The 144,179-nt window shown below is 42.9% G+C and overlaps 1 pseudogene; it reads left to right on the forward strand.

Annotated features, from left to right (window-relative positions):
* The first annotated feature begins 137,947 nt into the window (after positions 1 to 137,947).
* On the forward strand, positions 137,948 to 138,065 carry LOC124597025 (annotated as a pseudogene).
* Positions 138,066 to 144,179: the final 6,114 nt, after the last annotated feature.

Consider the following 144,179-nt stretch of genomic DNA (forward strand, 5'->3'; position numbering starts at 1 on the left):
CATCAAGGGGGACAGTTAAAAACGTGTGCCCCAACCCGGACTCGAACCCGGGATCTCCTGCAGACATGGCAGACGCTCTATCCATCTGAGCCACCGAAGGCACAGAGCATAGTGTGACTGCAGGGATTTATCCCTTGTACTCTCCCCGTGAGACCCACGCTCCCAACTTAATGTCCACACACTACATTCGTAGTACCCCTGCCCATTACACTCATTACGCCCGCATCTCGTGGTCGTGCGGTAGCGTTCTCGCTTCCCACGCCCGGGTTCCCGGGTTCGATTCCCGGCGGGGTCAGGGATTTTCTCTGCCTCGTGATGGCTGGGTGTTGTGTGCTGTCCTTAGGTTAGTTAGGTTTAAGTAGTTCTAAGTTCTAGGGGACTTATGACCACAGCAGTTGAGTCCCATAGTGCTCAGAGCCATTTGAACCATTTGAACGCTCATTACTCGCGGCAGACAATCTTACCTAGTCCCGTGAGAGTTCGGGCAATGTGTGTGCATCCAGCACAGAAGAAGAAGATGAATGGCCTGTTAGCCTTAACTATATCAAGATGACATCTGTTCTTTCGGACATGTCCTGTGACCTCGGTGCCTCAGATGGATAGACCGTTTGCCATGTAAGCAGGAGATCCCAGGTTCGAGTCCCTGTCGGGGCACAATATTTTCAACTGTCCCCGTTGATGTATCTCAACGCCTGTCGACAGCTTAGGGTCTTGATTTAATTATCATTTCACTCTAAGAGAGCTGCGTGGTCACCGATGGTTTCTGTTCTTTCGGACATGAAGAGTGGTCTTGCCGTCACGGCGAGCGGCAGTCTCCCTCAAAATAAGATTTACCGCCGCGGTCGGCGGCTGCGAGCGCCTGCAGGCGCATTTTTTACCTTGAGCCAGCAACGACGGGAGGCAAATCTCTCGTATAGGTGAGCGTGCAGTGCATGCAATGGAAATGATGTAAATAGAGAAACTTACTGAACAGGCGAAGAAGTACAACTTCTTGTACGATACCGGCGATGCATATTATAAGAACATTTTGAAGAAGGTTGAATCATCGAGGGATATAGCTGCTAAACTGGTTCAAAATGTAAATATTTTTGCAAAAAGATTGATTTTTACACGTGCAATATGTTATATAAGATGAAGTACAGTAAATTATTAACGAGTGATTTCCATGTTTGCTTTTAATACTAACAACCGAAGATATTATTCCATACACGTGTTTTATAATACAATTTAAAGCAATACCTCCAATCTTATGAAAAATTCCACGCTTAACATCTGCAGTCCGTAAAGAGTGTATCTACTCGTTAAAACTGAAGAAAGTCAAAGGAACCTATGGAATCCCTATCAAGTTCTATATTGGGACTGAGTTAGCCCCTGTGTTAACTATAATTTATCGTAGAGCCCTCCAACAAAAAACTGTGCCATCCAATACCTTTCACAGAAATTTGATGTAGCATCTTAGAACACATTCTAAACTCAAACGTAATGAAGTATGTAGAAGAGAATGAGCTCATCGATGTATCAGAGACATCGATCGAAATCCAACACGGACTCTTCTCACATGACAAACTAACAACCGTGAATAAAGGCAGTCAGGTAGAAGTAGTACCTCTCGAATTCCAAAAAGATTTGTCTCGGTACCACACATATGCTTATTATCAAAAGTACGATTGTATGGGGTGTCAACTGATATTTGTGACTGGACTGAGGAGTTTTTGTTAGCGAGGATGCAGCAAGCTACCTTGGATGGAGGGCCGTTAACATACGTTGATGTAACTTGTGTTGTACCCCAGGATGTGTGTTGAGACTATTGCTGTTCATGTTGCGCGTTTCTGACCTTAGAGAAAATATTAATAGTAACCTCAGATTTCTACAAAAATGGTTCAAATGGCTCTGAGCACTATGGGACTTTACATCTGAGGGCATCAGTCCCCTAGACTTAAAACTACTTAAACCTAACTAACCTAAGGACATCACACACACCCATACCCGAGGCAGGATTCGCACCTGCGACCGTAGCGTTCGCGCGGTTCCAGACTGAAGCACCTAGAACCGCTAGGCCACACCGGCCGGCCATATTTCTACAGATCTTGCGATTATCTGTTGTGAAATACTGTATGAAAGAAGCTGCCTAATTTTTCATTAAGATATTACTAACATTTCAATGTGGTGCACACATTGGTAACTTGCTTTAAGTGTTCAGAAATGTAAAATTGTGCACTTAACAAAACGAAAAAAAGTAGTATTATATGACTGTAATATCTACGAGTCACAGTTGGTATCAGTCAACTCATAAAATACGTGCGGTTCTAGGCGTTTCAGTCTGGAATCGGGCGACCGCTACGGTCGCCGGTCCGAATCCTGCCTCGGGCATGGATGTGTGTGATGTCCTTAGGTTAGTTAGGTTTAAGTAGTTCTAAGTCTAGGGACTGATGACCTGAGATGAAAGTCCCAAATACGTGATTGTGCGCTTTGTAGGGTTAAGAAATGGAACGATTGCATGTGCCCAGTGATTGGTAGAGCAGGGCGGGTATCGGACTTAGGCTTATTGGCAGAATACTTGAGAATTGCGGTCAGTCTATAAAGGCAGTTCCTTACAAATAACTCATCTGACCCACCCTAAAATGTTGCTCAAGTGTATGGGACCCATACCAAACACGACTAAGAAGGAATATTGAACGTATACAGAGAAGGGTAGCGCGAGTGGTCACAGGTTTGTTTGACCTGTGGGAGAGTGTCAATGAAATATTGAAACAGTTGAACTGGCAGATACTTGACGATAGACGTAAACTATGCCAAGAAAACCTGCTTACAAAGTTTGAACAACTGACTTTAAATGGCGACTCTAGGGACATCCTACAACCCTCTGTGTAGAGCTCCTACAGGAATCGTTAGGACAACGCTAGAATAATTACTGCACGCACGGAGGCATTTAAACAATCATTCTTCCTGCTCCCCACACGTGAATGGAAGGAGAAAAGCCCTTACAACTGGTACAATAGGACATAATCATTGCTAAGCACTTCACAGCGGTTTGCAGAATATAGATGTAGATGTAGAATTATATATGGATAAACAAAAAAAGAAATTTTCTTTAAAGGTATTCAGTTATTGAAATGTTATACTGTAGGAGTCAGCGAAACTATCCTTTACAGAAAACGCAGCTGTAGTTAACGCGTTATGAGATACTAGAGAGAATGGCTCTGTGGCTGCTATAGGCGCATCTTGATTAATGTAGAGTAGAATGTCTTCTTCTCCACTATTTACTACCAGCAGTATGTACAATAATAATTTGCGATCACTAATGTGAAGAAGGTGCGTGTATTTTCACGGAATGTTCACGACTGAACTGCAGGTTACGGTACTCGGCCCTATCGCACTCAGGCAGCGCGTTCGGTGCCAGCGCGCACAAGTACAGTAGAACCCCTCTAATCCGACCTTGGATGGTCCGTCACTCCGGTTAGTCCGACCACGCTCAGGCTCGCGAGCCTCTGCCGACTTGTCACTGACTGGACACCTGTCGGGCCACTGTTGCGGTGTCTTTCGCTGTGCATATTGTTATACTGTACGTTATTGTGGAGTTTTATCCTTTGTTGGGATTAAAATACGTCGTTGTTTGCTTTATTCCGTGTTCTCTACAGTACTTATTACTGTATGTTCATTGTGTGTACAATTGTCTGTTTTTCAACATGTCTGGATTTAAACGTAAACATCTAACTCTTTCACTAAATGAAAAATTAGCAATGCTTCGAAGACTGGACGAAGGAGAATCGCTCCAAAAAATTGCAAAGGAACTGAATGTAGGTGTTACGACAATTAAGGATAGGAGGAAGAATCGGAAAGACATTGAATCCTATACAGTTACGATTGACGGCGAAAAAACACTGAAGAATCGCAAAACATTAAAAAAGCCTAAACTTGAACTGCTTGATATCGCATTGTGGATGTGGTTTTGTCAAGAAAGAAGGAAAGGAACTCCAATATCCGGGCCAATTCTCAAAGAAAAAGCGATTGTTTTGCACAAAAAACTAGAAGCCAAATGTAAATTTGCTGCTAGTGAAGGCCGGATTGATCGTTGGAAAAGTCGTCATGGTGTCCGATTTGTTCCTATTTCCGGTGAAAAACTATCTGCCGATGCCGCAGCTGCTAAGGAGCTTTCTCTTAAGTTTCAAGAAATTGTAGAAGAAAATGAACTGTTACCCTGCCAAGTGCATAACATCGACGAGACAGGGCTGAACTTTAAAATGTTGCCAGCAAAAACGCTCGCAGCATCAAATGAATCCGTGGTAGGAACGAAACTTGTAAAAGATAGAATAACAGTCATTCCTTGTAGCAACGCAGATGGCACCCACAAGCTCCTCTTATTCGTCATTGGCAAATCTAAGAAGCCAAGGGGATTCAAAAATATAAACTTATCTTCCTTGCCGGTTTATTCCCGCAATCAAAAATTTGCTTGGATGGACTGCAACCTTTTTGAAAGTTGGTTTTTCGACGAGTCAGTGCCAGCGGTCGAAAAAGACTTGAAGCAAAAAAATCTGCCTGTTCGTGCTCTACTGCTGTTGGATAACACACCATCACATCCATCTGAGGAAAATTTGGTGAATGGGGACATAAAAGCTCTCTTTCTGCCTCCTAATGTGATCTCACTCATCCAACCAATGGATCAGGGCGTTATCGAATGGTTAAAAAGGCGATATCTCAGAAAGTATATTAGCTGATTCTTGGAAAAATGTGAAGGAGGTCGTAACTTATTTGAGGCAATGAAATCCCTGAACATCAAAGATGCTATCTAAACAGTCGCTGCAGCATGGGATGAACTGAAACCTGACACACTGCGGAAATCGTGGGGTAAGCTTTTACTAGAAGTTATGACTGAAAATGAGCATACTGAAAATGAGCAAAACAATGACGCACTGGAAATCGTTAAGGATCTACAAACTCTGGAGCCGAACATCTCTGCCAATGAAGTTGAAGAGTGGATCAACGAACGTGACAAAGACTGTGACAGTTTGGAAGAGCTCAATGACGACCAGATTGTTGCCGCTGTTAGCCAGGTGTGACTGAGGACTCAGACGACGAAGACGAACCCCCCCCCACGCGGATTTCACACAACGATGCAAAAAACGCTTTTGCAATCGCCCTTCAATACATCGAGAAGAATCCAGCTTCATCTCCAATGGACTTTTTGTGGATAAAAAAATGGAGGGACACTGCAGCTAAAGCTAGAATAACATCTGCTAAACAAAAATCTCTCACTGACTATTTTCCAAGTAATTTGTTTTCGTTTTTACTGTAAAAACAATGCATATAGTATAATCATTTCTTAGTTTATACATACAGTAGTTTATTTGTTTGTAAAAAATTTCTTTTTATATGCAGTGCTATAAACATTTTTTAGTTTACAGTATATATCGTTTATACGTTATTAAGTACAGTACAGTACTGTAATCTGTTTGTCGTTTTTCCTTTTAAAACCAATACATATCATAGTGTGTGTAGACATTTTTAGTTAATATATTGTTTAACACTGTGTAAAGAACATCTTTTTATATTACTGTAGACGTCTTTTAGTTCTTAAATCGTTTAATTTTTTGTACTAAATGTCTTGCAATAAATATTAGGTTTTTCGGAATATCCGACCCTTTTAATGTTCCGACCATGGTCCCGGTCCCGAAGGTGACGGATTAGAGCGGTTCTACTGTTAAGGAGTTTGATTTCTATTTTCTCCATACTGCACTGAGATATGGCTTTCGTTCCAGTATTAGAAACAATCTGGAGGTATTAACTACATTTAGTTCTCAGCAACCTATCACCGAATACGAACGAAACGTAAAGTAGCCAGCGACCACGTTTTTCAGTGTAAATCCTTCAAAATTCATGTTACACAGTATTTGGAATATAGGTGACATAATAACCACGACGAATATCGACGAATTAGACACTTCAGCATCGAGCTATTATGTGACACTATAAGATACGAAAAAACAGCTTTTTGTGTCAATTAGTTTCCTTAGAACCGAAAGAGAAGTATCTTATAGTGAAGAAAACGCACAAAACCGAAAGAAGTGGTTTTTAACTTTTGAAAAAGAAAGGGAGAATCTCTACCGAAAAACTAACTCGAGGGGTTTATGTGGCTTTGCTTCATTTACAAACAGCATTTTTTTACAGCAAAAAGTCCGGAAAACTCATTTTTCTCACGTACGATTATATCAGGCGCTCCATGGGAACCGCTTCCTGTGTGCCGTCCCTCGCCACTGAACGTCGCTGCGAACCGCCGCAGCCTGGACCGCGTCACCAGACCGCCCTCTGTGTAGCCAGGCCTTAGGCAACAAACGCGCTCGCGTCTGCTGCCATAGCCCATTAACGCCACACTTTGCTAACGGATACGTCCCACATTGATTTCTGCAATTATTTCGCGCAGTATTGCTTGTCTGCTAGCTCTGACAATTCTACGCAAACGCCGCTGCTCTCGGTCGTTAAGTGAAGGCCGTCGCCCACAGAGTTGTCCGTCGTGAGAGGCAGTGCCTGAAATCTGGTACTCTCGGCAAGTCTTGACACTGTGGGTCTCGGAATATTGAGCTCCCTAACGGTTTCCGAAATGGACTGTCCCATGCGTCTGGATCCAACTACCACTTCGCACTCAAAGTCTGTTAATTCCGGTCGCGAGGCCATTATCCTGTCGGAAACTTTTTCACTTGTATCATCTGATTACAAATGACATCTCCACCAATGCGCTGCCATTTTATGCCTTGTGCATGCGATACTACCGCCATCTGTAAAATGTCTGTATCGCTATTCCGTGACTTTTGTCATCTCACTGTACACTGAATTCTAAAATTTTCAGGAACATGGAGCAAGGGAAAGAATTTTGAACTTTTGAAAGAATTGGAAATTAATTTACACTTCCTGAAACTCTCATTTTAGCAGTGCACATTTATTGGCAAATTTACAGGTGTCTTTTTAAAACGATAGGGAGAATGACTAAATGCAATTTACAACATATCTATTTGTTGCAAACTGACCAAATAAATAAATTGATCTCTGAATCGGAAGTGAAGGAAAATTTTTTTCAATAGCTTGTTATATTGTCCATCTTCGGATTTTTTAAAATTTGAATATAAATCTTTCACGAAAATAGTGTGTATTTATTAAAGCTATTTGCAAATAAAGAGGCCTGAAAAGGTGTATTCAAATACCTTTAAAGTACTTTTGAAACTCTTGTGGTAAAAGAAGATAAGTAACTTTAGCATGTTATTGTAGCTGAGGCAGAAATTGGCAAGAAGTGTTATCAGATATGAAGATGACCTCATAGGTTTTGAAATATATCACGCATTAATGGAAATACGTTTTGTGACTGGAGGAAGATTTTATTCAGCACCGAATTGTGAGATATACTTAGTCATCATTTCCCTCATTTGTAAGAGGATAACTCATCAAGATTTATATGTAAATTAATTACATCTAATTTGTTTAGATGACGTCCAGGGTGGTCTCTGTAAAAGCAAATGGATACTGGAAAGAGCGGAATTTCGAAACTTGTCCTTGAAACTCATGGTTTCGCTAATTCGGCATTTCGTGATGGTTTACAGAATCTTCACTCTCAAATCTTAGTAAGCGCTCTTTCTTCAATAGTACAGTATACTTTTAGAGAGCTGAACACCTTAAAAACCCCTTACGTGACAGTACTCGATTTCCAGCGAGACGCAGCTAGGAGTCCCGTGCACCAGGAGCGGTCTAGGGTTCGGTTTTTTGGGGGTGGCCACATTTTGTTAGTGCTCCCTCCCTTAGCGCTCCAAATATAAGTACCTGTCACCCTCCCTTTTAACGCTGCACAGACGGTTACAGTTTTAAAAATGAAAACAGTGCATTACTATTATTGAATTAAAACATTTTTGTAACTTGTCTACGTCAGTACTTGGTACATTGCTGCATCATAACTTCCAAGAAAGTGCACATCATCTGAAAACTATTTCCCTAAACATTTGAGATGCATCTGTGTCATGCAACTACAATAATAATAATAATAATAATAATAATAATAATAAACTTCCACGACTTTGACAATTTCATAACTTATATGGTATAAAATCACTGTTTCACTTAGCTCAAAGATTGCAAAAAAATGTTCAAATGTGTGTGAAATCCCATGGGACTTAACTGCTAAGGTTATCAGTCTCTAAGCTTACACACTTTGTAACCTAAATTATCCTAAGGACAAACACACACACACCCATGCCCGAGGGAGGACTCGAACCTCCGCCGGGACCAGCCGCACAGTCCATGACTGCAGCGCCTTCAGACCGCTCGGCTAATCCCGCGCGGCTCAAAGATTGCAGATTACTTCCACGCTAGCATACAAATGGGGAGAAAGCTACATTTCTCTATAGTTTCCAGCAATATTCAGTAAAGTCAGTTTTGTTATTTTTTATTTGAGGAACACATGTGCTCCTCCTTCTTCACTTCCCACGACTTCCTGTGGTTTGTTGGGCCAGCTTGTGGTTTCACAGACCACGTCAGATTCGCTGTTTGGAGCGGGTACGGTCAACTTGTAAATACATGTGTCTTTTCCTGGCTGGAATGTATTTTACAGGAACAAAGTTGAGAAGTATCCTGTAACGAAGTTTGTAATTCTTCGGAAGTTCTTGCCATTTCCAAGGCTCTTTCTGCTAGGCTGTTTCTATGCGATCTTCTCACGTTCTTAAACAGTCTGTCGTAATTTCTGTCATCTGTTATTCTAGAGATCCATTGTTAGGACGAAAGTGAAGAAGGTTATTGAGGTGCCTGAAAAACTTTCGAAACCCTTTGCCATCTCAGGACACTTGTTTCGTCAACAAACATGAAGCAGTTAGATGTAGTCCAGTTATTTATTGGACAATATACATATGAAGATTGGATCTGTTCTTTCGAACATGTCCCGCACTATATTCATAGTGCCCTTGCCAATTATACTCATTACTCGCGGCTTTTTGCCGATTCCCCTAAGAGTTCGGGCACTGTTTGTGCATCCGCACAGAAGAAGATGGTCAAATGGCCGGTGAGTCTTAACTATATACATGTCCGAAAGAACGGATCCCATCTTCATACGTATATAGTTAAGACTCACCGGCCATTTGGCCATCTCCTTCTCTGTGGTTGAACAGACAGTGCCCGAACTCTTACGGGAATCGGCAGAAAGCCGCGAGTAATAAGTATAATGGGCAGGGGCACTATGAGTGTAGTGCGGGACAATAAGTTGGGAATGTGGGTCTCACGGGAGGCGCGCCAGTGATAGGTCCCTGTAGTCGCACTATCCTCTGTGTTTTCGGTGGCTCAGATGGATAGAGCGTCTGCCATGTAAGCAGAATATCACGGGTTCGAGTGCTGGTCGGGGCACACGTTTTCAACTATCCCCGTAGACTTATATCAACGTCTGTATGCAGCTAGGGGTATTCATTTCATTGTAATTATTGGACAATACTCTCACTACGACAAACAGGTTCGGTACGATTTGACGATAGGGTAATACTAAAAGTACACTCGGTTCTTGAGCTTTCGCCATCTGAAGTTTATTATTAGCACTATTGTTACTCTTGTTAACTACTTTATTGCTGCTGAAATCTGATGCTTCCTACCAGAAAGTTGAATAGATGGTTTCGCTTCTCGTCAGTGCAGCCTGGCGTTTATATCATTGGCCCAAAATGCTCGGCTGCATCGGATGCCTATTGTCTTCTAGTAACAACTTGGTGACACGAATACAGATGTGGCCTACTGCATACATGGATCCGCTCAACAAATTGTTCGTTCTTCCTTAGACAAACTGTTCAGAGCTGCACGACAGCTGCAAAATGTATATGCCTCCAAGTCATCGACAGAACAGCCATTGCAAAAAGTGAAACACCTCCTCAGGAAGAAGAATGAAGATGGAAATCATGCCCATCTTTGCACTGAGCAACATGCTACAATTATTATGCAGCTGTTTGACAAATGTAGAAACAAAGTTGAGCCAGCTGTTGCCATATTTGTGCAACATACCGACAAGAAAATATTTACGGTCATTATAGCCGAGAAATTCGTTTCTGTATTTCTATTTGTTAATTAATATCACGTCTTTTCATTTGCTTCTCGTAGCTGATGATCAGTTGACTTTCTACAAGTTATGCTATGCTTAATATGCGTTATTCATCACTATGATGCCACCACGCACTCATTTCTTCCCTCAACCATTCCCCTTATCCATCCGTCCCAAAGAGAGACACGTTCCTGACAGCTCAAAATGAATAAAATTCCTTGTTCAATAAGTAATAGGAGTGAGTGTCGTCTCACCAGTACCTTTTGGTCACCTCACGGAGTCGTTAGGGTTGTCCTCTTTGTTGCAACCTGGGAGGTCAATGGGGCATGGGAACGAAGTGAGGACAGTGGAAAATACATTGGGCAGGAATACGCTTTTGGGGTAGTTGCCGTCTGGACAAGACCTCTCTGATAAAGGTTTATCAAGTCCTTTTTCCGGCTGGATGCCTGTGATAACAAGCAGGTGCACTGTAGTACTATGTTTATTATTGATGAGTCTGACATAAAAAGCAAACAGACAGGGTGCAATTCTATCATGGTGAACAATATACCCGTCTTGGCGAGCAGCAAACAAGACAGGAAACTGGGAGGCCTGAGCTTAGCGTAGAGAACAAAGAGACTGATCAACAACAGGAACTTTGGCCCCTTTACTTCCAGAAAAGAAGGATGTGAAATCTAACAAAGTGTACAGTTTATTGGTGGGAGACTTTAGGCTACCTAGTTACAACACTACACTCTTATTTTGGATGCTGGGGTTCAAACCCACGTCGAATTGTGTTTCCGTGTTTCCCCTAATTCGGTGGTACGTACAAGACCATGGAATATTCATTTCTGGTCAATTGCGAAATAGTGCTCCGTCCCCAAAGATCTCGATGTCCGCGAGACGTCTACATTTCCTTAATTTTCATTCTTTATTTTTGATAGTTACTCATTAGTTAGTTACGTATTAGTTAGTCACATGTTAGTTACTTACATGTTAGTTACATGTGTGTGTGTGTGTGTGTGTGTGTGTGTGTGTGTGTTGGGGCTTATGGGCGCTCAACATCGAGGTCATCAGCGCCCTGACACACATTAAAAGGAACGAATGTGGACAGACCTAAGAAAACTAAAGCACACACTCATAGAAAGCAGGAAAAGAAGGAAAATGCTACATTAGAAAGTAAAACCTAAGGAAAGGGGAAACATAGCAACAAGAATGTCACAGGAAATTGTTATTGGCTGGCCACTTACATAAAATATGGGCGAGCTTGTCACACAGTGAGCAAATTAAAATCCTCTCCCTAAAATCTTTGTAAAAACATTTGACAGAGCACAGAACTTTAAAACTTTAACCACATTCGTCCGAGTGTTGCCTAAAAGAGATGGCAGGTCCGCTGGCAAGTCAGCCGCGACCCGCTGGTCAGAAAATAAAACGCAGTCCAATAAAACGTGGCGCACAGTGACCTGGACGCCGCAAGCACCACACATTGGAGGGTCCTCTCGCCGGAGAAGGAAGCCATGCGTCATAGGGCTGTGGCCTATTCGAAGCCGAGTGAGGAGAACCTCGTCCCGTCGATGGGGCTGAAAGGAAGTACATCACACACGCGTTGTGGGCTTGACTATACGGAGCTTATTGTCAGTCACTTCCAGCCACTCATCCTCCCACCGACGCATGACCCGTGAGCTCAACAGCGAGGTGAGTGCGTGCAAGGGGATAGCACACTGAGATACTTGTGGGGCGAGACACGCCTCCTTGGCTGCGAGATCTGCCCTTTCTTTCCCAGCAATGCCGACATGCCCCGGAACCCAGCAGAAAGCTACAACCTTCCCCAGTCGCTGTAGTCGGAGGAGGGCATCCTGGATGGTCTGGACAATTTTGTCTGCCGCATACAAACGTTGCAATGAGTGAAGGGCACTGAGTGAATCGGAACAGACAAGAAATTTAGGAGAGGAAGAATGTCTCATGTGCTCCAGTGCCCGCAAGATCGCAAACAATTCTGCATCAAAGACAGTAAAAGTCTGAGGCAGTCGGACCTTGAGGACACGATATGGAAAAACAACTGAGCAACCAACAGAATCTCCTTGTTTCGACCCATCCGTAAAAACAGCTACATAGTCGTGGTGCTCAGATGAAATGGCAGAAAATGCTGCATTAAAAACGGTGGCAGGAGCGCAATCTCTCTTGTACTGCAATAAATCTAAAATCACTCCGGGCTTCTTCAGTAACCAGGGTGGCAGGCGGTTAAAACCTTGGATTTGGGGTTGTACAGACTCCACACCGAGGGACTCTAGTACACGTTGCACACGGATCCCAAACGGCAATGTAGCCCGGGGACGGCGGGAAAAAAGGCGGTCCAGAGGTGGATGGGCAACAAGATGGTGAGCAGGCGATCTGGGAGCTGCAAGAAACTTACAAGCCTGGCGCACCAGCAGGAGCTGCCGCCGGATGGTAAGTGGCGGTTCGCCAGACTCAGCACAGGGGCTGGGTACGGGACTGGTCTGATAAGCACCCGTGGCCAGTCGGATCTCAGCATGGTGAACAGCGTCAAGGATCCGCAAATAAGATGGCCTCCAGCCGTGAACGCACAAAAGCTCCATAAAACTGTAGGAGACGCTCCCTGTCCGCGCCCCAAGACCTGTGGCTGAGGCACTTGAGGATGTTCAGTGCCTTCAGCGTTCTGGCTTTCAAGTCACGTAGGTGTGGCAGCCATGACAACCTGGAGTCAAAAATTAGGCCCAGAAACCGCACTGTGTCTCTAAAATGTAGGACAGTATCCCCCATATGCAAGGCAGGCAAGGTAAAAAGATGACGAGAACGATTAAAATGAACACAAACACACTTTTCGGCAGAAAACCGAAAACCCGTCTTTGCAGCCCACTCCTCTAACCGCCGCACTGTTAGCTGCAACTGAAGGCTCACGGTTGCAACACTGGAGGAGGAACAGAAAACAGCAAAGTCGTCCACAAATAAGGAGCACTGTACTGGACTCCTCACTGTAGACGTTATACTGTTGATGGCTATGGCAAAGAGGGTAACGCTTAGAACACTGCCCTGGGGGACACCGTTCTCTTGCTCAAAGCGATCAGACAGTGTGTTACCAATGCGGGTCCGAAAAAACCGCTGAGACAGGAAAGACCGAATGAAAATGGGGAGGCGGTCACGAAAGCCCCATTGATGCATTTGTGCAAGAATACAGTGTCTCCAAGTAGTATCATATGCCTTACTGATATCAAAGAAGATACCGATACAGTGATGCTGACGGAGAAAAGTCTGCTGAATAGCCGCCTCTAGGAGGGTCAGGTTGTTGACCGTGGACCGAAATTTTCGGAATCCACACTGAAAGCGGCTAAGGAGCTGTCTGGTCTCTAACAGCCAGACCAGACGCCGGTTAACCATCCGTTCCAGGGTCTTTCCGACACAGCTTGTCAAGGCGATACTACGATAACTACCGGGACATGTGCGGTCCTTTCCTGGTTTGAGGAGAGGGATGAGAATTGCCTCCCTCCACGAGGTGGGGAACACTCTTGTCTGCCATATGAGATTAAAACATTCGAGGAGGATTTCCTTTGACGCCGCTGGCAGATGTCGAAGCATGGAGTACCGGATGCGGTCGTAACCTGGTGCAGTGTCAGAAGTCTCAGTAAGTGCCGATTCAAGTTCCCACATGGAGAAAGGGGAATTGTAGGCTTCAGAACTGTTCGACCGAAAGTCCAAGGTCGCTCTGTCGACAGTCGCACGGTAGCGACGAAACGCTGGATCCTGATTTGCAGTGGCAGTACTTTGTCCAAAATGCTCTGCCAGCGTCTGAGCAATGGCTCTGGGTGTCGTTTGGAGGCATCCCTGGTTCAGGACAGCAGCTATTGGTAAACGGCTATGTTTACCGGAAATCCTCCGGATGGCTTCCCATACTCTTGTGGAACAAGTGGAACGGTTGGTGGAGTCCAGTAACTCCTGCCATGACCTTTTCTTGCTCTCTTTAATGACACGGCGTGCCCTGGCTCTCGCGATTCGAAAGGCGGTAAGATTGACCGCTGTTGGGCGGCATTTAAACCGGCGAAGAGCCGCACGCCTGTCCCGGATGGCTGAACGGCACTCTACCGTCCACCAAGGCACAAGGCGCCGCTTAGGAGGGCCAGAAGTCTGTGGTATGGACAGGTCAGCAGCATGATGGACCACAAGCGTGATGTGATCCACCCATTACTGTACGTTATTGTGGCGGTCAAAGACAGCCAACCGAGTGAACAGTGGCCAGTTATCCCTGCCAATCATCCACGATGGTGGCCGCGGCTCCAGCAATACACCATCCAGGAGATGAATGCGGATAGGGAAGTGATCGCTGGAATGAAGGTCGTCAATGACCTCCCAGTGAACAGAGTCGGTGAGGGTTGGAGAGCAGAAAGATAGGTCAATGGCTGAGAATGACCCTGTAGCAGTAGAGAAATGAGTCGGAGTACCTGTGTTGAGGATGCACAACACTTGAGATGTTAGGAGGCTCTCCAAAATTCGATCTCGAGCGCAAAGAGAAGTGGAGCCCCACAGGACATGATGGGCATTGAAGTCTCCCAGGAGAAGAAATGGGCGGGGGAGTTGGTCGATAAGATCTGTGAGAGCGTCTAAGGTCATTGCATCCAGAGGGGGTAAATAAAGGGAGCAAACGGTAAGACTACGTTACATATTTAACGGTAGTTACATATTACATAGATAATTTTAACGAGTCTGATATCGAAATGTTGTGCAACGATTCAGTTAACAAAATGTGTATGCATACTTGGAGTTAATATTAATGAACATATCATTTTTTAGTCCTACTCATGCAACTAACTTAAAACTAAGTGGCTGTTAATGGTATATAGGATAATATTTTCAAATAGAAATTCGTCCGCCAGAAGAAATGGTTTTAGGTTGGTTTTAAAACTTGCTTTGCTGTCTATTAGAAATTTCATCATATTTCACATATAAATATTTCGCGTATGATCAAAATATTTTTGTTGTTGTATACTGAACTCCTTTCGAAGCCACTTACAGCTTTAACAATGGGTAACAAAGGTCACTTTTTGCTCTAGTGTTTCGGTGTCGATATCACTGTTCTCAAATTGTGATGGATTATGTATGACAAACTTATTTATCCAATGTATGTATTGTGATGGTGCAGTTAAAATGTCTTAACCCCTTCAGGTGGTATCTGCATGACGACTGCAGGCGAACGCCACCTGTCATTGTTACTGTTCGCTTTTATGTAATTAATATTTTCTTTCTAAGTGATATGTCACTCACAGATAATTATTCCACAACACTTTAATGAGTGCAAATATGCAAGACATGTTAGGAAGTTGATTGGTTTGTTTCCAAAACTAGCAATTATTTTTATTTTTTTGTTTTGATTCATCAGTCTTCTGACTAGTTTGATGCTGCCAGCCACGAATTTCTCTCCTGTGCCAATTTTTTCATCTCAGAGTAGCACTTGCAACCTACAATTGGACATTTGTGGTAAGTTCCTATGTGACCTAACTGCTCAGGTCATCGATCCCTAGGCTTACACACTACTTACCCTAGCTCTAACTAACTTAGGCTAAGGACCACACACACATCCATGCCCGAGGAAGGGCTCGAACCTCCGATGGGGGTAGCGGCGCGAATCGTGGCGAGGCGCCTTACATCGCGTAGCTACCCGCGCGTCTGTAACTTACGACCTCAACTTCTTCTATAGTTCTTACCTTCTATAGCTCCCTCTTGTACCATGGAAGTTATTTCCTGATGTGAGACCTCAACTTTTCCCGGCGAATTGAATGTTCAAATAACTTACGGGTTTGCTGCCGGGTGACGTTGTCGACCACCGCCGATATTTCGACAGGAGCACACCCTGCCATTCTCAAAGCACAACTGCAAAGAGGAAGCAATGTGCAAGAGAATTTAATACCTCGGTTCACAAAGGAGAAACAAGGAAGATACCACACACAGAGCAAGTAACTGCAGAGTCAACACACAACCAAAGATAACCAACATCAGGAATATCGATAATGACTACTAATCAACAGGTGAGGTAGCACTAATTCTGTCCCTCTGTTTTTTGATGAGAGACAGAGCCGGATTCCTAGCAGCATTTGAACAAAAACCACCATCTCTGTTTATAAGGTTGCTTGATAGTTTGATTTCAACAGCTTCCTTAATAACACTATCCCAATAGCTGGACGTGCAAGCCAGAATCTCCGTGTTGTTGTATTCCATAGGATGACCAGTGTCAAGGCAATGTTCTGCAATAGCGGATTTGCTTGGGTGTTGCAAGTGTGTGTGATGCTTATGTTCAATACACCGGTCTTCCACAGCCCTGATTCGTCATTCCAACATATGACCTGCCACAACTGCAAGGAATACGATAGACACCAGCCTTACGTAAACCAAGGTCACCTTTTACGGACGCCAACAAGGCCTTAATCTTAGAAGGTGGTCGAAAAACGGATTTCACATCATATTTCCGTAAAATACAGCCAATCCTGTTGGAAATTCTTCCTGCGTAAGGCAAAAAGGCGTAGACTTAGGTGCCACTTCGTTGCTATCGTCACTCACCCATTGCACAGAAGGCTGATAGCGCAACGCACGTTTGAACTGCCTCTCACTATAACCATTCTGACCGAGGGTGACTTCGAGATGTGATAGCTCAGCTGCCAAACTTTCAGAGTCTGAGATAACGTGGGCCCTGTGAACCAAGGTATGGAGTACTCCTTCACGCTGAGCGGGATGGTGACAACTATTAGCTCGCAGATGCGAGTCAGTGTGAGTAGGCTTCCTATAAACAATGTCCCAACGTATCATCAGTCTTCCTTCTGACCAACACATCAAGGAATGGAAGGCATCCATTCTTTTCCACCTCGATAGTAAACTGAATATTCGGGTGGATTGAATTCAGGTGTTCCAAAAACCGGTTTAAATTCTCACTACCATGAGGCCAAACAACAAAAGTATCGTCTACATATCTGTAAAAAACACGCAGGTTTCAAGGTCGCTGACTGCAATGCACGTTCCTCAAAGTCCTCCATAAATAAATTGGCCACAATAAGTGACAATGGGCTTCCTATTGCAACTCCATCAGTCTGTTCGTAGTACTGACCATTGAATAAAAAGTAAGTGGAAGTCAGCACATGTCGAAACAAATTTGTTAACTCGACACCACACTTAACCTCAATTAGCTGCAACGAATCAGAGAGGAACGCGAGTGAAAAGAGAAACCACATCAAAACTGACTAAAATATCAGAGTCATTCAAACGCAATTCCTGCAATCGACGTAAGAAATCTGCAGAGTTCTTAATGTGGTGTTCACACCTACCCACTAGCGGGCTGAACAAACTAGCAAGATGTTTAGCTACACAATATGTCTGGAGCACCAATATTGGAGACAATAGGCCTCAGCGGGAGAGCCTCTTTACGGTCCTTAGGGAAGTGGATTTTTTTAAAATGCTGCTTGGAATCCGGCTCCGTCTCTCATAAGAAAACAGAGGGACAGAATTAGTGCTACCTCACCTGTTGATTAGTAGTCACTATCGATTTTCCTGATGTTGGTTATCTTTGGTTGTGTGTTGACTCTGCGGTTACTTGTTCTGTGTGTGGTATCTTCCTTGTTTCTCCTCTGTGAACCGAGGTATTACATTCCCTTGGACACTGCTTACTCCTTGCAGTTGTGCCTTGAGAATGGCAGGGTGTGCTCCTGTCGAAATATCGGCTGTGGTCGACGTCACCCGCCAGCAAACCCGTAAGTTATTTGAATATTTCCTGATGTGTTAGCAGATGACCTATCATCCTGTCCCTTCTTCTTGTCATTGTTTCCCACAAACTCCTTTCCTCGCCGAAGCTGCGGAGAACCCTTCATTTCTTATCTTATCAGTCCACCTAATTTTTAACATTCTTCTGGAGCACCACATCTCTAATGCTTCGATTCTCTTTTGTTTCTGTGTTCCCACAGTCTTTGTTTCATTACCATTCAGTACTGTGCTCCAAATATACATTCTCAGAAACTTCTTCCTCTAATTAGCGGCCAACATGTTGGTTGACTCTTGTCGCGTACAATGTGTACCATTTGAATATTTCCTGATGTGTTAGCAGATGACCTATCATCCTGTCCCTTCTTCTTGTCATTGTTTCCCACAAACTCCTTTCCTCGCCGAAGCTGCGGAGAACCCTTCATTTCTTATCTTATCAGTCCACCTAATTTTTAACATTCTTCTGGAGCACCACATCTCTAATGCTTCGATTCTCTTTTGTTTCTGTGTTCCCACAGTCTTTGTTTCATTACCATTCAGTACTGTGCTCCAAATATACATTCTCAGAAACTTCTTCCTCTAATTAGCGGCCAACATGTTGGTTGACTCTTGTCGCGTACAATGTGTACCATTTGCAGTTTTACAGTTCGTTGTTTGCTGCTCATCGCACATACAATATATTTTTAGCGAAGTAACTGTTTTATTGACTCTGTAGCAAAGGACACTACCGCCCGATTCTTATTTTGACGTTGGCTTAAGAGTGATTTGAACCTCTTTCACTTCTGAAGGTATAGCTTAAACTGTTGAAACCGGAAAAGCGAGCCAAATACAGAATTTATTGTGCAGCTGACGATTGAATTTTATCTCTGTTGAAATATTCTGTTGCTGCTGAATTATTGCTATGAACAAAATCACAGAGACAAATTTCACCAGTCGGACCAAAGCATTGTCTTGTGGAATCGACAAAACACGGAAATCACGTAAAAATGACATACATTTAGTTTGTTTTACATTTATGTCGGGACATACATAATTAAATACAAAAATCAATAGGATACAAGTTACATTCCATCAACGTTAAAAATACACTGCGTTAATTTGATGTGGCGAATATCTCCGTCACAGTTAAGCCGTAGAATGAAGTTTCATTCTGGACACCATGAGTAATTTGTTCATTTCATATTCAACAGATAGGATGTAAAGGGTCATGTTAGAGAGATCATTCTTCTTCCATGATGACTCTTACTCTGAGTGAGGACAAATTACTGCTGGCGACCCACAGGGTTCAGTTCTCAGATCATTCCTCTTCTTGTTTTACATAAATGACCTCGCATTTTACATCTATAAAACAAAAATAATGTTCTTCGCTAAAGATGCAAGCACTATAATCAGGCCTAATAGAGCTGCAACAACAGAAGGAGCGATAAGCGAAATATTGAAACGTTCATTCAGTTCTCTACAAGACAATGTACAGGGAGCCCAGAAGTCTGATACGTTTTAAAATTCAATACTTCGCGGAATAATGTAGGTAGAGAGGTAAAAAGTGACACGCATGCTTGAAATAGCACGATGTTTTTTTGACAGCAAAAAAGTGCACAAAAATACCAACAGATGGCGCTTCATATGTTACAAAAGCAACAATTAGCATAATATTTCATTTTTAGCAAAGACGATGCTCTTTATAACAAACGTTCAGCATGTCAGCCGCCATTCATCAACAATACCTGTAGCCGTGGGACAATGCTGTGAACAGCAGTGTACAGCATATCAGAAGGTGAGGTGATAAACTACCGTCGGATGTCGTCTTTTACCATCCGTAATGAGATCGGACGATCGCGGTACTCTTCGACTTTGGGTAACCCACACGGATTGACATCTGGAGATCTGGGAGGCCAAGCATGATGGAAATGGTGACTCAGCACGCGATCCTTACCAAACGATGTGCGCAACGGTTCTTTCACACTTGTTGCAAAGTGGGCTGGAGCACCATCTGCATAGAAGTCGTACTTTCCAGCAGGTGTTTAACAACCAGGCTATGGATGCTGCAAAACTGTAACATATCGGCGTACCGCTAACAGTTTGAAAAGCAGCACCACGCATCTTCTCGAAGAAAATGGGTCGGATCACGACTGATGTGGTAAATCCACGCCACACTGTGACTTTCTGGTCATGTGATTGGAATTCTCAGACAGTTCTAATATTTTCGGTAGCTCAAATTCTGCAATTGTGGATGTTGACAAATCCTGGGACTATGAAATGGGCTTCGTCGATCCATAGCACGTTAGATAATCAATCGTCGTCTTCCCCCATTTTTTTAAGTGCCCACACTGCATGTTCGTCCCCGTGTCACGAAATCGGTGGCTAACAGTTTACGATATACTTATATGGATATGGTGTCTGTTCCTTCGGATATGTCCGAAGGAACAGATACCATTGATGACATGCAGCTGTCTAGAACGAAATTAGAATTATATTAATACCTTCAGCTGCTGACGGGCGTTGATATATACCATCGGGGACAGGTGAAAATGTGTGCCCCGACCGGGACTCGAATCCAGGATCTCCTGCTTACATGGCAGACGCTCTATCCCTCTGAGCCACCGAGGGCACAGAGGATAGCGCTGCTGCAGGGATTATCTCGCGCACGCCTCCCGCGAGACCCACATTCATGAGCGGTGTCGCCAGAACTATGTGCTTATATGGATATGGTGTCCGAAAGAACAGACACCATATCCATATAAATGTATAGTTCTGGCGACACCGGGCATGACCTTCTTCTTCTGTGCGGATGCACACATATGCCCCGAACTCTTACGGGACTTGGTAAGAATGTCTTCCACGAGTAATGAGTGTGTTGGGGTGGGACACTACGAATGTAGTGTATGGACATACAAGGTGAGAATGTGGGTCTCGAGGGACGCGTGCGCTAGATAGTCCCTGCCGTCGCGGTATCCTCTGTGCCTTCGGTGGCTGAGATGGATAGAACGTCTGCCATGTAAGCAGGAGATCCCGGGTTCGAGTCCCGGTCGGGGCACACATTTTCACCTGTCCCCGTTGGTATATATCAACGCCCGTCACCAGCTGAAGGTATTAATATAATTCTAATTCGTAACAGGTTACGATGTCGCTGTACGTCTTGGTGTTCTCGAAACAGTAGTGCGTGGACTGGTGGTGCGACGTGTGACTTCACCAGCGCTGGCGTCACCATGCGGAGATGAATCTTCTAAGATCTCCATTTCCTCCTGAACTGTCACAGCAGTCGCCCACGAAACAACCTGTGGCTTCGAATTCCGTGATCTTCTTCTTCACGCGACACTTGTCACATGATCTTTACCTGTTCGAATACCTCTCTTATGGCGATAGCACCGTACAGCTGCAAAGCGTATTCTCCATACAGATAGTAAAGCTTCACTAACAGTGCCATCTCTGATAAAGTCAAGATGCCGCCACTGCTGGAGCATATGACATTTCCAAACGTTAACGGACTTTACAGTCACCTTGTGTTTAGTTATCAATAATTACAGGGTGGACCATTGATCGTTCCCAGGCCAAATATCTCACGGAATAAGTGTCAAACGAAAACACTACTAAGAACGAAACTTGTCTAGCTTGAAGGGGCAAACCAGATGGCGCTATGGTTGGCCAGCTAGATGGCGCTGTCATAGGTCAAACGGATATCAACTCCTTTTTTTAAATTTAGGAACCCCCATTTTTTATTACATATCAGTGTAGTGCGCAAAGAAATATGAATGTTTTAATTGGACCACTTTTTTCCCTTTGTGATAGTAGGCACTGTAATAGTCACAAACATATGGCTCACAATTTTAGACGAACAGTTGGTAACAGGTAGGTTTTTTATATTGAAATACAGAATGTAGGTACGTTTGAACATTTTATTTCGGTTGTTGCAATGTGATACATGTACCTTTGTGAACTTATCATTTCTGAGAACGCATGCTGTTACAGCGTGATTTCCTGTAAATACCACAGTAATGCAATAAATGCTCAAAATGATGTCTGTCAACCTCAGTGCATTTGGCAATACGTGTAACGACATTCCTCTCAACAGCGAGTAGTTCGCCTTCCGTAATGTTCGCACATGCATTGACAATGCTCTGACGCATGTTGTCAGGCGTTGTCGTTGGATCACGATAGCCAATATCCTTCAACTTTCTTCATAGAAAGAAATCCGGGGACGTCAGATCCGGTGAACGTGCGGGCCATCGTATGGTGCTTCTACGACCAATCCACCTGTCATGAAATATGATATTCAATACCGCTTCAACCGCACGCGAGCTATGTGCCGAACATCCATCATGTTGGAACTACATCACCATTCTGTCATGCAGTGTAACATCTTGTAGTAACATCAGTAGAACATTACGTAGGAAATCAGCATACATTGCACCATTTAGATTGCCATCGATAAAATGGGGGTCAATTATCCTTCCTCCCATAATGCCGCACCATACATTAACCCGCCAAGGTCGCCGATGTTCCACTTGTCGCAGCCATCGTGGATTTTCCGTTGCCCAATAGTGCATATTATACCGGTTTACGTTACCGCTTGGTGAATGACGCTTCGTCGCTAAATAGAACGCGTGCAAAAAATCTGTCATCGTCCCGTAAGTACTCTTGTGCCCAGTGGCAGAACTGTACACGACGTTCAAAGTCATCGCCATGCAATTCCTGGTTCATAGACATATGGTACAGGTGCAGTCGATGTTCATGTAGCATTCTCAACACCGACGTGTTTGAGATTCTCGATTCTCGCGCAATCTGCCTGCCACTGATGTGCGGATTAGCCGCGACTGCAGCTAAAACACCTACTTGGGCATCATCACTTGTTGCAGGTCGTGGTTGACGTTTCACATGTGGCTGAACACTTCCTGTTTCCTTAAACAACGTAACTATCCGGCTGACGGTCCGGATGCTTGGATGATGTCGTCCAGGATACCGAGCAGTATACACAGGACACGCCCGTTGGGCATTTTGATCACAATAGCCATACATCAACACAATATCGACCCTTTCCGCAATTGGTAAACCGTCCATTTCAACGCGGGTAATGTATCACGAAGCAAATACCGTCCGCAGTGACGGAATGTTACGTGAGTCGACGTACTTATACGTTTGTGACTATTTCAGCACCATCTATCACAAAGCGAAAAAAAAAAAATGGTTCAAATGGCTCTGAGCACTATTGGCCTTAAGATCTGAGCTCATCAGTCCCCTAGACTTAGAACTACGTAAACCTAACTAATCTAAAAACATCACACACATCCATGTCCGAGGCAGGATTCGAACCTGCGACCGTAGCGGTAGCGCGGTTCCAGACTGAAACACTGGCCGGCAAAGCGAAAAAAGCGGTACAACTAAAACATTCATATTTCTCTACGTACTACACGAATAAGTAATAAAAAATGGGGGTTCCTATTTTAAAAAACGCAGTTGTTATCCGTTTGACCTATGGCAGCACCATCTAGCGGGCCAACCATAGCACCATCTGATTTCCCCCTTCAAGCTAGACGAGCTTCATTCTTTGTAGTTTCTTCGTTTGATGCTTATTTCGTGAGATATTTGGCCCGGTCACGATCAATGGACCACCCTGTATATACGGCGAAGAAAAGGAAATATTTTAAACACGTTGTCGAAAACTCATGAGTCTGGGTGTCGATCAAAAGTGCGATGAAATTCGTGGACGGACATTCCATCTACATTCGTTCTAGGCATTACGGCCAGTATGTTAATCGTATGCCAGAAGTACTGGCGGGATGGAGCGCAGCGCGAGTAGTTTCGGCGGAATTGGGCCGACCTTTGCGAGTGCGCCATTACGTTAATCAGATAGTCGATGTAGGTGAGGAGGAATGGGGCGCGAGGAGGCGGCCGCGGCCGCGGCGGTGGCCATTTGTCAGCCGGCTCGCACTTTCACTGGCGCCGCACCGCGCGGAATGCACGTCTGCGGGCGCGAGCGCGCGGGTGCGACTGCGAGTGCGTGTCCGTGTGTGGCGGGCAGCAGGCAGGGTGCGTGGGCTGCCGTGGCGCAACGCCGCGCGCCGGGGAGGGAGGGGACTGACCGCCGCCTCAAGTACTCTGGTCTCCGAGCTCCGTCACCACCCACGGCCCACGCCGAGACAATACTACTCAATATACGAGGTAGTATCTCAGAGTTATTGAAATTTTAATTCTGCATACAAACACACTCTCAGGGAAAAACTGCGCACCACAAAGAAATTATCAGAACGGGACAGAAATTGGTAGATGTAATGAACATGCACAGACAGACAAATGATTACAGTTTCAGGAAAAGTGGATGGTCATTCAAGAGAAAGAGCTTCAAAAATTGAGCAAATGAGAAACGCGTTGATCCACATCTGGTTCTTACGAAAGCAGTTATTCGGCTTGGCAATGATTGATATGGTTTTTGGCTGACCTCTTGGAGGATGTCGTGCCAAATTCTGTCCAATTGGCTCGCTAGACAGTCAAAATACCGAGCTGGTTGTAGGGGGCCTGACAAACGTTGTCAAATTGGGGAAAGATCAGGTGACCTTGCTGCCCACCGTAGGGTTTGGCAAGTACGAAGAGAAGCATAGAAATTCCCGCCATGTTTGGAAGGGCATTATATTTCTGATATCTAAACCCAGGATGGCTTGCATGAAGAACAAGAAACAGAGGCGAAGCATATCGTCGACGTACCGCTGTGTTGTAAAAGTGCCAAGGATGACAAGCAAAGTGGTGCGTCTATGAGAAGAAATGGGACCTGGTGGTCGGGCCACACAGCAGACGGCGATCAGGTTGGTATCCCACCGCTGACTGGGGCGCCCTCAGCCACGTCTTTACTGGTCATCGGCGCCTGGAGTCTCATTGACTGGAGTAGAATGGAAACTTCCTGGAAGGTTAAAACTGTGTGCCGGACCGACACTCGAACTCGGGACCACTGCCTTTCGCGGGCAGCACGACTCACGCCCCGTCCTCACAGCGTTACTTCTGCCAGTACCTCGTCTCCTACCTTCCAAACTTTACAGAAGCTCTCCTGCGAACCTTGCAGAACTAGCACTCCTGAAAGAAAGGACATTGCGCAGACATGGCTTAGCCACAGCCTTGGGGATGGTTCCAGAATGAAATTTTCACTCTGCAGCGGAGTGTGGGCTGATATGAAACTCCCTCGCAGATTAAAACTGTGTGCCGGACCGAGACTCGAACTCGGTCCCGCACACTCCGCTGCAGAGTAAAATCTCATTCTGGAGTAGAATTGTCTTCAGTCATGACTACCGCTTCGACCTGATGACGTGGGAAGACGTGTCCGGAGACGCTCTGGACTGGAGTGGGATACCAACCATCAACGAGGCGTGATGCCCTGGGATGCCATTTCTTTTCATAGAAAGACCCCAAAGGTTGCCGTCCCAGGCAGCCTTACAGCAGAGCGCTACATTGACGATAATCAACGGTCCGTTCTGCTGCCCTTCGTCACAAGGCATTCTAGACTTACATTTCAGCAAGATAATACTGGCCTGCATACGGCGACAGTTACTACTGCTTGTCTTTGTGCATACCAAATCCTACCTTGGGTACCAAGTCGCCCGATCTCCCCCAATTGATATCATTTGGAGCATTACTGACGGGGCCGGCCGGTGTGGCCGAGCGGTTCTACGCTCTTCAGTCTGGAACCGCGCGACCGCTACGGTCGAAGGTTTGAATCCTGTCTCGGACATGGATGTGTGTGATGCCTTAGGTTAGTTAGGTTTAAGTAGTTCCAAGTTGTAGGGGACTGATGACTTCAGATGTTAAGTCCCATAGTGCTCAGAGCCATTTGAACCATTATTGATGGGTCCCTCCAATAAGCTCCGAATTTTGACGATCTACCGCGAGAATTGAACAGAATTTGACACGATATCCCTCAGAAGGACACTCAAGTTCTATGAATTAACTCCAAGCCGAATAACTGCTTGTATACTGACCAGAGCTGGACCAAAGCGTTGTTGTCCTGCTCAAATTCTCACGCTCTTTCCCCTGAATAAATCATTCTTTTTTCTTAAATATAATCATGGGAGTTATCTGTAAATGCAGATCACATCTATCGATTTCCGGCCTATTCGGACAATTCCTTTGTGGCGCGTCGTTTTTCTTAACCTTAGATTGCAGTTACGAGTAGAGTGAAATACCGCTAGGTATCTCCCCACACGTACGTCTTCAATCAATGTTCCAAGTGGCAGCGAGATTTGTTTGGCCAGTTGTTGGTGAACAGATTTTCTTTATCATGTTTCCATGAGTTTGCCATGATTAACCTGAAAGAGCAACATGTCTGAATAAGTTTTTATGTAGTGAATACTGTTACAGATACGAATCAAATGTTAAAGCACACTTTTGATGATAACGCTTTAGGTCAGACACAGTTTCGTTTCAAAAACGGGCGAACTATGGTGATGAAGAGGACCCTCCCGGTCGGCGTCAATTGCAACACACAAGAAAATGTTCAGAAAGTGAGGGTTCTTTTTCTGCAATATCGTAGACAGACAATCCAAGGGCTATGCAATAGCTTCGTGACCAGTTACGACACATTTAAACGTACTACGATAGAAGAAATGAAAGTGAAAAAGGTAGCAGCAAAATTTGTGCCATATACGTTAGGTGAACAAAAGTATTCTACACCACTACGTGATGTGGAATTGACTACTAGATGTCACTAGAGGTGGGCCCGCACAATGAAAGAAGGCGGGAGTTCTGTGTCGCCAGCGGTTGAGCAGGAATAGCAGAATGGGTAGGTCACGAGACCTCACCGACTTCGAACGTGGGCTAGTCGGTGGATGCAACCTGTGTAACAGATCCATCAGGCACTTCCTAAGCCTTCTAAAGCTGCCCAAGGCTGTTGGTGATATTATTGTGAAGTGGAAACGTGAAGGAAGAACCACAGTTAAACCAAACTCAGGCAGACCATATGTACTGACGGACAGGGACCGTAAAAAGTCTCATGAAATCGGCGAAAGGATGCACTCGTGAGTTCCAAAGCGTTACCAGCAGCCCAGCTAGGGCGATGGCTGTGTGTCGGGAGGTAAAAAGGATGGGACATTGATGGTCGGGCAACTCCTCGTAAGCCACACATTTATGCAGTCACTTCTAAGCGATGCTGGATGTGGCGTAAACAGCGACGCACCTGTAGAGTGGCTGACTGGGAACGAGTGATCTGGAGTGATGAATCACGCTGTATCCTGTGGCAGCCGTATTGAAGGATTTGGATTTGCCGAATCCCTGGAGAACATTTGCTGGCGTCGTGTGTGGTGCAACAGTGAAGTACTGAGGAGGTGGTGTTACTATATGGATACGTTTCTCGTGGTTACGGTGTGACCTTGTAACCTCCCCTGAAATGTCCCCTTTGAACAATTATACAAGACTGTGCTTAAACTGACATACAATATTTTTAGCGCAACGCAATCTGACTTTCAAAAATCCCTGCAAAAGAAAGGCCCTGAGTAACATTAAACTATACCTTTCAGAAATCACTTACCTCACAAGAATCTTCATTACTCGAACTACTGCAGTACAGCGAGCGCCACTACTGCCAGCTAAATAAAAGATTCAAACTACGGAAGGCACTAACTACTGATAGGGATAGTTAGCAAATGAAAGATATTAATAGAGAACAAACAATGTATTTACCTTAGTATCATCAAAAGTCATAATATATATAGCAGTTCATGACAAATTACAAAACTCCGCCATCTCTCTCCCCACATCCACCACTGCTGGCGGCTCACCTCCAACTGCGCAACGCTACGCGCTGTTCACAGCCAGCTGCCTAACACTACAATGGCGAGTATTACAACAATGCAAAGCAGCCACAGACTGCACACAGCACAGCCAGTGATTTTCATACAGAGGTGGCGTTACCAATAAAAAAACCTAAACAACCTACTTACACCCCCTTACTAATCGGCCTATCTTGCTTGCGATATAAAATATGACCGTGGATCGCGTGTATACCTAATGGAATTTTTCTAATTGGATAACGCTATCTTTCCCGAAGAAGTAATACCGATAAGTAGAGGGAAAGTGTATAACCGACCTTTCTGATAGAAAAGTCTACTAAAAATAAAAAAGTAATTAAACCGAACAGGGCCACAATTTGGACCTATGAAAGTTATTTTGTGCATTGACTCATGAACAACACTGGGCAGAAAAGTGGTATCACTGATCATGAATCCAAAAGGTACACTAATGAACGAAAAGGAAATAATTACGGTCGCCAGCCCATTAGGGCGATTTACATCCAAAATCCTGTACAAGATGACGGGAAAGAGAAACATTTGTTATTAAACACTGGCGTGGAAACTGAAGGTTGTAACTTTTTTTGACACTAATTTTAAGTGAGTATGTAATGGTAAAGAAAACTGAGAAGTCAGTTTTACGTTAAGTTTGTCATTAAATTTTGAAACAGACAATCGAGTAATGATTTGAAAATATCCACTTAAACTGTATGTTAGAATTGAACTTCGTTACGTGAACAATGACTTTCAGAGACCTCAACATAACGTCATCAAAGAAATTTAGAGAAAAGCAAGCATGTTTTACTTTGCTGTTACTCAATTTTCAAATTGGATTTCATATTATTGTGTGAACAACTGACTTGAACAGGATTAAAAATGCGCACTGGAATACGTACCAAACCAAACAGCCATGTGCTAGAAGCTATACGTAAAACAAACAAAACTTTCGCACTCTTAATTTGTGCATTTTCTTTAGATTTGGATTTTTTCCAGTGACAGATTCTCAAACTTCAGTTAGCATATAAGGAAAAAAGGGAACAAGGACCCTACTTGGTAACAATGTCTGGGGGCAATGAGGGCACAATCGCCCTGAATTTAACTGATTATTATTCAAATAAAGTTCATTAATCAAATCACATTCAGTTGTGCTGCTGGGTTAGCCGTTAATACTTTCTACCAGTGAACAGTCTTACTTCAGTGCCGTGCGTGCGACGGAACTCGGAGCCGACGACGAATCTGCGTTGCTGGAACTGCTGCTGTTGTTGAAGACGGTAGCATCTTGTGGGGTTACGGCTAATTACAGGAACGGGCAATCGTAATTAACACAGCCTCTTCCCCCGGTCCACTGCCCTTCCTCCTGCTACTAGTCATCTGGCCGGCACGCGTACATGATGCCGCCGAAATGGTACTTTCTACTGCGAGAGCGTTAACACCACACTTCAGCACACCACAAGCACAGGAACCCGTCTCCCGCTCTCTCCGCACGCTCTGCGCAACAACCCCCTACCCAAAGATTTTACAACGCACAAGCACTGCTATTATCGTTGCTAGTTGATGCAAATAACAACTCCTTTGGCTTTTTCCCAGATATAAGTTTCACAGTAAAACACAGATAAAGACAATGAAACGTCAACAGACTTCTACCTAAACGTACACATGCAGTGAAGCAATGTCCTTACTTATTAAAAGAAAGCATTTAAATTACAAATATTTACATACAATTAAAAAAAAGTTATATATCGGTAGTAGGTGCCACGCATTCTACATTTTCTGTGTCACAACCTCTTTATTTCGCTTAAGAAAACGCTAAATGCAGAAGGACATGAACACACTTATTCCGTTGTGTGCTGCATACACTAGAGGAACAGTTCAGAGGCGATGACTGTTTGCTTTAACGAGACAATCCGTCCTCTCATAAAGCAGCATCCGTGAGGCAAAGGTTTGTGAACAATACCCTTCCTGAAATGGACTAGCTTGCCCTGTGTCCCGACCTGAATCCAATGGAACACCTTTGGGATGAGTTAGCACGTCGACATCGCCCCATGCCCCAACGTCCAACGTCACTATATTTCCTGGTTTCAGCTTCTCAGGAAGAAAGGGCTGCATTTCTCCACAGACACTGAGGCACCTCACTGAAAGTTTTCTCAGCAGATTCCAAACCGTCATAAAGGCGAAGAGTGGACACACCGATGTTAATGTCCAAAAATAGGTATCCGGATTCTTTTGATCAGATAGTTAAATTGACTGTTCATAAAGGGTTCTTCCCTCTTGGTCAGAGTTCTGTCACGATGTTCTAAGGCTTTTGTGGGAGGAACTGAGGGGAAAACGTTAACAGAGATGGCATACAAACGACTGGGTACACTACCAGGAGAAGCACTATCGCATATGGATTGCATTATTCAGAAAGTTTTGTTGAAAACGACAGCTGTTCCTATCCACCGCACTCGTCAGACGTAGCTCCGTGTAACTTCTTCCTTTTCCCCAAGATGAAAATTAACTTGATGGGGCGAGGATTTGAACAACGGGGGACATTGGCTCTGAGCACTATGGGACTCAACTGCTGTGGTCATAAGTCCCCTAGAACTTAGAACTACTTAAACGTAACTAACCTAAGGACATCACACACATGCATGCCCGAGGCAGGATTCGAACCTGCGACCGTAGCGGTCGCGCGGGTCCAAACTGTAGCGCCTTTAACCGCTCGGCCACTCCGGCCGGCAACGGGGGACATTCAAGCGGAATCAGAGAGGGTTGGAAACGCCCTTTGTTAGGGCGTGCAAAGGAGAGCAAACGGTTATAAGGTCTAGGTAAGACATAATTATTGTAATTAATATATTTCGGTGCTTCTGGCTACCACCTCGTAACATCGCAAGACAGTCTTCACCTGAAAACAGTGACCACTATAGATAGTCAATTTAAAGTTCATGTACCGTACGGCTCTGAATATTGTGAACTATGTCAGTTACTTGCGTAAGAACTTTCAGTACGCTGCTTCTGATTCTTGTCATTCACTTATTATTATTCTTCCCGTCAGTTTTCCTTATCTCTAATTATACTGTTGCTGAACTTACCTTTGTGAAAATTACTACCATAAGGAAGCATTCTCCATGATATCGAAATTCAGAGGATGTGTAATTAATTGTGCCAGTCATAAATGGTTAAGATGGAAGAGTGATAGCATACACGCAGCTACTTCTCTTGTGTGACCCACATACAGTCACTGAACGGTCATCGAACATGAAAATGCAAAATTAGCTCCTGGTACGCCTCATAGACGTCAAAGGGAACAATATCAGCCTGTGACTGAGTTCCAGCATAGTAGAATATTCGGTCTCCGGCTATATCATGACGTGACATTTTAACATGTTCAAGATACGCCGCTACAACATCAATGCGTACATGAAATCTCTAATATCCCGCCACTAAAGGAATGTGCAGGAGGTAGTGGAGAGTAGTGACAATAATATTTGTGTGGCAGATATTTCTGCTTTCGGGTACGGCAAATTCAGAAGACTCCAAACACATTTCATGTGATGCCACCCAGCACGGCGGGTGGATCGGCATTTCGTATCTCGCTTCCGTATGCCTATTCTCGGATAAAACTTTTACCTTGCTGTCTGGATCCGGACACTGACTCGGAGATCTGTGTGATTGTGTGTTGCTGTTTACGGCGATTCTAGCTTTATTCATCGTTACTTGGATTCTTAATGTTCTTGCTCTACCGCGCTGTTGGCCATCGACTTAGGATGCTACGAGGTTTGTGACAATGACCTGTCTCGAGTTTTGATACAAAAGTGACAACGGGTAAATCAAAACATTAGGTGCTATTAGCGCAGCATTGAACCAACGTTTATAGAATTATAGCAGCAACAGCTGATGCTGCACTAGCAACCACGAGAGGAACAGAAGCAAACTTGAACACATTTCGAACAGTAGAGAAACAACAGAATGACTTTCTGAAGTTCATAACGAAGCGGGACACCGCTCCGTCAACAGCATCAGCACCATCGGTACCTATACTTGCGTTGTCAGCACTTAGATTTACAGCGTTTGATAATTCGATGGAAACAGGATACATATGGGATGAGCCAATACATCATGACCATCTGCATTATAGCGTGTTTGATCCCTCTTTGGAACACAGTACAGCAGGGGTTATGCGTGGTATGGATTCGAAAACTCCTTCGTAGGTTGACGGTGGTATCTAACAACAGAGATCTACGCACAGGTCACGCAAATCTCGTGTATTACGGACCGATGATTTATGAGTGCAGAGCTGGATCACAATAGCGTCTTGAGTGTGTTCCATTGGGCTCAGAAAAGGCGAATTTGGTGGCCAGTACATCAACGTAGATTCACTGTCGTGCTCCTCAAACCACTGTAGCACGATTGGCACCTTGTGACACGGACACATACTCTTCTGGAGGTTGGTGTGCGGTGTGGGATCCGCATGTGATAGGATTGACGGGACATCGAAAAAGTTCAAGAAAGGGCAGCTCGTTTTGTACTATCACGAAATAGGGGAGAAAGGACCACGTACGTCAACAATGCGCAGCAATCAAGTTTAGCTGCTGTAGACCACATTCAAACCCTTTTTAATTAAGACACAGTAGTTAATGTAAGGTGACCGTACCCATGTCTTTGATATCTGAGACATGTAATAATAAACGTCCATATGTAAAAACAAACGAAATACGCGAGAAGGTTACTTCAGAGTGGTTCTTGGAGCTTTGCTTTTTATCTACGTAGGAAATTAATTTTCGGAGCAAGTTTGCGTCAAATTCTACATGCTATTATGCAAGGCATCCACAGCTTTTAGATGACATGAAAGCTCGTTCCGAACATATATTTGATCATACGATCGAAAATATGTGTGTTATAAATCGCGATTGTGAAAATATACCTCAGATGAACGGTGACATTAAAATGATTTAATACGAGGGTAAGTGCTGGCTATAAACTAGATATCGGGTGTAACTGTGCTACAAAGTACTGTTATTTAAAATGCTGAAAAAACTGAAAAGATGACTTATCATTTACACAGCCATTATGTTTGTTACAATGAATTATCTTGTACTTATTTTGGTTTGAGTATATATGCTTCATATGGTTTGTTAGTAATTTACCGTGATTATGTAAATTACCTTATAAATCCCTTTTGCAATTCGTAGAGTTGGTCCGTCTACCTACATTCGTCGCACGTACGCCGTTAACTATCAGAACTGTCATCATTCTGCGAAAATAAGGCCGACACAGCTGTACGTGGGAGATCGTTACCAGTATTATAAAAGACTAAATCTTATTTTTAGGTGTTACTGAATCTTAGCAGTGAAAGACGGAGAGCACCGTGTTGCGTATGTTCGACACTTTTCTGGTTCGGCATATTCGTGTGATTCATATTTCAAGCAGATATTTATTGACTAGACTAATATTCGCACAGTTAGCCGCAGAAAGCAACCGGCGGTCGTTAATACCAATCTATTACTGGACTTGCCGGACGGATGCATGGCGAGTAATTTTTCTTGTTACAGATGACGAGCACTTAAACACAGCGTGCATCTAGACAGGTCGTTAATAATGAAATTTTGGTCACTGTTGTTGGCGTATGTAGAAAAGGGTGGATGTCAGGTTCTGCGTACTGCATTTAGCGGGTGGAAATGGTACACGCCAAACGTTGTGGCGCTGCGTTATATAGCTGAATCCAACATTGAAAATTTCGGCTGAGAGATTCTTGGAGCAAGTGTACTGCAGAATGAACGCCATAATAAACGATTTTTTTGTGCTGTTCACCGAATGAGACATTGCATGACACTAATCTTCAGAGCAAAATTATAATAAAAAACACATGTAAGCAGCTGTCTCATTTCTAAAGGCGAAAACCTTTTTTCAGCGTAGTCTATGAACTGCAACACTGCTAAAGAACGGACACCAAAATACTGTTTTCTTGCACTCAGATAAGAGAATGAATCATTGTATGACACTGATCTTCAGAGCAGACACAGACTTAAGAACAAATTTTTAAAGGGAAAAAGATTTTTGCTGGTAAGACAGCAGATATGAAGAACTAACGAAGTAATTGCAGATGTGTTGGGGGGGGGGGGGGGGGGGTGAGGTAGATGAGTGATGAATAAAAAAGCATAACCAACTGTTAATGACAATGTTTTCTCAATGGTGGGAATGAACTACGATATCTGTCTTAATATCTGAGGATGGCCTGTGATGATCGAAAACTGTAATTTAGTACTGAAACAATTATTCTTTGTGGTAGGCAAAAAGTTATTTTCAAGACAAGGAATCACTAGCGTTTCCAGAACTACAGAAAAATGACTTTCTTCCCAAGAACAGAATTCTACCAGCTGCTTCACCTGCTGTTAAAGTTCTTACTACTACAGATTCCTACAACCTGGCATTTGTATGCGTTGACTGGGTCCATTTGTGACTCAATGATATTTTAGTCATAGGATATTACATTTTAGTGTTTCTTGAAGCAAAAAAATTTACACTTCTGAACATTTAAAGCAAGTTACAGAGGTCTGCAGTACTCTGAATTCTTATGACGCTCCAACTGAATATTTATGCAACTTATTTCAGACAGTCCTTCATTACAGGAAACTCCATAACTCTGCAAAAAGTTTGAGGTTACAAGTACTACTATCTGCTGTTTGATTAATACCCTACACTTATTTATTTATTTGCCCTTGGGCAGCTTACGGCTATTTAACCAGCTAAAAAGTAAATACTTAACATACATGAAAAGTCCTCTTAGCTGTATCTTTATGCTTCGTTTTACGCTGTTGATTAACATGCATGTTTTTACAATATGTTTTGATGATTTAAAATTAATATATTATGTGAACAACAAGGGTCCCAACACATTTCCAAGGGACAAGAGTGGCGTTAATTTCACATCCGTCAATGTCCCTCTACCTAAAATAACATGCTGAGTCCTAAGGGCCAAAAAATCCGCAGTTGAGATACAAATTTTGTTTGATTCTGCTTTAGTTATCAAGGGTTAGAGCGGTACTGAATCAAATACTTTTCGGAAGTAAAGACTGCTTCCCCAATGAATACTGTAGCGTTGCTCTTGGGGGACAAAAATAAAAAGAATTGTTACTTTTTTTTTTTTAATGTCGAAAAAGTGAATATTTTGGTGGGCCACTTGGCAACAGAATCAGGGATTTAATACGCTATTATAATAACATACGTTGACCATTAAATACCTGAATAAGAGCAGCATATTGATATATATATTTGAGATCGCTCGGAAGAAACATTATCATTTCTGTGCATTTTTATAGTCGCGATGTAGTCATACCCGGATCAACACTAAGGGACCAGAAGATTTATAGACTTTAAAAGAAATGCAACACTACACAATTAAAAAGAGTTGGTTCAGAAATAATAGGAAAACGATAATGTTCCTTCTGCCTCATGCTGCGTTCGGCCCATCAGCGTGATCGTAATTTCTGATGAAGTAACACAAAAATAATTATCATTCAGTTAAATCAGGAGATGGAATCATCAAGGTTAATTTACGAAAATAAGCACACTTATCTTTAACACACTTTTTTTTTTAATGCTACGTACCTTTTCATATTAAGTTACAATAGATGACCATTGTGGTTAAATACTTTATACATAACAGTCAAAATGTCCTCTTGATTCTGTCTGTTCGATATCAGTTACAAGAAACTACATCTTTTGTGATTGGAAAAAAATAACAATTAGCATATTCACTCAATATTTTCACATCAAATATAAAATACAGTTGTGGAACGCAGCAAGTCTGCGTCCGCCTCTCATGGAACACAAACAGTAAAAGGTGAGGCGCCAAAAGCCTCATTTGTCTTGAAACAACAGAATTCTTTTTTATACCATTAATCGATACATGTACATAGAGATTTACTGGCACCGCGCAAGAAGGGCAAAGATAAAGAATAATAGATTCTGTCGCTGCTATGCGATGATTCATTTCTTTTACTTTACAATTTTTCGATAACTTTAGGCCATCAGGCGTTTACTATTGAGCGTATATTAATGTTTGTGAGGCGAAAATTACTAATATTACACTGCCTCCCATGAGGAGGGAAGGAATACCGAAGGTATTACTTTCATCCTCATGCCCATTGGAATATTTGTGATTTTCGGGTGTAACACACAGGTTATTAAAAGTTTCATTTCATATTAATTCCATAGTAAAAGAATTAACGTTTCAATTTGTAATTACTGACGGTGGATCATTGTGAATTTGTTCTGTTTTCTATCAGTGTTTGTATGGATTCAGTCTATCTTGATGATTCTTAAAATTAAGGCTATAAGTACACATATTTACAAAATTTATAAGGAAATAGAGTCACACTTCAGTTTTCATCGTTGCAAAAGTAATTTGACTATCACAACTGGTACACAACTTTCTGTTTTGACTGTATTCATTATATTGTCATCGTCTTGTCGATTGATTGCCTTGTCCGTCGTCGCACTTAATTATACATTTATTTTCGTCGCACATACACTATTTATGATAGACTTTGATTGTAGAGCGGCCACTGGTGATGGCTTCGACAAGGAAGTCCATATCTTTCACTTTCAGGGCTCGAGTGTGGCTCTCCGAATTATTTCCCATATGAAACAGATAAAATGTCTTATATTAGAATAGCTTACAAAACTAATTTTATATACATGTGGGATGGGATATAGGAAGGATCGGATCCTTTGACGTATTTTCGTGTGCTTATTTTCATTCGTATCGTGACCTCTCGTCAAAGTTTACATTTCAACAGTGTTCAGAGGTGACCTTGTGACTTGTCTCTGTGTACAATCAGTCATTATAATAATTACGTTAACTTCTCTATTTTAGAGTCTCTCGGAAGGTTTATGATACATACAAAATGTTTTCAGTACTGGGTGTGAATGTTTTTGCTACAGAATGTAGCGCACAGCAACTGTGTTGTCGGTTGAACGTTTACATTATTTCGTCACGTGTGGCTGTCCGCCTCCACTGTTGCGAGCAATCTTGAAATTCAGTCTGTGCGCGCGCACGTGACCGGAGCTTTCTTGCAGAGCGTTGATTTCGCGCTTGAGGTGCCGTGCGTCGCTTTTGTTCGGCGGATCGTGGCTTTGTGCTTTTTAGATTGCTGGGGGGAGCTTCTGCCACCGAAACTGCCTCACATCACTTCCTGTCCACTATCCAGTTACGGATTCACAGGTAAGTGGTAGCTACCGCTGCAACTGCATGTGTGGAATGACACTGATTATTACACACTGCACACATCAACGAAATTGTTCACACATATGGTGCAGTAGAATACTGCCACTGACAATCGTCGAACTTTAAAACTTCACTTGCACTGTGGTGAGCGTCTGCGTGAACGGTGTATTAACAGAAATTCTCGCGTCATAACATCACACGGTGTTTACAAGTTGATTTACATACTAGTATTTACAAGAGTTCATTTAAATCGATAAATAATCTAATTGACCACTTTGAATCAAAACAATTGTTTCTTAATTAGTCTTTTTTTTATTTAAGTACTTTTTCTTTGACCAACTCCATTCCAATCTCCTTTACAAATTAATTTCATTCATAGTAATCTTTATCACGCTTGCTTATTCATTTTGTAGGACCAATACATTTTTTTTTTAGTGCTCGTCTTATTTAGTGACTTGTGAGGGGAGCTTCATTTATGTCAAAAGTTTTTCTCGTATGTGCTTGTTTTTAAAGAAAGTTCGAGCACAGATTTGAAAATAGCAATTCCGCCTCTGAGTTTCGTGTAGAAATACAAACAGTCGAAAAAAGAAAGGTGGGAAAAGCGGGTCTACTCGCTGATCGTCGACAGAATTTAAATTACTCCTCAACCAGGTCGAAAATTTAATTTACCTTGCGCATTACAAAAGCAATATGTGCGTCGCGAACCTACTCATTTTTATATGTAGTGCCTCACTTCCTAAGCACACGTGCATCTTTACAAGTTGATCCTGAGGAGTGGATAGGATCAAGGATCTTAAAGGATTTGCACTTAGGAAAGGGATTCAATAATCACATAATCACAGAGAAAACAATAAATATTGCAGTGCACACTTAAAATAAAATCTATCACTTCAAGCATGTATATCTAATATGTATCTTGCTGCAGCTTGCTTACTACTCTTTGCTCATTTCTTAGACTAAGTCAAGTTTATGCATTACGCATTTGGGTGTTAATTATCATTTGTATATCTAAGCCTCTCACTAGAGTGTTGTTTTTTTTCTGCTGTCGCTACCTGTGAAGCTTGGGCGAGATCCCTATTATATGTGCTGCTAGCTTGTGAATTTGCAGTATCGCTAATGCTCAATAGTACCGTGAAGTTGGCATAATAAACCATGTTACTCATATGTTCTTTTACTCAGCTTGTTTATAGTCTGGACTCATCTTACTTTGCGTTATATAATAAACTTCCTTTTTATTCCATCACGCTTTTACTTAAGGTTAACGTCAGGCCTTTTTAGAACAATTGCACTGCGTTATCAATCTGTTCATGCTTAATCCTAGGTATCTGTTCACTTCAAAGAGATGTTATTTTATCGCTGGCACAGCACTGTGCTGGAATTTACAAGTTAAATCTACCGACTGTTTTACGCTAACAGGTGGTGCCTTATTTACGTCACCTTTGAAAATAGGGAATAACCTCATGGAATCGAATCTTTTCTTACAACTTTCCTATTTTGTCTGGACGTTTAAGTATTTCCTTTTAAAACAGGTCATTAATTTGTCCTCGATTAAATTTCACTTAGTAATACTAAGCACATATAATCATCATTTTCATATTACTATTTAGTGAGAGAAGTGCATTATTCGCTCCTTCCTGCTCATTCTCAAATTACTATTTAGCGAGAGAAGTGCATTATTCGCTCCTTCCTCTTTCCTCATTTTAGTACCTCGGGGCTAATTAATACCTCTCGAGTACATCATTTTCCTTACATACTAACTTATAACTAAAATTGAAAATCGCCTCTAGGACATGTCCTCCTGTTTACATAAAGATTATTCATGTAAATACTTGTCTACAACTTATTCTGTATTTTATTTTCCAGACGCGTTGTTTTAATACATAAGGTTTCCCTTTAGCACCGGTTAACGTCCGTAGTCAGTTCAGTTCAGTTCTTGTTACTCATTGGTTAATCCTGATCTCCAATACCTTAGAATTTTCTTACAGCTTAAATTAACTTAATTCCTGGCGTTATAAAATTTTATTAAATCATGATGGTGGAACAATTCTTTGATTTTATTCGTGGCAGGGTCAGATAACAAATAGCTACCAATGTGTGGTTTCCTCATTATCACAAAAGGACCTTCATAAATGTGTTGCCACCTACGATTCTTCTTTAACAACAGGGATGGTTTAAAGTGAGTACTGACTAATACCTTTTCTCCTTCTTTGAAATCTATAACTCTGTTTACCTTCTTATCAAATGCCTTTTTTCGGAGGTTAGCATACGTTGTCAACGATATGAGAGCTTGCCTGATTTTTGCGTCTAAGACTAGCCTTACGCTACCATCTGATTTTAGCACAGACAATAAAGGACTCGAATAAGGTGAATGAGATACTTCTATCACATTCCAGCGTAACATTTTCTTGATCTCACACTTGACAGCTTCGCGTCTCGCATATGGAATGGAATAGCTTGTTCTACAGTAGGTTGAATGGGGCAGGACATCCATTCGATATTCAAAGCCTTTTATTAGTCCAGGTTTCTTAGAAAATACTTGAACGTAATCTGTTAACAAATTGTAAAGCTCATTCTTCTGTTGTTTGGATAATTCAATGGACTCACTAGCTTTACCGCATAATTCATTCTGATCGGGAATTAGGTCTTTATACTCATCGTCATTAACACTTTCAAGATCTGTCATGTCTTCTGTCTGACTGTACTGTTGTCTTTTAGTCCATGGCCGTACTGCTGTTTGAAGCACCCCAAAGTTTGTCTTCACCTTACTTCTTAACAAATTTACAGTTACTTGTTGCTGGCTCGCTACTAGAGTACAGATTCCACACTCGATGTCAATTTTAGCTTTCGTCTGCCTCAAGAATTCCATACTCAGGATACATGGCACTGATAGGTTTTTAACAATAAGAAAAATGCACGTTACTGAAATAGACTCTATCTGGATTTGAAGCTGAGTCTGAAGATTTACACGTTGTGTTAGTGGACCAATTGCTCCCGATACGGTGCAACCTTGAATTGGAAGTGATAAAACTTTGCATACAGAGGATATTTGCTTAAATAAACATAAAGATAAGACATTTATATTAGCTCCTGTATCTACAATAGCTGTTACAGGTATGTTGGCAATTGATACCCTTATGGAAGCTTGAACTTGTTCGTCCCATACGTCATCATTGTCTCTCGTCTCAGTGTCTGCTACTAGATCATCCCGTAAGTTTGTCTCTTTGTCATACCTAATTGCTTTAATTTCGTGTGGACTAAGGGACAGGGTGCCCCCATTCAAACCTGCAGCATCCTCTAGGAGGCTCAAAGGTGCTGCTTTTAATTTTCCGCTCGACGCTTACTTTCCTGCTGATTTATATTTCTTAATGTTTCTTCCGTCTGGAACTGGTGTTGGTTTTGTGGTACGAACTCGGTTGGAAACGGATCTTGTTGTCCTGGCGTATTCGCTTGCGCATAATAAATTTGCGTATTATGCGGGCGTTTAGGCTTCAGAGTTCCCGAAGGTCCGTTCGCTTGTTGCGTGAAGTGTATATTTTGTGGCTGAAAGGTATTTTGCTGTGGCTTGTGTTGATTGTAACCGTTACTGAAAGGTGTACATTGGTCTCCACCTTGATTATGCCATTTATTTCTTTTCCACTGACGATTTGAATCGTAAGACTGATCGTTTTGATAATTACCGTTGATCGGTTGCGTGTTTCCGTATTGATGGGGCTGTGTGCTATAATGTGTATTTTCGTACTGAGGTGGTGACGAATTATATGTTGGATTGTATCTCTGGCCGTTATTGTACTTATTTTTGTATTTGCTGTTGGAGTACGTAGTGTGTTTATTTTTGAAACCGTTGTGGGGTTGGTACTGGCTGTCGCTGTGACGCGCTTTCGCTCGGCCACCATTGTTGCCTGCGTATTCTGTATTGTGCTGGCCGCCTGCACTGAAGTGGGCGTTGCCAACATCAACTCTAGCGTCCTCGTAAATCAGATCTAACGAGTCTAACACAGATAGGAAAATGTCCGTATCGTCCTCAGACACGTTTACTAACTTTTCTCTGATCGCAATCGGTAGCTTAGTTTTTAGAATCATAATAACGTCTTTGGCGGTGATCGGCGAATCCCAGAACTTGATTTTCGCTAAATACTTTTCAAAATATCTTCTCAAACTACCGCGCTTACTGTTAAACACTTCGGCGTTGTAAACCTCTTTTCTCAGGCGCTGCTGCACACCAGAACTCCAGAATTTAGCTAAAAACATCTGTTCAAACTCTTTGTAACTTTTACAAGAGTCGACCATTTCGGTTCCCCATAAGGCAGCATCGCCTACGATAAATCCACTAACAAATTGAATTCGCTGGCGGTCACTCCAGCTACTCGGGAAAATTCCTGAAAAATTTCGGAGGAGCACTATAGGATGAATTTCTCTTTTCTGTGGGTGAAAGGTCGGAAAAATACGATGTTTGATCACGCTTTCCTCCTGCATCAAACTGACAAAAGTGGATGGGCTGGTAGTCTGGTTAACTTGTGCTTCTATAGAACTATGAGTTTGAGCGTTATCAAATGGTGAACGGTTATGTACCTGCTGTTGTTCATTACTTCGTGGTGAATTATTCCAGTTTCCTGACACGGGAGGTGGGGAATTTTCAACTTGACATTTTAGTGTACGAACTTCATCAACTATCTGTTGACGCCATTCAGGTAAATCTTGAGCTAATGTTCGTCTTATCTGGCCTAATTCTGACATCACCGTGTCTCCTGTTTTTCCAGGGGCTGCCAATATTTCAAAGGTCATGTTTTTGACAGTTTCCCTGAGTTCGTTCTTGACCTTGTTTTCTATGAATCCGTCTTTGTTTTTAATCCACTCTTGGTAGTGATCAGACAATGCTTCAGCATGTGCCTTAACAGTATTCTTTATTTGGTCCTCTACATTAAGAGTCTCAATCTGTTTCGAAAGATCATCAACAACATTCTCGATCGTGTCTACTGCGGTTTTAGCTCCTTTGACCTCATCAGAGATTGCAGTATAATCTTCTTTTAAGGTCGCAGCTTGTTTTTGATATTCTATCACTTTTGAATTTATCTCCCCCTTGGCTGCTTCGATTTTTTCATCTAACCGTTTTGAAATATCCTCTATTTTTGACTCTACTTGTGTGTCAATTTCTAGCCTCATGATCGTGATCTGACTGCTGATTTGGCTTTGGACATTACCCAACAGGGTATTTAAATCAGCTGTTATGTCTGCCTTTAGTTCGGCCTTTACCGAATTTAACCGTGTATTTAGGTCATTTATCTCCGTTTGCAGATCTGTTTTTACTGAATTTATGTCTGTTTTTACCGAATTTATTTCTGTTTTTACTGAATTTATGTCTTCTTTTACTGAGTTGCACAGATTTGTAAGGACCTGATTTTTATTATGCCGTCTTTCGGCCTTCTCTTTTTCTTCGCGGGCCTTTTCATCTAATTTTTCCTGCTTTTCACGTTCCTGTCTTTGCGCCTCTCTCTGTCTTTGACTTTCGAACTTGCGTTCCATTATTGCTTCGATCATTGCAGCCAAGTCATTTTTTTCAAAAGCGGGAATAGCTTGCACACTAGGACCAGCTTCTAAAACTTCGGTCGAGGCTGCTTCTGCCTCCGCTCGTGTACCTATCGCGCGTGATCGTAATGGATAGTGAGGTCCATTCGCATCACCGCTGTCGTCTGGTTTTGTTTGTGTCCGCTGTTTACCGTCAGCCATGTTCATGAATTATTTGTCAAACGTCAAAATGCTACAGATATTGTTTGTCACTGCCGTCAGTCGTTTGTCTGTGACGTAGTGCTATGGCTTACTGGGACCTAAGACAAAATTTTAACTCTGGGTAACAACTGACGTTCATTTACGCCAAGAAGACAAGATGGTTCCTACTAATTACAAACAAATGAAATATCACACGTTTTACCAGTTTTGAGCGTAGTTATCCGCCATATCGTAATTTTTTTTATGCACTGACAACAATGGTACACTTTCACTGAATTTAACTACATAGGAATGGACTATGGACAAATTGAAATAAAGCTGTTTCAAGGCAAGGAAAGACAGGTTTACGTTCTGATCAACTCGAAAGATGCTACGTCACTACGAAAGCTTGGCTACTGCGTATAAAAATTTGACTTACTATGGCTGTCTTGATAATGATACAGCTGGATACTCGCGTTTTTTTGGTAATTTCATCAATGGTTCTTCTGAATTAATTAAAAGGTTTTCCCACTTCTCTTTCTCGGTTGAATTGTATCCACATGAAAAAATGAAACAGTTATTAGAACAAGCAAAGAAAATTTTTTAAACACATACATGAAATGATTTTTTGATCAAGTCCCTGTTCGGGCGCCAAGTGTAGCGTTGCTCTTGGGGGACAAAAATAAAAAGAATTGTTACTTTTTTTTTTTTAATGTCGAAAAAGTGAATATTTTGGTGGGCCACTTGGCAACAGAATCAGGGATTTAATACGCTATTATAATAACATACGTTGACCATTAAATACCTGAATAAGAGCAGCATATTGATATATATATTTGAGATCGCTCGGAAGAAACATTATCATTTCTGTGCATTTTTATAGTCGCGATGTAGTCATACCCGGATCAACACTAAGGGACCAGAAGATTTATAGACTTTAAAAGAAATGCAACACTACACAATTAAAAAGAGTTGGTTCAGAAATAATAGGAAAACGATAATGTTCCTTCTGCCTCATGCTGCGTTCGGCCCATCAGCGTGATCGTAATTTCTGATGAAGTAACACAAAAATAATTATCATTCAGTTAAATCAGGAGATGGAATCATCAAGGTTAATTTACGAAAATAAGCACACTTATCTTTAACACACTTTTTTTTTTAATGCTACGTACCTTTTCATATTAAGTTACAATAGATGACCATTGTGGTTAAATACTTTATACATAACAGTCAAAATGTCCTCTTGATTCTGTCTGTTCGATATCAGTTACAAGAAACTACATCTTTTGTGATTGGAAAAAAATAACAATTAGCATATTCACTCAATATTTTCACATCAAATATAAAATACAGTTGTGGAACGCAGCAAGTCTGCGTCCGCCTCTCATGGAACACAAACAGTAAAAGGTGAGGCGCCAAAAGCCTCATTTGTCTTGAAACAACAGAATTCTTTTTTATACCATTAATCGATACATGTACATAGAGATTTACTGGCACCGCGCAAGAAGGGCAAAGATAAAGAATAATAGATTCTGTCGCTGCTATGCGATGATTCATTTCTTTTACTTTACAATTTTTCGATAACTTTAGGCCATCAGGCGTTTACTATTGAGCGTATATTAATGTTTGTGAGGCGAAAATTACTAATATTACAATACCTTCATCCATTGCTTTCACGATGTTACATGAGAAAATTACGAGTTGAGTTTCACACGATTTATATATTTGAATCCATGCTGGTTGGCATGTAGTATGTCACTGTGTTCGAGCCGGCAGAGGTGGCCGAGCGGTTCTAGGCGCTACAGTCTGGAACCACGCGACCGCTACCGTCGCAGGTTCGAATCCTGCCTCGGGCATGGATGTGTGTGATGTCCTTAGGTTAGTTAGGTTTAAGTAGTTCTAAGTTCTAGGGGACTGATGACCTCAGCAGTTAAGTCCCATAGTGCTCAGAGCCATTTGAACCATTTGAACTGTGTTCGAAATACCTCTTTACATTTGAGTTCAAGATATGTTTTAAGATTTTACAACGATTAGACGTCAGGAATATTGGACGGTAGATTTGTGGATTGCTTCTACCCTTCTAGCAAACGGACGGCTGTGAGCCATGCTTTCTTCCGATTACCGGGTACAATCTGTTGTTCGAGAGATACACGATAGGTTGTGGTGAAAAGGAGGGCTAACTCAGACGTAAATCCGGTGTAGTATCTGATAGGCATGCCATCAGGCCCTGGAGTTTTGTTATAAGGAGATTTTTCAATAAGGTTATACTCAAGTAGTTATTGAAGGCTTCACGTATATCCCTGTTGACAACAAAACTCGAGGCCTTTAGCATCCCCTTAGCTGTAGCTTTATGCATGTTTTACACTTATTCTGCCACATCCCCAGTTTGTTTAGGATTTTCTTTAGAGAGACTGTGTACCACGAAGGATCCATTCCATTACGAACTATTCTACATACATCAAAAAATTTTTGCATCACCTCGGTTCCGAGAGTTCCGGAACCTGTGCAGATAAATGGAATAGAGATCAACATAAACATCATTTCCGCCCTTTTTTTGCTCATGAAAACCACACATTGCATGTTTCACCACCATACAGCGAAATCTCCCAGTAGTACGTCCTCTTGCATTGATTCGTCATGGCAAACTATCCACAAGTTCATCAAGGCACTGTTGGTCCAGATTGTCCCACTCTTCCGCCTCCCATAGTGGCCGTGCGGTTTGAGGCGCCATGTCACGGATGGCGCGGCCCCTCCCGCCGGATGTTCAAGTCCTCCCTCGGGTATGGGCGTGTGTGTGTGTGTGTTGTTCTTAGAATAAGTTAGTTTAAGTAGTTTGTAAGTCTTGGGACCGATGACCTTAGCAGTTTGGTCCCTTAGGAACTCACATGCACACACACACATTTGTCCCACTCTTAACGGCGATTAGGCGAAGATCCGTCAAAGTGGTTGGTGGGTCACGTCGTTCATAAACAGCCCTTTTCAATCTATCCCACGCAAGTTCGATAGGGATTATGTCTGGAGAATATGCTGGCCACGCCAGTCGAGCGATGTGGTTATCCTGAAGGAAGTCATTCACAAGATGTGCACGATGGAGGCGCGAATTGTCGTCCATGAAGACGAATGCCTCGCAAATATGCAGCCGATATGGTTGCGCTATCGCTTGGAGAATGGCATACACGTATCGTACAGCCGTTGTTGCGTCTTCCATGACCACCAGCGGCGTACGTCGGCCCCACGTAATGCCACCCTAAAACAGCAGGGAACCTCCACCTTGCTGCACTCGCTGGATAGCGTGTCTTAAGGCGTTCAACCCGACCGGGTTGCCTCCAAACACGTCTCCGGCGATTGTCTGGTTGAAGGCATATGCGACACTCGTCGGTGATGAGAACGTGATGCCAATCCTGAGCGGTCCATTCGGCATGTTGTTGGGCCCGTCTGTACCGCGCTGCATGGTGTCGTGGCTGCAAAGATGGACCTCGCCTTGACATCGGGAGTTCAGTTGCGCATCATGCAGCCTGTTGCGCACAGTTTGAGTCGTAACACGACGTCCTGTGCTGCACGAAAAGCATTATTCAACATGGTGGCGTTGCTGTCAGGATTCATCCGAGCCTTGATCCGTAGGTGGCGGTCATCGACTTCAGTAGTAGCTCTTGGGTGGTCTGAGCGAAGCATGTCATCGGCAGTTCCTGTCTCTCTGTATCTCCTCCATGTCCGAACAACATCGCGTTGGTTCACTCAGAGCCGCCTGGACACTTCCCTTATTGAGAGCCCTTCCTGGCACAAAGTAACAATGTGGACGCGATCGAACCGCGGTATTGGCCGTCTAGGCATTGTTGAAATACAGACAACACGAGCCGAGTACCTCCTTCCTGGTGGGATGACTGGAACTGATCGGCTGTCGGACCCCCTCTGTCTAATAGGTGCTGCTCGCGCAGTATCCACAGTCAACGTCTGTCTTCAGGAGTTCTGGGAACCGGGGTGATGCAGTACTTTTCTTGATGTGTGTATTAAACGCATACCTATCCACCACGTGCTGTGCTATTGTTCTAAACTTGAGCTATAGTTCGTCTACGTGCTTTAGCCCAGAGGGTTTCAGGGCCTTCTTTGAGATATGACACTATTGACATTTTATGTTTACTGAACATGCGAATATTTCTACTTGCTTCAGTCGCCAATTTAATTATTCAGTAATCTTTGTTGCTACAACCGCATCATGTTAACTGATACCAGTGTTAAACTGAACATTCTTACAGAGATCAAGACTTTTTGTTGCTATTAGACCTATTATACTTCTACCTCGAGCTGTCAGTGGAATAGCAGTTTTCAGAGAAGGCATTTAGGACCGTTTTGCCGTGTTTCTTGTCACGTCCACCACTTGCACAAGTGGTTATTGGACGATTAAGGTCTCTTCCATTGATGACAATTTCAACGCGGAACTTGTGTATTAGTGAGCCGAAGGTTTTCTCGACATCTGGGCACGGGCATTAATCTGGTGCATGATTACAAATTTATGTTCGCTCTTGGTACTGAGTCTTACAGAAACAATCTCGTATGCAGATTCTACGAGTATGTTGGTGGATTTGTTTCTCGTTTACTACGACGAATATACTACCTTCATTTCTTATTAAACAAAGACAAAATGGTGCTAAGTGGTGCCAAATTGACAACACGTGAAGCCTTTGTGACTACCGTAGAAGAAGCTGAGGTATCTTTTTCTTCAAAAAACTACAGTACAAATTCAAGGTCAGTTTTCGCTCTGTCAAACAGTAAAGCGAAAGCTGTCAACCCTCCCCCTCTCACTTTTCATTTCTTGAACAGTGACGCCATCTTTTTATCTCCTGTTTTCATTAACTATGTTCATCACGTTTCTCTTTCTCTGCTTCTGTTGCTTGCCTCGTACGAAATGCTGCTAAAAGTCATAGTTTGAATCTGACTTTCTGTAATTTGTATTTATTGTTTTACTTCTCATGAATGAGTATAAACTGTTTTATTTCTCTATGCAATATATCAATTTCTAAATGTTGTATTCTATATCAGTTTAGCTCAGCACCCACTACTTCGCTCACGTTGGCTGTATCGTCTGCGCAGATGTTTTTAATCGAATTTTTATGTTGTTTACAAATTACAGCATCTTCTAAACTCTGCACGCTCGGTAGAAGCATGGTCTTTTCCAAACTTACTTCTGCCTAAAACGTGATTTTGGCGGGTAGAGTCAGGGGCCTTTGTTCATTCTACCTTCTCAGTTCTTGTGGTGATATTTCTATAAAAACTTTCAACCCCTAACACGGATTTCTTTAGAAGTCAAATACAAGTTTTCATGGACTTAGCTTTAAAAATGTTTTAATATAACAAAATATTTTCATAAAAATTTTCATCCCCTATTTCATCCCCTTAGGGGTAGATATTCCAGAAACGGTCAAACATGTTTTTTTTTTCCCAACCGAGATGCCAAATACGAATTTTCCTAGAATTCGCTAAGAAAATGCTTTCTTAATGAAATATTTTCATACAAATTTCCATCCCCCATTTCAGCCCTTACGGGCTGAATTTCAAAAACAGTAAAACATGTATCTTTTTTTATACCTTGCTGAGAAGTCAAACACCATTTCTCATAGGTATAATCTTTAAAAAGCTTTATAAATAATTTAATAATTATTTATTTTTTAAGAAAATGGCTTTCACCTTCTATTTTATCCCCTCAGTGGTTGAATTTCCAAAAATACTCAAGCAAGTATTTTTTTAAATTTCTGACTGAGAAACCAAATAACAATTTCCGTGCTTCTAGCTTCAAAATTGCCTTAATAGTTACGTATTTTCAAAAATCCTGTCATCCCTTACTTCACCACTTTAGGGGCGGAATTGTGAACGATCCCTTACTGAAAGATGCCTACAATAGATGGCCAACCACCCTCTCCAAATTTCAAGTTTCTCACCTCGGAAATTTAGGCTGGACAATGATGAGTCAATGAATTTGTGGGGCGCTATTTCACCCCGTTAGGGGTTGAATGTCCAAAGCTGAAATATATATTTTTTAATTTTTAAGCTACAAGTCAAATAACAGTTTTCATATACGTAGCTTCAAAAATGCTTGATTAGGAATCTGATAATGATTAACTTTCCAAAAAAGTTTTCATTTTTTATTTTATCTCCTTAAGGGTTCAATTTCCAAAAATGTTGAAACATGTATTTCTTTATTTCTGATCGAGAAACCAAATACTAGTTTTCGTAGTTCTAGCTTCAAATTTTCATTAATAACGACATATTTTCAAAAAACCTTTCACCCTTTATTGACCCTCTTTAAGGGTGGAATTTCGCAAAAACCCTTCTTAAACGATGCCTACAGTATAACATCATGACCCTCTCCAAGTTTGTATTCTTAGTGATTTGGTTTGGGCGATGATGAGTTAGTCAGTGAGGACAATGCCATTTATACAGGATGCTCTATTTCCCCTTACAAACTTCTAGGATTTGGAGATGAGACTGACTAGATAATATTTTAATTGGAATCCATGTCAGGAAACGTAACGTTTGGAAACGAGACCTCTATTACAAGTAATTTATTAGGCGTGACCTAGTACAGCACCTGTTTTACAGTTCCATTCGTTAATAAACAAAGAAGCAAAAAGGAAACTAATCAGTTTTCACAAACAATGTTGTTTACAGTTAACCGGTTTTGTCCTTTTCAAAGGAAAGTCAGCATTCTGATCCACTACAAGTAAAGTTCGATGTGGCAACCACCAAGTTCGGTGGACGCATTGTACCTACGAGTGATATTGTGGCACACACGCCGTATCAGACGTGGTGTCCCTGCAATCTGTCCCGTAGCAACCACTGCTAGTGGCACCAGATCGTCTTCTGTCTCTACGGGGGGCTCATAAACCAAACTCTTTATTCAAGCCCACAGGAAAAACTCCAATGGAGTCAAATCCGGTGATCGTGGAGGCCTTGCGATTGGACCATCTCGAATTGTTGGTCCAGATGTTCCCGAGCATGACGGTGTATTCTACAAACGATTTCTCAGCCACGTTGCTCTAACACTCATAGGCACGTGAACGAGGCTCGAACCAGATCAGAGAGGTAGGATAGACGTCAAATGACATCAATCGATCCGACGTAAGCAGTCTCCACAATGACTATCATGTTGCGTGCCTACCCAGCAAACATGTTTTCAGAGGGCTGTAGCACGCAAACTGTACGTTTCCGGACATAGATCCAACTTCAGAATATTATCTATTCAGTCCTCTCTAAAAGTCCTAGAGGTTTTTAAGGGGAATTTTAGAGCACCATGTAAATAGAGATTAGATTTGTAATATGCTTATGATAATGGAAATAATGTGCAGTATGTAGAATGATTAGTTAATAACTACACAGATAAATAAATTCATAAATGAATGAAATATTATCGGCTCTTTCTCTTTGTTATACGCGCAATTTTTCATTTATCTGCGTTTAAAGGGAGCTACCACTCATAAAACAAAATATAGATTTCGCCCAATGGTTTCTGCAGTTTCTTATAACTGTCCATTGACAAGACTTTCCTGTACACAGTAGTTTCTTCCTGTACACAGTAGCTTCGTCAGTGAATTACTGTATTTTTTACTGCAGCTGACACTGTCTGATAAAGCGTTTAAGCATACTGAAAACAATAAATGTTCTATTACACTTCCTTGGAAGACAACCGATGTTACTTCCAATTCTGTGGAAGGTTCACCGTCCAGTATAAGGTACTCTGCTCTATTAGTGAAATATTCCTTGAGCCACTCACATTTTTGCCATCGTATCTTGGTTGGCATTCGGCGACGTAACAACGTGCCGAATGCGTTTCGGAAATCTAAGAAGACGGTACCTCTCTCTTCATACGCCGATGTTGTTTGCAAAATATTGTGCACGAATAAGACAAGCTGTGTTTCGAAAGGGTGGCTTATTTTTAATTCGCACTGATTCTTCCACAAAATCTGGTTTTGCTCCAGGAACTTCCTAATGTGAACTAAAATAGAATGAAGGAAGGACGTTTAGATATTAAATTGCATTCTTCTGTCGCTTTTTCGTAGAACACTTCATATTGAAGGTTGTGATTTTCAACTGTAACCAACGATTAGAGTTTAATGTTTCATTGACGTCAAAGTTGAGCTGGAGACAGATGGGGTAATACAGTCGGACACTATTTTCAAAGGACCCACAGAAAATCCAAATCGAGATTGCCGAAAAATCATTTGAGTCAATCAGTGGAAGATATAAAGGTTATAAAAACGAAGTGATAAATCTCATAATACGTTTCTGGGCCATGTTTGGCATTCCTTAAGCCTGAATTATCCTGCACATCGACGTTCACAAGCTTCGAATGGCGGCTAATTAGATTTTAACACGCTAAGATAGTTTTTCAAACACAGTACACAATAATACGTTATATTTCAGTCCGTCGAATATGGAGAACAGAGAAACAATATTATTCAATCCTCCAATCTACACTAGTGGCCATTAAAATTGCTACACCAAGAAGAAACGCAGATGATAAACCAGTATTAATTGGACAAATATACTAGAACTGACATGTGATTACATTTTCACGCAGTTTGGGTGCACAGATCCCGAGAAATCAGTACCCAGAACAACCACCTCTGGCCGTAATAACGGCTTTGATACACCTGGGCGTTGAGTCAAACAGAGCTTGGATGGCGTGCACAGGTACAGCTGCCCATGCAGCTTCTACACGATACCACAGCTCATCAAGAGTAGTGGCTGGCGTATTGTGACGAGCCAGTTGCTCGGCCACCATTGACCAGACGTTTTCAATTGGTGAGAGATCTGGAGAATGTGCTGGTCAGGGCAACAGTCGAACATTTTCTGTATCCAGAAAGGCCCGTACAGGACCTGCAACATGCGGTCGTGCATTATCCTGCTGAAATGTAGGGTTTCGCAGGGATCGAATGAAGGGTAGAGCCACGGGTCGTAATACATCTGAAATGTAACGTCCACTGTTCAAAGTGCCGTCAATGCGAACAAGAGGTGACCGAGACGTGTAACCAATGGCACCCCATACCATCACGCCGGGTGATACGCCAGTATGACGATGACAAATACACGCTTCCAACGTGCGTTCACCGTGATGTCACCAAACACCGATACGACCATCATGATGCTGTAAACAGAACCTGGATTCATCCGAAAAAATGACGTTTTGCCATTCGTGCACTCGGGTTCGTCGTTGAGTACACCATCACAGGCGCTCCTGTCTGTGATGCAGCGTCAAGGGTAACCGCAGCCATGGTCTCCGAGCTGATAGTCCATGCTGCTGCAAACGTCGTCGAACTGTTCGTGCAGATGGTTGTTGTCTTGCAAACGTCCCCATCTGTTGACTCGGGGATCGAGACGTGGCTGCACGAACCGTTACAGCCATGCGGATAAGATGCCTCTCATCTCGACTGCTAGTGATACGAGGCCGTTGGGATCCAGCACGGTGTTCCGTATTACCCTCCTGAACCCACCGATTTCATATTCTGCTAACAGTCATTGGATCTTGACCAACGCGAGCAGCAATTTCTCGATACGATGGACCACAGTCGCGATAGGCTACAATCCGACCTTTATCAAAGTCGGAAACGTGATGGTACGCATTTCTCCTCCTTACACGAGACATAATAACAACGTTTCACAGGCAACGCCGGTCAACTGTTGTTTGTGTATGAGAAATGGGTTGGAAACTTTCCTCATGTCAGCACGTTGTATGTGTCCCCACCGGTGCCAACCTAGTGTGAATGCTCTGAAAAGCTAATCATTTGCATATCACAGCATCTTCTTCGTGTCGTCTAAATTTTGCGTCTGTAGCACGTCATCTTCGTGGTGTAGCAATTTTAATGGCAAGTGGTGTAGAATATTTCCATTGTGATGTTATAGGCGTCATTCACTTGAAAGATGCAATCTCCTGTTGGAAACAATTATGACTCCGTGGAACCAAGACTGTCACCTAAAATAATTTCAAAGAGCCTGCAGCATAATTTTCCTTACGTTGTGACAAGAAGCCAGAACCTCATGCACAATGTTTCACTTGGAGGAGTAATCTGGTGGATACGTTTCCCCTGGTTTTCTACATACAAGAGCACTTAATGCGATAAGGGGAAAATTATGAAAGAACTCTGGGAAAACACGCTCGCGATAATTATGGGAGATAATAGACATTCATACATGCTAATTATCAGATAAGTAGCATTTGTTATGAGCGAGAGCTCATACTGCGATTGCTTGAGGTTCAATGCCCGTTAGTGTAGGCGAAAGCAGTGGAATAAATGGTGGCGGGTTCAGACCAGAGCGGCACACATACGTGTTAGCGTGAGCTGCGGCCGGCCACGAACAGGTCCGGTTGGCGGCACATTAACCTCCCTCATCCATTAGTTACTTATCTCAGTAATAACGTTCTTGGCTGGAGCCAGGGAGATATGGGGTAGTGGCCAAACGATTGTGGTAGTTCTGCTCTGACCCCAATCGACATCTCGTGGATCAGAATACTGGGACTAATAAAAAGGAAGAGACAGGGTGGAGTTTTCTTTATACATCGTATGGGGAGAAGAAGCGTATATATCTGAATTTCAGGAATAAGTCGAGAACGTAGAAGAGAAAGGAAAACTTGCATAAAATTCGGAGACTGTTGTAACATAAAGCATCGCAATTAATATGAATTAATGCTAGTGATCTATCCAATACACTTCGTAAACATATGTAGTTTCTACCGCTTGAGAGTTCAGAATTTTGTTCCTTGTGCTGTTGCAGGTCTCTGTTTGCATTCAGGATCACTAAAGAGGAAGTTCTGTAGTTTCACACGGACGGTAATGTAAAGTAGATTCATGGGGTTAATACAAATAAACTCCGCCGTCCACAAAAACTCTGAGCTGTAGTAAATAAGCTAGTTTGTCTAAAGGAGGCAAGTATCCGTGATCAAATAGTTTACAGGCCCATGGTTTGACTCCTATCAACTGCTTGTTGCCCCCCGTCCGTAATCCCTCCCACAGAACTTGATATAGAGCAAAATCTTTGACAGTTACAATCCATAAAATAATATTTCATTCGTCTTAAATCCATAGCAATATGAAATACTCATGGCATCATAGCTATAATTTAGAAGTAGACGAACATCCATGCCTCTTTTCTCCTAAGTGTAGTACCCAACAGCTACTTTGTCAAGATATTTTCTCCCCTTCTTCGACAAAGATTATCGGTCGGGATACAAAAATTTGGATATTTGATCTATTTTTGTCTCCATTGGCTGGGCTATTACGCCACTAGCCTAGTCGGCTCTTTCGCTAGCACTGTTAACTTAAACATTGCCGTGTGAGTAAAGAAAAGAAAAAAACAGGCTCATTACCTTATAAAAAATGGTGATGAAAATTTTGCTTCACTCGAACTTTAAAGTTCAGAAAAATTTGTAAGCAAATTTCCTTCTGGTGCATATTTTCGGTAGAAAACAGACGTCAAACAACGGCAATTTAGCGAAGCTGTAATAAAAGGTTCTACAAATATGGAGCCTTTCCGTGCAGTATGATAATACGTTGCGTTACAATGCTGGATGTTTGATGCTGGAAGTAGGCGTATTTGTTTTTGTTTGCTAATTACAGTCTGCATGGCATCGTTTACGTCTTCTTATTTGCATAGAAAGAACAGCAGGTCTTCTACAAAACATGTGCACTTATTACGTCGTATTAGCACATAAATTAATAATATACAGTCAATTTTATTGTTCCTCTTTCGAAGAAGTATTTTGCCTTTACATTTACACTTTTTGCTCTTACTACACACTACATTCCTCCATGTTTTCCGGCCCATTGTCAACACTGCATCCACGTTCTTCAATTATACCCCATTCTCCCTTTATTCTTGAAGGTTGTCACTCATCCCAGTGACTGATATACTGTATTATCTTGTGAACAAACGATATCGGGACTTTTGGGCTATTTAAAAGCATTACATTACATTTTTTCTTGTTGTGAATTATCTGTCAGTTCTTACGTTAAATACCTATCATCTGAAAGTATTTCGGCATTTCGTAGTACTTTTCTAGCGGCGGACATACTTAAATAGAATTGCACCCATTAGAAACCGAAGAGTCACCAGTATTGTCTATCAGCTCATTCATTTTACTCAGATCCATGTTGTGTCTTTCCTATAGAGCTTATGATTCTGAAGGCACTGCACGATGGCTTGCAGAGTGTAAGCGTAGATAACTAAGCCGATGCAGGAAATAACTCATTTCCGGCTGTTTCTACAGTGTTTAAAATGTTTAGTCCGTCCATTAAAACTAATCACTCAAACTCTTACTAGTGGTCTGATAGACTTGGATTATTTACGATTTAACTTCCGGCAAAAGACAGGCAAATAAATACTCTACACATACGATACGCGACTCATACTCCATAAACGTACTGTAGTTGGAACCAATGTTTCCTATGCTATTCCGTTCGTGCGTGGGGAGGTGCACGAACGACTGCATGTGTTCCTCTGTAGGCAAGGTATACGACAGAATTTGTGTATTGTCCCACAGTCCATCTCTCTACCATGTTTCGGGAAGAAAGGTTAGAATTTTCGCCAACAATGTATAGGTCTTAGTGAGCGTGGAGGGTGGTTGGTATGGAGGGGGGGGGGGGGCGAGGAAGGTAGGTGGGGGGGCGGGGGAGCTAGTACGTCTCTAAGATTTTTCTCTACATGATGTCTATTGATTATACAGGGTGTGAACGATAACTGTTTAAAACGTACCACCATGGTGTACAGGAAGCTGTGACAATGATACGGAACACTTGTGGTCTATCAGGTCGGGATACAATGTCGAACTGCCTTACAAATAGCACCTAAGCTACAGGGCATGCGCATCGCGCGAGATTTTGAATATCTCTCGCTGCCTTCGAGCGAACTTTCAGTCCTAAAGAAAAAATGAATAGGACCTTAAATAATGCAGCTTAATTTGAAAGTGGGATCTAGTTTCGCTAGAAGCCGTGGTTTTCGAGTTATTGAAGAAAAACGTACAAAAGTGACCTCCAAACGTACTCCTATCCCTTACCGGTCAGGATTTTTAGTATGCGAGTCATGGAACTACTCCTACCACTGTACAAAAATTTGGATATTTGACCTGTTTTTGTCTCCATTGGCTGGACTATTATATTTGACCTGTTTTTGTCTCCATTGGCTGGGCTATTACGTCACTGGCTTTGTCAGCTCTTTCGCTAGCACCGTTAACTTAAACTTTCCTGTGTGAGCAATGAAAGAAAAGACTTCTGTAGATGAAACTTCCTGGCAGATTAAAACTGTGCGCCCGACCGGGACTCGAACTCGGGACCTTTGCCTCTCGCGGGAAAGTGCTCTACCATCTCAGCTACTGAAGCACGACTCACACCCGGTCCCCACAGCTGTACTTTGCCCGCGAAAGGCAAAGGTCCCGAGTTCGAGTCTCGGTCGGGCACACAGTTTTAATCTGCCAGGAAGTTTCATATCAGCGCACACTCCGCTGCAGAGTGAAAATCTCATTCTGGAGACTTCTGTAGATGTTAGGCACAAACTAATTACGTGTACAATTTGATCTGTAGACAATCCTTACAAAGACAATAGCTTTATAGTAAAAAGGCCAGATGAACAAATTTAATACTCTTAAAATTCACCATATTGTGAGGTAAATTTTACACAAACGTTAAATTTTAAAACTTTTAAGTGTTCGACTAAGTTGGTGCCGTAATAGCCCAGTCAATGACACCGAAGAAATGGTCGACTATGGGAAATAATTTGTGTAGCTGCAATTTTTTTTACAGTGGTAGGATGGAGAGCTATGAACAACATACTAAAGTACTGTCCGGGGGGTTATATGGGGGTAGGGGCGTGTTTGAAGGTCATTTTTGTGCGATTTTCTCGACTAACTCAAAAGCCTTGTCCTCTAGCGGAGACGTGCTCCGATTCAAACTACATTACATTTCCCATAAAAAGGTCCTATTCATTTTTTTCTCTAGGGATAATAATCTACTCAAAAACCAGCGAGAAAATGCTGAAAATCTCGCGTGACGCGCATGCGCTGTACGTTGTTTTCGTGGACAAATTTAAGGTAGTTTCCCAACCTGATGGGCAATATGTGTCCTATATCAAACTGATCGTCTCGAATTCCTGTACATCACTGTGGTATGTCGTAAACAGTTATCGCTTAAATTCTGTATATTAGCGTAAAATACCTCCACTCCTCTGTCTCCAGTGACTTCGACATTTCGACATTGACGGGACGTTAAACCCTAATCCTTCACCCTTCCTTTTTCCTTCGTTCACTCCTCCGGAAGCAGCTAACCGATTTTAGGGTTCTACCAGGACATTTGGTGCAAGGTATGGTAAACAAGAAAACATTTCCCCTGCGCTTGCCTGCCAAAAACTAACAATGAAAATGCAGCACGAACATTCAACGCAGTTCCGTCCGGGTCGAGCGAAAATATGTCATTGACACCAATAACAGAGTGTGACTGGAAAACCAGATGTAGTTGGTCTGTAAAATGTTTTACAAGTTATAAGCTAATTATTTAATGGCGTTGTTTGCAGATGGCAACTTGAAAAAAAAAAATTGTCCGTCTGCCGCACCCATTGGTTCCAACAACAGCTACAATCGACCTCGTATACCGATTTTCTAGATTTAGCCAAAATGGGTCCTCACGAACAACGTCATATTTCCGCCACCGATTTCAATTTGAGTTTCCTACGAGTCTCTTTCACACTTAAGCACGAGCTCTGCCGATCTTTCCTAGCAGTGCATCTCTAAATTTCTTAGATTTCTGCTCTCTGGCATAATTAGTGACATCAAACATTGAAACAATATTCTAGAATAGGGGATGCATTAACTTCGTGTATGGACTTTCTTGAAGAAATGCATAGCGCTTAACCAACAGCTTCCAAACAAATGCACGTCTTATTCCCCCCCCCCCCCCCCCCACCGCTCCCAACTAATGAGCGCATGTTTAATTGCACACAACTTTGCATTTCTGTGACTTGGTATTTTTGCGATGTAACAGGCTCAGGAGGTTCACCAAAGATTATGTTACACAGTTCTATCGGGTTATTGCTCTTATATATTAACGTTATCTTTTCAAAAGCTGTTTATGTTCGATTGAAGTCCCGTGAGCAAAATAAAGTATTGGGTGCATTACAAAAAGTACACACGTACAATAAAAATACATAGTAAATACAGAGTTAAATAATTAAAACATACGTTTCGGATTAATTACAACATTTATCAAAGATTTGTGTCTTCTAGTCTCTAACAGCGCTTACGAGGAAATCTTGATAATACAGTATATGCTAAACCCAAAACAAAAAAACCCAAAAATTACACGGTAAGCCCGCATCTCGTGGTCGTGCGGAAGCGTTCTCGCTTCCCACACCCAGGTTCCCGGGTTCGATTCCCGGCGGGGTCAGGGATTTTCTCTGCCTCGTGATGGCTGGGTGTTGTGTGATGTCCTTAGGTTAGTTAGGTTTAAGTAGTTCTAAGTTCTAGGGGACTGATGACCATAGCTGTTAAGTCCCATAGTGCTCAGAGCCAGCCATTACACGGTACGTGGTATCTAGGACCATTGGTCAGTACGACGGTGTTGGAGTGGGAATCGTCGGTGAGCAAACGACGTTCTTCTCGTGTAAACTTACGGGAACCAATATCAGAGATATATAATTGCGAAGCGATTCTGTTGCCTCCATCGTGTCCATGCATATTATTCAAATGGATGTTTGTATGTGGTGTGAGTGTGTGTATGTGTGTGGTGGGAGGGGGTTATATGTATGTTCCATATCTACTCTTACACCACTTACTGTCAGGCTAGAATCGCTGTTAGGATAGGAACCACCTGCCTATCACTGTCCAGGAGCGATGACGTCATAAGCAATGACGCGTGAAAACTAGCGCTTTCTGTTTGATGTTTAAAATTATTACATCTTCTCTAATAATTCTATTCGCATCACATTTTGGAGACAGTATTGAAACATGCCGCTGAAAGTGCCTACAAAAGTATGTTATTGCATGACACATAGATCAGGAGATATGACGTCATAGACACTGAAATGCGTGAAAAACTGCCGCACCATACGTGACGTTTAAATTTATAACTTCATCGCTACCAAGTTTACTCGCAACACATTTTGCTGACAGTACCCACATATGGCACTGAATGTACCAGCACAAATATATAATTTTACGACACATAGTTCAAGAGAGATGATATCATAAACACTAAGATAGGTGAAAAATGGCGCATCACGCATTAAGTTTTAATTTTTTAGCACTCCATCTTCAGGCCACGAGTGGCCTACCGGGACCATCCGACCGCCATGTCATCCTCGGTGGAGGATGCGGATAGGAGGGGCGTGGGGTCAGCACACCGCTCTCCCGGTCGTAAGATGATATTCTTGACCGAAGCCGCTACTATTCGGTCGAGTAGCTCCTCAATTGGCATCACGAGGCTGAGTACACCCCGGAAAATGGCAACAACGCATGGCGGCTTGGATGGTCACCCATCCAAGTGCCGACCACTTCCGACAGCGCTTAACTTTGGTGATATCACGGGAACCGGTGTATCCCCTGCGGCAAGGCCGTTGCCCATGAAGTTTTAATACATTTATTTTTTACTACCAAGACACACCTTCAATTAGGAAATCGCTGACGCCTGGTAATGCTTTTGAGAGCTTTCGACTGTGAAGCACAAACGGCTGTAGGCGAAAGCGTTAACCGTCTGTAGATCTATGAAGGGGCTTTGCCATAGAGACGTTTTCAAAATCACGTTGTGGACATGCGAAGCAGCTGCTACCCGTGTACAGAAACTGTCCAAGATCATATTTCTTAATTTCGATACTGTACTTATGTATTTGTACATTATGCATATTTCTTTGTACAACTGTTTCGTAATTTCAAAGACGTTATCACGAATGCATGGAGATGAAGTGTTTTCGATACTTCGCTACGAACACAGTTAATTTTTTGTTTTCATTTCTACTAGAAAATTGGCCAAATGAATACCCGTGCAACGTGGGTTTGTTATGTGGTGTGTAATGTAAGAAAGATTTTCTCTCGTGTGGGAGAATACAAGTCACTCACTCGTTCTCCTTCAGCTCTATTCTGAGAATGAATGTAGGCTGTAGATATTAAATTGACTTTTAGTTTATATGAACTGTCTTTTCTTTATCATTGACCCTTAGTGGGACAGCTGCCGCGAAATGTTTTTTTGAACGCTGTAAGCGTTGACTATTCTTCAGCCCTTGAATTCAGAGAAAACGGATGCCACAATGATAAGCTAGTGGCAGCTGTGGGTAGCTGCGACAGTGCTGTAACCGCAGCCTGTGAATACAGTCTGCCAGTCACTCCTAGACAAGGCTGAATCTGTGCATAGTTTCTCATGACGGTAACTCACACGGCGTATACGGTCAGCTGAATGTTGCGTGAAGCCAACTAAAGTAGGTCGAAGACTAGCAAGCAAGAACGTTTAGCAAGACCGTGCAAATGGCTTGTTACGGTAACCCAAACAGCAGATTGAAAGATAGAGACTTTATAAACGGTCCGGAATAATAAATGAGAACGCGCCGGTTCAAGCTGACATGGGTGACAGGGAATGAGTGCTGTGCATTAGGAAGTGAACTATGATCCAAGGACTTGTCATATACACTTGCTGGGACAGAAGATAGAAGAAAAGAGAACAGTCATAAATCGCCACACTTCCGCGTTTGTCCCTGTCAGACAGCCGCAGGTTCATATTTCTGCCGGCATGTTTGCCGACCGGTACAAGACGCTGTGCATTAGCTGGTGAAAAGATTTTAAGGATGACATCATTCAAAGTATTGTTGAGCTGAAACAAAGGGAATGCAGAGTGATAACGTTTCGTCTGCCGTTGTGAAGAAAATCGAGGACAAATGACGTTCAGAAAGTAAAGTAGATTCTACAAATGATTTAGTAACAAACTATGGAGGAAGGCACCAAAAATCGAAGAACGAACAGAAACTGTTGGGAATCGGGTAGAGAAAATCGGACTACTGAAAAAGCCAAAATTATGACGCTTTACTAGACATGTTTCGTGTAACCTTACGTCAATGTGTATGTACTTAAACCGAGATAAATCGAGTGCAGTGCGACAATTACAGAAGCTTCCTGCAATGGCAAATGAGAGCTTCATGGACATAAACTGGAGGAAAAATAAATCTGATAATTTCCTTGAAAGAGAGAAACTTTTCTAAATTACGCCACTGTTGAGTGAATTTTTCGGCAAGCTTTTGATGAACACATAAAATGCATGTGACAGTCAGCTGTAATTTGGTAGAAATCTCAAGTAATATGTGTGAGGTGTGGCACAGAGTAACTAGAAAAAACAGGTTTTGTGACGTTACCAAATATTTTTGTTTGAAGGCTTCAGTAGCTAGGCATGTCTATTTTACTACACATTCATTGCGTAAATATGTTGCTATTTTGTCTGAACAATATCCATTTAAGTGATTATCAAATGACCTGATACTCTATATGTCTAAGCAGCATAATTTTTGGCTGGCTTCTCTTGTTCACCTCGCGTTACTTGTCTAATGTCAGTTTTACAATGCTGTATTTACTCTTTTATATGTTAATCTCATTTCTTAATCAGCTTGCAGTAAAGGAGATCTCCAGTTTACGAAAATGTAGCATTTCTTCTATGCACATTTCTTCTATGCATATTTATTTTTGCACAGTGCCTAGTATTTTCAAACTATAAAAAAGATGGTATTAGTACATTCAGCGTTTTCCGATTTCGATTTTACATTCATTCCTGAGTTAAACTTTAAATGTTTTTGATGTCTTATTTTACATGTACTCGGCCGACTTCTTGTTTACCATAAAAAATTCGTTATTTTTGTCATGCAAAGCAAAAAGATCATTGTGAAATTTCATAGTTTTCTGTTGTTTATTTCGAGAGATCAAACTACGGGGCCATCGGTCTTTTAATCCTTTGTGTGTCAAGCCAGGAATAGGCCCCAAAGAGGAAGGACACAAAAGACGAATCCCAATGGACTCCATTGTATTCGAGAATAAAGAAAACCAAGAGACAGAAGTAAGTAGAAGGGAAAGAGGGGAAAAAGGGTGAAGGTGGGAGAGTTGCCTCATCCAGAAAGCAACTGGGGGCTTCCGGGACACGTTATGCGATCGGAGACACACCTTGTACGTCCGAACGGTGCTTCCACACCCTCCATTACCATAAGAATACTAGCAACACGGAAAATTGGTAATATCTCAGGAAAGAGAACAATGCCGACGAGTCTGTCAACCAACGACAGACGTAAAAGAATAAGAATAATGAAGAAGTTGGGAAGGGTAGGAGCCAAGCCGGACCACCGAGCAAAGCAGCCACGTTCCTCTTGGGTCGGAGCAGGCGACGGGCCGCCCCTCCAGCTCCTCAAGCGGCTGATGAGGCTAATGTGCCCTACGCCACAGAGAGGAGCAAAAACCACTTTCATAAGCGAAACGTAAAACCAAATCCACCGCTTTGGCGTCGTCGGCTAGCACCAGCGGTAGCGTGCTAGCAAGTTCAAGTATTCGTCGTGATGTGTCCAAGTTGGTGCAGTCCAGAAGAATTTGGCCCACCTAGAAACGGGCACCACACTAACAGGGGGGGGGGGGATCTCCTCGTTGGTGGATGTGACTATGGGTCAGCCAAGTGTGGCCAGTGCCAGCAGATAGAGATCAGCAGGTTCCCTGCGAGAAGCACGAAGGGAATGGCCATGGCCTCCGTTACAGTTCGCAGTTTATTTGGAGAAATCACGGCACACCAATCCGTATTCCAAGGCTCCAACAATTGTCGGAGTAGAGTCCGGTTCTGTTACCGCCATCCCAAAGTCAGCATCCTGGAAGCCAGCTTGGTCAACCGGTCAGCATGTTCGTTCCCTCGGATCACAGCTTGACCAACGGCTCATACAAAGGCCAAGTGGAAGTATATATACAGTTTACACAATAACGACATGTGTTCACTGCCAAGAAATTAATCCCCCAAAAATACTGAATAAAGAGCGAAACGGCTGAAAATTAAAAGTATGATGAATGCAATGGGAGTCTGTGTTATCAACAAGGCTAGCAGTGCGCCATGCTAGCGGTACGACGGCTACAATTCAATTCCGGAGACAGGTGAGTCGATGTGGAACCAGACGACGATTTGTAGTTGTTTTTCTTGCGTGGCAGCGAACGGATTTCAGTTGTTACTCCTCGAGATATTGCGTTGGGTGCTTAATCTGACGTTTATGATATTTCTATTAACATACCTTATAAATATGATTCAAATGGCTCTGAGGACTAAACTTCTGAGGTCATCAGTCCCCTAGAACCTAGAACAAACCTAACTAACCTAAGGACATCACACACATCCATGCCCGAGGCAGGATTCGAAACTGCGACCGTAGCAGTCGCGCGGTTCCAGACTGTAGCGCCTAGAACCGCATGGCCACTCCGGCCGGCTCCTTATAAATAATTTGAGGAACTGCGTAAGGCACCAGCAAAGTGCAGTGCAGAATATACTGCTTAGAATACACGAGCCGCAAAAAGAGACCACCATGTTGCGCAAAGATAATTGCAGAACGGTATTTCACGAAGGACGAGCCATACTATTACAGTACACATGACCGTTACCAGTGGACTTAGTAAATCGTCGATAGCATTTCAGTAGAAGAGAAATGAAATATAGTGAAGAAGGAAATAACCAAGGTAGAACAAGACACCGTACGTATGAGAAAGCAGGGGCAAAGGAACCGTGGATGGCTCAGCAAATGCTCGAGCTCATGGACGGAAGAAGAAAATACGAGAATCTTAAGAATGAGGTAGGGAGCCAAAGTGTAGATTTCTTAAGCACTAAATCAACAGGAAGAGAAAACAGGCTAACCCAGAATTGGCTACGAAGAATTGTAAAGAAATTGAGAAAGATATGATTCTAAGGAGAATTGACATAGTGTTCATGAAGATTTAACGTATCTTCTTCTGATAAGTGAAGTGTAAAGTTTATGATTTTGTTCATAGGTCCTTTTTTAAAGTAACTATGGTACGAGATACTTTTCAAAACAATATCGGTCACCGGCTGCGCAATTGAAATATTTTATTGGGGTTGATCGGTTTCGACAGATTAAGTCTATCACCTTCTGAAGTTCGGTACTGTCAATAAGCCAATATTGCACTTGGGAAGATGACAGATTAATCTCTCAAAACCAGTTAAGTGCCATAAAATATTTCAAGTGTGCAGTTAATGACTGATTTTATTTTGAGAAAAATGTGAGTTATTAATTGTCGATTTGTAGATGAGAAACCTCTATTAAATGCCGAAGTAAAAGAACACTGATGGCAGGAGTTTGCGGAAGGCCTGTACGGTGTAGAGGAATTACCACGAGAAGTGATATTAAAGCAAGTTTACACAGAAAACAGATGATCGAATACTGCAGTCAGAGTTTGAAACAGCACTGGATGATCTGGGCTGAAACATGTCAGGCGGAGACGATGATATAATGCAGAAATTGCTGCAACCTGTAGGAAGTGTAAGAACTAAGACGTCATTCGTTTTGGTCTGAAATTTCTGTGAAAGTGGTGCCTTATAGATTTTTAAAAAAGCGTTTTCATCATCTTTCCAAAGAAGACAAGCGAGGGTGAACACGAAAGAGAACTGTAGGACGACTATTATGCCATGTCGTAATTGTAACCTGCAGATCACATTAACATAAAGACAAACAGAAAAAAAAGTCGAAGACGTATTGGACTAAGATCGATTTCGTTTCAGGAAGGTACAACATACCAAAGATGCAATTTTGACATTTGACGAAGATAAATCAGGACATCTACTTAGTATATGTTGACCTAGAGAAAGCTTTCGACAACTTAAGATGGAAAACAGTGATCATAACATTAGCGAGAGCAGTCATTGCTTGCGTAGGGGACAGCGACCGCAAGAAATGAAATTGTGGAGCAACCACAAGCCGCTACAATTTCCTGTATTACCGGTTTCACCCGCTAGTCGCGAGCATCTTCAGAAATTTAGTAGCCAACGGCCGCACGTTAAATGTATCTGGCTGTGTACAGCGCCAACGGCAGGCATAAACATGTCTGACGATGGCGAAGTACACAGCCGCATATGTTTAACGTGTGGCCGTTGGCTACTAAATTTCTGAAGATGCTCGCGAGTGACAGGCGAAGCAGGTAACATAGAAAATTGTATGCGGCTTGTGGCTGCTCCAAAATTTTATTAATGTTCATAACTTTGGAAGATTGGAACTGAAGTACAGAGGCCAAACGAATAGTCTATATCTGAACATTTACAAAAACCAAGTGGGTGAAATAAAACTATTAGGTGAAGAAAGTAAGTTCATATTAAGAAGTGTGTGAGGTAAGGTCACAGCGTTCTAATACCACCACTGCTTTTCAGCTTGTAGACCAAAGACGCAAAGGCCGAAGTTAAAAAAAATTCCGGGAGAGGAATAGGTCTAAGAACAAATGCCGGTGCTAAAGCTCTTCGGACGACAGAGCCATTTTTATTGGATCAAAGGAAGTCTTAGAAGACCTGCTGAAAAGAAAGTACAACATATACGGCGCAGAATGTAGCTTAAGGATAAACAAATCAAAGACAAAGCCGATGAAGAGTAGTGGAGACTTGCTTAAGATAAAAATTGGAAATTGCGCAGTAGTGGAAGAAATTAAAGAATCCTCCCATGTAAGAAGGAAGATTACACAGGATGGCTGAAGAAAGGGAGACTTCAGAAGTAGACTGAGACAGGCGAAGAAAGCATTTTTCAATAACAGAGCTGTAATGGCATCAAATACTGACAAGTGAATGAGAAAGAAGTTCCTGACTTAGTTCTCTGGAAGCACAGTATGGTATGGAAGTAAAACATGGACCGTCATAATTCCGGAGCGGAGAAGGTAGAAGCGGACAGATACACTACCAAACGAAGCAGTGCTAAACAGAATGCATCTACATCTATACACAGCGATCAAAAGTATCCGGAAGGGATCAACAGATGTCGTGAGAGACGGCCCCGCCAGTATAAGAGGAGTCAGGGAGTGTCATATTGTCATTAGAAGCAGCAACAGCAGAATTAATCAGGTCAGGACAGCTCAGTGAACTCGAGCGTGGACTAGCCATTCGATGTCAACTGAGTAACAGATCGCCTTAAATCTGTCCGAGCTGACAGTTGGTAATGTTACTTTCAAGTGAAAACACGAAGAAATAATCCTAGCTAAATCAAGAGCAGAGAGACGTCATCTATTGACAGACAGGGGCCGTCGAACACTGAGGAGAGCAGTTGTAAGAAATGGCATGAAATTAGCGGAGGGAAGCATTCATTTTCAAAGTGCTACCTTGTTCCGATCTGGCGAAATTGCCTTCGCACGGCGATAACCGTGAGTCTTTGAGGTGGCACATCAAACTAGAACACATGAAACTTAAGTTCACATTATTATGTAAATGAATAAAACATTTACTTAACTTTGACAAACTTCTTTGCCACAGGAGTACTTGATAATTTACAACTGTCATGGTCAATTAAGAACCTGTTCTCTTGAGGTACCATGTTCAGCCTGAACAACAGTACGAGTTCATGTGAAACTTTAAGTACTCGTTGGTCTTATACTATGATAGTGACTGCTGAAGCTGAGGTGTCGAGCTCGGAGAAGCTCTTTCTAGCTCGACAATATACTGATCTCACTGTAAGGGTGATGCTATGCTGACAGGGACCGTGTGGCCTTGAGGAGCGTCTCCCACACGCCGTTGCGGATTGCAGTGAGCCCTCGCTAATGTCTGTGGCATCGAGTCTCGTTGGCAGCTTTGCTGTGGCACGTTTTTCTCGTGGTTACGATACGGTCCCATTATTGCACCTAAGGTACGAGAATATGGGATTGGTTCCCAAGTATGTGAGTGGCTCGAAGACTTCGTAAGTAATAGAACCCAGTACGTTGTCCTCGATGGTGAGTGTTCATAGGAGGTGGAGTGCCCCAGGGAAGTGTGGTAGGTCCGCTGTTGTTTTCTATCTACATAAATGGTCTTTTGGATAGGGTGGATAGCAATGTGCGGCTGTTTGCTGATGATGCTGTGGTGTACGGGAAGATGTCGTCGTTGAGTGACTGTAGGAGGATACAAAATGACTTGGACAGGATTTGTAATCGGTGTAAAGAATGGCAGCAAACTCTAAATATAGATAAATGTAAATTAATGCAGATGAATAGGAAAAAGAATCCCGTAATGTTTGAATACTCAATTAGTAGTGTAGCGCTTGACATAGTCACGTCGATTAAAATATTTGGGCGTAACATCGCAGAGCGATATGAAGTGGGACAAGCATGTAATGGCAGTTGTGGGGAAGGCGGATAGTCGTCTTCGGTTCATTGGTAGAATTTTGGGAAGATGTGGTTCATCTGTAAAGGAGACCGCTTATAAAACACTAATATGACCTATTCTTGAGTACTGCTCGAGCGTTTGGGATCCCTATTAGGTCGGAATGAGGGTGGACATAGAAGCAATTCAGAGGCGGGCTGCTAGATTTGTTACTGGTAGGTTTGATCATCACGCGAGTGTTACTGAAATGCTTCAGGAACTCGGGTGGGAGTCTCTAGAGGAAAAGGAGGTGTTCTTTTCGTGAATCACTACTGAGGAAATTTAGACAACCAGCATTTGAGGTTGACTGCAGTACAATTTTACTGCCGCCAACCTACATTTCGCGGAAAGACCACAAAGATAAGATAAGAGAGATTAGGGCTCGTACAGAGGCACATAGGCAGTCATTTTTCCCTCGTTCTGTTTGGGAGTGGAACAGGGAGAGAAGATGCTAATTGTGGCACGAGGTACCCTCCGCCACGCACCGTATGGTGGATTGCGGAGTATGTATGTAGATGTAGATGTAGAAAACGCTACATGCGGAATGGTATGAACACGTTCTACAGCACTGTGTGTTGCGTAACTTAAAAGAACACTTCGGAGACGGTGATTGTAACACCATGACAATGCAACTCGTCATAAAGCAACATCTGCCAGGCAATGACTTGTGGGCAACAAAATTCCTGAAATGGAGAGGCCTGCCCAAGGTCCCTAAGTGAACCCTATGGAATGAACCCTTTGTGCTGAATTAGATCGTCAACATAGTTCCAGACTCCAGGATCGAATGTCACTGACTACTCTGGATCGGCTCTTGAAGAATAATGGGCTGCCGTTCCTCAACAGACATTGAGACACTTTATTGGAGGTGTACGCAGCTGAGTTAAAGGCGTCATATACTGAGGTGAAAAACGTCATGCGATGTCTCTTAATATCGGTCTGACCTCGTTCTGCCCAGCGTAGTGGAGCGACTGGACGTGGCTCAAAATGGTTCAAATGGCTCTGAGCACTATGGGACTTAACATCTATAGTCATCAGTCCCCTAGGACTTAGAAGTACTTAAACCTAACTATCCTAAGGACATCACACACATCCATGCCCGAGGCAGGATTCGAACCTGCGACCGTAGCAGTCGCGCGGTTCCTGACTGAGCGCCTAGAACCGCAAGACCACCGCGGCGGGCCTGGACGTGGCATGGACTCAACAAGTCGTTGGAAGTCCACTGCTGGAACATTTAGCCATTCTGTCTCTATAACCGTCCATAATTGTGGAAGTGTTGCCGGTGAAGGGTTTTGTGCATGATCTGACCGCTCAATTATGTCCCACAAAAGATCGATGGGATTCACGTAGGGCGCTGTGGGTGGCCAAATCATTAGCTAGGTATGTCCAGAATGTTCTTCAAACCGATCGTGAACAACAGTCGCCCGATGACGTGTTTGGTAACATTAAGTTCATGAATGGCTGCAAACTGTCTCCAAGAATATAACTCTTTCTAGTCAATGATCTATTTATTTACACTAGAGGACTCAGTCTATTCCATGTAGCCCACACCATTATGGACCCACCACCAGCTTGCACAGTGCCGTATTGACAACTTGGGCCCATGGCTTCGTGGGATCTGTACACACTCGAACTCTATCATCAGCTATTAGCAGCTGAAATCGTGACTCATCCGTCAATGTGCGGCTCCCGCCGTCGAAGGTTCGAGTCCTCCCTCGGGCATGGATGTGTATGTTGTCCATAGCGTAAGTTAGTTTAAGTCAGATTAAGTAGTGTGTAGCCTTAGGGACCGATGACCTCAGCAGTTTGGTCCCACAAGACCTTACCACAAATTTCCAATTTTCCATCCGGCGAGGCCACGGTTTTCCAATCGTGTAGGGTCCAAGCGATATCGTCACGAGCCTAGGAGAGGCGGCGATGTCGTGCTGCTAGCAAAGGCACTCACGTCGGCTGTCTGCTGCCATACCTCATTAATGCCAAATTTCGCCGCACTGTCCGAACGGATACCTTCGTCGTACGTAGCACATTGATTTCTACGGTTATTTCACGCAGTGTTGCTTGTCTGTTAGCACTCACAACTCTGCGCAAAGGCCACTATTGTGGGTCTTAAGTGAAGGCCGTCGGTCAGTGCCCAGTACGTGCCTGAGATTGGATGTTCTCGGCCTGCTGTTGCACTATGGATCTCGGAATACTGAATTCACTGCCGATTTCCGTTACGAAATCTCCCACGCGTCTAGCTCGAACTACCATTCCGCGTTCAAAGCGTGTTAACTCCCGTCGTGCAGCTATAACCCCGTCGGAAATCTTTTCACGAGAAACACCTGAGTAAAAACGACATCTCCGCCAATGCACTTCTCTTTAGCACATTGTGTACGCGATACTACCACCATTTGTATACGTGTATATTGCTATTCCATGGAAGGGTGGACACACGCTGTATTAATGTCTTGCTACTTTTGATCAGTCTCGATCAGACTACGAAAAGGAGTAAGACAAGGATGCTGTCTATCACCTACTCTTTTCAACCTCTACTTGGAAAATATGATCGACCAATGCTCATTAGATGACAAAGGAGTAGAAATTGGAGGAAGAAGAGTAGCGTGATTGAGGTTTGCTGATGACATGGTCCTTCTAGCCACAGAGGAAAAAGAATTACAGGATTTGGTGGACACCATTGCAACTAACGGAAAAAATATGGAATGAAAATTAACACAAATAAAACAAAAGTATTGGCACTAGGAGGAAATAAGGAAATAAAAATTATGCCGAATGGAGAAATACTAGAACAGGTGCAAAATTTTGAGTATCTTGGAAGCAGGATAGACACCGACTGGAAGTGCACCACAGAAATTGAAACAAGGATAGCAATGGCAAAAGAGGCGTTTTATAAGAAAAGGAAAATTTTCTGCAGCGGTCTGGACAAAGAACTCAGAAAGAGACTCATAAAATGTCTTGTATGGAGTGTTCTTCTATGTGGCGCTGAAACATGGACTATGAGGAAAAAAGACAGAGAAAGGCTGGAGGCTTTTGAGATCTGGACATGGCGGAGGATGGAAAGAATAAGTTGGACGGACAAAATAAAAAATGAAGAGGTACTGAGAAGAGTGGGAGAGAAAAGACAGTTACTAGATGTAATAAAGAGAAGAAAAAGAAATTGGATTGGGCATATATTAAGAAAGAATGACGGACTGACAAAAACAGTTTTAGAAGGTTATGTAGAAGGGAAAAGGGAGCGAGGAAGGAAGAGATTCCAGATACTGGATGACATGATGGACGGTACAGCATACAGCAGCCTTAAGAAGGAAGCAATGGATCGCAGAAGATGGAGAGGCAAAGGACCTGCTAAAACAGCAGATAACTGATGATGATGACTTTTGATCAGGTAGTGTATGGATCTCAGACTTCGTTCTGGCTGCTCAGAATCTTCTACCAGCTGATGAACCACCTGGAAGTACCTCTTAAAAGCACCAAAGAGTGCTGGAGGCGGTGGCTCAGAGCGAGGCGTGCCCCTGAGCCTGACCCAGGCGCGCGGGCCGCCTCCTCCGCCTGGAGCTGGGGCCCTCCTCTCCAGAGTCTGCGCCTCGCCCGCCCCCGCCGCCCACGCACCGGCGGCCACCGCAGGTCGGACCGGATCGGGCGCAAGGCGACTGCCGGGAAACAGGGTCGAGGCTCGCCACGGCGCGTTGCGAAAGACGGAGCGGAGCAGCGCGGCGCGGCGCGGGCAGCGAGATCCGAGAGGAATCGCCCGCCGCCAACTGTGTCACCCGCCCGGCGCGTGACAACAGCGGGGTGCAGCCGGCCGCTGCCTGCTCGCCCACACACTGCTGCCGACCGGCGCCCAGCACTGCCGTCCCCACCTCCACACGCCTTACTGCTCACAACACGCACTGTGTACGGGGTGGTACGAAAAAGTTCCCGAAATTTGAATTAAGTGTGCAAATGACCACGAGTGCACTGAAATTCCGTTAGGTGTGTCCCTATACAACCTTATTGGATTAATGTGGCAAGCGGCAGCAAGTGAATAATTATTCTGCAACGGGCGCCATTGTGAGTGCTGAGACTGCTGATGAATACAAACGAAACAGCTTCTGTGTCAGTCACTTGTTTATTTTCCTACTACTCGTTTCCGTGGTTCACTCCTCATCTTCATGTGAAGAATTCTTTGTCTGCATATCTGGCAACAGTGAAGAGTACAGACGTCTTTTCTCCGTGACAGACTAAGGGCAGTGTGGTTTGTGTTGCGTCTTTTGATAATGGTAAAAATTGTTGCTTTAGAAAAGGTTAAAAAAGATGAATTTCGGTCAGTGAACTGTACTTACAGGAGCGGTAGAGTTCTAAAAAGTCTGCATAACTGCTGCCTGATGTATCTGCTCTCAATTGTGTGTTATGTTTACACTGGAAAACATGTGTATGTATATATAACTACCTAATATACAATGAAACGCCAAAGAAACTGGTATAGGCATGCGTATTCAAATACAGAGATATGTTAACAGGCAGACTAAGGAGCTCCTGTCGACAATACCTATAAAAGACAACAAGTGTCTGGCGCACTTGTTAGATACGTTACTGCTGTTAAACAGCAGGTTATCAAGATTTAAGTGAGTTCGAACATGGTGCTAAAGTCGGCGCACGAGCGATGGGACACAGTATCTCCGAGGTAGCGATGAAGTGGGGATTTTCCCGTACGACCATTTCATGAGTATACCCTGAATATCAGGAATCCGGTAAAACATCAAATCTCCGACATCGCTGCGGCTGTAAAAAGATCCTGCGAGAACGGGACCAACCTTTCAGTGTGACAGAAGCGCAATAATTTCAGTGCTGTGCCGTCAACAAGTGTCAGCTTGCGTACCATTCAACTAAACATCATACATCTGGGCTTTTCGAGCCGAAGGCCCACTCGTGTACCCCTGATGACTGCACGACACAAAGTTTTACGACTCGCATGGGTCCGTCAACAGCGATGTTGGACTGTTGATGACTGGAAGTATGTAGCCTGGTCGGACGAGTCTCGTTTCAAGTTGTATCGAGCGGATGGACGTGTATGGGTATGGAGACAACCTCATGGCCGGCCGGAGTGGCCGAGTGGTTCTAGGCGCTACAGTCTGGAACCGCGCGACCGCTACGTCGCAGGTTCGAATCCTGCCTCGGGCATGGATGTGTGTTATGTCCTTAGGTTAGTTATGTTTAAGTAGTTCTAAGTTCCAGGGGACTGATGACCTCAGATGTCAAGTCCCATAGTGCTCAGAGCCATTTGAACCATTTGAACAACCTCATGAAACCATGGACCCTGCTTGTCAGCAGGGCACTGTTCAAGCTGGTGGACGCTCCGGAATGCTGTGTGCCTTGCGCCGTTGGAGTGATGTGGGACACCTCATACGTCTAGATACGACTCTGACAGGTGATACATATGTAAGCATCCTGTCTGATCACCTGCATCCGTTCATGTCCATTGTACATTCCGACGGACTTGAGCAATTACAGCAGGACAATGCGACACCCCACACGTCCAGAATTGCTACAGAGTGGCTCCAGGATCACCCTTCTGAATTTAAACGCTTCGGCTGCCCACCAATCTCCCCAGACATGAACATTATTGAGCATACCTTGGATGCCTTCCAGCGTGCTGTTTAGAAGAGATCTCCACCCACTCGTACTCGTACGGATTTATGGACAGCGCTGCAGGATTCACAGTGTCGGTTCCCTGCAGCACTTTTCAAATGGTTCAAATGGCCCTGATCACTATGGGACTTAACATCTTAGGTCATCAGTCCCCTAGAACTTAGAACTACTTAAACCTAACTAACCTAAGGACATCACACACATCCATGCCCGAGGCAGGATTCGAACTTGCGACCGTAGCAGTCCCGCCGTTCCGGACTGCAGCGCCTAGAACCGCACGGCCACCAAGGCCGGCCCCTGCAGCACTACTTCAGACATTAGTCGAGTTCATGCCACGTTGTGTTGCTGCTCTTCTGCGTGGTCACGGGGGCCTTACGCGATATTAGGCAGGTTTACCAGTTTCTTTGGCTCTTCAGTGTATAACTACTGAATGTAACGAGTGAATTGTATCGTATTGTGATGCAACCCATTCATTGTTTTTAAAACAAAGGAAAGTCATATTTATGCGGAAAACATGTAATCTTTTATTATTGTATCGAATGTAAACAAGCACATCTGTAACACGTACAACATCTTTGAAGTGAGAGTGCAAAGATAATGGCTAGTGGAGAGCACATACATCAGGCAGCAGTGTGCAAACTTTTTACGGCTCTACCGCCCCTGTAAGTAAAAATCACTGTCAGAAATTCAAGTTTCTTAACCTTAGAAGTGCCTTTTCTAAATAAACAGTTCTCATCATTAGCAAAAGACTCAACATAACCTACATTGTCCTTGGTCTGCTATTGTGAAAATACGTCTGTACTCTTCTCCAACACCAGCTATACAAATAAACCATTCTCCACCTGAAAATAATGGTGTGAACCATCGAAAAGCATAGTGACGAAATGCTACCGGACTGACAGACACGTCCGCAATAAGCAACCACTGTGAAGATACGAACATTTCATGGCGACATACAGTAGCCATTGTGCATCAGCCATCTCAAAGAAAACTCCTACCGGATGATCTCAACAGTGTCTTGGGTGGCAGTAATGAAATCTTCATAGTAGTGACTGGTCTGAATTCTAAACATTCTATATGGCATTCAAGGACCAGCAACTAAAACCGGAATATATTTTTCACATACTATAATAAATCCAATTAGCTATTTTTTCACCAAATGGGCCAACTTATAATCCCATGGATACAGCTTTTTTACCAAATTTTCTGGATGGCGTGCTATAAGGGGCTTTCAAAAAGTTTATGGGCTGTTATTCTTTTCTTGGCTGTCGAAGGACAACACCGGAGAACGAAGAATGTGTGTTGGGCAACATGTCTGTCCGAAACCACCGTTGTGGATAGCCTGAAAAGTGGTGTTGCTGCTTCACGATAACGAACGTCTCCATATTGCAAATGTCGTAACGCACGATTTACGCCAACTGAAATGGGAGGCACTCGAGCACCCGTAATATGGTTCTGATCTCTCCCCATGCGATTATCACTTTTTACGTCACTCAGAGTCGACAATTCCTGTCGGATAAGGACGTGCAGCAGGCAGTTACGGACTTATTCACGCTGTAGACAGGGTAAGGTGTTCCATCAAATTGGTATCTTCAGCCTGTTGCGTCGCTGCTACGATTCCATCAATGCTCTGGGCGATTTTGCCTGATTGGCATTGCGATTCTGGATTTTAAAGCCATCAAAAGGAAACATCCCTTATATATAAAAGTCTGCCGACCATTGTCAAAATGAATACTCCTCGTGCCCTAAATTCTGATCATAACCCGTTATTAGCTTCAGTAAGAGATACACCGTCAGCCGGAGGCATAATTCAGTCACACAAGAATATTAATTGGGAATTATGTAAGCAACAAATTCAAACTACGGTTTTATACTACCACGTTTACAGACTCTTAAACAGCTGGAAGTGCAACTGGTACTATTTACAAATCTTTTGACTACAGCTTCTAACTGAGCACGACACCTCCTCTTTTATCGCACAAACTACATTACTAAATTTCCTCCTGATTTTCAACTGTTAAAGAAAACTACTAAATATACATGGAAACAGACCCGTTATCCAGTATTAAAAATCGAATTAAATAAATTAGGGAACTCAGCGAGAAAATAAAACAGCATTAAAAACCCAGGTTCAAATTCCGTCTCGAACATTGTTCGGAAAATCCTACGTTAAGCCTCTGTTGCATCGTTACGTAAGGGACCTACTATTGGTACTTCACCAAGAAAAAAAATCGCGGGCTTTGGCAAAAGGAACTGCACCTTTTCTCCAAATGCTGCACCCTTTGGTCCATACGACATTGGTATCGTTAATGACACTGTCGGCAATCGCATCGATCACTACAAGGAGCGCGTCGATCTCACTAATCTCTGGGAAATTAATAATGTTCTGTCTCAACTAAAACCATTTGAGTTTCCCGGTGTTGATGGAATAAGCAACATGATGTTAAGAAACTTACCTCCGAGCACCCGAAATTTGTCAGTCAACATAATTCAGTGTTAAAACTGAGGCATTTTCCCCGTCAGCGAAGCATGCCAAAGTAATTTCTATAACCAAACTTACCAATGACCATAGGTATCCCAAAAATTACCGGCCTATTAGTCACTTGTCAATTTCGAAAGTAGCTTCGATTCCGCAAAATATGCAACGACGTACCAGATGTACCAAGTACACAGTTCGGATTTCGTCCAAAACATTCAGCTCTACTGCAGTCGTTGCGGCTAGTAAAAGCAATCGCAGGTGGTTATAATGATACTAGCTCCACCGCATATACCTGGACAGTGCTCAAGCCTCCGATACTGTATAACATCACTTTTAGTGTGTACATAAATGGTAATACTTCTGACGTCTACTCCCTGAAAACTGGCATACCACAAGATTCCCTTTTGAGACCGACAGTGTGTAACAAATATCTATCTGACATACCGGACTTGCGTCCAGTAAAAAACCGCTTTCTCCGCTGATGATACAGAGATATATTACACCAACGACAACGAACACTCATGACGAACTGGAAAGGGCTCTACCACTGCTAGAAAAATAGTTCACAGAACGGATGGCCAAAATAAAAAAAATGTGGGCATTCCTTGCACCGATTCCACCAGATATCTTGGAGTTCACTAGTTCACTTAGACAAACGCCTCGCCTTCGAAAAAAAAAAGGGTTCAAATGACTCTGAGCACTATGGGACCTAATTTCGAAGGTCATCAGTCCCCTAGAACTTAGAACTACTTAAACCTAACTAACCTAAGGACACCACACACATCCATGCTCCAGGCAGGATTCGAACCGGCGACCGTAGTGGTCGCGCGGTTCCAGACTGTAGCGCCTAGAACCGCTCGGCCACCCCGGCCGGCCCTCGCCTTCAAGAACCGCATAACATACGCACCGAAAAAAGCAAATAGTGTATTAACTGCTTTGTACCCCTTACCCGGGGCTTACCCGTGGTCTAGGGGTAGCGTCTTTGATTCATAATCAAAACGTCTTCGGTCCCGGGTTCGATCCCCGCCACTGCCTGAATTTTGATTAATAATCAGCATTGGTGGCCGAAGACTTCCGGCATAAGAAGTCAGCCTCATTCTGCCAACGGCCTTGTCAAAGAGGGCGGAGGAGCGGATAGAGGTTCAGGGCACTCTCTTGTCCTAGGGGTGGGAAATTGCCCCTAAAGGCGGAAGAATCAGCAATGATCAACGACATGAGGATGCAGAAGGCAATTGAAACCACTGCATTAAAGACACGTAACGTGTATCCACAGGACATGTGGCCTGTATTTGAAGAAGTGTCATGATGATCTCTCCATTGGCAAAAGATTCCGGAATAGTCCCCCATTCGGATCTCCGGGAGGGGACTGCCAAGGGGGAGGTTACCATGAGAAAAAGATTGAATAATCAACGAAAGGATAACGTTCTACAAGTCGGGGCGTGTAATGTCAGAAGCTTGAACGTGGTAGGGAAACTAGAAAATCTGAAAAGGGAAATGCAAAAACTCAATCTAGATATAGTAGGGGTCAGTGAAGTGAAGTGGAAGGAAGACAAGGATTTCTGGTCAGATGAGTATCGGGTAATATCAACAGCAGCAGGAAATGGTATAACAGGTGTAGGATGCGTTATGAATAGGAAGGTAGGGCAGAGGGTGTGTTACTGTGAATAGTTCAGTCACCGGGTTGTTCTAATCAGAACCGACAGCAGACCAACACCGACAACGATAGTTCAGGTATACATGCCGACGTCGCAAGCTGAAGATGAACAGATAGAGAAAGTGTATGAGGATATTGAAAGGGTAATGCAGTACGTAAAGGGGGACGAAAATCTAATAGTCATGGGCGACTGGAATGCAGGTGTAGGGGAAGGAGTAGAAGAAAAGGTTACAGGAGAATATGGGCTTGGGACAAGGAATGAAAGAGGAGAAAGACTAATTGAGTTCTGTAACAAGTTTCAGCTAGTAATAGCGAATACCCTGTTCAAGAATCACAAGAGGAGTAGGTATACTTGGAAAAGGCCGGGAGATACGGGAAGATTTCAATTAGATTACATCATGGTCAGACAGAGATTCCGAAATCAGATACTGGATTGTAAGGCATACCCAGGAGCAGATATAGACTCAGATCACAATATAGTAGTGATGACGAGTAGGCTGAAGTTCAAGACATTAGTCAGGAAGAATCAATACGCAAAGAAGTGGGATACGGAAGTACTAAGGAATGACGAGATACGTTTGAAGTTCTCTAACGCTATAGATACAGCAATAAGGAATAGCGCAGTAGGCAGTACAGTTGAAGAGGAATGGACATCTCTAAAAAAGGCCATCACAGAAGTTGGGAAGGAAAACATAGGTACAAAGAAGGTAGCTGCGAAGAAACCATGGGTAACAGAAGAAATACTTCAGTTGATTGATGAAAGGAGAAAGTACAAACATGTTCCGGGAATATCAGGAATACAGAAATACAAGTCGCTGAGGAATGAAATAAATAGGAAGTGCAGGGAAGCTAAGACGAAATGGCTGCAGGAAAAATGTGAAGACATCGAAAAAGATATGATTGTCGGAAGGACAGACTCAGCATACAGGAAAGTCAAAACAACCTTTGGTGACATTAAAAGCAACGGTGGTAACATTAATAGTGCAGCGGGAGTTCCACTGTTAAATGCAGAGGAGAGAGCAGATAGGTGGAAGGAATACATTGAATGCCTCTATGAGGGGGAAAATTTGTCTGATGTGGTAGAAGAAGAAACAGGAGTCGATTTAGAAGAGATAGGGGATCCAGTATTAGAATCGGAATTTAAAAGAGCTTTGGAGGACTTACCGTCAAATAAGGCAGAAGGGATAGATAACATTCCATCAGAATTTCTAAAATCATTGGGGGAAGTGGCAACAAAACGACTATTCACTTTGGTGTGTAGAACATATGAGTCTGGCGACATACCATCTGACTTTCGGAAAAGCATCATCCACACAATTCCGAAGACGGCAAGAGCTGACAAGTGCGAGAATTATCGCACAATCAGCTTAACAGCTCATCCATCGAAGCTGCTTACAAGAATAATATACAGAAGAATGGAAAAGAAAATTGAGAATGCGCTAGGTGACGACCAGTTTGGCTTTAGGAAAAGTAAAGGGACGAGAGACGCAATTCTGACGTTACGGCTAATAATGGAAGCAAGGCTAAAGAAAAATCAAGACACTTTCACAGGATTTATCGCTCTGGAAAAAGCGTTCGACAATATAAAATGGTGCAAGCTATTCGAGATTCTGAAAAAAGTAGGGGTAAGCTATAGGGAGAGACGGGTCATATACAACATGTACAACAATCAAGAGGGAATAATAAGAGTGGACGATCAAGAACGAAGTGCTCGTATTAAGAAGGGTGTAAGACAAGGCTGTAGCCCTTCGCCCCTACTCTTCAATCTGTACATCGAGGAAGCAATGATGGAAATAAAAGAACGGTTCAGGAGTGGAATTAAAATACAAGGTGAAAGGATATCAATGATACGATTCGCTGATGACATTGCTATCCTGAGTGAAAGTGAAGAAGAATTAAGTGATCTGCTGAACGGAAAGAACAGTCTAATGAGTACACAGTATGGTTTGAGAGTAAATCGGAGAAAGACGAAGGTAATGAGAAGTGGTAGAAATGAGAACAGCGAGAAACGTAACATCAGGACTGATGGTCACGAAGTCAATGAAGTTAAGGAATTCTGCTACCTAGGCAGTAAAATAACCAATGACGGACGGAGCAAGGAGGACATCAAAAGCAGACTCGCTATGGCAAGAAAGGCATTTCTGGCCAAGAGAAGTCTACTAATATCAAATACCGGCCTTAATTTGAGGAAGAAATTTCTGAGGATGTACGTCTGGAGAACTGCATTGTATGGTAGTGAAACATGGACTGTGGGAAAACCGGAACAGAAGAGAATCGAAGCATTTGAGATGTGGTGCTTATAGACGAATGTTGAAAATTAGGTGGACTGATAAGGTAAGGAATGAGGAGGTTCTACGCCGAATCGGAGAGGAAAGGAATATGTGGAAAACACTGATAAGGAGAAGGGACAGGATGATAGGACATCTGCTAAGACATGAGGGAATGAGTTCCATGGTACTGGAGGGAGCTGTAGAGGGCAAAAACTGTAGAGGAAGACAGAGATTGGAATACGTCAAGCAAATAATTGAGGACGTAGGTTGCAAGTGCTACTCTGAGATGAAGAGGTTAGCACAGGAAAGGAATTCGTGGCGGGCCGCATCAAACCAGTCAGTAGACTGATGACAAAAAAAAAACCCTTAATAAACATAATGTCTTCTCTAAACAGGAAACACAGTCTCCTACTTCACAAGACAATATATAACTAGTAATGCGGCATGTCTGCCCCATGTGGAGACACGTTGCACTCACGCAAATGAGCACACTTCACGTTTTCCAAAATAAGACACAGTGAAAAATTTTAAATCCCCATGGTTCGTTAGAAACACAACACTCCACAATGACTTAAAAATTAAAACTGTTTCAGAAGATCCGTTCCATATCTGAGAGCTTTTGCACAAAACTTCCTTGCTCAACCAACACATTCATTTGGCAATCACCCATGTATGATATCAAAGACCAATACAAACATAAAGATCAAAAACTGATACAATTACCACGTCAGCAATACAAACTGAAGCTGAAATACAACGTACAACACCATACCCATCGTGCTCATACATTCATGAATTTTCGAGGTCAAAATTCACTGTCAGTCGTGGTCAGAAGAGCGTTCTCGGGGCTGTGGAAGAAAATTATTTGGTTGGATGAGTCTTGTTTTACACTGTTTCCAACTTCTGGCCGAGTTTAAGTCCCGAGAGTGATACATCACGTGAGTTCGTTGATGATTTGGGCACCTATACCGTGTTATTCAATGGGCCCCACCACTACTCTGCAACGTCGCTTTACTGCATAGGATCATGTGACTGAGACGCCCTGCTAAACCCGCACAACAGGACAGGTAGTTTAAGTTGTGGAAAGGTGCCAAAATAAGCGGCTGTCAGTTACACTCGAACATATAACCTTTTATTTGATCAAACATTGCAAGAGCCAAGAAAAATTAAAAAAAACACATCCTTAGTTATGGAACTTAATTAGCGGTTGAATGCGCCGTACAATCTCATGCCTTAAGGGCAAGACCACTTTAATTTTAAAATGGGTGAAAGCCAATAACTTAAAGCTCAACGAAAATCAGAAATTTAAAAGGCAAAGTCTTATCTTAAAAAAATTCCTTAATTAGGCTGAAGGCCCCAAGAATCTGACACTTTAAGAGGAAAACAACTTAAATTCAAAATCGGTTGAACGCCCAACACTTAAGACTCAATAACATTAATTTTAAAAATGGCAAAGACTATGGAAAAGCAGTTCTTAAATTAGGCTGAAGGCCCAAACCATCTGACGCCTTACGGGCCAAACAACCTTAATCTAAAAATCGGCTAGAAGCCATACAAGTACAAACAACAAGAACAAACAAGAAAAGGCTGCACATCCAAGGGCGCTCAGAAGATCTGAGGGTCGGCCTGGAATTCAAACACTAACGCTCGCTTGGGTGAGACAGGCAGTCAGCCCAACCATTGTCGATCCGACGACAACCCAACCGACAGACAGTCAATGGACCCACTGACAAGCTAACCTCCGCTTCACCTGACCAGCGCACAACAGGGAGTTCAATGAAACAACATATCTACATCTACATCTACATCCATACTCCGCAAGCCACCTGACGGTGTGTGGCGGAGGGACAGGACAGGAAGGGAAGGTGTTGGCGCCCACAACCAATTGTACATTGAGCTGTCAAGCTACTCTCCGTGCTGGACAGCGACGACACAATGAGGAAAATACACTGCCTGAATTTACGTCAACGGTCAGGGCAGGTAACCAGAACGTTAATGGCCACATGGCAGAAGATTCCGCTGGTGAACTTCAAGGTGCACTTCAATTCAAATAACCAAGTACAGTTAAACTCCACCAGAGGGTGCCTACAATTTGCCAACTTGAAAACAAACGTTGTTGTTCGCGGGAATATCCCAACAGCTGATAACGAACTCCAAACGACACAATGTGAACAGTCGTGACTTTCTCGTCAAAACTCAACTTTCATGTCCAGGATCGGTGAGCCACGAGCATCGTAGCAATGGGAACAGCACCACGCACTCCGACACCGCATAGAGGCCACCAGCGAGCCCGGTCAAACTATGTGCCCCGGAGATTTCCTCGCAAATCCACGCCAACCGACCAACTGCCAGGCCCGTAAACGGTGAAAGGACCAAATATAGGTCGGCCGATGAGACGAACAACCGAACGACCAACCAACGGTCATTACGCTCCAATCTCCCTCCGTCGGACAGTTCATGTGTGTCGCCAGCGGTTGGCGAGCACTGGCTGTCGGCGCCTCACCGGCGCTCCCTCCCCGACTTCACTGCTGCTGCGTCCTGACTGCACTGCTAGTCCGTCCAGAACTGACTGCCAGAGGCATGACGGCCCAGAAATACTATCGGTCACTCCAGAGATGGTACGACAGTGCACTTACCGATACACGCTGCTGGGCAAGTAAGGCAGGAAGTTAGTGACACCAGTAAATGGAATAAGAAAACGAGGTGGCAGTACGGTAATAGAAGATGGCAAACAATAAATGGGATAAACGCGAGCCGTGCATGACTCAGTGACCATTTTGGCTGATCATATCCACACTACAGTAAAATGTTTGTTTCCTAATGGCGATGCTGTGTTCCAGGCCGACAGGGACCCTGTTCACACAGCTCACATAGTCTGGGACTAATTTTGTGAGCACGAGGATGAATTTCGCATCTCTCCCTGTCACGACAGTCACCAGATCTCAATATCATTGAGCCTCTGTGCTCTACTTTGAAAGGAAGACTGCGTGATCATTATCCATCTCCATTATCATTACCTGAACTTAGCACTATTTCACAGGAAGAACGGTATAGACTAAGTTTCTCTTGAAAACCACTCAAAATCCGTATTTATCCATTCCAAGACTATTGGTAGCTGTCTTGAATTCCAATGGTTTTCCTGCACCATATTAGGTATGGTAATGTACTGTGTTTGTGGTCTTTTCATATTTTTTCTATCCCCCGTATATTCTCCAGTATTTATGTATAAAGATCCTTGTAAGCTTACCAACACTTACAACTTAATTGTGAACTATTCCTTGTCACGCAAAATCTTTAATCCATGTTTATTTATTCAATTGTATCTTGTCATGGTGCGGAGTTTTTTTTCATCTATGGTAAATGTTTTGCCCCGTTTTTGTGATGTTACATCATTTATTCAAAACGTTTATATATTTGGGTGTAAGGATCCTCAGGTCGCAACTCTACAAAATAAAATGAAGAAAAAAGGTTACCGTGAGTTTGTGATTTTGTCATGGCTGATCTGAAAGAGAAGCGTCTCTGCATTAAGTTTCGTTTTAAACTAGCGAAGTGGCGGCAGGAACGCACCAAATATTAAAACACGCTTTTGGAGACAATTCATTAGGTCGGATACAGACTTAAACTGATACAAACGTTTCAAGAACGGATGAACGTCCACTGATGATAACAGTTTCAGTCGTCCTACAACTGGAATCACACAAGAAAATGTTCAGAAAGTGGTGGATGGGGGTCCTGTTCGTGTAGGACCGTAGACAGCTTCTGCGGTTGCTTGAGAATAACTAATGTATGTGTAAACGTATTCTGTCAGAAGAACTGAACATGAGAAGGACTGCGGTGAGGCTTGTATCACAACTGCTCCAAGATAATCAGAAACAACATCTCGTGGAAGTTTGTAAGTAACTTAAGTAATTGACATGTGGAATAATCGGGTCTACTGGCGGATGTTTGTGTCGCTCTGGCACAATATTTCGGCCACGTAACTCGCTGCCTTCTTCAGGTAGCAGGTGGTACCTGAAGAAGGCAACGAGTTACGTGGCCGAAATATTGTGCCAGAGCGACACAAACTTCCGCCAGTAGACCCGATTATTCCACATGTCAAGATCTCGCCGGGAAAGCCTGAAGAGTTACAACTTAAGTGATTGCATCAAGACGATCCAAACTTCCTTTCAAAAATTTTTATTGGCGACGAAACTTGGGTTTATGGTTGTGCAAGGACCAGCAGTCGCAAGGGAAGAGTCGTTCTTCACGCTGGACAAAAAAACTCTAGAGGATTAACGTTAAGCCCTTACTGATCTCTATTTTTAAATGTATATTGACGGGATTGTTCACAAAGGGCTCTTCCCTCCTGCCAGGTGTTCATTAAAGAGCTCTATCGCTGTATTGAAGGCGAAAATGATAAGAAAACATTCACAGGAGTGGCGTACTAATGACAGGGTACTCCACCGTGACAATTCATCAGTTCACGGAAGCATTGCATTACATTCAGGGATTCTTGACAAACAAACAAAATAACATATGATTCCAAACTGCTGTCCTCGTCAGATTTAACTACGTGTGCGACTTCTTCCTCTTCCTAAAGATGGAAATAAAGTTGGAGGAGCTATGATCTGATGTAGCAGTGGAAGAGCACAAGCAGATTACGGATATTACTAAACAACCTAACATGGAAAAAACTTACGGCTTGCATTTCTAAAGGGGAATAAACATTGGGATTGGTCTATTCGCCACCAAGGGCACTACTTCGAAGATGGTACAGCGTAAGATCTGGTAACCAATAATTACTGTAATTAACATATTTCGGTAACTCTTGGATACCATTTTGCAAAAATATTAAGAAATCACTCACTGTCAAACACAAATCATTGGTTTCACTGAGCTGCTTCATCATCACTTAAAGCGACCTTAACGATAATGTGCCATCCCTAAAATCTACCTCCAGTAACAATCTTCTTAAACTTTCCCCATTCTTTTATTCGACCCGTTGATGTTGTAGGCCACTCAAAACTTGGTATACGTTATCATACTTCAGTAAATTCTTCTCCGTGTCTATTTGGTTACGAGCTGCAAGTCAGAAATAGCAAGGGTAATATTAATTATTATCGGTTCGATTTCTAATTTATACATACATCAAAACAAGTTTTGCCTCACCGCAGTTCCCACAGCTCCTGAAGATAGACTTGATTGTGGATATTGTATCACAGTCACAGTCCCTTTAACTGTTCAGAGATGTCACTAAACCCGGCCAAAGACGTAAACAACCATGCATGAGCAGCACCTATGAGACGGAGGTGGTCCAACAGCCGATCAGTTCCAGTCATTCCACCAGGAAGAAGGTACATGGCTCATGTTGTCTGTAGTTCAACCAAGCCTAGACGATCAATACCGCGGTTCGATCACGTCCACATTGTTACTTTGTGCCAGGAAAGGCTCTCAACAAAGGGAAGTGTCCAGGCGTCTCTGAGTGAACCAAAGCGATGTTGTTCGAACATGGATGAGATACAGAGAGACAGGCACTGTCTATGACATACCACGCTCAGGTCGCCCAAGGGCTACTACTGCATTGGATGACCGATACCTACGGACCACAGGACATCGTGTTATAGCTCAAACTATGCGCAATAGGCTGCATGATGCGCAACTTCACTGTCGACGTCCATGGCGAGGTCCATATTTTCAACCACGACACCATGCAGCGCGGTACTGATGGGCCCAACAACATGCCGAATGGACCGCTCAGGATTGGCATCACGTTCTCTTCAACGATAAGTGTCGCGTATGTCTTCAACCAGACAATCATCGGAGACGTGTTTAGAGGCAACCCGGTCAGGCTGAACACCATAGACACACTGTCCAGCGAGTGTAGCAAGGTGGAGGTTCCCTGCTGTTTTGGGGTGGCATCACGTGGGGCCGACGTACGCCGCTGGTGGTCATGGAAGGCGCCGTAACGGCTGTACGATACATGAATGCCATCCTCCGACCGAAAGTGCAACCATATCGGCAGCATATTGGCGAGGCATTCGTCTTCATGGACGACAATTCGCGCCCCCATCGTGCACATGTTGTGAATGACTTCCTTCAGGATAACGACATCGCTCGACTAGAGTGGCCAGCGTGATCTCCAGACATGAACCCCATCGAACATATTTGGGATAGAATGAAAGGGGGTGTTTATGGACGACGTGACCCACCAACCACTCTGAGGGATCTAGGCCGAATTGCCGTTGAGAAGTGGGACAGTCTGGACCAACAGTGCCTTGATGAACTTGTGGATACTATGCCACGACAAATACAGGCATGCATCAATGCAAGAGGACGTGCTACTGGGTGTTAGAGATACCGGTGTGTAGAGCAATCTGGACCACCCCCTCTGCAGGTCTCGCTGTATGGTGGTACAATGTGCAATGTGTGGTTTCATCAGCAACCAAAAGAAAGGGCGGAAATGATGTTTATGTTGATCTCTATTCCAATTTTCTGTACAAGTTCCGGAACTCTCGGAACCGAGATGATGGAAAACTTTTTTGATGTTTGCATTAGAAGTACTGAAAAGGCATACACGTATCGATTGTCGTGCAACTCGCTAGTCTTGAGTCGTGAAGGTGATTAATACTCAGATCGAAGCAGTGGTGCATTATTAATAGACAGTGGTGTGATACACACGGCAGCCTAAGAATGTTATCAGTTTATCTTCCACATTTGTATAGGCAAATGGCGGCCTGAGGTCGCATCTAAGACCGATGCGTGCAACACACTGTCAATACTCGAATCTACTCCTCTGTCGAACAAAACTTACATCAGACACGAAGAGGTGAACTGCACGCTTTTTCTCTATTAGTTTATCTGTGGTTTCTGGTGGCTGCAATGCCATCCAGCCACAGAAATAAAAACAAGAGTAATTTCTCAAGTCTTGGATGGAGATTACCTATAATGATTACACACTGCTATAAGTGTTAGGGGGATCTAAAAGTTTCCATTCGAAGGCCGTACAGTCCAGAAAAGTTAAGCGAAGCAGGCAGAATCGCCAAGAGCATTGAGGCAATAGTTCCACTGATACATTAGGTTGAAGACATCAGTTTTTTTAAAATACAGGTGCTGCTGTGTGAAGCAGTCCTTAACTGCCTGGTGCACATATCCTCGTCCGACAAAAACCGTCGACTCTTCAAGGCCTTTTTTAAGGGAGCGAAGGCACGATGATCACACGGAGAGAGATCAGGACTGCAAGGTGGGAGCTTAAGTGTCTCTTAGAGTTGGCGTACCTCCTGTGTTACGTCATTTGCGATATGGGGACGTAAGTTATCTTTAAGCAGTTTTCCCGGACGTTTCGCCTTAATTGCAGGCTGTAATTTATCCAGCGTTGCACAGTACCGTTCCCCACTGATGGAGACACCAGGATCCTTCAAATCAATAAGCAACGAGCCCCTGTAGTCAAATAACACGGTGAGCATCACTTTTCCAGCAGATGGCTGGTTCTTGAATTCCTTGGGACGAGGGAACGACGGATGACAACTGCATCGTCGACGTTTTCGACTCCGGTTCCCAGTGGTGGCACCAGCTTTCGTCGTCTACAACAATTCGTTCGAGGAACATTGGTCCTGTTTGGACGGATTTGGTAATAATGTCGCCGTAGTTCACGTTTCCGCATTTACCGCACTCACGTCGGAAAGACACGAATACCATACTAATCCCTTGCCTACACATCGGTGCTAATATACCCGCATCTGTGTCGCGCTGCATTGTACATGCGCTGCAGCAACACCGTCAAATAGCTTTTTGATCGCCCCCCTATAAGGCAAACGCCAAGTAGAAGAATATAATCTTTATTTCTGAAAAATCATGATCTGACAAAATATCTGCATGTGATTTTGTTGAAACTACTAGTTCCAGCTAGACACCAGCGCATCCTCATGCACCTATGTGGAATAAAAACTACCGTAATTCGGCAAAATGATTACAAAACAAAAACAGTCATCGTATTTATAAAATGTACTAAAGTAAACGAATGTAATAACAGGACTGTGTCCAATCATGGTCATATGTATCTAGATCAATGTTTACATTAACTGCATCAAAATTATAGCGCACGAGAAAGCACCCGATGAAGTAAGATTACGGAAGTCATTCCAAAGTTGTCCTGTATATCTGCGGTGTCAAAGAAAAGACTACCATTAGGTTCTGAGTGAAGAAAATCAGCGAAATAATGGGAAATGAAGAAGGAGATGCTCTGTCCAAGGAAGGTGTGTACACTGTTTAAGGGAAATACTATTAAGTGCCATCCGGTGACCTCCACATACCGTAAGGACCAGTATCAGCGGGGAAGAAACATCTGCAACGGTCTTGATTCCGGCAACACCTCTTCCGCCTCAACATGATCTCACCTTCTTCATGTGAATGCGGCAATGAGGAAGATGTTAAACACAATTTCTTCAGCTGCGACAGAACATTTCAAGACACCACGACACTATTGCACCGTGTGTTGTCTTCCGCCAATGCAGTACCATCGAACATTCAAACTCATTTAGCGACAAAGGTGATCTTCTACACTATAATACTGTAAATGAATAAGTGTGATTTGTGTTATCAATCCTTGTTTTATATTAATGAATGTAATTTAATTCTTTTAGATTGAGGACTTAATTTCATATTAAATGAATGGAGTTGTAATGGTACGTGTATCGCTTGTGTCCTTTCAATACTTTCAGCCTGTTCCAGTTTTCATTGTTAAAATATTATTGTGAGACTGGGTGTATGAGTGATGACCAAATGCCATCAATAAACTGAAATGGACATGGAGGTAAGGCATGACCATAGCTACCTCATGGTTCGCCTTCTATATCCCATAAGTCATACACAGCACAGGATACAAATATCAAATCTGTATTCAAACTAAATGGTAATGGAGTTGAAAGAGCAGTGTTCGGGGACTGACAACTGGAACGAAAAACGAGCACGAGTGAGTCTTCGTTATACTCACTGATTTTTCTGCATGCATCGCGATTACAGCTATGTTTTCTCTTGCTGGTTCAGTGTTAGTTACCATGAGTGAAACTATAATCAACTGACTATCTTTGCAGACACAAAAAAGGGTGAATTTACTCACGCGTCGGTGCTAAAGCACATGTTTACAGCAGTGTGGCAGTCAGGTTGGTCTGTGGTGCTGGAGACAAAGTTAATGTTGCTGCATATGCAACAGCGAAGGCTGAGCAGGAAGGCGCCGGGACCCGTTCACCCACTCTGGCCAAGTCTTCTTACGTACGAGTCCAGCAGGCGGTAGTAAGTTGCTGTAGGCTTCCATGAAGAATTTTAGTCTTAAAATAACAATGAATCTAATACTAAGCTAGGTTCATCAGATAGGACCTGCTTTTAAATAAGGCCCACTACTCGTAATTCTGCAAATATGAGCGAGACCTGGAAAGTGGCAGCATTTACGGAACCTATGCTAGTGAATGCTCGATGGCGCTACATAGCAACGCATTTCAGCTGTGATACGTTTCCGTCTATTTTATTTTATTGCCACGTTTGACCAGCTTCTGAGAGTGTGACTTTTTCGAATATATGGAGTAAATTGCAAATAATCTACTATGTATTATATATGCCTGGAAATTTTGTTTATTCGGCTTTCAAACCGTGTAATTAAGTTTGCGAAAATATTAGTGGTTCTGAAGTAGTCCATAATTGAACGAGGAAAAGTAGGAGGTCTCTATTAAGACCCGCGTGGGCCTCGTTCTAATGCATGTGTTGCAATAATAAGAGATTAGTTTTCTTTGCCGAGAATCACATCATGCTTTTCTTTTCCATAATTAATTGTGGCTTATGTGAGAGCTGACGGGGAAGTTATTACGAAGTGTACAATTGTTTTCTTTTATGTTCGTAAAGTAAACACATTTCTTTAATGAGCATCTGTTCCTCCTTTCAGGAAAAAATCATGTCTGATAATAACAAAGCCAAAAAGCAAATACAGTTGGCACAAGAGCTTTCACGGAGAGCGTTAGACGCAGATGCAGATGAAATGAGTTTGAGAACCGCCGCTAAGCAATCCCTCGACGAACATTCAGTATCATAACAGTTTACGCAATCACATTCAAAATGGTAGACGTGAGCGGAAAAAGGGCAGATCCTCCATATTAGCTTCGGGACAAGAAAAGGAATATTGTGTCAGAATGTTAAGATTGGCTGATATAGGTTACCTCTGACAAACGCTTTGAAAAAGATCAATGTTTAGTTTTAGCGAAATAAATATACTAAAAACCCTTCAATCAGACAAATAAGCTAGCTGGCGGAAAGTGGTTGAGACTGTTCTTCAGCGTCACCTTGCAAAAAAGAAGAAGTAGTGAAGTTAGGCAGAGCTTTCAAATAAAACAAATTTATCGTTTCAGATAACTTGGAAAACTGAGAAACGTAATGACTGATAGCTAATTAGTGGGAGAGACCCATATATACAATATGCCTGAGAAAGTTTGCGACTTGACTCTTGCGAGGTCACCATTGGTGCGTCTAGATCGATTCGAGAACAAATACAAGATTAGGTGCAACATAGCGCAATAAATCATCTCTAGGCTTACAAATGATTTTTGCGGGAGCTTGCCTTTGAGCACGAGGGGCGGTCGTTAGAGTGATGTCTACAGATGAGGTCGGTCGCGAACACCCGGTCAGAGGCAGGTCTCGCAAGAAAGGCAAGTAGTGTACTGAATTATACGGCCGCGTCTCGGAAGAGTATTTAATATTAATTGGCAAGTAGATAATGCCATCCAAAGTTGAAGCACTCGTGAAAGTTGAAGTTTTATTCAAATCTCGTCGCATAATTTTCTTACTATAATTCAGTAATACCTGTCTACAAAGGATATCATAAACTAATAGTGACATCTCAATCCAAATGAAGTCCAACCAACCGATTATCAAATAATACTACTGATGAAACAATCTATCACCGACACGGGGAGGAGAAATTATCAGCGAAGTGAGCAGCGAAGAGGGGACATCGCAGTCTTCACAGGTAACAGGAAGCGTTTACCCAGAAGGGCGCAAAAAGAGTTCACATTATTCATCCTAGAAACGCAGAGAATGTAAGTATATTTTGGTATGGAAATGCTGTAGATCAGAATATCCCGTCTATGATTCTGTTCAAAGGAAAGAGGCATAAGGATGAATGGACGACCATTTACCTTCCAGTGCTTGTTTTAAGATGATGAAAAAGCGTTCGACTACAGCCAGTATGGTTGTTAAGTGGATCGTACGTTTTCATAGACATAAGATCCAGGCTAAATACTCATTTTTGACGGTGGGACACCGCATCTGGATGATAATACTGCTGATACTGCCGAAGAAATCAACATAATCTTCTTCCGCCTACGGATCAGTCGTAGACATGGACTTCAGCGCTTGACAAGAGTGTTTCAAAATCTCTTTGGGAAGATGCTGTCCGAAGTCAGTGGGCAGTTGCAGGAGTGAGATTTTTCACAAATTTGACTGCTGGTTACAAACGAACAGGAATTTTTCCTTTCAATGCTTAAGCCATTCCCGAATTTGCAGTTCGTCCTTCAGTTGTAATGGAGCGTGATACTGAAGCATACTTCAGTCACTGTGTATGTGACTTATCATCTGATGATGCAGCAATCGGCAGTCCTGACGAAGTTATTGATGTTACGTCAGGGATAACATCAGGGAACCTTTCGCGAAGTAACATTCAGGAAACACCAATAAAGAATAATAACGGAGAAACATCCTCAGTATCTAGCGCATCCACAAAAATTCCCAAGATGTATTATCTACTCTAAAACTATATCAAAAAGAGTATTACGACGCAAGTCTGTACAAGAGAAGGGAAAAATTATTTCGAAGACTTTGTTTGCAGAAAGATGCACACATAAGAACGTCAGAAGTTCAAAAGAGAAACAAATGATATGTCAAGGACAAAAACGAAACCTCTCAACCTAAAGAAGTAAACTGATTATAAAGCCAGCCAGGACCTAGTGGAACACTGAAGAGAAATGAGGCAAAGGAATCATGGTACTGGAAATTTTGTTTAAAGAATCGGCTGCAGATATGAGGCACTGCATGACGCGCAAGCCATACGTTCACGAACAATGCGTGTGTTTATGTTCTGAAGACGCTGAGCGTTTTAGTAGTCCTCATTGTGAAAATGTCCTCTAACGAAACACTTGAATATTTCACTACCAGTTTAACTGGAATTCTTCATTTTTCAATTGTTTCACTTCCTGGGATTTTTCTGTTTGTAAATGTAAGCTGAGTTTTGACTACTACTTTGATGCTAAAATCTAATTAGAAATTAAATTTCTCTGTTACAACAATATAAAAAGATTGAAAGTAATAGCATCTTTTATTTTTTACTTCTATAATATGGACTCGCATTCGAGAGGACGACGGTTCAATCCCGCGTCCGCCCATCCTGATTTAGGTTTTCCGTGATTTCCCTAAATCGCTCTAGGCAAATGCCGAGATGGTTCCTTTGAAAGGGCACGGCCGACTTCCTTCCCTAATCCGATGAGACCGATGACCTCGCTGTTTGGTCTCTTCCCCCAAATAACCCAATCCAACTTCTATAATAATTTAAGAACATGGGCCTTATTAAGTATACCATTGGACCTTGTTTAGGAAAGAAGGCTTAACAAGGCCCAATCTGGTGATTAATCTAATTATTTACACTAGCGAAACATGAAATTCTTAATTTCTGTCTGTTTCCCCTAAGAGAAATGAATTGACTTCTTTTTTTCTTTTCTTTCTTTTTTTCTTTTCTTTTCCTGAATGTCCAAGTCAGAAATACAGAAACTGCCTCATCTTGATTGACACACCTACCCTACTTATTTACACGGGGTAGTTATTTCGTCGATCCTAATACGTGATGTAGGACGACAATCCGATTATACGATATTGCTGTGCCTGTGTTATTAATGACAATCTGATTTGTTACAAGCTGCATCTATAACCTTCGGTATACGGGACTGATACCTGAATGACAAAATGTGTAAAAAATTCGTAGCCTTGTGCATAGAGAGACAAGTTCCAAAGTGTTGAAACTGCTGACAAAAAGTCAGTCGAAGGTTGCGTGTATAAATAGAATCCATTCGGTGTGCTGTCGTTGTGTAAAACAAATTACTCCACCACGGCTTTCTAACGCTCCTTCCCTCCAGTCGACATTTTTCAGGCACAATGTCAATTTCCAATGACATTTACTCACAACGTTGCGTTAAGTACATCTGTGAAAATCATCAATTGGAGCATGACATGACTAATAACAAAAGGCTAACAAGATATGAATCCCTGCACACCGTGAGTAAAATGCTCGTTCACCAGTGAAGCTCTCCAAACACGGAAGAGCCGAGGTGGAGTCATTAGTTTTACACAGCGAGTGAAAATAATTATACCATAACATTATGGAGGAGCACAAAACCATAAAGTTTTGTAACGGCGTCGGAGGCGCGTGCCATATTGGTACTTGACCAACGGTGAAGCACTGGAGCCTGCAATGTACAACGTCGTCCCGTCCACTGCGATCCCTGTCTAAGCTCAGCTTCTCGGCTCCGCACCGAACAACTCTCCGCGAATGTACACCAGCCTCTGGCAGTTGCAGACTACTTTTTGCTTTTCCATCCCAAGAAAGTTGCACACAAATTTTACAGACATACAGGGCATCGAAAAGGAGGGAATTTAAGGAGATGGGATCTGGATAAACTGAAAGAACCAGAGGCTGTAGACAGCTTCAGAGACAGTATTAGGGAACGATTGACAAGAACGGGGGAAATAAATACAGTAGAAGAAGAGTGGGTAACTTTGAAAGATGAAATTGTAAAGGCAGCAGAGGATCAAGTAGGTAAAAAGACGAGGGTTAGTAGAAATCCTTGAGTAACACAAGAGATATTGAATTTAATTGATGAAAGGAGAAAATACAAAAATGCAGTAAATGAAGTAGGCAAAAAGGAGTACATACGTTTCAAAAATGAGATCGACAGAAAGTGAAAATGGCTAAACAGGGATGGCTAGAGAACAAGTGTAAGAATGTAGAGGCATATATCACTAGGGGTAAGGTAGATACTACCTATAGCAAAATTAAAGAGACTTTTGGAGGAAAAAGAACAACCTCTATGAATATCAAGATCTCAGATGGAGAACCAGTTTTAAGCAAAGAAGGGAAAGCAGAAAGGTGGAAGGAGTATATGGAGTGTCTATACAAGGGCGATGTACTTGAGGGCAATGTTATAGAAATGGAAGAGGACGTAGATGAAGATGAAATGGGAGCTATGATATCGCGTGAAGAATTTGACAGAGCACTGAAAGTCGAAACAAGGCTCTGGACGTAGACAACTTTCCGTTAGAACCACTGGTAGCTTTGGGAGAGCAAGCAATGACAAAACTTTTTCATTTGATGAGTCAGATGTATGAGACAGACAAAATACTCTCAGACTTCAAGAAGAATATAATAATAACAATACCAAAGAAAACAAGTATTGACAGGTACGAAACTTACCGAACTATCAGTTTAATAAGTGACGGCTGCAAAATACTAACCCGAATTCTTTACAGACGAATGGAAAAACTGGTAGAAGCCGACCTCGGGGAGAACCATTTTGGATTTCGTAGAAATGTTGGAACACGTGAGGTAATACTGCCCCTACGACTTATCTTAGATTCAGGAAAGGCAAATCTACGTTTCTAGCATTTGTAGACTTAGAGAACGCTCATGAAAATGTTGACTCTCTTTCAAATTCTGAAGGTGATAGGGATCAAATACAGGGAGCGAGAGGCTATTTGCAATTCTTACAGAAACCAGATGGCAGTTATAAGAGTTGAGGTGCATGAAAGGGAAGCAGTGGTTGGGAAGGGAGTGAGACAGGGTTGTAGGTTATCTCCGATGTTATTCAATCTGTATATTGAGAAAGCAGTAAAGGAAACAAAAGAAAAATTTGGAGGAGGAATTAAAATCCACGGAGAAGAAATAAAAACTTTGAGGTTTGCCGATGAAATTGCAATTCTATCAGAGACAGCAGAGGACCTGGAAGGGCATTTGAACGGAATGGACAGTCTCTTGAAAGGAGAATATAACATGAACATCAACAAAAGCAAAACGAGGATAATGGAATGTAGTCTAATTAAATCAGGTAATGTTGAGGGAATCAGATTTGGAAATGAGACACTTAAAGTAGTAGATGAGTTTTGTTGATTGGGGAGCAAAATAACTGATGATGGTCACAGTAGAGAATATATAAAATGTAGACTGGAAATGGCAAGGAAAGCGTTTTTAAAGAAGAGAAAGTTGTTAACATCAAGTATAAATTTAAGTGTGAGGAAGTCTTTTCTGAAATTATTTGTATGGAGTGTAGTCATGTATGGAAGTGAAACATGGATGATAAATAGTTTAGACAAGAAGAGAATATAAGCTTTCGAAATGTGGTGCTACAGAAGAATGCTGAAGATTAGATGGGTTGATCACGTAACTAATGAGGAGGTACTGAACTAAACTGGGGAGAAGAGAAATTTGTGGCACAACTTGACTAGAAGAAGGGATCGGTTGGTAGGACACGTTCTGAGGCATCAAGGGATCACCAATTTAGTATTGGAGGGCAGCGTGGTGGGTAAAAATCGTAGAGGGAGGCGAAGAGATGAATAAGCTAAGCGGATTCAGAAGGATGTAGGTTGCAGTAAGTACTGGGAGATGAAGAAGCTTGTACAGGATAGAGAAGCATGGAGAGCTGCATTAAACCAGTCTCAGGACTGAAGACCACAATACAACACAACAATCATTTAAAATCGTTGTACGAGAACATGTCTATAAGTAAAGTCATTTTTTTGACATGGCTTTATCTCACGTTCTTGAGCTTTACTATGTTGATTGTGAGCATTGTGTTATAAGTGCTTTGTTGTCCGTGTGTATCAAGGTGGAAATGAGAGGAGTAATTCGACTGCTGTACTCTGAACGGAGTAAGGCTGCGGAGATTATTCGCAGATTGCAACTGTAATGTGGTGATAACTGTCTTAGGCAACGAAACATTTGAGAGTGCATAAACCACTTTAAACGTGTAGATGGCAGAGCGCTGGGATGAACTATTCACTTAGAAAACAGACAAGAACATCGAGACAGCTCAGCGAACGATTCGTGATGATCGTCGTGTCAGAATCCATATTGTGCAGGATTTGAATATTAGCCACGGTTCAGCATTTGCAGTAGTCCATGATTCTCTAAACTATCGCGTAATTTCTGCTCGTTAGGTACCACGTCAATTGACAGGCAAACGTAAATGTGTAGAGAAGAGAAGGCGACTTTATTTTCAGGCCGTAAGAGGAAGGACCATATATACGGCTTCTTAAGTAATAGAACCCAGTACGTTGCCCTCGATGGTGAGTGTTCATCGGAGTTGAGGGTATCATCTGGAGTGCCCCAGGGAAGTGTGGTAGGTCCGCTGTTGTTTTCTATCTACATAAATGATCTTTTGGATAGGGTGGATAGCAATGTGCGGCTGTTTGCTGATGATGCTGTGGTGTACGGGAAGGTGTCGTTGTTGAGTGACTGTAGGAGGATACAAGATGACTTGGACAGGATTTGTGATTGGTGTAAAGAATGACAGCTAACTCTAAATATAGATAAATGTAAATTAATGCAGATGAATAGGAAAAAGAATCCTGTAATGTTTGAATACTCCATTAGTAGTGTAGCGCTTGGCACAGTCACGTCGGTTAAATATTTGGGTGTAACATTGCAGAGCGATATGAAGTGGGACAAGCATGTAATGGCAGTTGTGGGAAAGGCGGATAGTCGTCTTCGGTTCATTAGTAGAATTTTGGGAAGATGTGGTTTATCTGTAAAGGAGACCGCTTATAAAACACTAATACGACCTATTCTTGAGTACTGCTCGAGCGTTTGGGATCCCTATCAGGTCGGATTGAGGGAGGACATAGAAGCAATTCAGAGGCAGGCTGCTAGATATGTTACTGGTAGGGTTGATCATCACGCGAGTGTTACGGAAATGCTTCAGGAACTCGGGTGGGAGTCTCTGGAGGAAAGGAGGCGTTCTTTTCGTGAATCGCTACTGAGGAAATTTAGAGAACCAGCAGTACACTTTTACTGCCGCCAACTTACATCATTTCGCGGAAAGACCACAAAGATAAGATAAGAGAGATTAGGGATCGTACAGAGGCATATAGGCAATCGATTTTCCCTCGTTCTGTGGGAGTGGAACAGGGAGAGAAGATGCTAGTTGTGGTACGAGGTACCCTCCGCCACGCACTGTATGGTGGATTGCGGAGTATGTATGTAGATGTAGATGTAGATATAGGATCACGTAAAAAACAATGATGACAGTAATAACACAAACGATAATAAAAATCAGTAACAGTAAAAAACACTTATGACACTGAACTGTATTGACAAAGATAATACATACGCGACACGTCTGTAGGTAAACGCATAGATCGTCTGCTGCTGAGGCCATCGTTAGGGATGTTCGGTACACTGTGTGTTCAGATACACTTGTACTCTGCCCAGCATTAAAGTCTGATGCCAGTTCCGCTACAGTTCGCCGCTTGTCCTGTTTTACCAGTCTGTCCAACCTACGACGTCCGACACCCGTAATGAGTGGTGGTCGCCCGACACCACGACGTCTGGAGGAGGTTTCACCTTGGTTTCGCCACGTGTTCAAGACACTCACCACAGAAATCCTCGAACATCCGAAAACTAGTGCAGTTTCCGAAATGCTCGTGCCGAATCTCCGGGCCTTAAGGATATGCCCTGGGTCCAACTCAGATCGCGCGCCCACCCCATTCTACACATGGTTGGCATTTCCTTTCCTGTTCTGTGTTTCTTTGTACCGTGAAACTCTGTTCTCTGTGCCACTTTTATTTACCCCGGCCTGCATATGTACCCCCACTCTTGGATTCTTCCTATTGCAGATGCATCCTACTCTCTAGAGGCACTTAAATTTGTGTCTAATTGCTCTTACATCCCTCATCATACATGTAACACGGAGTGGGTTGGTGGAGAAATGGTTCCCTTGGAGAAAAAAAAAAAACATCTTCTCCACCCCAACCCCCAACCAGAAATCAAAAACTTGTTTCAGCGCCTCCCCCCCTCCCCGTCCCCCAGGAACAAATCGACCCACCGAAATTTTATCTTCCGATAAAAACATTTTTAGCTGTTACATTTATGCTCTTCAGCCATATGACACTATATATTGTTTACTATCTTCTGGATTCTGAGCACAGGATCAGTCACATTAGCCTATAAATTGCAAGAAGTATGGGTGCCTACACCTTGCAGTTAAGAGAGCACACTGCATTACGGACGTAGGGCTAGCTCGAAAAAGGCGCGGATATGTCAAAATGTTTTGATTGTCTTTGAAGCTCCCAGACAAGTCGAAAAGCTAGTTCCGTTCTGTTACATCCCGAACTCTGCGCAGGACATACTTGCCTTTTTTGTACTATGATAGGGAAATTTTAAATTCTGACTCCAAACTTTTACTCTACCATAATTGTGACATTAGGCCACCATAGCTTGGCAACCGATGCAGTTTTTTGGTGGTTTGAGCGACGGTTCACCCGGTATAAGTTATTTTACTGTCTTTCGAACCATGTTGGTTATATCGCGGAAACGGATAAAACTTTCACAAAACAACAGGATGATCATTAATTACATGTATTTGTCCATCTTCTTATAAAATTTGAGCCGATTCTCACGAGTTTGAAACAAAGAAGTGGTGTGCACTAAAAACTCACAAAAACGCGTTTTTTGCGCATTATATCCGAATAAAGCTAGATTTTAGAAAGCCAGTTTTCAATTTCTTTTTATTTAATTCACCTTACAGCGTTTCCTCGCATTCAGTTCACGTAAGAAAGCATTTTACGAGATACATTTAGCTCGACCTTAACCATCGTATCTCGACAATGGATAAAGACAACCTCACAAAAAATTTCGTTTTGACTTTGTCCATTTATACAACTTCGTGCGATGAACCATAGAAACGACACGCTTTAGAAACGTCCCAGGAAAAATAGCTTCTTGCATGTAAAATCCAAACGAAGGTAGATTTTTTCAAATGGTTAAAAATTATCTTAGACCAAGGTCCGATACATCTTGGGCCAAATTTGAACCACCAGACTCGCTCCAGTCCGGAGTTGTTTAAGGGTGACTGTTTTTGCACGTAAAATCCGAACGATGGTGACTGTTTTACCACATGAAATCCGAACAGTGCACATACAAAAGGTGCCATTAACTGAGCATTAATTTAAGCCAAATTAACATCTTTTGTAGTACGAATTAATCAATTGGCACAATTTGCCTGGGCGCCAGCTCCGGTGCTTCATTCGAAGCTCGCGTAATATACTGTAACATAGCAACGGTATGACAGATGTTCGAATGGCTGTGCAAATGGCCTCTGGTCTGGGCTAAATCAAAAACATTCTACCCCATTTTCCTAGCTCAATTAGGAACCGAGCACCAAGAGCCCTCCCCCTCCCCCTCCCCCCTTTCCCCCAATCCGTGAGTGTGCTCGCGGCCTTTTCATACATACAGTATACAGCACTTGTGTACTGGAACGAATATCTGGGAGTTTAGGTATGGACTGATTTAAAGCGGAAAGGCCAGGTAAAGTAAATCTTATGAAACGCAGATGACAGACTGAGATACGTTAGGAGAATCCTCAGAATGTGTAAACCACCCAAGAAGGAGGTAATTATTCATTAGTAGTCCTAGTCAGTCTGTGATCTTTACAAGGTAGACCGGCCGGAGTGGCCGAGCGGTTTTAGGCGCTACAGTCTGGAACCACGCGACCGCTACGGTCGCAGGTTCGAATCCTGCCTCGGGCATGGATGTGTGTGATGTCCTTATGTTAGTTAGGTTTAAGTAGTTCTAAGTTCTAGGGGACTGATGACCTCAGAAGTTAAGTCCCATAGTGCTCAGAGCCATTTTTACAAGGTGAGAGTAGTAACGTAAACATGGATGCAAAGGAGGGCATCTCGTTTCTTCACCAGTTTGTTTAGGAAGCGCAGAAGCGTCACCCATATGCTCATTCAACTTCAGTTGCAGACGCTGTAAAGAAAACGTTGTGCGTCTCGGTGTGCCTTACTGTAAGAAGTATTCCAAGAACATACGTTGCTAGAAGAGTCAACCAATGTGTTACTTCCTCCTACATGTGTCTCACGCAAAGATCATGAAGATAAAAGTAGAGAGATTCGAGGTGACACGGAAGTTGGAACATTCTTACTTCCTGCGCACTATTGGTGACTGGAACGGGAAACAGTAGTAGTGTCAACGGTATATAAACAACACTCGACCCACATAGTATGGTCGGTTTCGGAATATAGTTGTAGATATAGATAGGCGGGAAGCTGAAGGCTTCTGCGCGCACCACTTCATCATATCGCTCGTACTGTGGATGCGCCAACCGACTGGCCGTGGTCCTCCTCCGAATGAATAGCAGAAAATATCTGTCATTGGTGCGCACTGTAGACCCCGGGGAATGCTTGTTTGTTGAGCTTATGTTTCGATTGCGTTGCTTCAGCCTGACAACAGGAGGATGTACAGCTTACCACCTCAACACTTCGTGCATAGCCACTACACTTGGTCCGGTAAATCATGCCCGATGCATTTCTGTTAAGTTAGCTTTTCTAGCTGTCTTCTTTCTCTCCCGTTTGGCGTCATACTCTCAAATGTTCAACTGGCAGTAATGCACTGGTGTTACAAGTGGATTTAATGCGTCATTTTTGTGCTGTGCTATTGTTGTAAGGACTTAATCAACTTCTGTGCAATTTGTCTTAAGTTTTATCCATTTATATACTGCTAATTTTCTTTAGATTTTCCGCCTGGTCTATGTCGAGCGGAGTACGTATAATCATCCTTATTTCTCGTTTTATGCGTTAATTTTCTGATCTTCTTTGGCTGCTATTACGTGTTACCACAAACTTTCTTTTTGTCGTCTCTAAATCAGAAGTTAATTACTTTCTCATACGGATATTCAGCATTCACCGGAAATCGTCCATATCGCAGAAAGACTCTTATGTCTTGGTAACACCAACAGTACTAATTACATCATCTCCAGGCGCGAGAAAGTCTCTGCATATCGTAGAGCAGCAATAAATTATAACTGTAAAATATACAACCATATCCCCCGGATATCGATTTTAACAGTTATTTGTCTGGATTTACATCAACGCGTTTCTCACTGACCGCAAATACAGCGTGAAGAAAAAATGCCGTACTTTGAAGTCGCCATGCGATTCCTCATCCACATTCAAGATAAACGCTTATCTAGAAAAATCAGATCGCGTGCCTTTAGACACCACATGTGTATAAACGAGGAGTACACAGCACTGTCACATCGTGCAGAGTATCGGAATGTACAGAGGGAAGAGTACCATCCTGCACTACCTTACCAGCCGTTACAGCCCACTGACAAGGGAAACTGCCTATCACAGCCTCCTCAGATTTAATGGGAAGATGACCCAGTGGATAGCCAGTCAAAAACTGAACACAGATCAAGCATGAAAACAGGAAGAAGGTGTTCAAGATGTGCAATACATAGCTAATCTCAATAGCTACGACGTTGTGCCTATGTGTTCACGGTGTTACATGGGGGAGACCCGTGTTCAAATCTCACTTGTGCTGCATGCATTTTTTCAGAACATTATGAACTGTCAGCCTGATCATTGACATGTCTGTTCGCTGTATTTAAGTTTGTGTCTGTGTCTTAGCGTGACGTCCGTTTGCAACAGCGAGGCGTAAGGATGGGATCTCCAGACGTGCGTACCTCCTACTTGTCCTATACAAGTACCCTGCGTTATGACTCTTGCGTTCCGTTTTGGAAGCTTTGACGCTTGAATTCCTTTGTTGCAACGTAGTTCACACCCGTGTATTTGTTGTTTTCATTTCTGTGAGAGCTATATGCGGCATCTCACCTGCTCTCACTATTCATCACATTTACTTCCGACGGTAATATATTCTTACCACATGATTGGTATTTTGTAACCGATCTGCGGAAAAAATTAATATTTGGGTCAACATTAGTAAAACTCTAATTCCTCTCTCTCAAACCCCACTCTATGGGGAGAGAGGAGAGTTTTACTTTTAGCGAATCAAAATTTATGAAGTAAATAAGTATTTTTTATTGATCCGTAACCATTTTCCACGCAAAAATGAGAACATGGTTTTTCTTGAATTACAGCTTCAACTAACAAGAATCAAAACAAATGTTTAAGAGAAAGTGCACTTAGTTTTTTACGTAGAATCTGATCTGTATTAAAAAGTGGGGTTCCCATTTGAAATTTTAAAGTTGTCTCCCGCCGCACCCCCAGAGGGCTAAGGTGTTGCTCTAATTTTAGCACCAGCAGATATCCCCCTCGAAAATAATCAACTTTGGATTCTACAGATTTTTTCGTGTGAAGCTTATTTTTCGAGTTATTCTGGTTTGTCAACTTAAAATTTACACCGTGTATAGTTTCCAGCGTGTGTTAGTGGATGTGAGTGCATAATTTTCGTAAGTAGGATAGAAAAGAAGTCACCTACCACGTGATCATTTTATATTAGTTTCGAAGATGCTGTGTTCATATCCATTGTTGACTTGAAAATGACTTGAAAATGAGCACACATTCGAAACTAGCTAGTAGTGGTGAACAAAGGGCTCATTTAAACTAACTGCTTGGTAGTAACGATGTGCTCCTTTAAACGATAGTATTTGACACGTAACAGATAGTGGAACACCGATCAAAACCATGACATCTCAAAGCCGTATACACTACGGAGGATTCAGATATGACACCTGCGGATGGCAGCGCATTTCCGAAACGTTAGTATTAGAGTACTGAAGGCTACGAGTTTAACAAAGCTTTTTTTTTACTTTTTATTTTTTATATATATATTTTTTTAGCGAATGGAAGGTCCTCGTATTAAATTAGCGAAAAATCTGAGCTTGAATACTTTTATCGCATAAATCTTCCTCATAGACAACATTATCATTTGTAAAAATATTAAGACTGCAGTTAATGTTGCACACTAAGTCATTAATTTGTGACATGACCTGTGTCGGTTGATGACTGCCCAAACGTCGGCCGGAGTGGCCGCACGGTTCTAGGCGCTGCCTCGGGCATGGATGTGTGTGATGTCCTTAGGTTAGTTAGGTTTAAGTAGTTCTCAGTTCTAGCGGACTGATGACCTCACAAGGGAACCTCCCCATCGCACCCCCCTCAGATTTAGTTATGAGTTGGCACAGTGGATAGGCCTTGAAAAACTGAACACAGATCGAGCGAGAAAACAGGAAGAAGTTGTGTGGAACTATGAAAACAAAATATACAAACTGAGTAGCCCACGCGCAGAATAGGCAATAACAAGAACAGTGCGAGTTCAGGAGCGCCGTGGTCCCGTGGTTAGCGTGACCAGCTGCGGAACGAGAGGTCCTTGGTTCAAGTCCTCCCTCGAGTGAAGAGTTTAAGTTTTTATTTTCACTTTATGTGACAAACTCTTATCTTTTCATCACTTTTTTGGGAGTGATTATCACATCCACAAGAAAACCTAAATCGGGCAAGGTAGAAGAATTTTTTTACCCATTCGCCAAGTGTACTAGTTAGGTGGGTCGACAACATATTCCTGTCATGTGACGCACATGCTGTCACCAGTGTCGTATAGAATATATCAGACGTGTTTTCCTGTGGAGGAATCGGTTGACCTATGACCTTGCGATCAAATGTTTTCGGTTCCCATTGGAGAGGCACGTCCTTTCGTCAACTAATCGCACGGTTTTACAGTGCGGTCGCAAAACACAGACACTAAACTTATTACAGTGAACAGAGACGTCAATGAACGAACGGACACATCATAACTTTGCTAAAATAAAGAAAGTAAAATTTTCAGTCGAGCGAAGATTTGAACTAAAGACCTCTCGTTCCGAAGCTGCTCACGCTAACCACGAGACCACGGCGCTCCTGAGCGCACAGTGTCCTCAATATTGCCTATCCCCGCATGGACTACACCGTTTGTATATTTCGTTTATTTTTTCATAGTTCCACTCAACTTCTTCCTGTTTTCTCGATTGATCTGTGTTCAGTTTTTCAAGGCCTATCCACTATGCCAACTTATAACTAAATCTGAGGGGGGTGCGATGGGGATGTTCCCTTGTCAGAAGTTAGGTCCCATAGTGCTCAGAGCCATTTGAACCATTTTTGACTGCCCAAACAGATTTATATGCTGCGTTCCGCTTGCCAACAAATTTTAGGTTCAGTCGCAGACTTTATTATGTATATCCTATACGTACGTATTTTATTTGTGCTTAATGTGTGTGTTACACCAAAACAAAGTTTTTTGAAAATCTAGAAACTCCAAATCCACATGATTAAAACTAAGTGTGACTCTTAGGCTATCATACGTGAAGAGGTGGGTCGTTATGTCTGCACTCAGAGTATTTTCTGGGAATTTTGCTATAGATGCGTGTAAATGATGGAGGACAGCAGTTCTGCGGATCAGTTGTATCTTATTTTTAGTTTTGTATGTTCATTACTCTTTTTCAATAGTAGGAACTTTTTTCTTCTTAAGAGTTCTTTGACAAATTAGAGTCAAGAGTAGCTCCTGCTTCATTCTCAAATATTGTAATCAACTGTACCCTTAGGTGCTATTAAGTTTTAGCGACGACAGCTGTTTTTCACTACTACCAGTACACCTATCAACTTCACCAACCATTGCAGCGATACAGCAGCCTGTAGGTGCCAAAGTACCGGAGACAGATAGGTCCCTTTGTAAAGAAGTATTAGAAGACATTTCCGCTCCCATTTTGTTGATATCTTTTTTGGTCACAGACGTCGATAAGTTGCCTGACATTACTTTTTGTGCCACAGGCAGCCTTACCACATAAGCAAGAACTTTTTAGGCTTTTGGGAGAGGTTCCGTGATAACAGATTAGCACTGTGTTTGATATAGGCGTCGCGGCAGTTCTGGAATTCAAGCGTTTCTCGGTAAACACCTGCCAGTCTCTGGCGTCATGCTCCGTTTTGAACAGGCTCACTATTGACCATATGTTGATCTAATAGCCCCAGATTATAAAACCTCTACTGTATTACGATGTGCTAGCCGTTTCATGCCTCCGTTCAACTCTTGCAGGTCCGGCTGAGGAACAGCGGTGAGCGGTGAGCGGCGGCCGGGCTGCACATCTGTCTGAGTTGTATGAGCCGCACAGACGCGGTCCGACACCGCCCCGGCCGGTGTCGGCATTAGCATTAGCTGCTGCAGTCTGCTGTCCGCTGTCTGCTCTGGCACCACACCCACGTGTTACCCCACCGTCTTAACATCTGGCCGCCGGTCTATTTCCATTTGCACTTTACCCTCACCTCTACCTTTCACCGGCACCCTGCAGCAATTGCCTACATTTCTCAGCCGCCTTCCAAATGACCACTGTCCTCGCACACCGTCTATTAGAGACAAAACCTTTCCAGGCAGAGCAATCAATCAGATTAATATAGCTGAATCGATTCAGATACGTGAATCCGGTAACGGCGCTATTGAGCGGTAAGTCTCAAAGAAACTGACGTCCATTGGTCACATCAATTAACCATCAATTATAAAACGTGGATCTTGCCGATGTGGGGTGACGTGCGTACCTCAACGATACAGATAGCTGGACCAAAGTATATGTGAAAAGCCCAGTGTAACCTGTGTTTCTTGAAAACGGGTCGCAGCATTTTCAGTTATTTCAGGGGCAACAATCTGGATTAAAAGGAAGGTCAGCATTGGCCGTAATATTGATGTTTTATTGATAGCAGAATCGATTTTCGATCACATAGTGATCATCTTCAGTGCTGTGGTGTACAAATTAAACTAAGACACTGGTATCAAGTTATCAATAACCAAAACTGAGAAACGAGTTATGGTGATCGCTTCTCAGTTTTGGTTATTGATAACTAGATAGCAGTGTCTGAGTTTAATTTGTACACCACAGCACTGAAGATGATCACTATGTGATCGAAAATCGATTCTGCTATCAATAAAACATCAATATTACGGCCAACGCTGACCTTCCTTTTAATTTAACATATATGGTCGTTGTGCGCACAGCACTCCATGGAGTCGCCAATCAACAATCTGGATGATTGACAGATCTGGCCTTATAACAGTACCCAGCACGTCCTTGCTACGTTGGTACTGCGAACAGCTGAAAGTAGGGAGAAATTACAGTCTTTATTTTTCCCGACGGCATGCAGCTCCACTGTACGGTTAAATGATGAAGGCATCCTCTTGAGTAAAAAATAGACCCCCATTCGGATCTCGGACGGTGACTATTCAGTAGGATGCCGTCATCACTGGTAGTCTATGTATCGGAGCTCTTAATCAGGTAGCTGGACCAGAGAATTAAAAAAGGGAAATGGATAGATTGAAATTAGATAAAGTGGTAATTAATGAAGTGCTGTGGCAGGAAGAACACGATTATTGATCAGGTGAGTACAGGATTATAAACAAAATCACATATGGGTAAAGCAGGAGTAGATCTAATAATGAATAAGAAAATAGGTATCCGGGTAATCCATGAACACCATAATGCACGCACTGTGGTAGCCAAGACAGACTCGAAGCAAACACTCACCACAGGAGTACATGTTTATATGCCAACTAGTTTCACAGATGACGAAGGTATTGAAAGAACGTGTGATGAGATAAAAGAAATTGTTCAGATGGTTAATGGGGTCGAAAATGTAATGTGACTGGGGGTTGGAAATCCGTAGAACGAGGGCTATTGGTAAGTGAGGTACGTTCGGTCGTGAAATGGAAACCACAATGAAAGTCAACAATATTTTATTTGCAACCGGTTGCTACATCTTCAAGCTACTTTTCTACATAGTCGCCGCTTCGACTTAGTTGTACCAGCTTTCCAATATGCTCGTCATAGAAGGCAGCTGCCTGTGCTTTAGGCCACTTCTCTAAGCTGGTCTGCCGTTCGTTGTCTGTGCCAAATTATTGTCTTCATATCCAGCGCTTCATGTCAACAGAGTTGAATATCAGAGCCGAGTCCAGGCTGTATGGTGGGTGATCAAACACTTCCCATCAAAAATGATGCAGGGGCATCCTTATTGCCCCTGCAGTGTAAGGCCGAGAGCTGTCATGAAGAAGGAAATGCATGACAGTTACGTTATGTTGGCTTGCATAAAATCAGGCGAAACCTCTGCGTGGGCACTCACACTCGGCGGGTGACGTTGTTCTAGACATCTTTACGTGCTCACTGTGTCCTCAGAAGTGATACGAGCAACGTGACGAAGTCGCCAAGTATACTACGGACACTGCTCAACACATCTGTGGAAAACGTCATCGAATTTTCACCGTTTCCGTTTCGAAACCTGTCGGACCTTACTTTCTGAACAGCCCTCATAGAAAAAGGAAGATAAGGAAAAATAGTAAGAGAAAGTGGATTGTTGGAAAGCAATGAAAGAGGAAACAGCCTAGTAGATTTTTGCAAAGAACGTAATATAATCACAGCTAATAGTTTGTTTAAAAATCATGAGTGAAGCTTTATAAAAGACTTGGAAACACAGGAAGGTTGGTTATGAACTGGAGATCAAAACTGAAGAAATTGCAGAAAGGTGGGGAATTAAGGATGTGGAACATAAGTTGAAAGAACCAGAGATTGAGATTTTTAATGGGAGGATTAGGCAATGATTAACTGAAACAGGGATAAGGAACACAACAGAAGACTAATCGGTAGCCTTGAGAGATGAAATAACGCAGCAGAGAATGAAAAATACAAAAAATAAAGTATATTATATACCCTCCGTTAATGCAGGAAACATCAAATTTATCTGACGAAAGCGGAAAAATATAAAAATGCAGCACATGAAGCAGGCAAATGAAAATGTAGGCATCTAAAAATGAGCTTTAGAGGAAGTGATCAATGGCAAAATACGAGTGACTAGATGACAAATAAAAGGATTTAGAAGCATACATAACTAGAGGAACGACAGGAGCTGCCTATAGAAAAATTAGGAAACGTGCTGTATGTCAAGACGGGAAACAACCTTAGACTGGTTCATAAAAGCAACCTAAGCTACAGCATACGAGCGACGGGCGAGATTTTAGATACCGTCGGCTATTTCACTTATGTTAGTGATGTAAACTTTCATACGACGGTAATGAAAGGAAAGATTTTGTAAATTTTATCCAAAAACTTATTATGTTCACAATTCAGCCTGAACTTTTCCCTTATTTGCACAGCTGTTTCGTAGTAAGAAGGCCAACCAAACAAAAATTGTTAATTTTGGGCTGTTAAACTTCACAAATTTCACGTGAAATTTACAGAAACGCCTATTTGAAGTTCCTAAGTGCAAGGATAAGGTGATTTTACATTAACTGACGATGTAAATAAAAACCTCGGGCGATGCACATGTGCTGTAGCCTAAGATGCTTTTGTGGACCAATTTGAGGTTGTTAGCAGGCTTGATACACAGCAAGCGTCCTACATCAAACTGTTCATCAAGACTTCCTATATACCTCTATAGTACTTTATAAAGAGTTATCACTTACACCCTGCATAAATGGGCAATACTAGGGAAGTGAACTTCTAGGCAGTATTATAGAAAGGGAAGACAAAGTTAATGAAGATGAGTTGGGAGATATGATCCAGAAAGGAATTTGATAGAGAAACAAGTCCCCTGGAGTAGGTGACATCCCTCAGAATTATTGAGATCTTTGTGAGAGCCAGGCTGTCCAGCTGCTGTGCAAGGTATATGAGAAGCGAAATACCCTCAGATTTTAAGAAGAATTCCAAAGAAGATAGATGCTGACAGGTGTGAATATTACGGAACTGACAGGTCTTGGTTGCTGAATACTGACGCAAATTATTTACAGAAGAGTGGAAAAAAACTGGAAGAAACTGATCTCGGGAAAGATCAGTTCGGGTTGTGGAGAAATATTGGAACACGCAAGCCATACTAATTCTACGACTTATCTTAAAAAATGGCTTAAAGAAAGCCAAACCTACGTTTATAACATCTGTAAATTTAGATAATGATTTTGACAATGTTGAATGGAAGACACTCCTTGAAATCTTGAAGGTAATACAGGTAAAATCAGGGAGCAAAATACTATATATAACCCGTACAGAAACCAGATTACAGTTATAAAAATAGGACATGAAAGATGAACGATTTATGAGAAGGGAGTGAGAAAGGGTTGCCAGGTTGTAGTCTGTCACCGATGTTATTCAAACTACAATGAACAAGCAGTACAGGAAATCAAGGAAACATTCTGAGAGGCTGTTAAAGTTCAGGGCGAATAAATAAAAACCTTAAGGTTTGCTAATGATTTTGTAACTCTGTCAGAGACAGCAGAAGACTTGTAAGAGCGTTTGAATGCAAAGCATAGTGTCGTGAAAGGAGGTTATTAAAATGAACACCAACAAAAGTAAAACAATGATGATGAAATGTAGTCCATTTAAATAAAGTGAAACTGAAGAAATTAAATTAGGAAATGAGATACTGAAAGTAGTAAATGAATTTTCTAATTGTTAAGCAAAATAACTGATGATAGTCGGGGCAGAGATGATATGAAACGCAGATTAGCAAAACCACAAACATTGTTTCTGAAGAAGGTGCGTTTGTTAGTATCTGTTGTCAATTTGAGTGGTGGAAAGTCTTTTCTGAAGGTATATTCTAAAGTGCAGCTTTGTATGGAAGTGAAATGTGGAAGATAAGATGTTCAGACAGGAAGAGAATAAAAGTGTTTGAAATGTGGTGCTATAAAAGAATGCTGAAGATTAGATGGGTAGATCGAATAACGAATGGGGAGGTACTGAACCGAATTGGCGAAAAAAAGTTGTCACAGCACAATCAAAAGAAAGGATGCATTGACAGGACACATCACGAGGTACGAATGAATGGTCAGTTTCGTAACGGATGGAAGTGTTGGCAGGTAAAAACTGTGGGAAGAAGCCAGGGGACGAATACAGTAAGTAGGTTCAGATGGATCTAGATTGCAGTGGTTATACAGAAATGAAGAGGCTGGCATACAAAGTATAGCGTGGAGAGCTGCATGAAACCAATCTTCGGGCGGGAGACCGCAACAACACAACAGTACAGAGCGCGTGTCAGCTAACTGACATGCTTCCGGAATCGTTTAAGATATCACAATTCTTTTTTTATCCAGATAAGTAGTGGGAAATTCTTCAGCAAACGACGTGTAGTCTCTGGTCATAGATATATTAACTGCATAGATGTCGGTATCAATTTCGCTTTTTAAAAAAAGAATGCAGTGATTTCCACTGTTATCGTAGATATCACAAATTCAGCAACGTTTTGCTCCCCGAAATACCGTACGTTGTTTCGGAGAAATTAAGATGTTTATATCTTTTGATTTGTTTTCAATATCAAACCAAGTATTGTCTTACGCGGAACGTTACGTTATCATACAAAACTGACGCGTGCAGCACAAGGTTCGCTCCAGTTTGAAGTTGGTAAGAGATTCTAACTACAAATTCGGAGTACCAGAGTAAAGTTTAACTTAAAACTGATGATTATCGTAACTGGACAAATATGGTTATAGTGACGCTTTAATTTCCAAGGATGTGGCACTGACGAGTTAACTAGTGTAACTGATAAATCTGTAGATTGTGTAGGAAACACTAAGTTTTTACAGACGAGTTGTAACTGTCAATTGACATGGAATACACACAGAATGATATTGGCAGAGACAATGTCATCAGAATGTTATACACTTAGCGTCCTATCATCGGTGTGTAAACAGCCAATACCTGTGGAGATATACTACTCCTATGTTCTCTCCATTCTTAGCTATGGAGTTGTTTTCCACGGAACAAATGCACTAAACATGTCTTCTTCTTAAGTTGCCAATCCTAAGATTGATTTGCAGCAGCTCTCCATTCAGTGCGATTGTCGGCCAGCCTCTTCAATTCCGTGAAACTTCCGCATCCTAGGTCCTGCATTATCTGGCTTATGTACTTTCTTCTATGTCTGCCTCTTGCCCTTTTGCCCTCCACAAGGCCTTCCGTTATAGTGTGGAGAAGACTTTCATGTCTCAGAATGTGTCCCATCCATATATCTCTCCTCTTCTTGACCGTCTTCCAAAGAACTGGAACTTCCTCCGCTCTCTGCAGGACTTCTTCATTTGTCATCCTGGCCGTCCATGGAATTTTTAACATCCTTCGCAGACACCACATTTCGAATCCTTCAATCCTTCTTCTTTCGTCCTCTCCAAGTGTCCAGGTTTCGCTGCCGTAGAGAAGCACACTCCCAACAAAGGTCTAAACATGTACACAATTTTAAAACTGCAGAAACAGTCTACAAGGAAAATAGCTAACTGTTGTAGTCGAGATAACTGCAAGGAAACATTTTAAAAACTGAGTAACCTTCCTTGATGAAGTGAATTTATCTACATGAGGGAAAATATTAGTAAGTATGTCACAGTTGGTTCTATACACGGTCATTGAACAACAGTCAGTTTGGACTTAATTTACCAAAGAAAACAAACAAAACACTCTAAGCAGCATTTCATATCAGGAGTTAAAACTATTTAATAATTTCCCTACAGAGAAGGGATAGCTAAAGTACATTTATTTAAAATGGCAATCAAAGCATGCAGCTTAAAAATTGCACATCACACAGTTTGGTAAATTATTTTTGTGTGATAAACCCAACCTTTCCAAGTGTTTACGGCCACAAGAGATCAGTACGATAGATATAACTAAAATAATGAGTACATTTAAGACATTGGGCTGAGATTCGGAAGGGTGGAGATTCATGTCCTGTCCTGAAGTCCTCTTCTAGGTGGCCCATGGTTTTCCTAAATCGCTTCCGGCTGGGAAGCAAGGCCAGAGCCGCCACCTGTCCCTTCTCTACACATTAAAAAAATGTTAATATTCGTGTGTCTGTATTTAACTTACGTTTTCTTGTATTGTTTACAGATCGTATGTAATAAAATGGTCTTTAGACGAATAATACTAATACTAATAGCTCTGCTGATGTTCTGCCAGAGCCTTGTAACAAGGCCCAAACTCAGACTGAATGGACCTGTTAAAGAGAAAGTTGAGGTATAAAGATACTTAGATAACAACTTCCATGAAGTACTAGTAAAAAGTTAACAATGTAATTTCAGCAGTAACAGGAAGAAAAATGCAGTCATATAAGAGTGTTGTCATATACACTTTCATAAAATTACATTTATGTCATCAGGTGTTCTAAATGCTTATCATCTAGTGGAATACACACTTGCAGCTACAGGGACAAAAACTTCTTACGAAACTGGAAGATTCTTAGACACTGTTACACAAGCCATGTTTTAAATCCTCTTGGGTCAGTCTAACTCGTATATAGAAATCATCTTTGAGATGAAAAGTTATTAAATCAGGTGAACATTCAGGCCAGCTGACGATGTCTTCACGTCCTGCCCAACGGCTTGGAAAGAGATGGTTGTGCCCTTTTCTTGCCACAAGCGAGAAGTGAGCCAGGCAAAAATCGTGCTGTAACCGCAAGTATGGACGTATTTCTATTGGTACTTCTTCTAGGAGAGCCGCTAACACATCAGTAAGAAGCTGAGCAGATCTGTTATCCGCTGAGGTTTTTTTTATCAATGTAGTAATTAATAGTCTCAAATTATGACGCACTAGAAGTTTACACTCTGGTGTCCGACCCGCCACAGCTACCGCGGATTCGCAGCAATGCAATAATGCATATTTCTTACGTACGTGAGCGGTTCTAGGCGCTTCAGTCTGGAACCGCGCGACTGCTACGGTGGCAAGTTCGAATGCTGCCTCGGGCATGGATGTGTGTGATGTCCTTACGTTAGTTAGGTTTAAGTAGCTCTAGGTCTAGGGGACTGATGACTTCAGATGTTAAGTCCCATAGTGCTCAGAGCCATTTGAACAATTCTTACATACGTCTTTTCAAGATTATCAAAGGTTCCTTGATCGATACGGAAAATCCTTTAAGAAAGAACCGATTTCCGTGTCGCATCAGAACCGAGCATGGGAATTCCATGAGCCTTCTGCAATCCCACTGGACGATCTTTTGGTGAAGTAGCACATAATGCGGATGGGAGATGTTTCCGCGTAAAACGCGAACAACGATGGACTTATCCTAGAGGCAATTGCATTATGAGGAATAGTTGCCGGTACATTTATTCCGTCCACTCCCTTCGTTGGGGCTTGCTTCTTACGGCCTACAGAGTATTCCAGTGCCCTTACAATAACAATTTTTTGGTTAATCTCTTGATTGTTTTCTTGTTATACACTGTCTGGACTGTGCAGGGAACGAAAATCATCGTAAAATTATACTTCCCTATCCTTCCTGCTGGTATCAGAAACCAGGTTCAGGACTGCACTCAGATAACACTGCGACTCATAACGTAGCTGTCTTTCGTCGATCTGAAGTCCGCCGTCACGTAAAACTACCTTCATACAGGTACACCACGGGTAGTTCGCTCTCTGCTTGACACGGCTGTAATACATCGATAAAACTTGAGAATAAAAACAATTTAGAAAACGATATAAAGTTTTGTGAAATGATATGTCTAGAAGCAAGACATAAACTCCGTAACTGTCTCCACTGCGACGCACAATGTTGAAATTTGGCTCAAATGTGTTCTCAACCTTTCTCTGTAATGGTGTAAAAGTGTGGCGCCATACGGTGTCGCCCTCGGTATCGGCGACGCTTTCAGCAGCAGGATGTCGACACACGGAAAAAAGGGCCAATGCTCAGAAGGTCAGGTGCAGTATAAGGTGGATTAATGATGTCACGATAGCGCCAAACTACACCAGAATTCTATCCAACGCCACTGTGGATGTGTCACACGATGGGAAACTCGTCACACCCCCTCTTACTAACATTTCACGCCTTCTTTTGACGCCAGTGTGAAGGAAGTCAAAACAGCAACGCCCAGCACTGAAATCACGCAGTTTTCTTATGGATGGCAGATGAAAATATTTCAGATACAGCACCGCTAAAAACCGTCACGATAATGCCTCAGGATGTGGCATGAGGGATGACAACGAAACCACTCCTTCTCTTGGGTCGTTGATCCCCACATATATCGCGGGCGCAAAAGACAGTTCGTAATGCATTGTGCAACAGGGCAACGTTCTTTTCACAGCTGGACACTGCTGTCGCCCCACCCCTCTCCCCCTCACCCGGACGATTCAGCCCTTGAATGAGATTTTCACTCTGCAGTGGAGTGTGCGCCGATATGAAACTTCCTGGCAGATTAAAACTGTGTGCCCGACCGAGACTCGAACTCGGGACCTTTGCCTTTCGCGGGCAAGTGCTCTACCACCTGAGCTACCGAAGCACGACTCACGCCCGGTCCTCACAGTTTTACTTCTGTCAGCCCTTGTCTAAGAACGCTGTGGGGCTGAAATATTGTAGAACATGATCAGACCAGTTTGGAGTGTAGCACGACCACAATTTTTGCTCTGGTGTACTTGATGGAACTACTACAGTCACTTCAAAATCATTCGACGAAATCTGAATGTGGTCCAAAGCAGCAAAGGGTGAGGGCGGAGGGTTTATGCTTTTTCAGCCCTCCTGTTTCACGCCCTCCTGTGAGGTGATCATGGGCGGGTTGCAACATTGCTACATATGTGAATAAAATGGAAAAGGTCCCTCTCAGGGCCTCCCACGCATCTTTGTTGAGCAGTTTAAAAATGTGCCAGTACAGAGACTCCGACAACCATTCAGCTGACACGCGAGTGGCGCTCCGCTGCTCTTCTAGCGCCTGAGGGCAGGCAACCCCTTTGACACCCTTCACATTCCGCATGCCCTCAAGCAGGCGCAGAGAAGCAGTGGGGCGCAACTCAGCTGAATGGGTGTCGAACTGTCCGAACAGGGGCCTCTGAAGGGTCCTTTGCCGTTTTATTCACACAAGCGTCAATGTTGCACGCCAACCGTGGTCATGCTACAAGAGGGCGCGAAACAGGAGAGCTGAAAAAGCGTAAACAGCCTTTGCTGGTTTGGATCATGTTCAGATTTCGTTGATCGGTTTTGAACTGGTCTATCCTGTATACCACAGCAAAAATTATGGGTGCGCTCCACTCTAAAACGGTCAGATCATGTTCAGTGGTGTTGCAGCGCCACAGTGTCCTCAGAGAAGGGGTGATTCGTCCAGGGGTTGTCAACAGCGTCTAACGTTGTCAAGAACGTCTTCCCGTTGTTTAGCACACTGCGAACTGTCTTTGTGACCTTAATTGTGTGGAAAACGACGCCTGAGGGATAGGATCGCTTCAGTTACACCCTGTATGCCATTTCCTGAGGTCTTTTCGGGTCGATTCTGAGCGGCAGTCTGTCTGAAATATTTTCCTTCGCCAACCGTAAGAAAACCGCTTGTTTCAACGCTAGGTGTCGTCTTTTTGACCTCCATCCCACTGGCGTCAAAAGGTGGAGTGAAATGTTGGTAAGAGGGGGTGTGACGACATTCCCATCGTGTGTCACGTCCACAGTGGCCTTGAGCAGAATTTTGGTGATATTTAGTGGTAACGTGACACGATTAACCCACATTATACGTCCCATGTACCTTTGAGCTTGCGCATTTTCAAAAATCTTGCTATTCCAAGAGTCGTTGAGCCAGAGGGCGTTACACTTTTTCAGAATTACACAGGATGGTTGTAGGCACCTCTAAACCATGTTTCAAACTTCTGCGTGGCAATGGGAGACAGGTAAGGTGTTTCGAGAAAATGACCCTTTAGTTGTGTTACGCAGTGTATAGATGTCAAGAGAAAGCATAGAAGCTGCTATTTATTTGATTTTTTCATAGTCAAAGATTTTCTCTTTTTGTACGCTATTTTAACTTTCTATACTCCAAATAGTTACGTCTTAAAGAGATAAACTTTTTGACGATTTTGGCGTTCTTGAAATATTTCAATTTTCACTCTATTTACTAATTATGTTTTTCTTAAGTATCCTAATTACTTTCAAGCAATTAAACCAGTTTTTGCAGAACTGGTCCTCACACTGGTCAGTTTGTCCATTTTCCACTTTCGTGTTGCCGTGCAAATTCTGACAAAATCCATTGTGTAATTTCTAATGAATTTTGTTTTCAATCCGCTCACAACAATTGACCTAAAACACGTCAGGGGAAGATTTTGTCCGCCTGCAAGCAAGCGCAAGACAAAACACGGTATGAAGACAATTCATTATTGACACACGGTGGCGTCTAATACTTCTGTTTGACACGGGTCACAATTTCGAGTTAGTCTGTGTTTGTCGCCATATCGCCAAGTACCATTACGGAGAACCGTGCAATCAGAACACTCCTTCCATACGAGCTCCACCCAAAGAACATACATCTTTATAACAGTGAACATCAAAATTCGATACAACACTGTTAAGACGATATCTGCCACGCATGTCTTTAAACAAAACTGTTTACTGCACCCACCACAAGAAAATTCACTTCACAGAATTAAAACGAAATTACGCATTCACAGGATACACTGTACTGTGGTCATTAGCTGTATAACTCTCACGTCGGGAAAGAAAAATGACACATGGAAGGCGTATTTTGTGGGTGTGCGTTACTTGGTCTGAAGAGAAGCGAAGTATTTTGTGAGCAAATCAGAATGTGGCTCCATTGTTCACTGCTGAAAATTCACTTAAAAAAATAACCTAAGCTTCGGAAAGGTGTCTGTATTGTAACGAGATTCTAATGCATTCAAACTGCTGCGACGTGCTGGCCGCGTCCGCTGCACGCCGTTTGCCATCTGCCATTATTTTTCGATTACTTAAGCCGTTCACAAGACGAGCGCGTGACCCCTGCACAAGGCACTGTCACCATTACTTGTTACCTGGGGCCAACCCTTTTGATGTGTTTAGTCGTTACACTGAGGTCACTAACGCAAATTCTGATCTTACTGATACCTCGGTCGTAAGTTAAGCCTCAGCTTTACTTCTTTGTCAAATTATTACTTTCTTCCAGAGTAATTTCCTTCTGCCTCCTCTGAAACCCAATAGACGAGAAAATTTCTAAGTTGAGGCGTGTCTTCGCAGATTTATTGCGGCTTACATTTTCTAGGAACCGGATATTCACCTACACCAAAGTTTTGAATGTTCTCGTAGTGTAGCCCAGAGCTTCCACGTCGACATCTTCTGGTCCCACTGCAACTTCGTGTCTTCTCCGCTCCTCTACCCCCCCCCCCCCTCCTTCTCTTCCTCCTCGCCCAGCATCATACGTCCGCCAGCCAAGGACTCCTGCCATGTCTTGCCTCGACACGACATTGAGTGCTACTCACTACTAGAGCGAATATTTTGCCTCGAGTCTCTCTGCTGAATAACGTCTGACATATTTCCCTTGGTCGACCATATATTTACTATTTAAATTTATGAAAATCAGCATATCCTGTTTTACACACTTTTCTCAAAGTTATATACTTTTTTTAATAGTAATTCTTTATAAATCTATCCTTTCTATTCATTGAAGTGATGAAAAGTGAAGATAATGCCGTCTTAGTTTTTAATGGTGTGGTATACGCGAATAAATACAGGCATGTGCAACGCCACTAGACCTTTCCCACGCTCGTACCGTGTATCACTTTTGTTCTTCCTTGCTTTGGCACTACACAGATTCTGGAGAGTGTTTTCTTGATGAGAGTTTGCGGAGGGGGATAAATACAAACAAAAGTTTAAAACAAATGCTTATAACTCGCAAAATATCGAAACAAATCGAGTACATTATACACCACTACATCGCTTTCCAGTGATATGTGACAGGTCATATCATCTATAAACAGAGAAGAAGAAACGTAAGAAAAACCTATAGCTGCTCGGTCCGTCTCACATCCGGCAATGTAATAACGGGCTTGAAACCTGCCACTGGTTGTGAGCCGGCAGTATAAGCCAATGGGTCAATATACAGACTAATTGTCTAAATTTTTCTTGGTAAACTTGTCACGTTAACACCCTATAAAAATACGAGCTTCCGACAGTAACCACCACTGACTTACTCAGAAAAGCAGCTCGCTACCGAAAAAGTAACGGAATGACACATCTGTAACATTTTAAATGCCGGCCAACGGTGATATGTCAGTATCAGAAAAGTAGAACAAAGTTTAATAATTATATTATATCATGATATTTTTTGTGTATGACGATAACTGTTCGGTAGTTACAGAAATGAACTGCTAATGTCCAGTTGTTAACCTCACTTGTGTAGCTTACATCCAATACTGTGACTGGTAAGAGATTTGCCTTGGCTGGGTTATTAAATTTACCGACTGTCAGTATTACTAGACGCCTATTATCCCACTGGCAGAAGGATGCTGGTCTAGTGGCTTCGTTGCTGGGCATATACAGCTAGTGAAATTCTATAAACGCGCCAATACTTCCTCTGGTGCATCGGGATTGACTGCAGACACCGTACCGGCTTTTAATATTGTCAACGTTTTAGAGGTTTTTATTCATATAATTTTTCCTGAAACTACTGGAAATGCTTGTTACTAAGTATCTAAGCGTGGTTGGTAACGTGTCATCGGATATCTACATTTGATTGTTTTCTGAGGGCAAATGTACTAGCATCCATCTGTTCTGAAGGTATGGATCAGAATGTGCCACTACGTGAAATGTGAATCTTTTCTGTAATCCGTTAACTAACACACCAAAAATTGGTACTAGCACTTTCGGTATTTTGTTGAAATATGTTTTAATAGCAATCTATGCTTAAATTTTTATTAGTATCTAAAAAATGAGATAAATTAGCTCGTGAACAAAACACATAGGTTGCGCGGTATAGCCGCGCGGTCTGGGGCGCCTTGTCAAGGTCCGTGCGGTTCTCCCTGTCGGAGGTTCGAGTCCTCCCTCGGGCATGGGTGAGCGTGTGTGTTGTCCATAGCGTAATTTAGTTTAAATTAGATTAAGTAGTGTGTAGGCTTAGGGACGGATGACCTCAGCAGTTTGGTCCCATAAGACCTTACCACAAATTTCCAATTTTTTCCAAACACTGAGAGAGGAAAAATGTATGAAGTAAATGGCTGTAAAGACGTAATATCTTCTCTCTTTTTTCGCCTTTACCACAGTTGGTAAATTAAAACTAGGGACACAACTAAAATGTAAATAAATTTGGAAAACGACAAAATTACGATTTTCATTTTTCCTGTCACTCGTGGCTACACTTATCTGAGCTTTACAGTTTATTGAGCTACTGACGGCGTACGATATTTCACATTGCTCAACGGCATGTACAGCAACTCTTAAATTAATCCATCGTAACAACAGACGGGTTCTTAAGCAGTCCGTCATTGCAGAGCATCCAGAGAGTTTCCGCAGCATGCAGAACGGGACACAACGGTACGGACAAGCTTCATGCTTTACTTTGGAACCTGCTCTGCAAGGACCGCAGGTGAGGGTCCATTATTTAACAATGAGTGAGACAAACATCTTTCGAACATTCTAATTTTAAGATAAGAAATGGCTCGCCAGTAATCCCATATTGAATCGCTGCCAAGTTATTAACTTCGACTAATTATATTCATATCATCAGTGCTTTTACTTTCGTGTTGCGTGTCTAGTGCCTGTTATCTGATCTGTGTCACGGATTTATGGTGTAATGTTGATGCTAATGAGACGTTATCAACATTTCGCCGTAGCTGTGCCAACATCCTTGCCTAATTTTACATGGCAGCAAAGACTAAGACTGTCTGCATCTTTTGTTAGCTACACGGTAGCTATTGTCACCGAAATCAATCTGTGACACGCACGATTCAAAAGTAATCGGATTGGGCAACGTTACGACCGCAGTGGAACAATGCGCGTTCGCTGAACCGTGGTCCTGGCCATCAGGCTACTGTACGGGAGGAGGAGAGGGAATCGACCTGTTGTCGTCACTGGGATCATTAGGGAACGAACAAGAGCACAGTTTTGCGAGGCGTAGCCGAGGAGCTTGCCGTCAGCTGTGTGCCTAATCCATATCAGATGTCAGGACGAGTGTTTCTATTTCGCTCTTTCCAAAAGTGAGATCATTGTATTAATTACTGCGTCGCCTTGCTGGATTCTTCTACATTACCTTTCAACAGTCCGTCTATGAACATTTAAAACAATAAATTCCTGCATCTTCAACAGGTGCAGTACATATGGAGTGAAAACATTTACATTTAATTGTCTCTGTGCCTGCACTTTGAGTTGTTAATTAACACCCCCATCTACAATTGTACTCCACAAGCCACAGTACCGTACCTGAAGATGTACATCATATACCACTATCATACCTCATCACCACTGCATTCGTCCCTCCAATTTCCAGTTACATTGGTGTTTGTTACGCTGGAACATCTGTAGCAACAACTCCAAGTAAACATTAATTCCTCTAATTTTACTCTCGTTGTTATAGTGCGGGACATACAAGAAACGAAGTAATATGTTATTTATCTTCTTCGAATGTGCCTCCTAGAAACTCCAGGAGTTCACAATGTCTTTCTTTGATTGTGTCCTCTTGGAATTTATTGAACATATGTGTTGTGGATTGTCGACTAAATAACGAACAATTAAGACGTTGATACTGTAACGTGGGATTAGCTCAGTGCTTACCGTTCGTTCACTCGAAATCTAGCGAGTGAATACTCACCTCCAGCCACGCAGCAAGTGCCTGAGGATCATGTGAATAGGTAACCAGACAAGTGTGTAAAAGCATTGGCTGAAATATTGAGTCCACCTGTTCACATTTCAACCTCATCTGAAAACTGAACAAATTACTTTCAGATTTGGACGAACACTGCAGTGATGCTCACATCTGGATATAAATTACGTTAAAAAGCACTTAAGGTGTCCGCCGCTTCGTCGTTGCTTCCTGCTGTTGGTAACGGTGTGCTTGATGAATGAAGAGCAGTGAATACGAAGAATCGTGAATGAGATGTGGCTAGCAAATTATATTGCTCATTCGTAATTTTCCATGCTTTGTATATAAAGTGAGTTGGTTTCATTCACAGCAATTTAATCAGAGCTATTAGGTCATACCCTAACGACCACCTCCGAAATCGTCGCATGTTACAGAAAAACAGCAACATTTTTCTCAGGAAAATGCCTGTCTACATCTACATCTACATGGATACTCTGCAAATCACTTTTAAGTGCCTGGCACAGGGTTCATCGAACAACTTCACAATTCTGTATCATTCCAATCTCGTATAGCGCACCGAAAGAATGAACACCTATATCTTTCCGTACGAGCTCTGATTTCCCTTATTTTATCGTGGTGATCGTTCTTCCCTATGTAGGTCGGTGTCAACAAAATATTTTCGCATTCGGAGGAGAAAGTTTGTGATTGGAATTTCGTGAGAAGATTCCGTTGCAACGAAAGACGCCTTTCTTTTAAAGAATGCCAACACAAATCCTGTATCATTTCTGTGGCACTCTCTCCAATATTTCGCGATAATACAAAACGTGCTGCCTTTCTTTGAACTTTTACGATGTACTCCGTCAGTGCTATCTGGTAAGGATCCCACACCGCGCAGCAGTATTCTAGAAGAGGACGGACAAGCGTAGTGTAGGCAGTCGCCTTAGTTGGTCTGTTACATTTTCTAAGTGTCCTGCCAATAAAACGCAGTCTTTGGTTAGCCTTCCATACAACATTTTCTATGTGTTCCTTCCAATTTAAGTTATTCGTAATTGTAATTTCTAGGTAATTGGTTGAATTTACGGTTTTTAGATTAGACTGAAGGAATTTAACGAATTCTTTTTAGCACTCATGTGGATGACCTCACAGTTTTCGTTACTTAGGGTCAACTGCCAATTTTCACACCATTCAGATATCTTTTCTAAATCGTTTTGCAGTTTATTTTGATCTTCTGATGACTTAATTAGTCGATAAACGACAACGTCATCTGCAAACAACCGAATACGGCTGCTCAGATTGTCTCCCAAATCATTTATATAGATAAGGAACAGCAAAGGGCCTATAACACTACCTTCGATGACTTTCCGTCGGTTACTACGAACTGTGACCTCTCTGACAGGAAATCACAAATCCTGTCGCATAACTGAGACGTAAGCACGCAATTTCACTACGAGCCGCTTATGTGGTACAGTGCCAAAAGCCTTCTGGAAATCCAGAAATACGGGATCGATCTAAATCCCTTGTCAATAGCACTCAGCACTTCATGTGAATAAAGAGCTAGTTGTGTTTCACAGGAACGATGTTTTCTAAACCCATGTTGACTGTGTGTCAATAGACCGTTTTCTTCGACGTAATTCATAATGTTTGAACACAATATATGTTCCAAAATCCTGCTGCATATCGACGTTATCGATATGGGCCTGTAATTTAGTGGATTACTCCTACTACCTTTCTTGAATATTGGTGTGACCTGTGCAACGTTACAGTCTTTGGGTACGGATCTTTCGTCGAGCGAACGGTTGTATATGATTGTTAAGTACGGAGCTAATACATCAGCACGTAAACTTCTTTGATAAGCTGTACTCTCATGTTCCGCCTCGAAAATAACCCCATATTCCGAGAAGACAGCGAAATATTAGTGAGAACCAACTCGCGGCTGTGCTACGTGTCCTAACGTCACCACAACCTCTGAAATCGAGACATACTACGAAACAACGGTCAAATATTTGTGACACCCGAGACAATAAATTTCATGAGCTATTCTCATTTGCTACTGCATACTGTCACCTCACTGATTACGACCAACAACGAATTTCCAACTGCAGCACCCAACGAACGCTAAACTCGTCACTTTTTAACACGTGGCGGCTCGCATACTACACCTCTATGGCTCAAGACTCAGTGGCACTAGCTGCCAGGGGACATTGATTTTTACCAATAGAGCATTTTTAAAATTTTTGTCGGACAAAGATACGAACGTGGGCCTGCTGCTTACTCGGCAGATGCACTGACCACTACATCAACCACACGCTGTGATCACCAAACTACACAGACTTACCTAGCATGCCTCCTGTCAGACCCGAAGTCTCAAGTTAGACCACACACTACTGCTGTGGTTTCCCTGCTCATTATAATGATTTAGTGCTCCTGCTCATTCTAATTAGTCTGCGGAGACCGCTGCGTCGAGATGGCGTAGTGGTCAGCCCATCTACCTTAGTAAGCAGGAGACCCGGGTACGAATCCCGGTTCAGCCAAATTTTCAGCTTGCTCCATCGATATAAATCATTGCCCAATGGCAGCTAAAGTCTTTAATTCCTTTACGCCTTGATTCATAAAACTGCAAGATGTCCGATAGAACAGACACCACATATAGACTGACTTGACAAAAGTCGTGGGACACCTCCTAATATAGTGTCGGACAACCTTTTGCCCGGCATAGTGTAGCAGATCGACGTGGCATGGACTCCAAAAATCGTTAACAGGCTCCTGCATAAATATTGAGCAATGCTCTCTCTACAGCCGTCCGTAATTGCGAAAGTGTTTACGGTACAGGACTTAGAGCAAAACTGACCTCTCGGTTATATCTCATAAACATTCGATGAGAGCCATGTTGGGCGATGCAGGTGGTCAAATCATCCACTCGAATTATTCATAATGTCCTTCAAACCAGTCACGAACAACTGAGGCCCCAGGACATATTTGGAAACATGAAAGACTGCAAACGGTCCCCAAATAGCCGAATGTAACCATTTCCAGTCAATGATCGGTACATTTGGGCCAGAGTATTCAGATCATTCCATTTAGCCCAGACCATTATGGAGCCACCACTATCAGCTAGCACAGTGCCTTGTTGACAACTTGGGTGCATGGATAAGTGGAGTTTGCGCCACACTCGAACCATACCATCAGCTCTTATCAACTGAAATCGGACTCATGTGACCAAGTCACGATTATCCAGTCGTCTAAGGTCCAACCGATGTGGTCACGAACCCAGGAGAATTGCTGCAGGTCATGTCGTGCTGTTAGCATAGGCACTCACATCGTTCGTCTGCTGCTACAGAGCCGGCCGTAGTGGCCGAGCGGTTCTAGGCGCTACAGTCTGGAACCGCGCGACAGGTAAGTTCGTCGTACGTCCCACACGGTTTCTGCGGTTTTTTCACGAAGTTTTGTTTGACTGTTAGCACTGACAACTACACCAAAACGCCGCTGCTCTCGGTCGTTAAGTGAACGCCGTCGACCACTGCGTTTTCAATTGTGAGAGGTAATGCCCGGAATTTGGTATTCTCGGCACGCTCTTGACACCGTGGATCTCGGAATATTGAATTCCCTACGATTTCCAAAATGGAATGTTCCATGCTTCTAACTCCACCTGCCATTCCGCGTTCAAAGTCTATTAATTCTCGACGTGTGGCCACGATTACGTTGGAAAGCTTTTCGCATCAATCACGTGGGTAAAAATGACAGCTCCGCTAATGCACTGCCCTTCGATACTACCGCCACCTGTGCATATGCATATCGCCGCCAGCGGCTAAAAAATGGTTCAAATGGCTCTAAGCACTGTGGGACTTAACATCTGTGGTCATCAGTCCCCTAGAACTTAGAACTACTTAAACCTAACTAACCTAAGGACAGCACACACAACCCCTGTGTTTGTTCCCCCACACAGATCAAGGTACACGATGTAAATGGTACTTTTATAGCAGGGTATTGTGTAACACTAACTAGACACTCACGAGGTGGCCATTACTTATTGCAGTCACTTACAATACGCTGACAAAAGGGATGTCGTCAATGGTTTGGAGAATTAAGTCCTCCAGCTGCGACGTCTTATTTTTTCTGGCGTACCTTAGCCGCATGTGTGTGGAGTAAACATTTCATGCTCTCTATGAAGACCGTCAGTTGCTTGAAATGTCGTAGTGTGAAGGTACCTTCTTTTGCTATATCTCTCTTGATAGAAACTTGTGTGTGACCGCTTCATGATTGAATGGCATTTCATTTGAGTTCGTTCATGTAATTTCAGTCTGTTGTCTGTCTTCAAATGGTTCAAATGGCTCTGAGCACTATGGGACTTAACATCTGTGGTCATCAGTCCCCTAGAACTTAGAACTACTTAAACCTAACTAACCTAAGGACGTCACACACGTCCATGCCCGAGGCAGGATTCGAACCTGCGACCGTAGCAGTCGCGTGTTGTCTGTCTAATTCACAAGACACTTACTTGGTAGTTCAAAATTGAATAGTTACAGATAGAGCACTCCAGTAGGCATTTCACTGTTCTGACTGATCGATCAGCGATGGTGGTCTTTCTGTTTTGTGGAGAAACATGATTAAAATTTGTACCTATTGTAGCAATTTGTAATGTAAAGACGGCAAGAATGTTCAAGGGTATCTGTACCACAAAACAGTAACGTGTTCCTCGTCGAAATGCAGCGCAAGTAACATCTGGCCTAAATTACGATCTCTCCAGAGTGAAAATGGTAAATATTGGCTTCTGTGTGTCGAGACATTCTAAGGTGGCTGGTGTTAGTTTCATCACTGATATCTAATTGCAAGCGGGAAACCTGTGTTATAACGGACAAAAGAAGGCAGTGATTTACCATAGCAGATCTCAACTAGTAGCCAGTGTCAAATTGTGAACTGTCCACTTGTAGCATAGCCGTAGATCGCTATGAAATTGAACTCTAATCTACGCTTCAGTAGTGCTGCAAAAGTGTACATGTAGAGAAAACGTTGGAAATTCTTAAACAAAATCATAACAAGAAATCTTTAAGTAAATGTATAGCTTGCGTTGGTGAGAGTAAATGAAAGAAGAAATTAATGCAAACTTTTCACACAAGCATTTGACTAGAACTTGTACGAAAATAAAATTGTTAGAAAGCGACAAAATTGAGGTGTAGAATGAGATACTTCGGAGGTTTTATCAGTGTCTTATACTGGATATAAAAACTATTTGAACAAATACAAGGTTAAGAGATTCCTGCTGCTGGTGTAGCTGGCTACGAAGCAAATGAACATTGTTTAAGATACGAGCAATATGAAATCTTACATGTCACAAATTCAGATAGATGAATTGCAGTTGTACCATTCCTTAATGAAAAAGAAAATAATTCAGAAATGCGTTAGGGTGGTTTAGGTCTGTTTTTAGTTCAAATTAATGTAATGAGAAACGTAGTCACAACTTTACTTTCTTATTGATGAACGTTGATCTAAGTTACTGTAATGAAAAATATTAACCAAGCGAGATTACGAAAGGTTTACAGGTCCTGAAATGCTGTTCAAATCAGTATCTGGTTGAGGTAGCACCTAAATGAGTATTTATAAGGCACGCGAACCCTACTTTTTGTGGTAATGTTTTCAGTAACAGCACTGAAAATTATCTCGCCTTTCACCACACCTCTAACAGTAGAGATGCGACGGGAAATAAAAGAAAAATAAATAAATAAAAAAAAGTTATTTCAATGCTGTGGTAAACTTTTGGACGGGAGATCCTTGAACTGTTAATTCTTTGCAGAGTGCTATAGGAGATGAAATTTACGTGCCACTAATTTGTTAGGAGGACGCAACGGGTCCTTGGCGGCGGGAGGAGGCGCCTACCACCTGGCGCACGTCTCGGAGCATTCCTGCCCCGTGACGTCACAGCCACAGGCACCAGCAGTTTCACCTTCTGGCTCGTCCTCTGCAGCACTTCGTCACTACAGAAGGCCATCAACAAATTTCGCGGAAATAATAACACAAGCAATTACGCTTCCTTTGAGGTGAGACTGAAGGCTTTTGTCACAATTTGCTAATCAGCGCTTTCCCGAAACCTAATTAAACCTGCCACTTCTTCATTATTGAATATAAAATTGCATGATGTTGCTCAGAAAGCGTCGCAAAACATCGTTAGAGGGCGCTACAGGAAGAGAGCCATAAAAAATTTGTGTTCAACGATCCGTTGACACTAGAGTCGCGCTTTCTAAAACTACGGTTCGGTAGTTTTGGTAAACTACATAAATGACGTAGTAAATCGTAAGATCACCGTTGGCAGGGAAAGAAACATAAATGGATGTTTAAGAGAGAAACTGAGAGCTGACGACTTCTCTTTCTTTTTCATTTTTTCTTTTTTTGTTGTTTGTTTCGCACAGTATTAGAATGCACATCATCCAGTGTCAGTCCACTGTGTCTTTTACGAGCAATAAAAATTAGTTCATGGTGTAACTTCTGTGCTTTTATGTAATCGAAGCAATTACGTATGATGCAAGTATAGTCTATACACACACACACACACACACACACACACACACACACACACACACACACATACACACACACAGACGAGCGCGTATATATATATATATATATATATATATATATATATATATATATATATATATATATATATATAATTGTTGCTGTTATTTTGTACTCAACAGAACGTTCTTCACCACGATCCAAGGCAAGAGTTTCCTTTTATTACTGATAAACGCGAAAGATGTTTATTAATAACAGAAACATGTTTTATTTAATTTCGACGAAGTATTGAAGCGATGAGTGATAAATTTTACCGTTGCGTTGAGGAAATTGCGTTTCTCAACACTGTATGATAATACACTCATCAAAAAAGTTTTGCATCACCCCGGTTCGGAGAACTCCTGAAGATAGACGTCACTATGGATACTGCATCACAGACGCAATCCCTTTGACTGTTCAGAGATGTCACTAAGCCCGCACAAAGATGTAAACAACCATGCATGAGCAGGATCTATTATACGGAGGGGGTCCGACAGGCGATCAGTTCCAGTCATTCCACCAGGAAGGAGGTACACAGCTCGTGCTGTCTGTATTTCAACCATGCCTAGACGGCCAATACCGCGGTTCGATCGCGTCCACATTGTCACTTTGTGTCAGGAAGGGCTCTCAACAAGGGAAGTGTGCAGCCGTCTCTGAGTGAACCAAATCGCTGTTGTTCTCACATGGAGGAGATACAGAGACAGGGACTGTCGATTACATGCCCGGCTCAGGCCGCCCAGGGGCTACTACTGCAGTGGATGACCGCAACCTACGGATTATTGGCTAGGAGGATCTCTGACAGCGCCGGCCGTGGTGGCCGTGCGGTTCTAGGCGCTCCAGTCCGGAGCCGCGCTGCTGCTACGGTCGCAGGTTCGAATCCTGCCTCGGGCATGGATGTGTGTGATGTCCTTAGGTTAGTTAGGTTTAAGTAGTTCTAAGTTCTAGGGGACTTATGACCGCAGCAGTTAAGTCCCATAGCGCTCAGAGCCATTTGAACCATTTGATCTCTGACAGCAACGTCTCCATGTTGAATAATGCTTGTCGTGCAGCCACAGGGCGCGGTCCCTCCCGCCGGAGATTCGAGCCCTCCCTCGGGCATGGGTGTGTTGTTCTTAGCACAAGTTGGTTTAAGTTACTTTAAGTAGTGTGTAAATCTAGGGACCGATGGCCTCAGTAGTTTGGTTCCTTAGGAATTCACACACATTTTTTACAGCCACAGGACGTCGTGTTACGACTCAAACTATGCGCAATAGTCTGCATGATGCGCAACTTCATTCCCGACGTCCATGGCGAGGCCCATGTTTGCAACCACGACACCATGCAGCGCTGTATAGATGGGCCCAATAACATGCTGAATAGATTGCTCAGGATTGGCATCACGTTTTCTTCACCGATGAGTGTCGCATATGCCTTCAACCAGACAATCGTCGGAGACGTGCTTGGAGGCAACCCGATCAGACTGAACACCTTAGACACACTGTCCAGCGAGTGCAGCAAGGTGGAGGTTCCCCGCTGTTTTAGGGTGGCATTATGTGGGGTCGATGTACGCCGCTGTTGGTCATGGAAGGCGCCGTAATGGCTGTACGATACGTGAATGCCTTCGTCCCACCGATAGTGCAACAATGTCGGCAGCATATTGGCGAGGAATTCGTCTTCATGGACGACAATTCGCGTGGCCCCATCGTGAATGACTTCTTTCAGGATAACGACATCGCTGGACTAGAGTGGCCAGCATGTTCTCCAGACATGAACCCTATCGGACATGCCTGGGATAGATTGAAAAGAGCTGTTTATGGACGACGTGACCCACCAACCACTCTGAGAGAACTACGCCGAATCGCCGTTGAGGACTGGGACAATCTGGTTCAAATGGTTCAAATGGCTCTGAGCACTATGGGACTTGACATCTGTGGTCATCTGTCCACTAGAACTTAGAACTACTTAAACCTAACTAACTTAAGGACATCCCACACATCCATGCCCGAGGCAGGATTCGAACCTGCGACCGTAGCGGTCACGCGGTTCCAAACTCAAGCGCCTAGAACAGCACGGCCACACCGGCCGGCCGGGACAATCTGGACCAACAGTGCCTTTATGAACTGGTGGATAGTATGCTACGACGAATACAGCCATGCATCAGTGCAAGAGGACGTGGTACTGCGTACTAGAGCTATGAACTAGTGGATAGCATGCCACGACGAATACAGGCATGTATCAATGCAAGGGGACATGCTGCTGCGTACTAGAGTTTCCGGTGTGTACGGCAATCTGGACCACCACCTCTGAAGGTTTCACTGTATGGTGGTACAACAATCAAAGTGTGGTTTTCATGAGCAATAAAAAGAGTGGAAATGATGTTTGTGTTGATCTCTATTCCACTTTTCTGTACAGGTTCCCGAACTCTCGGATCCGAGGTGATGCAAAACTTTTTTTGATGCGTGTATTTGTGCTGCTGTCTTTATTTTTACTTCAGTATCCCTTCATTTCACATCACAAATAAACAGTTTCAAAATAATCCTGAATTAAACACTGACAGCATCAATTTTGTTATAAATACTGTAAGCGTCTGTTATAAGTAACAGACAGGAGAATAACTATGCAGAACAAAAATGTTTCGTTGGTTACCTGACACTTTATGTATATCCTCACTCAGTTTCTAGACGGTTCACCACTTCTGGTTTTTAGGGGTATGTAGTAAGACACTTATCACATACGCAGAGAAAGTGATCGTTATGAGATAACGCCCGATAAGGTATGCTACACTCCTAATATACAGGTAATGCAGATACGATCTTAACTAGTCTACGGCAGCCTATGGTAGTTTTAAAACTCTAATTGACATTGATATAACTAGATACACGACATAAACTGCAGCTAAGAGTGGATGACTTACCAGATTGGCTGTCGACTTTTCATAGAGGCGTTCTCCTCTTAAGCGCTAAGGGAAATCTAAATCTGAGGAGCAGGACGGGAATTTGAATCCTGCTGCACATTATTGTGGATCCTGTATGTCAACCTATGTACCACCTCATCTGGAGGCATTGTTGTAGGTCATGTGATTAACTGGTAAATAGGTTACAGAGATGAGTACTTAAATTAGAGAAACTCCTATGTACTGGATGTGCAAATACAAGGCGTTTATAAAAAAATTAATTGTGCTCTAAGAGGACATTACTGGTGTGGTGTCAACGGCAGACACCACACTTGCTAGGTGGTAGCCTTTAAATCGGCCGCCGTCCGGTAGTATACGACGGACCCGCGTGTCGCCACTGTCAGGTCTAGAGAGACCGCCACACGGCAGGTCTAGAGAGACGTCCTAGCACTCGCCCCAGTTGTACAGCAGACTTTGCCAGAGATGGATCAATGACAATTACGCTCTCATTTGCCGAGACGATAGTTAGCATAGCCTTCAGCTACGTCATTTGCTACGACCTAGCACGGCGCCATTACCAGTTTATATTGAGATTGTAATTCATGTATAATCAAGAGCGATGTTCTCCAATAATGGATTAAAGTTAAGTATTCCAGCAGCAACGTACCTTATTGGCTATATTAATTACATTGTCCTATTCCAGACCTCACGCCAGTTTGCGTGAGCTTAAACGCGTGCATTTCGGCCTCCTCTAGCAACACGGTGTTGGCTCTTCCGCCAACACATCAACTGGCCTAAAATAAGAAAGCACATAAGAGACTTACAGTCGTACACTAGCTGATCGAAAGTATCTGGACACCTATTAAGACTTTTAATGTGGGGTGCGCTGACCCTTCGCCTTTATGACGGCTTGAAGACTGCCTGCGACACTTTCAACGAGGTGTCTGAATGTCTGTGAAGGAACAGCGCTCATTCTCCCTCTAGAGCAGAAACTGGAGAAGATGGTGATGTAGACGTTGTGGTCTGGAACAAATTTGACGTTCTAATTCGTCCCGAAGCTGTTGCGTCTGGTTCGGGTCGAGTCTTGGGTACCCGTCCATTTTAGGAATATTATTGTCCACAAACCACTGCATGAAAGACGCTGCTTTATGCAAGGTGCATTCCCTTGCTGATACACACAATCGTCGTCTCCGAAAAGTTCCTCTGCGCTACACAATACACAGTGCTGTAATGTGTGTTCGTGTCCTTTCGCATATAGCGTTTTCTTAAGTGCAATAAGGGGACTCAAGCCTAAGCACGAAAATCACCCTCATACCGTAACACCACCTCCTCACTGTTGGCACTTAACGTGTTACAGGTATTTGGCAAACTCAAATCCTTCTATCGGATTGGCACAGGGTATTGCGTGATTCATCACTACAAATTACTCCTTTCCAGTCATGTACTTTCCAGTGCCGTTCATTTTACGCAATCTCGAGCACTGAATACAGAAATGTATTGTTTATGACCTGCTATTCGACCATTGGACACCATTCTTTGTAACTCCCTGCGCCCACTATTTGCGCTAGCCGGACTGTTACCCTCTGCAATGCTATGTGGTGCCTGTTGGTCACTACGTGAGATCTACCTTGCCTTGGTTTAGCTGCAAATGTTCCATCGCGTTTCCATTCCACAGTCAGATCACCAACAGATGAATTGGACAGCTATAGAAAGTTTGATATGTCCCTGACGGATTTGTTACTCAGGTGACATCCAGTGACCTGTAAACATTCAAGGTGACTCGACATTGCCCAATGGTATCTAGACACTTTTGGTCAGATTGTGTAGTATGTCTGGAAGCAAAAATATTTTGGGAAAGGGCCAGTTTATTGTATCGAGAATGTTCAATACTCAGTGCTGTGGGCTCACTTTTTGTTGAAATTCAGAACTCATTTGTTATTGTTTGTGTCTGTCCCTGTCTTTAAACGGCTTTCTGTGATGCTGGTATTAATCACAAAAAATGGTTCAAATGGCTTTGAGCACTATGGGACTTAACATCTGAGGTTATCAGTCCCCTAGAACTTAGAACTACTTAAATCTAACTAACCTAAGGACAACACACACATCCATGCCCGAGGCAGCATTCCAACCTGCGACCGTAGCGGTCGCGCGGTTCCAAATTGAAGCGCATAGAACCGCTCGGCCACACCGGCTGGCTATTAATCACAACAGTTACAATTTCCTTCCACATCAGTAATTCGGTACATACTATAGTGAAGGTTCGTTAGTATCAGAACAAGATTAGTGAATTCCTGCAGAGTGAAGAACGTATATATTGAAAGAGAGCCTTATCATTCGACTAGAAATGTAGAAACATGCTATGGTTTCGCCAATGGCGTTAATCGACACCCCCATAAGGTGTGCGCCAAACGTCACCTCCTACCCTGCATTCAAACTGAAGTAGATGAACCAGCGTTGCGACGAGTAGCTGCGCCTGGAACACTCATGTAGACAATTGTAGCTAGTGAAGACAACTACATGCCCGACGGTAAAAAAAATTTATTCCATTACTAAAACTGGTTCTCCATAGCTATGAATGTGTTATATGTTTTTGCTTGTTTGTCTCCATACACTAGCAAACGTATGGAAAATCTTGCCTATATTATTGGGACTACAAATAACTGCGACGGGCATTGTAAATAAAGTTTCAGCATTCATCGGCAACACTAGAGAAAATTGAAACAGGCGGATAAATTAAACATATACTCGTAGATTCATCGGTTTACGTGTGAATGGAATGGAAATGAAGTTCCATGCCTCTTGACAGAGCGTAGGGGGACGATGAGGGAGACTCGCACCGCCGTACTAGGCAAGGTCCTAATGGAAGTGCTTTGCCGTTGCCTTCCTCCGACCGTAATGGCGATGAATGATGATGATGAAGACGAGACAACAACACCCAGGCATCTCGGGGCAGGTGAAAATCCCGCCGGGAATCGAACCTGTGACCCCGTGTTCGGTAACCGAGAACGCTATCGCGAGACCACGAGCGGCGGAGTTTTGTGTGCATAAAGTATCAAAATATAAATTTCGACACTTTCGAGGTATTCTTCGATTAACATAATTTTGTGACTGCCCTTCAGGGAGTCGAGTGTCTTCCGCCGGCCAGTCAAAGTTCTCTCTCGGGTGCCATGCGCACGCTGCGTTGGCTGTTTTGTACTCATTCAGGGCCTCATTCACGCTGGTTGCGTGCTGCCAACATTATTTCCACCTCATCCTCCTAACATCACAATTTCTCGATGGCAAAGTCGTTTTATTCGAGCTATTGGATTAATATTTACCATATATAGCGGAACAACGTACAGAATCAACTATTGAAAAAGACTTCACTAAATGATTCCAAAACAGAATGCACATGGCTAACACAATAGCAGCGAGACCAGAATTAGTACTCATAAACGAGAAAGCTACATGGTATGGGACCTAAGCACTTGAGAAACGAATTGTTTTGAAATAATTTGTAGTCTGTAGCAGATTGGGGGTAACTAGGCTGTGGCAATCGGCGCGATACCCTAAGCCCCCCGAGAACAACAGATCTTGGCGCCCAAATGTAAGAAAGGGACAAATAATGAAAAATTAAAATAGAAAAGGAACATTGAGAAAATTATTAAAATTAATGTCACGTGAAATATTTAGCTACATTAAAATAAACTAGGGTGGCTTTGGAAATCCATCAGAGGTAAGAGAATATGCTAATCATTTATCTCCTTTATTCAGGTAAAATATTACTTAATTGAATGTACAAAATAGTGGAATCAAGGCAGGGCTGCCAATATGACGCCATCTATGTAGTTAAACATAAATTCGTTGACGTTTTTATAGCTCTGACAAACATGTCTTACGCGTGAGAAATGTTACGAACAAAGTGCAGCAGTAGATGTTAAAAACACAATTGTAAATAACTGGAAAGAATAGGTTCAGCGCTTAAGGCTCCTCACTATCAGAAATGCTAGCATCAAAGCATCATTCGATCTGGCGAAACTTTAAACATGAATGGAAGATGGGATCAAGTGTAAATTCTCTAAGAAATGAGTAACAACAGTAAAAAGCACTTCGAGGAGCTTTGCGAAGACGAGCCGATGACAGCGCCCATCATGAGATATAGAGTGATATTTTATTTATCACATCTTTTTAGTGAATGAATTAAACTATACACGCACCTTTGTTGGCTAAGGTCACGTGACTTTACGTTAGAATTTATAGTTATTAACGGATAACGCACCACTCTGAGAGGAAGGTGAAGTTAGCGTTTAGTTTAAGAAGAAATACAAATATAAAAACATTGGCCAGGTGGGAGCAGGACTCCCACACTGAGGGTTCCGTGTAAACTTCTTCGAACATACACTACGTGATCAAAAGTATCCGGACACCCCCAGAAAAATACGTTTTTCATATTAGGTGAATTGTGCTGCCACTTACTGCCATGTACTACATATCAGCCACCTCAGTAGTCATTAGACGTCGTGAGAGAACAGGACGGGGCGATCCGTGGAACTCACGGATTTCGAACGTTGTCAGGTGACTGGGTGTCACTTGTGTCATACGTCTGAACGCCAGATTTCCATATCGCTAAACATTTCTGGGTCCACTGTTTCCGATGTAATAGTGAAGTGGAAATATGAAGGGACACGTACAGCACAAAAGCGTACAGGCCGACCTCGTCTGTTGACTGATAGAGACCGCCGACAATTGAAGAGGGTCGTAATGTGTAATAGGCAGACATCTATCCAGACCATCACACAGGAATTCCAAACTGCATCAGCATCCACTGCAAGTACTATGACAGTTAGGCGGGAGATGAGAAAACTGGGATTTCATGGTCGAGCGGCTGCTCATAAGCCACACATCACGCCGGTAAATGCCAAATGACGCCTCGCTTGGTGTAGGGAGCGTAAACATTGGACGATTGAACAGTGGAAAAACGTTGTGTGGAGTCACGAATCACGGTACACAATGTGGCGATCCGATGGCAGGGTGTGGGTATGGCGAATGCCCGGTGAACGTCATGTGCCAACGTGTGTAGCACCAACACTGAAATTCGGAGGCGGTGGTGTTATGGTGTGGTCGTGTTTTTCATGGACGGGGCGTGCACCCCTTGTTGTTTTGCGTGGCACTATCACAGCACAGGTCTACATTGATGTTTTAAGCACCTTCTTGCTTCCCACTGCTGAAGAGCATTTCGGGGATGGCGATTGCATCTTTCAACACGATCGAGCACCTGTTCATAATGCACGGCCTGTGGCGGAATGGTTACACGACAATAACAACTCTGTAATGGACTGGCCTGGACAGAGTCCTGACCTGAATTCTATAGAATACCTTTGGGATGTTTCGGAACGCCGACTTCGTGCCAGACTTCACCGACCTACAGCGATACGTCTCCTCAGTTCCTTTTTACCGACTGATGTACGGCACACTAAAAACTTTTAAATTTGGCTGTGATCAGCATTTTGAAGCTTATGTTGTAGAACTTAGTAGGATGTTGATTGCAACATTCACGATATACTAAGCTCTATTTCGGAATTTGAGTTAATCATTAGCCAACTTCAAGCCTGATTAAGCTCTTTAACACAACTTCTATTAATAACGTTTTTGTAGACACATAGGGCTGCAGAATCATTGTGCAATCAACATTTTCAGTTAAGCTATAATACTAATAAACGAAGAAAGTTTTGTGCACTTGAATGAGTATTTGTGAAACACAATTTGGAAATATGTATGCAACACACACTTGCCGTTAGTTTAAAGTATAGTATACTCTGTACCATAGGCATATGATACTTTCAAAACTGTTGTCCTGAAAGTTAACTTGTATAAGTACTTTACATGCTTCTAAATCCCGAGGTACAAGCAGAACCGGAATATCATGCAGAATAAGCATCAACTGACTTGCAAAACTCTAAGCGAGATCATCACAGAATCAGAGCGTATGATCGAAGAAGAAATGAATATGATGATTTAAGTTCCGTTGACGATGAGGTCGTTAGAGACAGGGCTGAAGTTCGGATTTGATTGGGAAGAAAAGCAGCCATGACCTCACAGAGGAACGATCGAACGATTCAGGCATTCGCCTTGAGCGAGTGAGCGAAATCACAAAAAATCCTAAATCTGAATGACCGGACAAAGATTTGAAACACCGTTTTCCGGAGTACGAATCAAGTGGTTTACTACTTCATGAATTTTTAAGAAAATATATATCTCCAGTAAAAATATAAGAGCTATTTGGAACATAGTAAATTATAAAGCACGAAAATAAGGAAATATCTTTAAAGGCAAACAACGAATTAGTCAAAGATCATCCCAAAAGTGCACACAATTTCAATAAGTTTTGTAGGGTAGCAGGAGATAATTTAGGTCTGAACACGTCCTTGGTGGATAGGTTACAATGTCAGTATGGAGACTGAGACGCACCAGTTGTCCAAACATGCGATTTATTTAATTTAGAAACACAATATGTTTCGGTATGACATGATCATATTACCATGTTTTTAAAAGCATTATGCCACTAAACCGAATTATTGAACGAAGTCCTGTGAAAGTGTTATGCACCAACAGTAATTACGAATTTTATACCACGTTCCGTGTACACTCTAACACAAAAAAAACTACTCACCATGAAGGAATGATCCGAATGGGTCGGAAATCCGCGCATGTGACATACACGTGTGGACAAGCAAATGATTACAACTTCAGAGAAACTGGTTGATTCATTCAAGAGAAAGAGCATCACAAACTGACCAAGTCAATAACGCGTTGGTCCACCTCTTGTTCGTATGTAAACAGTTATTCGGCTTGACACTGACAGAGAGTTGTTGGATGTCTTCCTGAGGGGCGTCGAGCCACATTCTGTTCAGTTCGGGCATTAGATTATCAAAATCCCGAGTGGCTTGGAAAACCGTGACCATAATGTTGGAAAACGTTCTCAGCTGGGCAGATGTCCGGCGACCATGCTAGCTCAAGTTGGGTTTGCCAAGAACGAAGATAAACAGCAGAAAAAGTCGTATGCAGAAGGGCTTTATCTTGTTAAAACGTAAGCCCGGGATGTCTTGCCATGAAGAACAAGAAAATGGGAAGTAGAATATGGTCGATGTACCGCTGTGCTGTAAGGATGCCGCGAATGACAAGCAAACGGATCCAAAGATCAAAGAAATGGTACCCTAGACCATCACTCCTCGTTACTGGGCCGTACGACAGATGACAAACAGGTTAGTGTCCCATCACTGTCCGCAGCCTCTCCAGACTCTTATTCGCCCTGGAATCTCACTGGCTGGAGTGTCGGAAGTTCCATGCGGTTTTTCACGGATGATGCTGTAGTATACAGAGAAGTTGCACCATTAGAAAATTGCAGCGACATGCAGGAAGATCTGCAGCGGATAGGCACTTGGTGCAGGGAGTGGCAACTAACTCTTAACATAGACAAATGTAATGTATTGCGAATACATAGAAAGAAGGATGCTTTATTGTATGATTATATGATAGCGGAACAAACACTGGTAGCAGTTACTTCTGTAAAATATCTGGGAGTATGCGTACGGAACGATTTGAAGTGGAATGATCATATAAAATTAATTGTTGGTAAGGCAGGTGCCAGGATGAGATTCATTGGGAGAGTCCTTAAAAGTGTAGTCCATCAACAAAGGAGGTGGCTTACAGGACGATCCTTCGACCTGTACATGAGTACTGCTCATTAGTGTGGGATCCATACCAGGTCGGGTTGACAGAGGAGATAGAGAAGATCCAAAGAAGAGCGGCGCGTTTCGTCACAGGGTTATTTGGTAAGCGTGATAGCGTTACGGACATGTTTAGCAAACTCGAGTGGCAGACTCTGCAAGAGAGGCGCTATGCATCGCGGTGTAACTTGCTGTCCAGGGCCGGCCGCAGTGGCCATGCGATTCTAGGCGCTTCAGTCTGGAACCGCGCGACCACTACGGTCGCAGGTTCGAATCCTGCCTCGGGCATGGATGTGTGTGATGTCCTTAGGTTAGTTAGGTTTAATTAGTTCTAAGTTCTAGGGGACTGATGACCCCAGATGTTAAGTCTCATAGTGCTCAGAGCCATTTGAACCATTTTGCTGTCCAGGTTTCGAGAGGATGCGTTTCTGGATGAGGTATCGAATATATTGCTTCACCCTACTTATACCTCCTGAGGAGATCATGAATGTAAAATTAGAGAGATTCGAGCGCGCACGGAGGCTTTCAGACAGTCGTTTTTCCCGCGAACCATACGCGACTGGAACAGTAAAGGGAGCTAATGACAGTGGTACGTTAAGTGCCCTCCGCCACACAACGTTGGGTGGCTTGCGGAGTATAAATGTAGATGTAGATGTAGTACTATCTTCAGTGATGAGTTCCGTTTCGAATTGAGCCCCGATGACCAGCGAAGACGCTTCTGGAGGCACCCCAGACAGCGGTGGGATATCAACCTGACGGTCGTACGCTATACGCCCCGCCAGCCAGGAGTGGTGGTCTAGGATACCGTTTCTTTCCACAGTAGGATCCGTTTGCTTGTCATCCGCGGTATCGTTACAGCACAACGGTACGTCGACCATATTCTAAGTCCCGTTTCCTTGTTCTTCATGGCAAGACATCCTGGGCTTACGTTTCAACAAGTTAACGCCCTTCTGCACACGGTGAGAGCTTCTGCTGATTGTCATCGCGTTTGCCGAACCCTACCTCGGCCAGCAAGTTCGCGAACCTCTTCTCAAGTGAGAACGTTTGCAGCATTATGAACAGGGTCCTCCAATCAGCTCGGGATTTTGATGTTCTAACGCGCCAGTTGAAAACTATTCGGTACGATATTCTTCAGGAGGCCATCCAACGACTCTGTTAATAAATACCCTACCGAAAAACTGATTGCATAAGGGCCAGAGGTGAACCAACGCATTACTGACTTCCTCGAATTGTGAAGGTCTTTCTGTTGATAAATCATTCAATTTTTCTGAAATTGTAATCATTTCGAGGATGAGATTTTCACTCTGCAGCGGAGTGTGCGCTGATATGAAACTTCCAGGCAGATTAAAACTGTGTGCCGGACCGATACTCGAACTCGGGACCTTTGCCTTTCGCGGGCAAGTGCTCTACCATCTGAGCTACCCAAGCACGACTCACGCCCTGTCCTCACAGCTTTACTTCTGCCACTACCTTCCAAACTTCACGGAAGCTCTCCTGCGACTGTTGGCAACGGCCTTGCTGCAGTGGATACACTGTTTCCCATCAGATCACCAAAGTTAAGCGCTGTCGGGCGTGGCCGGCACTTGGATGGGTGACCATCCGGGCCGCCATGAGCTGTTGCCATTTTTCGGGGTGCACTCAGCCTCGTGATGCCAACTGCGGAGCTACTCGACCGAATAGTAGCGGCTCCGGTCACAGAAAACCATTATAACGACCGTGAGAGCGGTGTGCTGACCACACGCCCCTCCTATCCGCATCCTCAGCTGAGGATGACACGGCGGTCGAATAGTTCCGATAGGCCACTTGTGTCCTGGAGACGGAGTGCTGCTTTTCTCCTGCGAACCTTGCAGAACTAGCACTCCTGGAAGAAAGGATAATCATTTGTTTGTCTATACGTGTACATCACATTTACCGATTTCCGTCCTGTTCGGATAATTCTTTTGTGGTGCGTCGCTTTTTTTGCCTTCAAGCATAATATTTATTTTACTAATCAGTTTACCGGATAAGATGCTTTTAAATCAGGCTAAAAGTACAACATAATTTCTGATAGCCCTACACAGATTCTTAGCCCCATACACATAATCCTGATATTTTGTGATAATGAATTTTTAATACGTATGAAAATATCTATAAGATTTAAAACGAAAAATGTGGGACGCATGCAAGAATTAACCATAAGGAGGTGATGTATTTGTGCGTCAGGCATGTGCTGCATGAATCTCACGTTTTTCATTTTAAATCTTAGAAATATATTTTCATAAGTATTGAAATCACAAATTTTCAAGACTATCTGCATGAGGTTAAGCTAGAAAACTTATTTTATACTTTTCGGTAAGATTTAAAAACGTGATATATCAAAAATCAGATTTTATTTAAATAATTATTTTCTGCTACCTACTCTTGGGCGAATGAAAATTTTCAATCGATTTCAAACACTTTGATGAGATTAAAACAAGTATGTCGTAAATTCAGTTGCAATCAGTAAAAAGTGGAGAGATTCGAACTGAGACGGAGCCTTACCAGCAGTCGCTCTTGCCACGAACCATTCGCGACTACCATTTGAAAAGAGAAGAATGACAGTGGTGCACAAAATACCTTCCACCACACACGAGACAAGAAAGTGAGTTCATACTGCATTGTCATCCAGTTCTGATTTATGTTGGAAGTTTCAAATTGAAATGAGTCCGTCAGTTCCATTCTCTGGACGACTTGTTTCACGTCATGCTAATTTCCACCATCGTATAAAAGATAGAAACAGTTCCACGAGATCGATTAATAACACCTTCCATCATCCCACTGTCCGTGTAGTTTGGTTACAACTCCGTGAGAAGCAATGGTTGATCAATTTTAATCGCTCTAAAAGTAAATACATAGTTACTGCCCTCTCGTTAGATTTTTCGAATGAGCACGCACTGAATTTGAAAACGCCCCATTGCCCTGAGAACCGTATTCCTACGGCTCTTATCAACCTACTGTACTGCAATGCTTGTGTTTTGATGAGGTACTTTGCAGTGACCTCCAGACACTAATATATAGTGTCTAATGCAAAGACAAGGCCACGACAGTAATCATAACTCTCTCCATGTGCGGAAACGACGGCAACTGTGCGAGTACAGGACGTAGACAAGTTGTGATATACGGAAGTTTGGATCGGTCCTGAAGCCGTGATCGGCTGGCCGAGGTGGTTAAGAAAACCACTCGCGAAAAGCAGGGAATCGGGGTTCGAATCCCAGGCCGGCACAAATTGTCATCATCACCAACACACTGAGCAGCTGGGGTATGATCACATTCGCAGCTGAGAATACATTTCTTGTCTTATCGACCTGTCTGGACACAATTGGGTAGGGGAGGGGGCTTTGTTCACTGTTCAGTCCAGATACCTTCGAGGTGCTCCGTATCACGATATCGTGGCGAAGTGAACGAACTATATAAGCTGAAGGACATGGTAGTAGTGATGTGTGTACAGAACTTGGTAATTTTTTTTTTTTTTGAAATGAAACTTGCACTTTGATAATAATTACCGCAAAGCACTATTACATCGGTAATGAACTGTGCCACACATTAGTATATGTTCGCTTATCGAATGTGTTACTTACATAAGAAGAACGACATCTGATTATTGAAAATTTGTCAATTAAGCTGAACTCTATTTGTCTTGTGAGTTGCTACATGTCTTCGAATATCACGGTAGTGTACGCTTGCAACGAAGGACTTTCCAAACGACTACAAGCAGCTAAAACCGCACATTAACAGCTCAGAAACGGTAACTAACTTTATTCGCTTTGTTCGTTCTGCAGCAAAGTTTCCGACAGAACCGCATGAGGCCGGTTAGCGTGCGGGCAGATGGCGGACTGAGCGTGGCAGCTCGCTGCCGACCACGGCGTGCGCGCCGACGCCTCGCGGTGCTTCGTGCGTGGGCCATGCGCTCGGCGTGCCGGCGGGCGAACTTCTTGCGCGGAAAATCTCCCTCATAAATTTCACCACCTTTCACAGACACGCGTCAAGTACAGATTAAAGCTGTCGACAAATGTACCGAAGCAAAAAGCGAGATTTTGTTTATAGCCAAGACAAAAAAAGAGTCTGATAAAAAAAAATACTGGTGTGCGACGTGGAATGTCATCGACACATTTTCTTTGACTAATGGCGCAATTATGATTCAAAACGTTTTTCTCAATAGAAAAAGTGTCAGTACATTGTAATTAACACCAGTGACGTTATAATATACTACTGGCCATTGAAATTGCTACACCAAGAACAAATGCACGTGATAAACGGGTATTCATTGGACACATATATTATACTAGAACTGACATGTGATTACATTTTCACGCAATTTGGGTGCATAGATCCTCAGAAATCAGTAACCAGAACTACCACTTCTGGCCGTAATAACGGCCTTGCCTGGGCACTGAGTCAAACAGAGCTTGAATGGCGTGTACAGGTACAGCTGCCCATTCAGCTTCAACACCATACGACAGTTCTTCAAGAGTAGTGACTGGCATATTGTGACGAGCCAGTTGCTCGGCCACCATTGACTAGACGTTTTCAATTGGTGAGAGATCTGGAGAATGCACCGGCCAAGGCAGCAGTCGAACATTTTCTGTATCCAGAAAGGCCCGTACAGGACCTGCAACATGTGGTCGTGCATTATCCGGCTGAAATGTAGGGTTTCGCAGGGATCGGATGAAGGGTAGAGCCAATGGTCGTAACACATCAGAAATGTAACGTCCACTGTTCAAAGTGTCGTCAATGCGAACAACAGGTGGCCGAGACGTCTAACCAATGACACCCCATACCATCACGCCGGGTGATGCACCAGTATGGCGATGACGAATACACGCTTCCAATGTGTGTTCACCGCGATGTCGCCAAACACGGATGCGACCATCATGATGCTGTAAACAGAACCTGGATTCATCCGAAAAAACGACGTTTTGCCATTCGTGCACCCAGGTTCGTCGTTGAGTATACCATCACAGGCGCTCCTGTCTGCGATGCAGCGCCAAGGGTAACCGCAGCCATGGTTTCCGAGCTGATAGTCCTCAATGCTGCAAACGTCGTCGAACTGTTCGTGCAGATGGTTGTTGTCTTGCAAACGTCCCCATCTGTTGACTCGGAGATCGAGACGTGGCTGCACGATCCGTTACAGCCATACGGATAAGATGCTGTCATCTCGACTGCTAGTGATACGAGGCCGTTGGGATCCAGCACGGCGTTCCGTATTACCCTCCTGAACCCACCGATTCCATATTCTGCTAACAGTCATTGGATCTTGACCAACGCCAGCAGCAACGTCGCGATACGAGAAACGGCAATCGCGATAGGCTACAATCCGACCTTTATCAAAGTCGGAAACGTGATAGTACGCATTTCTTCTCCTTACACGAGACATCACAACAACGTTTCACCAGGCAACGCCGGTCAACTGCTGTTTATGTATGAGAAATCGGTTGGAAACTTTCCTCATGTCAGCACGTTGTAGGTGTCGCCACCGGCGCCAACCTTGTGTGAATGCTCTGAAATCTAATGATTTGCATATCACAGAAACTTCTTCCTGTCGGTTAAATTTCGCGTCTGTAGCACGTCATCTTCGTGGTGTAGCAATTTTAATGGCCAGTAGTGTACATTCTAAGACAATAAATAAATAAACACGCACCATGAATGAAATATCCGAATGGGATGGAAATTGATAAATGTGATGTACATGTGCAGCCAAACAAATAAGTACAATTTCAGAAAAACTGTATGATATATTCAAGAAAAAGAACTTCACAAGTTGAGCAAATCAATAACGCTTTGGTTCACCTTCGGCCCTTATGCAAGCAGTTTCTCGGCTAGGTATTGATTGACGAAGTTGTCGTATGTCGTCCTGAGAGATACCGTGCCAAATTCTGACCAACTGGCGCGTTAGACCCTCAAAATCCCGAGGGTCCTGCCCATAATACTGCAAACGCTCTCATTTGAGGAGAGATTCGGCGACGTTCCTAGCTAAGAAAGGGTTTTGTAAGCACGAAAACAAGCCATGTGCGGGCGGGCGTTATCTTGCTGAAATGTAAGCCCAGGATGGCTTGCTATGAAGGGCAAGAAAACGAGGCGGAGAATATCGTCTACGTACCGCTGTGTCGTAACAGTGCCGCAGATGACAAGCTATGAAAAGTAATGGCACCCCGGCCAGACCACCACTCCTGGCTGTCGGGCGACAGCCAGGTTGTTATCCAGCCGCTGTCTGGGGTGCTGCCAGACACGTCTTCGCTGGTCATCGGGGGTCATTTCCAAGCTAGACTCGTCGCTGAAGACAACTCTACTGCATTCAGTAAGATTCCAGGTCAGTCAGATCGGGATTTTGACGATCTAACGTGCCATTTGGACAAAATTTGGCACGACATCACTCACGACTCTGCCAATGTCAAGCCGAATAACTACTTGCATAATAGCCAGACGTGGACCAATGCATTATTGACTCTCTCAATTTGTGAAGATATTACTCTTGAACAAGACTTCCACTTTTTCTCCAATTATAATTATTTGTTTTTCTGTTCACGTACATCACATTCGGATTTGTGGTGCGTTCTTTTCTGTTCTCTCTTTTTCTTAGAATGTACTTCTCTGATACCCAAGATATGAAGTTTGAGGGCGATACATAGGACAATTCAAACTGAGTTTGTCTGTGAAGACTAATTCTAAAGTGAAAGTAGCAGAGTACAATGGTTCTCGAAATAAAAATCCTCCAGTTGTCAATTAAGTTGTATTTTTATGCACATAACCTATTTGAATGCAGTTACAACTGGTTTTCGGATGTTTACGCTCATACAGGAAAACGTACAAAATCTGAGGACATACTGCAGTAGGTTTTTTGGTTTTTCTACAGTTTCAATTTCTCATTCAAAGTAAAAATTATATTTACCTAGTTCGATTTAAAATCAGCGTAATAAAATCTTTGCCACATTAAAAAATATTTATAAGGAACTATGCTAGATATAGCTATATGCCTTGCAACAAATGGAATCTTAGCTCACATGCCGGCCGGAGTGTCAGTGCGGTTCTAGGCGCTACATTCTGGAACCGAGCGACCGCTCCGGTCGCAGGTTCGAATCCTGCCTCGGGCATGGATGTGTGTGATGTCCTTAGGTTAGTTAGGTTTAATTAGGTCTAAGTTCTAGGTGACTGATGACCTCAGAAGTTAAATCGAATAGTGCTCAGAGCCATTTGAACCATTTCTTTTAGCTCACATATTTTTTTAATGGATACACTTCCACATGTGGGTTTGTTGCCCGTACAATGTATAGGTCTTACTAAATTTCTCTCCATGACTCTTCTGTCACCTCGTCTGCAGCAACTTGCACTCGTTCACTAAGAGTTTAAACTGGTGAACTCAACACTTTATCCTTAACGTATCTCCACAAAAAACTATCAAAGAGCTATGCCTGGTGAACATGGTGACCATGATGTTGTACCATGTTGGACTGAATCTATCGATCCATGTCTCCGGTAAACTTTCGTCCGGAAAACCTGGCGAACAAATAAGCTCCATTGCGGCGGTGTATCATCTTGTTGAAACACTACTCATGCTTGAAATCCGTGCAACTGAGTTACAAAGTAACTTCCATAATTACCATTTAATCTGTTGCCGTAATGGTCGGCCCGATGAAAAAACACTCTACAGTAATTGTGTTCTGCATTAAGCCATACCACACATTCACTTTTGGGCTGCCGCTTATTTGCTGCACCACGGTATGT

This window comes from Schistocerca americana, chromosome 2 (genome assembly GCF_021461395.2).
Source record: "Schistocerca americana isolate TAMUIC-IGC-003095 chromosome 2, iqSchAmer2.1, whole genome shotgun sequence".
Taxonomy (NCBI): Eukaryota; Metazoa; Arthropoda; class Insecta; order Orthoptera; family Acrididae; genus Schistocerca; species Schistocerca americana.